Below are 144,179 nucleotides of genomic sequence, written 5' to 3' on the forward strand. Positions count from 1 at the left end.
CGTCCGTAAGATGCATGGTCTCTCTTAAAAAGGTAAAAATCATATCTCGGATTCATGTTTCAATCTGGGAACCTTGGTGCCAGCCTGTCTGAATCAAGCAAGCTTACAAGCCCCTTATGGCAGCGACACCAAATGGCTCCCCCCAGGTGTAGTCTTCACACCTAGCTGTGATATCTCTGCAGAAAGGGAAGTTCTTTTGTCAACCTAAGAAAATCAGCTGTAATTGCGTTATCTGCTGGGCATCTATTGACTGACTTGAACAAAAGGACTATTTTGGTCTCTGGGTACACAGGAGGAGACGCTCTGAATAATCAGATTGTAGGTTCTGGCCCTATGGAAATAAATACTGTTTAATAGACCCATTGATCAATAAGGATAGGGATATTGATAATATTGGGAGGACGGTTCAGCATTCTCACGGATCATCCGTGACACTTTTCTCTACTGCAAGGCTGCTGTGTGTGTGCGTGGCTTCGGCCTTAACATGCAGCCAGTTCTTTTGATGTGGTATTTTTGCACTGTAGTAGTGAGCTGGGCGGCTTTTTATTGCCCCACCTCTTAGTTAAGAGGAAGCTATGTTTATGTTGGGCTGATTTATGATGGGGGGTGGGATATGGGCACCTCCGTGCAGTCTCTAAGACGGGAATGTTGTTCCACTACCATTGTTATAGTGTGTGCATTATAGGCCGCACTTTTATTTTTCCAGGAGTATTGCGGTGGGATCAGTGAATTTGATCACGTGAAATGTCCGGGGATTGCGAGATACCAATAAAAGGTTTGCAGTGTACAATGCTCTTTCCCAGCAGCAGCCGGCTATTATAGGACTACAGGAGACGCATTTAACAAAGGATACTGTGAGCTGGCTTCAGAGAAGGTGGGTGGGATGATCTGCATATTCTTTGTTTTCCGCTAATTCCAGAGGAGTAAGTTTGCTTATCCATAGAAAAGGGAGGTTTGTGTGTGTTCATTGCAAACTACGCTGTATACTCTGTGGAATGTGTCATTATTGTGCTCTACAATCCTCCTCCATTTGCCAGTTTCATCTTGTTAAAAGCCCTTGATTTCATAAAGGGAGATTTCAATAATTACCCTAATGTGGAGCAGAATAAATTCCCCATCCGCCCTTCTGCTTGGGTGCGCAGCCCTACAGTGTTTGGGTGCTTGCTAGAGGAGCTAGGTTTGGTAGACGTCTAGTGTCTTAAGCACCCCAATGATCTGCAATATACATGCGCCTCTTCTAGAATTGACCTGATTTTGGGCAATACTCTAATGCTCCCTTACATATCCCAAGTGTCGATATTGCCGCGCTCTGTCTCTGACCATTCCTCAGCAGTGGTCCCAGGGGTACCCTGGGTTAGAAGCTCAACCAGTTCTGGCTGAAGCTCCTAAACACAGCAGATATCGCCCAGAGCCTTCGGTAGTATCTCCAGCTTAACATAGGATCTGCTGCCCCAGGTATGGTTTGGGACTCGATGAAGGCCTATTTTCGAGGCCTTTTTATTAGAGGGATAAGTTTTGTCAAAACCTGAAATAAAAGCCTAGGTGAGAAACTTCGGTAAAGGTTATTGTCACCTGAAATGGCATATGTGGCTTCTGCTTCTCCAGAGACTCTATTGTCTTGGAAGAAGGTGCAGGGTGCCTAAAAGGCGTATTCTCTGGAACAGGCGGAAAACAAATGAATGTTTTTAAAGCAGAAATATTTTGTAGATGGAGAAAAGGCCAGACACTTGTTAGTAGTTATGTCCCTAGACTTCGGAGTAATCCTAGAGGTCAGGTGGTTAAGGAATCCTCAGACATTCTTCGGGTCTTTTATCAGTTTTACTCAGAATTGTATCAATCTAAGGTGACATTTACTTGCTCTGATGTGCGATCCTATTTGACAGACATTGCCCTCCCTGTTTTGCCCTGAGTAGAGTGATCGGCTTGATTCCTCCATTAGCATAGAGGAGCCACAGGCAGCAGTGAGGTCTATGGTGAATGAAAAGGCTCTGGGACCAATGGTCTCCCTGTTGAGGTATATAAAACTTTCAGGGAGGACCTCCTTCCTTACTTGTTAGATGTTTTCAAAGATGCGTATTTGCAGGGATCTCTCCCTCGTTTTATGACGTCACAGTTGTGGTTTTAGCTTCCTCATTCCTACAGGCCGATCTCTCTTCTCACGACTGATATCAAAATCCTTGCTAGGGTCCTGGTGGATAGATTGGGTACAGTGGTCGGGTCTGTGATCCACCCTCATCAATCTGGCTTTATGCCATCTAAATCCACTGCAGTGAATCTGCGTAGGTTATATCTTAATCTCCCGGCGGCCCCGGGAGGTCAAAGGGGTAAGGCTATCTTGTTGCTAGTTGCAGCTAAGGCATTTGATAGCGTGAAGTGGGAGTACCTGTGGGCAGTCCTGGAGAAATTGGTGTTTGGCCCTTTTTTTGTTCAGTGGGTAAAGATTTATGTTGCCCCTAGGGCCAGGATTCGAGTGAATAATGCTTTATCACTCTCATTTGCGCTGAGAAGAGGCACTCGCCAGGGTTTTCTCCTATCGCCATTGCTTTTTGCCTTGGTTATTGAGCCCTTGGCTGCCATTCTCCGGTCTTCTGCTGGAATAACAGGATTTAAATATAGAGCCCATGAGGAAAGAGTTTCATTATATGCTGACGACCTTTAGCTATTTGTGGATAATCTTCCTCGCTCACTCCCTAGTATTATGAACATTATAGAGAAATTTGGGGGATTCTCGGGGCTTAGCATAAATTGGGAAAAATTAGCACTGATGATATGACACTTCCTACAAATGTAATTATCCCTTAAGTAGATAGATTCAAATGTTTGTATTTGGGTTACCCCTAATGTTTCAGAATATATCTCTTTGAATCTCCTACCCCTATTCAATAGATTGAAAGTTAAAATGGAAGCGTGGATCAAGCTTCCACTATCGGTGATGGGTCGTGCAAACATTATTAAAATGATTTGGATGCCGCAAATACTCTATATTCTACATAAGGCTCCTCTATGGCTTTCTTTATAACTTTTCAGGTGGATAGAAAACGTGGGCAAGAATGGTGTAATTCTTGTAATATTTAATTCTAGGGGTTCCCTTATGCTTATTTGGCATAAGGGAACCCCTGTAATTAAACTTGGTAAATTGCAACTGGCAGCAAACTGGGACTCTAGGCAGTGGATCCTACAGCACCACTTAGGTACGACTGATTTGGTGGGGACTCTGGAAGCTCATAGATTCAAACTAATTACACCATTCTTGCCCACGTTTTCACCTCTACATACAATTTGGTGGAAATGTAAAGATCTATTGGATGTTCAGGGCTGTACCAAGTATACTCCAATTTGGCATAATCTTTATTTAGGTGAATTGTTCATGCTGGAAGATTTTGATGCCTGGGAAAGGAAAGGTGTAAAATATATTTGCCAATTATATGAGAATGACACGCTTAAAACCTTTCAGACTTTACAGACTGAATTTGGACTAGAACACTCAGTGTTCTACCAGTATCTTCAACTGCGGCATTCTATTCATTCTCAAGGGCACACAACACACTTACCCATCTCTGGTACTGGGGTCTTTGATAGGATAGCTCTGTCCCTTACATCTAAAACCCTGATGTCCTTTACTTATGGGGATCTCTTGCCAAAGAGTGTTGGAGGCCCTTTACAGGGGCGGAAGCAGATGTTGGCCCCCTTTCCGACACCCAGTGGGAAAGTTCTCTGACCTACACGCCGTAACTCTCATTCAGGGCCGGTGCAAGGATGTTTGCCAGCACAAGCGAAGCTACATTTTGGTGCCCCATGTCAGATTCCACCCCCTCAATGTCACATTTCTCCCCCTCAAGGCCTCAATGTCACATTTTTCCCCCTCCATGTCAAATCTCCTGTCACATCAGCCCTCCGTCACATTTCTCCCCCTCCATCCATGTCACATTTATCCCCCTCCATCCATGTCACATTTATCCCCATTCAAACCATGTCACATCACCCCCTTCATGTCACATCATAATCACATCATTACCCCCTATTGTGTCACATTTCAGTGCCCCCCGGCTGGCCCTGGCCCCATCCCCATGTCACAGACTACAGACATTGTCCCCATTCCCATCATGTCACGGTCACCATCAATCCCCTCCATTTATGATTGTTGTTTGTGTAATAATTTTCTAAAAACACGTTATTCCGTGCACTCTGGCACTAGTGTGCTCATCAGTGATCACCTACCCACCTGTCCTGCTGCTACGGCAATCTGGCTGTGTGTTAGTCAGTCGCCAGTCGCCAGTCACCCCCCCCCCCCCCCCCCCCCGGCCTGACCCCGAGCCGTGCTCCGGGCCCATGCCGCTCTGTGAGTGAGGGAGCACGCAGGCTGGGGCGGGTGGCCGGCGGCACTGAGGTGCAACTCACAAGTAAGTGATTTAAAAAAAAAGAAGGTTAATTTTTCCACCCTCGCCCAGGGTGCGCCCTAAGGCAGCCGCTTGGTCTGCCTTATGGTAGCACCGACCCTGCTCTCATTATTGGTGGCACAGCGTAGGTCACAACTATTTTTAATACACAGGGTGTATAGGACACCTCTACTGTTATATAAAATGGCCGTTCGGACAGAAGCTAGTTGTCCTAGATGTACCCACCTTAGGACGGACACAGCTCATATGTTGTTGTCATGTCTGGCCCTCAAAGATCTGTGGTTTGCAGTTTACACCCTTCTGGAAGAAGTCTATGATGTTAGGCTACCGAACGTCCCCAGGGTTGGGCTCCTGGGCTGTGTACTAGACATTCCTGCTACAGATATAAGACAGTTGGCGCTAGCCAAGATCTTATATCTAACTAGGAAACTCATAGCTAAGCGTTGGCTACAATCATCTGCTCCAAGGATAACAGAATAAATGTGGCAAATAATATGATTTATATGGAATGGAAAGTATATGTGTAAAGATGCAATATTAAGAAATTTGGATCATGCATCCAGGGCTAGCTACTGCGGCTCTGTTGCGCACACAGGTGCTGCTACATAGCGGTTTCTTATTTGCCTGGGGATAGCTGGGCTGTCGGGGACTGCACAGGGTTTATGTTGAGGAGGTGGTTTTTCCACCCTTCTATACACTTTTATTTCCATATTTGTTATTGAAAAATCACAGTTTATCACGTCATAAATTGCAATTGTACATCAAGGTGGAAATAGTACAACCCAAAGTGCGTATATTACAATACAGTAGATTATACAGATGTTAAAAAAAAACATGAAGCAACAAATTAGTGCTACACCATGCTAAAAGGAGGCACGATATCAAATTGTATCTTGACTCTATTACAGGGGGATCTGTGGATGGCACTGTTACAGGGGGGATCTGTGGGTGGCACTTTTACAGGGGGATCTGTAGGTGGCACTGTTACAGGGGGGATCTGTGGGTGGCACTGTTACAGGGGGATCTATGGGTGGCACTGTAATATATGTGCCATCCACAGACCCCCCAGCCCATAACAGTGCCATCCACAGACCCCCACCCCTTAACAGTGCCATCCACAGATATTCCCCATAAAACTGTCATCCACAGATCCCCCCCCCCCCATCCCCGCGCTCCAGTCCTGCAGTATACAAAATGTCTCATTCAATTAAAAGTGATTAAACATGCCCCCTCACTCCTAATATTACCGTACATCCTAACAGCTTCTGTACAACCCAGGCAGGCAGGCCGGGCGGCTGGCGCGTCACTCACTGACGTCACTTGCCTGCGCCACCTGCTTCATTTATAAAGTAGGCGGCGCAGGCACGTGACATCAGGGAGTTACGGCCTGCCTGCCTTCTACAGAGGCTGTTAGGATGTATGTCTGTCTTTCTGTCAGTAAATGTATGTGTGTCATTGAGTGTCTGTGTGTGTATGTCAGTGAGTGTGGATGTCTGTCGGTCAGTAAGTGTCTGTGTGTTTGTCAGTGAGTATATGTGTGTGTTTGTCTGCTAGTGAGGGAGTGTGCGGTATGCCAGACCTTGCAGGGGAATTATGTGTGAGGTCACGGTGTGAGCAGTAGGTGGGCCGAGGTAAATACAGTTCTGGTTACTCACGGTTATGTCGTCCCTGGGCAGGCTCGCATAAGTGCAAAGGAGAATGGCACAAGGATTCTCTGGGGCACACTCTGGTGTAAGGGACACTGGCTAGATGGTCTGTATTAATGTGCCAGTGGCAATGTCCCTTGTAATCATAACGCCAGTACCTTTTGTATGGAGGTACAACCATTTACTATAGTGTTAATAGAGGACCTGAGTCTGAGGCAAACAGGGTGAAACTCCAAATGGCTCTTTACTGATGATGACTCTTGATTACAATACATCCATAGGCGTTAAACAGTCTCTTGATACAATCCGGCATTTAGCACAATCTCCCATGCATATGGGGAAAGGGAAATGCAAATCCTCAATGAAGTACAGGCTCTTGTAATACATAAGAAGACTACCAGGGCCGGACTGGCCTACCGGGATACCGGGAAAAATCCCGGTAGGCCGGTAGCCCTGACTGCCGCTGCGGCCGGCCGTTGTTCCCTGACTGCCGCTGCGGCCGGCCGTTGTTCCCTGACTGCCGCTGCGGCCGGCCATGGTGCCGGCGAGTTGAGTCAGTGAGCGAGCTGCGAGGGAGGCAGGCTCCGCCTCCTTCTCCTCTCCTTCTCCTCTGCTGCACAGCAAGCCCGCACGGGCGGGCGGGCGGGCGGCCGGCCTGATCACATTCAACAGGCAGCCGCTCGCAGCCCGCAGACAGAAACAAACAGAGGACACCACTCACCACTAAGGAGGAGCCAGAGAGGAGGCGGTCGGGCCGGGGCAGCACAGGACAGGACCGCAGTGCGCCGCACAGTGTGTGAGACGTGTCACGTGACGTCACACGTCATCAGCGCTCCCTGCTGAATGAACTGTGGTGGCACTGTGAGTGTCATGACTCATCTTATTAATCATAATTGGGAAATTGGCGCCTCATCTGGGGGAGGTGCTAGGAGGAGTCTGTCTGTGTCAAGTAAAGTTCAGCCTGGCGCCCTGGGCAGCAGTCAGACAGAGAGAGAGAGAGTGAGACTGACCTGCTGTTAGTGGCAGTGCAGTGTCCAGTTGTCCACTCTTCCAACTAGTGAAGTGCCACTGCCAAGTAAAGTGCCACTGGCACTGCCACAAATCCATTGCCACCAATCCTGCAGCAGCACCCCAAGAATTTCAGCAGCAGAGGCAGGCTCAGGCTGGCCGCTGGGAAGGCTAAGCCACTGCCACTCTGCCACTTGCCAGTGCCACTGTGCCAGTAAAATAGTGTGGAGGTCGACTGGAGCCTCTGGACTGGAGCCTGGAGGAGGAATCCGCGAAAAAAATAAAAAGTCATAAGGTAAATGGCCGTGGCGGGCCCGTGGGTGAATCAATGATATTGATAGTACCATAGGGGGCGTTTATCAAGTTATTAACCTACTCCCGACCGCCTAACGCGCCGATGCGTCCGGGAGGTGGTTGATTTGTTCCTCCTGGACGCATCGGCGCGTCATCTCGCGATACCCGAGATTTCCTGTGAACGCGCGCGCTCACAGGAACAGAAGGTAAGCGAGTGGATCTCCAGACTGCCAGCGGCGATCGCTCGCTGGCAGGCTGGAGATGTGATTTTTTTTAACCCCTAACAGGCATATTAGACGCTGTTTTGATAATAGCGTCCAATATACCTACTACCTGGTCCTCTGGTGGTCCCTTTTGTTAGGATCGACCACCAGAGGACACAGGTAGGTCAGTACAGTCGCACCAAACACCACACTACACTACACCCCCCCGTCACTTATTAACCCCTTATAAACCCCTGATCACCCCCCTGTCATTGATCACCCCCCTGTCATTGATCACCCCCCTGTCAGGCTCCGTTCAGACGTCCGTATGATTTTTACGGATCCACAGATACATGGATCGGATCCGCAAAACACATATGGACGTCTGAATGGAGCCTTACAGGGGGGTGATCAATGACAGGCAGGTGATCACCCATATAGATTCCCTGATCACCCCCTGTCATTGATCACCCCCCTGTAAGGCTCCATTCAGATGTCCGTATGATTTTTACGGATACATGGATCGGATCCGCAAAACACATGCGGATGTCTGAATGGAGCCTTACAGGGGGGTGATCAATGACAGGCGGGTGATCACCCATATAGATTCCCTGATCACCCCCTGTCATTGATCACCCCCCCTGTAAGGCTCCATTCAGACGTCCGTATGATTTTTACGGATACATGGATCGGATCCGCAAAACACATGCGGACATCTGAATGGAGCCTTACAGGGGGGTGATCATCCCATATACACTCCCTGATCACCCCCTGTCATTGATCACCCCCCTGTAAGGCTCCATTCAGACGTCCGCATGTGTTTTGCGGATCCGATCCATGTATCCATGGATCCGTAAAAATCATACGGACGTCTGAATGGAGCCTTACAGGGGGGTGATCAATGACAGGCGGGTGATCACCCATATAGATTCCCTGATCACCCCCTGTCATTGATCACCCCCCCCTGTAAGGCTCCATTCAGACGTCCGTATGATTTTTACGGATACTTGGATCGGATCCGCAAAACACATGCGGACATCTGAATGGAGCCTTACAGGGGGGTGATCATCCCATATACACTCCCTGATCACCCCCTGTCATTGATCACCCCCCTGTAAGGCTCCATTCAGACGTCCGCATGTGTTTTGCGGATCCGATCCATGTATCCATGGATCCGTAAAAATCATACGGACGTCTGAATGGAGCCTTACAGGGGGGTGATCAATGACAGGAGGGTGATCACCCATATACACTCCCTGATCACCCCCTGTCATTGATCACCCCCCTGTAAGGCTCCATTCAGACGTCCGCATGTGTTTTGCGGATCCGATCCATGGATCCGTAAAAATCATACGGACGTCTGAATGGAGCCTTACCAGGGGGGTGATCAATGACAGGGGGTGATCAGGGAGTGTATATGGGTGATCACCCCCTGTCATTGATCAACCCCCCTGTAAGGCTCCATTCAGACATTTTTTTGGCCCAAGTTAGCGGAAATATATATTTTTTTTGTTTGTTTTTTCTTACAAAGTCTCATATTCCACTAACTTGTGTCAAAAAATAAAATCTCACATGCACTCGCCATACCCCTCACGGAATCCAAATGCGTAAACATTTTTAGACATTTATATTCCAGACTTCTTCTCACACTTTCGGGCCCCTAAAAAGCCAGGGCAGTATAAATACCCCACATGTGACCCCATTTCGGAAAGAAGACACCCCAAGGTATTCCGTGAGGGGCATATTGAGTCCATGAAAGATTGAAATTTTTGTCCTAAGTTAGCGGAAAGTGAGACTTTGTGAGAAAAAAACAAAAAAAAAAATCAATTTCCGCTAACTTATGCAAAAAAAATAAAAATTCTATGAACTCGCCAGGCCCCTCATTGAATACCTTGGGGTGTCTTCTTTCCAAAGTGGGGTCACATGTGGGGTATTTATACTGCCCTGGCTTTTTAGGGGCCCGAAAGTGTGAGAAGAAGAGGGTCATTCACTACAGGGACACTTATGGAGGGGATCTGTGGATGACACATAGCATAAGATGCTATATTTGTGTCACCCACAGATCCCCCCCATAACTGTCATACACAGATCCTCATAACAGTGCCATCCAGAGAGCCCAATAAGAGCCACCCACAAATCCCCCATAAGTGTCACCCACAGATCCCCCATAAGTGTCACCCACAGATCCCCCATAAGTGTCACCCACAGATCCCCCATAAGTGTCACCCACAGATCCCCCATAAGTGTCACCCACAGATCCCCCATAAGTGTCACCCACAGATCCCCCATAACAGTGCGTCACCCACAGATCCCCCATAACAGTGCGTCACCCACAGATCCCCCATAACAGTGCGTCACCCACAGATCCCCCATAACAGTGCGTCACCCACAGATCCCCCATAACAGTGCGTCACCCACAGACCACAATTAGTTCAAAACCCACCAAAAGCACACCTTTTGGTTCAAAATATTTTTTTTCTTATTTTCCTCCTCAAAAACCTAGGTGCGTCTTATAGGGCGAAAAATACGGTAGTACATACAGCCCCCCCATGTGCCCCCATATAGTACAGTCCCCTGTGCCAAAAAAAAAAGTACAGTACAGACCCCCCTCTGTCCCCCCAGATAGTACAGACTCCCCCTTTGTGCCCCCATATAGTACAGGCCCCCCTCTATGCCACCAAATAGTAAGGACCCCCCCCCCCTCTATGCCGCTATATAGTACAGGCACCCCCACTCTGTCCCTCCATATAGTACAGGCCCCACGCCTCTGCCGCCATATAGTACAAGCTCCCCCCTCTATGTCACCATACCCCTCTATGTCACCATACAGTACAAGGTCCCCCATCTGTGCTGTCATATAGTACAGACTCCCCTTCTCTGTGTCGCCATGTATGGACAATTAGTGGGCTCTATTACTGTGTCGGGCAATACACATTGGGAGTTTGTAAAGAGGTGGGGATGGTGCTGGAATGAGAAGCCTAAAATATTTGTCTTGCAGATTCAGCGGAGGCCAGAAAAAGAGACCGATTCCAATCAAAGAAGACGTCACCTTTGATTCACCCTGAGAAGTCGCTCTGTGAGTCGTTAATTTTAAATATGAACTTTTAATCACTTATGGTTTGCAGAATCTGTGTAGTGCTAGTATTTTCCAGTATATGGTCATATTGGTCTTTGTTTAGTGGATTTTATTTAGTTACAGTGTGGTGTTAGTATCCAGTCACTATGCGGGGGTAATTGTAGTGGTCCTAGTGCACCGGTATACCTTGTACACTGGTATTATTGAAAATAATGGTCAGTGTACAGGATTTGGTCAGTAACAGTATGATGATAATATTTCTTCTTGTATACTGGTATTAGTGGTAACACTGGTCTCAGTATACAGGATTTGGTCAGTAACAGTATATTGGTGATATGTATGTGTAGAAATTTGTCTTAACATACGTTAACACTTTTAGTGCTGTTGGGGGGTTAATCAGACACTGAAGCATGTCTACTAGTGACTCGTGACTTTTTGTAGTCTTGGTAATACTCTATATGACGGACCCCTGTACTCAGGATGAGTATGTCCGCCGCTGTCTTCTTCCTTGCTGAGGAGATATTGGAACCCACTGATCTGTAGCTCCCAGTTTTCCCAGTCACTGGTTGGGACTCAGTGTAGGGAAAACAAAACTCTGGTTTATTGAGAAACTGCACAAACTTTTATACAGCAAGTGATGAGATCAGATTATAATCCCATCACATCTACAGATCGGTCTGCTCAACACCACAGGGCTTCCCCTGGTAACGAGCTGGCCAGAAAGTCATTGTTCTAAGCTCCCTCAGAGAACAATGGGAGATAACGAGGGACGGTGCTGATAGTCTTTTCATATCCATGTTATACAGCATAACGCACTCAAACACAACTCCATACCAATACACATTTAATTTATAAACTCATCACCATGTCGTCACACTCTACATCAGTCTTCCCCAACTTGTGGCTCTCTGGCTTTTGCAAAACTACAACTCTCTTTTACGGCATGATAGGAGTTGTAGTTTTGTAATTTATTGTCATATATGGAAAAGACATTTGTAAAGGGGTGAAGTTAATAAAGATAGCCACGACCGTCACCTAGGGGGACCCCAAGAAATAATTTTGCATGACCCTAGGATCAGCCGTGTTTGGCCACTCAAAGCCAAAAACTCCTGGGCCGGTCTGCAAGCCTATAATATTCTTGTGGGTCAGCCAGGCCATACCTGCAGTCAGTCAGTATGAGTAGAAACCTGGCATTTGATTTGCCAGTCTTCTGTAAAATAATTATGCACAGGTTGTGCCCTGAGGTCAAAGGGCACAGCTGTACCATACATTACAGAAGCCTGGTAAATCAAATACCAGGCTTCTACTATATAAGCTCCTATCACTACAGCCTGCCAGGGAAGCCTGACATTTGATTTGCCCAACTTCCGTCATGTTGCAGACTTGTCGCTGTGCCCTTTGAGTCAAAGGACGCCCACAACATCAAGTTTGTAACAGTATGGAAGCCCGGTAAATGAAATGTCAGGCTTCTCTGTCCCCTAGCATGATGCTGAGTTCATACACACTTTTGTTTAAGCAACTATCTCTTTTTTAGTGAATCTCATATTGCTATGGATAAGACAGGCGAAGGAAAAAGGAAACAGAAAGGAGGTGCAGAAAAAGAACGTGAAAAAAAAAAAAGACTTTTAGAACAAGATGCAAGCCAATGTCAAAAAGTTAGTAGCTTGTTCAAGATAGTGGCAAAAAAGCAGGATCTACCTGCATCTCCACATGAAGACAGCGATGCTAGCTGCAGCACAGCAATGCATAGTACTGTGCAAAGCAGTGTAAGTGAAGATATTAATGCTGATGAAGGAGAACATAGTCACCACTGTATTGGAGCTGCTATTGCGCTAGAAACTGATGAAGAACTTGAAGAAGTCATTGCTAGGAAATCATTAGGAGGGGAAGAAATTCCAGAAGTAGTTCCCAGTAGGCTACTTTCACACTAGCGTTCGGGCGGATCCGTTCTGAACGGATCCGCTCATAATAATGCAGACGGAGGCTCCGTTCAGAACGGATCCGTCTGCATTATTTTTAGCATATAACAGCTAAGTGTGAAAATAGCCTAGTACGGATCCGTCCAGACTTTCAATGTAAAGTCAATGGGGGACGGATCCGCTTGAAGATTGAGCCACATTGTGGCATCTTCAAACGGATCCGTCACCATTGACTTACATTGAAAGTCTGGACGGATCCGCACGGATCCGCACACCTCCGCACGGCCAGGCGGACACCCGAACGCTGCAAGCAGCGTTCAGCTGTCCGCCTGTCCGTGCGGAGGCGAGCGGAGCGGAGGCTGAACGCCGCCAGACTGATGCAGTCTGAGCGGATCCGCTCCATTCAGACTGCATCAGGGCTGGACGGCTGCGTTCGGGTCCGCTCGTGAGCTCCTTCAAACGGAGCTCACGAGCGGACCAGCGAACGCTAGTGTGAAAGCAGCCTAAGGAGAGTGCGCCTGAAACAGTTGATGACAAAATGTGGTTTATCAGACCAAAATCAGAAAATGTGGACACCTTCTTATCGTTTCATCCATGTCAACCAGATGTACTTCCTTTCACCTCAAAAAAGTTGTATCAGAGGAGAGATGGACAGAAGCGTTACTGGTTGACATATTCCCGTGGATATGGCGCTTTCTTCTGCACGGTGTGTCTTGCTTTCAGTAGAAAGACAGACAGCAGTGCTTTTGTTGATGGTTGCATTGATGAAAAGCACATGTATCAGAGAATTGAAGAGCACGAAAGAAGCAACCTCCACAATAATAGCGCTGAATCTTTATTAATGAGATCAAAGAATATGGACATATCCAGTCGTTTCTTTGAGAAACAAACAACAGCCAGAAAAGAGGAAGTAAAGCGAAAACGTGCCATCCTTGAAAGAGTCATTGAAACCATCAAGCTGATTGGGAAAAGAGGCCTAAGCTATCGTGCAACAACTGAAGCTGCATACACTTTAGATGATGAAAAGCTGGACCATGGAAATTTCTTAGAGATTTTGCTACTCCTAAGCAAGTTTGATCCCTTGCTAAAAAATCATCTTGATGTAGTCATCAAAAAAAGTAAAAAGCAGCATGAAAGTGCAACGAGTAGCAAAGGCCGTGGCGGATTTGTTACACTCATTTCAAAAACTACAGTGAACAATATCATCAGTGTAATTTCAGCACTTTTGAAAAAAGGTATTGCCCAAGAGATCAGAGATGCCGGCATGTTCTCAATACAGCTGGATACAACACAGGACATAAATGTCTCAGACCAGTGTTCAATAATAATTCGGTATGTCACAGATGTGGTCCATGAACGTCTGGTCGCTGTGGTGACTTGCACATCCACTACAGGGCAGGCTTTGTGTGAAATGGTCAGCAATGTATTGGAATCCTTGGATATTGATATTACCAACTGTGTTGGGAACTCAACAGATGGAGCTTCTAATATGCAGGGTCAGTACAATGGGTTCAGCAAATGGCTGAGTAAGAAAGCACCTGGCCAGACCCATGTGTGGTGCTATGCACATGTACTAAATCTGGTGATGATGGATGTCACAAAGATATCTGTTCAGGCAATATCATTGTTTGGTTTGTTAAATTCATGTGCTGTCTTTCTCCGTGAATCCTATCTCAGGATGAATGTATGGCGGGAAAAGTGTCATGAAGAACGATTTCGATCGCTTTCTGTGATAGGAGAAACAAGATGGTGGTCCAGAGATGCAGTACTTAAAAAAGTGTTTGGTTCCTTTAATGATCCAAGTCAAGCCTTGTATGTAGATTTGATCCAGACCATGACAGAGATATCACATTCTGATCGGTTTAATGCTGACATAAGATACAAGGCTGGAACTTATTTGGACTCCCTTAAGAAATTCAACATAGTTGTAACAGCACAGCTGTACTTATTCATTTTCCAAAATACCACTCCACTGTCCCTGTACCTTCAAACACAGGGTATGGATGTACTGCAGGCATACCGGATGGTGACAGAAACCGTCAATATGTTAAAAAAACATGATCGTGATTTTAAAATGATTAAAGATGCTGCAAAGAAGTTTGCAGTCTGGGTTAACAACAGGTTGGATACAACTGACTGCAAAGTTGAGATTGAGGAAGACTTTCCACCACTGCGAAGGATACAACGGAAGAAAAGAATGGCTGGTGAGCTTGCAGTAGATGAACCAATCTTGTTGGCGGATGATCAGTTCAGGGTGGAGGTGTACAATGTGACCATAGACAAGATTATTAATAGTTTGCAGAGCAGATTTACTACACATGGTCAGCTGTTTGCAGATTTGGCATGTTTGGATCCCAAGCATTTTGAAGACATTTTAGCACACCTTCCCAACAATGCACTTGAACGACTGAGCAGCCTTGTAATTAGATTTGACCCTATGGCAACTAAAGAGAAACTGCAAAGTGAACTTCTTGATTTTGCATCTAAGTGGCACCGATTAAAAATGTCTCTTGATGAAGAGTACACAGATGCCAACAATGAAGGTCAAGATGAAGACGCCATCCATTCTCATCTTATCTCTGAAACTGAGGGACAACTAAACTCAAATGTTAGCGAGAAAAGTGGAAAGTGCAAGACTTGTAAGAGCTGTATAGCTTGCTGCTACAATGTTTTACTGCATTTCAACTTATACAGTCTAGCATATTGTTCACTTTTCAATGCATACAAATTAACCCTGACACTTTCCTCTTCCCAAGTAGCATGTGAAAGGTCTTTTTCGAAACTTAAGTTTATCTTAAACAGGCTTCGAAATTCCCTCTCCCAACCACATTTAGAGGCCTTTATGCTGATGTCCGTGGAAAAAGATGCCTTGGTTGGACTAAACAATGACACCATCATTGATGTTTTGGCTTCAAAAAGTAGCTTGCTTCAAGGGATGTTGCTTACATAACACAACAAGCATGTCAATGGACTAGTTAATAGGGATGTACCAATGCCAGTTTTTAATGACAGTTTCCAGATACTTGGAAATACTGATCTCTAAATGCTGGAATTTGAGTGATTCCAGCGCATACAGGGCTTATACTAAATGCCTATTTACTGAGAGATTTTGTAAAAACCCTCTACATGCTGGAATCACTTAGATTTCCGCATGTACTGCCGGCTGCCAGCCTGGGCATGATAGGAGTGATTGCTTAAAGCACTAACACTTTATATCATGCCCAGGCAGCCAGTACATGCGGAAGTGATTCCAGCATGTAGAGGGTTTTTACAAAATCGATTCCAGCATGTATAGGCTGTCTGAGGCTGATAGTGATAGGAGCGTGATTGGTTTTTTGAGTAATGTTTCTATGTTTCTTTCTGAAAAGTGTTGGGTTGCTTACCATGGTACTGGTGCATCTTAGAAAAGTTTTGTTCTTTTCTGAAATGGGGATGTTATTATGAGTTCTATAGAAAGTTTTTTGCACATTTTGTACTTTTAAAGAATTAACAGCAACATAATTGCACTTTTTTTGGGTCAAAAATGTTATTTGAACTGTTAAACTATATGATTATTGTTTAGTTTAACATTTTGCACTTTTTACCTCAAAAGGTTTCTTTGCACTTTTTTTTGCACTATTCATCATCTACTGGTTTTGTGTGTGTTGAGTAACTAAAATAAAGTAAGAGTTTGAAACGGTGTCTTACATTCTTTAAAGTTCTTTGATTATTCTTAGTTCTGAGTCTGACCCATGGATAATGGTCTACTGTAGTGTTTCCCTACCAGGATGCCTCCAGCTGTTGCAAAACTACATCTCCCAGCATGCCCTGACAGCCAAACGCTGTGTGGGCATGCTGAGAGTTGTAGTTTTGCAACAGCTGGAGGCATCCTGGTTGGGAAAAGCTGGTCTACGGTGATAATATGAACAATAGGGGTTCTACAAAAGAGCTATCATGGGGCAAAGTTCATATTCGTGTTGAGACATGTTTTAAAATGAACGCTTTCCCTTTTATAAACAAGTAAATAATGACGCAATGCTGTGGGGCTGGTATGCAACTTTTTCCAGGGCTGGTTTTTACCCCCAGTCCGGCCCTGAAGACTACTGCTCAGACTAGGCTGGTAATGAAAGTCTTACACTGGTAACAACTCCGGCCTGATTCTAATCCTTGAATAAAAAGGTGCTTTTCTGAATCCTGAAACTTCTATTCCAATGCATTTCTGACAGTTGGCCTGACTGTCCTCACGATTTAAACTGGAGATGTAGATGCATCAAGCTATCTCCTACACCTAGTACAAAGGTACTTAATAAGTCCTCAGGTTATGACTATCTTGCTAATCCTTTGTCTTGCATAAACGTGATAATTCCTCAAATACTCGGCTGTATATAGTTTAGACATTGGTCACCCTGGAAGAGCGATCTATAGGAGTGGATTGCTCACCTCTAGGAAGAATGCTTGCAGGCCTTAACCCTCGGCTATGGAGCCGACAGGGACAGAGTAGAGAGGCTAGGAAGGGGCCTCCCTCCAGATATTCAGCTACATCGCTGTTGCTTTCTTGAAGGCTCATGAGAGAACTGCATTCAACTGAACTCTCACTTGGATTTACCCAAGCTCATCTGCACTGGTTTGGATTTACCTCAACCAGGAACTGAACAACTCCTGCACACACTTTTGCACAGCCTAACTTAGGTCTGAGCTAAGCTATTTATACACACTGACACTGCTCCATCCTGTTTAGAATTGAGTGTAGTGCACCCTGACTAGGCCTGTCTAAAGGATATTTGCATGTAAAAATCCCATTGTGATATGAGAATATGACAGGAGATAAAATACAAAATACAGGCATATCGCATGACATTAATACATGATAAAAACATGTTTGCGGGGCCAATGGTTACTTGAGTGGGACACTGCAAGTGTCTGTCAGTGAGTTTCTGTGTGTGTGTTTCAGTGGGTAGGTGTATGTCTGTCAGTGAGTGAGTGTGTGTCTGTCAGTGACTATGTCTGTGTCATTCAGTGAGTGTCTGAGTGCGTGTGTGTCTGTCAGTGTGTGAGCGACATGAGGGGGCGGCAAAAATCCTTGCACCGGCCCTGTGGATCTCGGAGGAATTCAACACCCCTGACGACCACGTTTAATTGAATTTCCTCGTGTCAGCCCACACCTATTCGCCACCACCTAGAACAAATAATGGTCCCTGTCTTATGTAAATACAGCGGCATAAAAGGCCTTTTCTATCAGGTAGATGCCTAATGTTTGGGGCCTCTGAGGAATTTAACACCACATGTTATATTATTAGTTTTTTTTTTTTTTTCAAGAGGGGGGATTTCGTTAGCCATGTTTTTAATGCAATTTAGTATTTTCAGTTCTTTTAAACATATGTATTTGACATGTATTTGTACTGGCCTGCTGTAAAATTGATATCCAATGACAGTCTAATATACCTTCAGCCACATAATCACTTAATCTTTTCTGTCTGGTGAATGTCTAATTGTTGGGGCCTCGTAGGAATTCAACACCTGTGACGATCACATGTTATCGAAATTCACCTATTATCATTTGGGGTTTATTCAAGAGGGGGGGTTTTGTTAGCCATGTTTTTAATCCAATTTTATATTTTTAGTTCTTTAAAACATATGTATTTGACATGTATTTGTACTGACCTGCAGTAAAATTGATATCCAATGACAGTCTAATATACCTCCAGCCACATAATCACTTGATGTTTTCTGTCAAGTGAATAAATAATTTTTGGGGCCTGTAGTCCACTGGTCTGAAGTAAAATTGTTATCCAATGACCGTCTATATACCTCCAGCCACATAATCACTTGATGTTTTCTGTCTGGTGAATGAATCATTTTTGGGGCCTGTACTACACTGGCCTGCAGAAAAATTGATATTCAATGACCGTCTAATATACCTCCAGCCACCTAATCACTTGATCTTTTCTGTACGGTGAATGCATAATTTTTTGGGCCTGTAATCTAACTAACAGAAAAATTGTTACACAGTGACCGCCGCCTAATGTACCTCCAGCCACATAATCACTTGTTCTTTTGTGTAAGGTGAATGAATAATTTTTGGTGGGGCCTGTAGTTCACTGGCCTGTAGAAAAATTGATATCCAATGACCGTCTAATATACCTCCAGCCATATAATCACTTGATCTTTTCTGTACGGTGAATGCATAATTTTTGGGGCCTGCAATCTAACTGGCCAACAGTAAAATTGTTACACGGTGACCGCCTAATATACCTCCAGCCACATAATAAATTGTTCTTTTCTGTACGGTGAATGAATAATTTTTGGGGCCTGTAGTCCACTGGCCTGAAGTAAAATTGTTATCCAATGACAGTCTAATATACGGTACCTCCAGCCACACAATCACTTGATGTTTTTTGTCCGGTGAATGCCTAATGTTTGGGGCCTATACTCCCGTGGCCTAAAATAAAATTCTTCTAGGCTCCAGCAGGGCACATTTTTGAGAGTTTCCCTTAAGACACATAACAATTTCCTGCCTAATCCTAACAGCAAGAGGCTCAATATATACCATATTTTTCGGCCCATAAGATGCACTCCCCCCCCCCCCCCCAAATGGGGGAAAAATGCCCCTGCTTCTTAGGGGGTGAATGCTGACATTTTTTACATCGCTGGCTGCGATGTATGCAAGAGCGGGAAGGGACTGGGAGGAGGAGCTGGGGGCCGGCAATTGCGGCGGGGAGGTGCAGTCACTGTAGTCTGGCCCCGCCGCTCCAGTGCTGCACTATACAAATATAAAATGTCTCATTCAATTAAAAGTGATTACACATGCCCCCCCCCCCCAACTCCTAATATTACTGTACATCCTAACAGCCTCTGTAGAAGGCAGGCAGGCCGTAACTCCCTGATGTCACGTGCCTGCACCGCCTACTTTATAAATGAAGCAGGTGGCGCAGGCAAGTGACGTCAGTGAGTGACGCGCCGGCCGCCCGGCCTGCCTGCCTGGGTTGTACAGAAGCTGTTAGGATGTTCACATCTGACCACAGACACATGGTCTAGCAAACATGGGCAGGGAAGGTACATAACTTTTACTGCCCACTGGGTGAACCTTCTGACGGCTGTCAAGCATGCAACCCGTGGCACCCGTGTGGATTTGGTGTTACCGCCATGGATTGCATGCAGGCCTGCCTCTTCTTCTCCTCCTCCTACTCCATCCTCTGTCTCCTCCTCAGCTGACTCCTCCTTTTGCACTGCTACTGCCTCTTCCACTGCACCCCCCAAGCTCCCCAGAACCTATTCAACATGTCAGGTGAGACGTTGCCATGCTGTGATGCGGCTGTTGTTTCTGGAAGCCAAGAGCCACATCGGTGCTGCACTTCTTTCAGCTCTGCAGTTACAGGCCAATCCGTGGCTAACTTAGATCCCCGATACAAACACAAAATGGCGGACATGTTACCAGCATTACAGAGGCCTGTCAGAATGCAGCATTTCCAGGCCTTGCTTTGAGAGGCTGCATTCTGCTTTTGCGGGTGCTGACAGAGGAATTTGAACCAACAGAGAAACAGTTGCGGGTACCAATCCTACTGCGCATGTAAGAAGAGGGCGGTTTTAAGACGTGTTGGTCACTTTGGATATGAGATCATTCTTTCAGCCGACCCATCGACAGCCACACTCCAAATCCAGCCTCAGGGAACGCCTAGACCAGGGATGTCAAACTGGTGGCCCTCCAGCTGTTGCAAAACTACAACTCCCATCATGCCTGGGCATACTACAGCTATCAGGGAATGATGGGAGTTGTAGTTTTGCAACATCTGGAGGGCCATGAGTTTGACATCCATGGCCTAGACCAGGCATCCTCAAACTGCGGCCCTCCAGCTGTTGTAAAACTACAACTCCCACAATGCTCTGCTGTAGGCTGATACCTGTAGGCTGTTCGGGCATGCTGGGAGTTGTAGTTTTGCAACAGCTGGAGGGCCGCAGTTTGAGGATGCCTGGCCTAGACCAACAGGTGTCCGACTACATCGGGTTAACAGCTGATGTGGACGATCTGAGAAGCGAGGAACCCCTGGACTACTGGGTGTGCAGGCTTGACCTGTGGCACAATTTGCAATGGAACTCTTGGCTTGCCCCTTGTCGGGTGTCCTGTCCGAAAGGACGTTCACTCACTGACATAAATACACAGGCAGACACTCACTCAGTCAACCACTTAAACACTCACCTCCCTGGGGCCAGTGTGGTGCAGCTACTCAGTCCTCCAGCGCGCCGTTTAGTATGCTGGGGCCAGAATGACGTCATATTCTGGCATCACAGAGGGCGCACGAGGGAGGAGTGGGGAGCTGCTAGAACAGCCTCCCTTGCTGCCCGCCTCCTCTCCTCTGGTAATTTACTGGCAGAGCAGACACCTGCCATCAGGGTAAGCAGATGCTTGCTCTGCCATATTTAAGAAGGACCTCCACCTCCTGGCCCCCCCTGTAACGGCACTGGGGGCGACTCAAGAGCCGCTCGCCCAGGGCTACAGCCCCAGTCAGGGGGAGCCCACCAGGGTGCCCCCAGCAGGCCGGCGCCCTAGGCGAACGCCTAGTTCTCCTATATGGTTGCACCGGCCCTAGATCCATGCCTCATTCATTTTTAGAAAAGTGAGGTAGTCCACACTGTCGTGAGCTAGGCGAGTGCACTTATGGGTCACGATCCCCCCTGCTGCGCTGAACGTCCTTTCAGACAGGACACCCGACAAGGGGCAAGCCAAGAGTTCCATTGCAAATTGTGCCACAGGTCAAGCCTGCACACCCAGTAGTCCAGGGGTTCCTCGCTTCTCAGATCGTCCACATCAGCTGTTAACCCGATGTAGTCGGATACCTGTTGGTCTAGGCCATGGATGTCAAACTCATGGCCCTCCAGATGTTGCAAAACTACAACTCCCATCATTCCCTGATAGCTGTAGTATGCCCAGGCATGATGGGAGTTGTAGTTTTGCAACAGCTGGAGGGCCACCAGTTTGACATCCCTGGTCTAGGCGTTCCCTGAGGCTGGATTTGGAGTGTGGCTGTCGATGGGTCGGCTGAAAGAATGATCTCATATCCAAAGTGACCAACACGTCTTAAAACCGCCCTCTTCTTACATGCGCAGTAGGATTGGTACCCGCAACTGTTTCTCTGTTGGTTCAAATTCCTCTGTCAGCACCCGCAAAAGCAGAATGCAGCCTCTCAAAGCAAGGCCTGGAAATGCTGCATTCTGACAGGCCTCTGTAATGCTGGTAACATGTCCGCCATTTTGTGTTTGTATCGGGGATCTAAGTTAGCCACGGATTGGCCTGTAACTGCAGAGTTGAAAGAAGTGCAGCACCGATGTGGCTCTTGGCTTCCAGAAACAACAGCCGCATCACAGCATGGCAACGTCTCACCTGACATGTTGAATAGGTTCTGGGGAGCTGGGGTGCAGTGGAAGAGGCAGTAGCAGTGCAAAAGGAGGAGTCAGCTGAGGAGGAGACAGAGGATGGAGGAGGAGAAGAAGAGGCAGGCCTGCATGCAATCCATGGCGGTAACACCAAATCCACACGGGTGCCACGGGTTGCATGCTTGACAGCCGTCAGAAGGTTCACCCAGTGGGCAGTAAAAGTTATGTACCTTCCCTGCCCATGTTTGCTAGACCATGTGTCTGTGGTCAGATGTATATTAGCACCAACACTTTGTGCCAGAGATACATTCAGTTGCTGCTGAACATGGCCATATAGCTCTGGGATGCCCTTCTGGGAGAAATATTTCATTCCGGGGACCTTCCATTGCGGTGTGCCAATGGCCACAAATTTTCTAAAGGCCTGAGAGTCCACCAGTTTATATGGCAGTATTTGGCGGGCTAGCAGTTCCGACAAGGCAGCAGTCAGCCGTTGGGCAAGAGGGTTATGCGGTGTCATCAACTTTTTACATTCAAACATTTGGAAGCCTGCCTTTTGCCAGATAAACGTGACGACGGCACGGTGTAAGTTGGAGTGGAGGACAAATGGGAGGAGAGAGAAGGAGAAGAGGCAGGCTGTGGAGCACCAGGAGTGTGGCTTTGTGGGTTCTGACGGTGTGGCTCCCACTGGGCTAGGTGATGGGAGGCCAGGTGCCTTCTTAAGGCGGTTGGCTCTAGGCGAGTGTTGGGCTTACCGCGACCCTCTGCGTTGACAGCACAGGTTGCAGATGGCAACACTATTGTGCAGCTGACATGTTAAAAAAAAAGCCCACACTGCGGAGCCATGGGGCGGCGTCCTGAGAGCGCCAGATGTGACCGTGCATGGTGGATGGCTCGCTCCAGATACATTTGCAGTCTGCTTTTTTGCCTCCTGCGCACTGCTAGTGCTGCCTACTTCTCCTCCTGCTATCCCCTATCTGCTGCTCTGTCTCTCCCTCTGAACTCCACTCCTCTTCCTCTCTTGAGGGCACCCACGTGATATCCTACGACACGTCATCATCATCATCACCTTCACCACCACTGACATTAGAGATCTCTGAGTAGGCAGCAACAGTGGGGACCTCTGTCCTTGGACTGATCTGGGTACTGTCGTCAGACCGCTGGGTGGCGGCCATTGATACCTCCTCTTCCTGATCCGATGCAAAGAATGGCTGCGCATCGGTAAGGTCTGGGATAGGGTGGTGGTGGTGTCTTTGGGGTGCACACAGCAGAGAGTCAGGAGGGTGCTGATACAGAGGATGAGGCAGGTGCAGAAGCGGAAGGCTGCGTGAGCCACTCAACCAACTCTGGTGCATCCTTTGACGTAATTGCACGCACCTTCTCCAACTTCCCACTTAAGCTCTGGCCTAGTGCACCTGCCCAACCCCTACCACCCCTGCGGAATGACCTGCCTCTCATTTTCAAAATGACCCTGTGACAAAGTCCCTATAGAAGAGCAGTATTTGTGGAAGCAGGTATATTGCAGGCCTCAATCCATATTTGGTGGAAGCCGGTATATCAATCCCCTCTGTCAGTATTTTGTGGAAACAGGTATATAAAACCACTTAATGAGTATTTTCTGCAAGCTGGTATATCAAACCCCTTAATGAATATTCGGTGGAAACCAGTGTATCACACCCCTCAATCAATATTTTGTGGAAAGCGGTGAATCGCACCCCTTAATCAGTTTTTGGGGGGGCAACAGGTATATCACACCAGTTGCAATAAGTTATTCGAATAGCGTTTGTCCCTCTATATAGCTGCGATATCTCAGCAGAACCACACACAACTGCTGCACAATACAAATGCACTATAATATACTTTCTATGTTAGAAGGTATATTATAGGTATATCACACCCCTCATTCAGCTTTTTTTTTTTTTTTTTTTTTGAGCAACAGGTGTATCACACCAGTTGAAATTAGTTATTCTAATAGCATTTGCCCATCTATCTAGCTGCAGTATAATATACTTTCTAAGTTAGAAAGTATATTATATTACACCCCTCTGTATATCACACCTATCGATTGCACACCTATACCAGTCCTTAAAAGGACTTTTGTGGCCCTATTAGCTAGCGTTTGGTGTCCCTAAGCCTGGTTTCACACCTAAGCGTTTCTCAAACGCGCGTTTTACGCGCGTTTTTGTCGCGCGTTTTTATGCGCGTTTTTTGTAATAGTAAACGCGCGTTTGACGCGCGTTTGGGTGATTGACAGCAGTGTTGTCCAATGAGTCTATGGCCCAAACGCGCGTCAAACGCCCCAAAAAAAGCTCCTGAACTTGTTTATGCGTCGGGCGTTTTACAGCGCGTTCAAACGCGCTGTAAAACGCTCAAGTGTGAACCAGGGCCATAGGAAAGCATTGGTTTTCACGTGTTGAGCGTTTTACAGCGCGTTTGAACGCGCTGTAAAACGCTCAGGTGTGAACCCAGGGTCACAGCCTGTCCCTGCTTCACACAGCAGCCTCTCCCTACACTAGCAAAACACAGAATGTAAAATGGCTACCAGATCAGGTTTATTTATATAGGTTAGGGGGTGTGTCCATGTGCTGAAACATCTCAATTGGCTGCCCTGTACCACCTGATGGATGTGTCATGGGTCAAAGTTCTGCACAATGTAAAAAAATATTGCGCCGGCGGACATCGCCATATGTTCACCTGTTCGGGGAACTGCGAACGTGCAAAGTTCGCAGAGAAATGGCCGCAGTGTGACCCGCAAGTCCATCTCTACTGATAACGTTTTATTCTATATATAACATACTAATAGGGTACTCCCGAAGGTTAATTTAATATTTATATTAACTGGTCCAAAACTATCCTTATGCCTTTAGATAGAATTGAACCTTTTACTGGAGATCTTTCTAGCAATCTGATGATCTCTGACTCACTGGAATATCTGGGTATTACTATTTCACCTAAGATTGAACATTTTCTGCAGCTTAATTTAATTCCATTGATATCTAATTTGAGATAAAAAACTGCAATATGGCTGCGACTTCCACCATCTAGAGCCGTGAGAATTTCCCTGGTGAAGATGGTGATCCTGCCCCAACTATTGTATGTCCTCAGAAACTCCCCGGTATGGATTGAAGATAAGTTTTTTTAAAGGGTTTCTACCATCAGAAATACTGTTATATAGCTGACTGATATGTAGTGCTGACATTAACGCATCGCTATAACAGTATGTTTTTTACATTTCTCCCTGCAGCCGTTCTGATAAAATAAGCAGTTTTTATCCCTGGGCGGAATAAAGGGTGAGTAGATCGAGCGTCTAGGTGCTGATTCTACGCCCACATAGCACCTAGCGGCTCATTAGCATATTATAAAAGTCCTTATTTTATCAGAACGGCTGCAGGGAGAAAGGTAAAAAACATGCTGTTCTGTAGTGCTGACATTAGCGCATCGCGAATGTCGGTCAGCTACATAACCGTATTTCTGATGGTAGAAACCCTTTAAACTTATTGAAATAATTATTAACGATCTACTTTGGGGGAGTAAACGAGTTAGGCTTAAATTGGGGTATTATTACAAGCCCATAGAACAGGGAGGGTTAAACCTTCCGTGTTTCAAGGGATATTTTTTAGCATCACAGATATGGATATATCGTGAATAGGAGAAAAGTCCACTTTGTAAGACTCTGGTGAAGATTTCCCCACATAATTATTTTACTTTACTGGAATCTGGCCAACTAAATGGTCCCTGACAGGACTACAGAGTCTCTGCGAAGCTATTTAGCAAGTCTTGGGGTACCATTAGAGAATGGTTAGAAATAAAGGGATCTCTGTTGTACGCCCCTATGGTATAATAATCATTTACAGGCCTTAGTGAAACTGGCTGCGGATCAGTATCGACAAAAGAATATTATTATTTATCTTACCCAGGTTGTTGAAAATGGACATATTCACTCATTTTTAGACTTGGCACCAAGGGAAAATATATTGACTCTGTCCTGGTTTAGGTATTTTCAATTACGTTCTGCTCTTTCTAGTATAAAAGAAATTTTTTTGCTTCACATAGATACTTCCACATTTTTTGAATGATTGGATAGCAATCTTGTTGTTATAAAGCTTTACTTAAAGCACAATTTAATTATATACACTCTCCAGGAAAAAAGGTGTGGGCAAGGCATTGCCCAATGATTCAATCTGATCACTGGGATAATATTATGGGGAATTTAGGTTTAGTCTCTCATCGTTTTAATCACATATTGGTTCAATTTAATATTTTCCACAGGATTTATATCACATCTATATGGTTATATAAACAGGGTTTGAGAAACACTTCCAACTGTCCACGGTGCAATTCACCTGAGGCCGACCATCTCCATATGTTTTGGACATGTAAAAAATTAAAAGAATACTGGGGTGCAATCTATAAATATATTATTTGTAAATTGAGAGTGGCGATTCCATTCACGGTACAGTCGTGGATTTTGGTTGACCTTTCTAAAGTTGGGCGCCATAAATATTTAGCAAAAATTTCATTTTTGGCCAGGCTTTTGATTGCACGGGCTTGGTTTTCATCTAATACTCCAACTATAAATATATGGCTAAATCTCGTTGTTAAGATTAAAAGATATGAAAACATTCTATATAAACAGAGAAACTCTGAGGATAAATGGTTTAAGATATGGGGAGAATTCAATTGTAAAATTTTCCTGCCTTCTACTTCCCACTTCTCCCCCCCTTTTTTTTCCTCCTCTTTTATGGGGGAACTGGGGGACGCATCGCTAAAGGGTGGTGGGGGTTGGCAGGGAATTGGGTGTAAGGGGTAAAAAATAAATAAATAATGGAAATGATAACTATTGATGCTTGAATTTGTATGGAAATATTATGGTTTGTTTTTTTGATTAATAAAATAAATAAAATGTGTATATATCTCAAGAATAAACGGATGAAAAGGGTACACTTGTCCGGGAGAGCATTATCAACCTAACATCAAATCAGAGTGACAAGACTAGCAAGATCCCCGAAGTCAAGACAAATGCCCATGACTATTATACTTAATATGGTTAGTAAATCTATTCTTGAAAATACAATGGCGTTCTCCAGTTTTGCAGAATTCCCATAGGCCACTAACTCCGAAAACACTTTTACAATCTACATGTCCTTAAAAAGTAAATTCGGACTCTACCATTTGAATGTCTCAACAGAAATCAAGACTCATCAGACCAGGCAACATTTTTCCAGTCTTCAACAGTCCAATTTTGGTGAGCTTGTGCAAATTGTAGCCTCTTTTTCCTATTTGTAGTGGAGATGAGTGGTACCCGGTGGGGTCTTCTGCTGTTGTAGCCCACCTTTCTTTCCCATTCTGACATTCAGTTTGGAGTTCGGGAGATTGTCTTGACCAGGACCACAACCCTACATGCATTGAAGCAACTGCCATGTGATTGGTTGACTAGATAATCGCATTAATGAAAAATAGAACAGGTGTTCCTAATAATTCTTTAGGTGAGAGTATACGTGCTAGCTGCACATACCCGGTGGAGCTAGCATGTGTATAGACGGCATGGCAGCTCTTTAATCCAAGCGCTGCAAAACGCTTGGATTAAAGCTTCTGTCCCTGCACTGCTGCTGTCACGGACAGCATACAGTGCAGTAATGCCGGCAAGGGACCAATCAGAGTGGTCCCTTGCCAGAGATCGACCCGATCAGATCACGGAAGTGTAAAAGTGCCCGTTTCAGGCTCTGATCTGCATTCTGCAGATCAGAGCCTGAAATCAGGTAGTGTGTGCTCTGTGCCCCCATCTGTGACCCTTGCATCGATCTGTCCATCGATTCCCCCCCAACTCCCCTGCCTCCAACCTATTCACCCGCCATGCTCTCTTGCGCACTTCTGTGCCGGCAGTGTCCCATCCGTGCCCCCTCCATCAGCAGCTAGTGCCAGCTGTATGCTGACACTGTTGTAACCCCTTAGATGCCGCAGAGCATCCATGGGATTAATAGAAGGAGGGGGCTCCCCCTCTCAACCATCGGAGCTGCCGCGCTGGCAAAGTATAGAACAGTCAAAAGCCCCACTGGATCTTAAATATCCAACTGAGACTTAAAAAAAAAAAAAATGTGAAAATAAAATTAAATTGCCTTTTCCTATAAAAAATAAAATCATACATAGATTAGGTATCAACACATCCGTAACGACCGGCTCTATAAATATATTGCATGATCCACCCAGTCCGATAAACACCATAAAAAAAAACTGTGCCATTTTTTGTCACCTTACATCACAAAAATTGCAACACCAGGCAATCAAAAAGGCATATGTCCCTCAAAATAGTACCAAAATAGCACCTCATCCCGCAAAAAATGATACCCTACCTAAGACAATCGGTCAAAAAAACTATGGAGACACTAAAACATCATTTGTTTGGTTTCAAAAATGCTATTATTGTGTAAAACTTAAATAAGAAAAAGTATACATATTACGTAATGCCACGTCCATAACGACCGGCTCTATAAAAATGTCACCTGACCTAACCCCTCAGGTGAACGCTGTAAAAATAAAAATGATTTCAAAACGACCAATTTTTGGGTTAACGCCCCATAAAGTGAAATAATGAATGATCAAAAAATCCTATGTACCCAAAAATGGTACCAAGTATCGGCAGAAAAATAAAAAAAATATGGCGTTCAGAAAATGGAGAAATAAAAACTTTTTTTTTTCAAAAATGCTTTATGTAAAACTGAAACAAAGAAAGTAGACATATTTGATATCATTGCGCCTGTAACAACCTGCTCTATAAATATAGCACATGATCTATCCTGTCAGATGAATGTTGTATAACAAATAAAAACGGTGCCAAAACAGCCATTTTTAGGTTACTTTGCCTCACAAAAAACGTAATATAGAGCAATTAAAAATCATATGTACCCCAAAATAGTAATATAGTACATAAGGCCGAAAAAAGACATTTGTCCATCCAGTTCGGCCGGTCATCCTGCAAGTTGATCCAGAGGAAGGCAAAAAAAAAAACAACTGTGAGGTAGAAGCCAATTTTTCCCATTTTAGGGGAATAAAAAATTCCTTCCCGACTCCAATCAGAATAACTCCCTGAATCAACGACCCCTCTCTAGTAGCTATAACCTGTAATATTATTATGCTCCAGAAAACTGGCACCTTATCCCCTAGTTTCCAAAATGGGGTCACTTTTTGGTAGTTTCTACTCTAGGGGTGCATCAGGGGGGCTTCAAATGGGACATGGTGTCTAAAAACCAGTCCAGCAAAATCTGCCTTCCAAAAACCATATGGCGTTCCTTTCCTTCTGCGCCCTGACGTGTGCGCTTAAATCAGTTTATGACCACATGTGGGGTGTTTATGTAAACTGCAGAATCAGGGTAATAAATATATTTATTTTTTTGGGCTGTTAACCCTCGATGTGTAAAAGAAAAAAAATGGATAAAAATGGAAAATCTGCCAAAAAAGTGAAATTTAGAAATTTCATCTCCATTTTCCTTTAATTCTCGTGGAACACCTAAAGGGTTAACAAAGTTAGTAAAATCAGTTTTGAGTAATTTGAGGGGTGTAGTTTCTACAATGGGGTCATTTATGGGGGGTTTCCACTATAAAAGCCTCACAAAGTGACTTCAGACCTGAACTGGTCCTTAAAAAGTGGGTTTTGGAAATTCTTAAAAGTTTTAAGAATTGCTTCTAAAATTTTAAGCCTTCCAATGTCCCCAAAAAATAAAATGACATTTACAAAATGATGCCAACATGAAGTACACATATAGGGAGTTAAGTAATAAATATTTCATGAGGTATCACTTTCTCTTTTAAAAGTAGAGAAATTTAAATTTTTTGAATTTACATTTTTTCAAGATTTTTGGTAAACTTGGGATTTTTTTTAATAAATAAAATGTGAAATATATTGACTCAAATTTATAACTATCATGAAGTACAATGTGCCACGAGAAAACAATCTCAGAATGGCTTGGATAAGTAAAAGCGTTCCAACGTTATTACCACATAAAGGGACGCATGTCAGATTAGTAAATTTTGACCTGGACACTGAGGCATCAATGACCCTTGGTCATGAAAGGGTTAATGTTCTAGAAGAAAATGACAACAGCCATCAAAAAGACAAACATGAAACTGAGATCGGGAATAGTCAACAGTGTCAGGTTGAAGACCAAAGTATGGAAATTCCTGAAACAGCTATGAAGCCTTTTCAGGATCCGACAAACAAAAGTCTTGGCTCCACTAAAACGTCTCCAAAATCTTGGTCAGAAGAAGAGTCTCATGGTGGCCATAGAAGACGACATAATCCTATTAACTACAAGGAGCCTAGTTTGGTTAAAAAAAAAAAAAAAAGAGGCGTTGAGTTAGACACTGCACTCCAATGCGCGCCTAGTATGAAAAGAAAGGGAAAACAAGTGAAGTATGAAGAATGCCCAACTAAGATACATGAACTGTAGACCGCATCAGAATTCCTCATTGCATCTTATGCTCAAGTGCACTTCCCATTATATAGGTCAAGATAAATGTTTAATCTTGCACATGTTCCATGTCATCTAGTTTTAAAGGGGTTCTCCAATGCCAGTCATATACTCCTGTATCTCCTGCACTGTACCTCCTCTCCTTCTCATGTACTTTGTATGAAGAAATGCAGTGGTGATGTTGAGGTGTACAACACGCAACTGCTGCAGCGGTATATGGATCATGATGGGCTGCAGTGGTCACGTGCAGTACACCTCCACTTCTTATAATCCAATAGTCAAAAGACTAATAATTCCTGTTTGAGGTCTATTTTAAAACGTAACCTTTAATATTTCTTATTTATTATTGACATACATAACACATAATTCAAAAAAAGAAAAGAACTCTGTTGAGAGTACTTTAAAAATATATATGAGGGGGATAGTGTATACGGGGTAATTTTGTGACACTGTGTCACTATATTACAGTTGTATCTTTTTATGAATGACGTTTCTTGAATATAGTATATATATATCAGAAGTTTGCCACTGGCATATCCTCACTTCTGATATCTACTGATGTTATTTTCCACCAGGTTACAAACTATCATTCCTTTGATACAGTGATTGTGCTGTTCCAGCGTATCGTTTGTGGTAATTAGGAGCCCACTCTGTTGTTAGGTATCCTATTCACTGCCAGCACAGTCAACTATATCTACACCACCCTCGTATAGCTAATCTGAAGCGCTCTGTGTCTGCAGATCACAGCGCTACAGAAACACTATCCCCAACATATTCTTAAAAGGTTTCACAACGCAGCTCCCCCGACATGTTTCACCGCACACGGCGGCTTCTTCAGGGGAATGGAGCTACAGGACAACACGAGCGTTTGCTATGCATGATACTTTATAGTCCTAGGGTGGGTCATCAGATATTATCAACCACTCAGGACCTACGTATTCGTGTTGCCAGGCGTCATTAGGGCCAATCACCGCTTTGTCTCTCCTTTATGATGTCATCCGACAAGGTCAAGGCCCGGGACAGACCTATGCGCATGCGCAGATACTTTGTAAATCGGCTTGTCTGGTTTCCTAGTATATCACTGAGCATGCGCCAGAACTTAATGAATTGAAGCCGCTCTTTGCGCATGCGCCGGGACTTTGATTTTATCGTTTGAGGTTATCGTTGCAGGTATGTCAGAGAATTGCAAAGCAGGGAGTCCACTCAGGACTACAGCATGCTGGGACATCAGAGGTACAATAGTGCCCTCTACCAGATCAGGCACAATTGAAATCCCAATCCCACAGGACGTTTTATATTCCTTTAGATCAATATATAAGGGAGAAATATATAAGGGTAGGATTGACAGCTCTAGATGTCCCATATTTTTCTGCTGGACTGCCTATGGCCTTAGTGATATTATAGTCATTATACTTCTCAATGGCCATCATCGCCAAAAATTTACCTGCAACGGTACATCTCTCTATTCTTGTAACGTTGATACGTATATTTCAGCCCCTGAAAATGGTCTATCCTAGACCTCTTACGGCGGATATATATGCCCACATTATTCTCAACTGCTATATCTCTCTTTGATATGTCTGTTTTCCATAGTTATTCATATATATTATTATTTATAACTGCAGGAGAGCTAAATTTGTATATAGTTTAAGATATATTCAAATATTAATTCTTTTAGCAATATTTACAACTTGGGAAGGGGAAGGAGGAAAGGGGGGGGGGGAGGGAAGGGGGGGAAAGAGGGGGGGGAGGAGGGGAGGGAAGAGGGGGATGGGGGAGGATGATATTTCAACATTTTTGTTTATATAACTGCTGTGAAGGAAAAGCCCTCATTGAGGCCATTAGGGCTCATTGTATTTAGTCTGTCTATCCACCGTGCTTCACACTGCAGGAGCTTTCTATCTAAATTACCACCTCTGGGGCCTAGGTGCAATTTTTCTAACCCCCAAAAACGCAATACTGATATTTTATTCTCATGTATATATTTTACATGTCTTGCGATTGGGGTGTCTTTACCTGTTTCGATAGCACTCAGATGACCGGAAATGCGACGTCTAAGCTCCTGCGTGGTCTTGCCTACGTATAACAGGGGGCAAGGGCATGAAGCTATATATATAACCCCCGTAGTTTTGCATGTAATCAGCTCTCTGATATTATATTCCTTCCCGTCTCCGGGGTTGGTGAATTTTTTGATACGGGGGATATATTTGCAAAATGAACAGTCTCCACATGGAGTTGAGCCACTATATTTTGCCCTCAATGAAGTCATTTCCGTTTCTCTTTCTTTTAGATGACTATGGACTAATTGGTCCTTCAGGTTGGGACCTCTCCTGTAAGTTACGCTTGGATGCAAGGTGAGTACAGATTTTAAGTCTCTGTCTGTCTGGATAATATGCCAATATTTGTCTAGGATCTGACAAATCTCTTTATTATACCCATCAAACGTACCGATACATCTAATGGTCTCATTCCTTTTTATAGGGGTCGATTTAAGTAAATCCCCTCTATCAGTGATCTTAGCTCTATTGAAGGCTTTTTTTAGGGGGGCTGTAGGATACCCCCTCTTTTTGAATCTCTCCCTTAGTTGTTTGCTTTCCTTCATGAAGGAGGCTTCATCCGAACAATTGCGCCGTGCCCTTAGATATTGGCCAGTGGGTATTCCCCTCTTCAGGGGTACTGGGTGCCAACTGGACCAATGTAAATAGCTGTTAGTAGAGGTCGGTTTTCTGTGTATCTCTGTGTTCAGATGTCCATCCTCCATTATTTTAATTTTTAGATCTAGGAACACTATTTCCTTCTCCTGAAACTCATAGGTAAATTTCATTCCTATGCAATTGTCATTTAATGCTTGGGTGAACTCTTGAAAAAGTGATTTCTCACCATCCCAAAGGATGAGTATGTCGTCAATATACCTGCCCCAAAACAAAATGTGGCAGGTATATGACGACATCCCATCCGTGAAAACAAAATTATCCTCCCACCACCCTAAAAAAAGATTTGCGTAAGTGGGTGCACATGACGTACCCATTGCGGTACCATTTATTTGTTGATATATTTTTCCCTGAAACAGAAAATAATTGTGCTCTAAAATAAATTCTAACATAGAGAGTACTAGGTGATTGTGCTGTGCAAAATTACTACTTTTAGTGCTCAGAAATTTATTCGTGGCTTTTATACCTAGTGGGTGTTGTATGTTACTATATAACGATTCAACATCCAAGCTTGCTAGGACAGTATTTGGTGTTAGTATCATGTCACTGATTTTCAGGAGAAGGTCTTTAGTGTCCCTAATGTAAGACGGGAGGCTAGTAACAAAAGGTCTTAAAATTTGATCTACATATTCACTGATTCCTTGGGTTAGATTATCGTTACCAGACACGATAGGTCTACCTGGGACTGGTGTTTTGTCCTTATGCACCTTTGGGAGTGCGTAAAATGTGGGAATGGTGGGGTCTTTCCTAAAAAGATATTGAAATTCATCCTTTGTTATAAGGTCCCTATCTTTGGCATCAGAGAGAAGAGTTTTCAGTTCTGCCGTGTACCCTTTGGTGGGGTCATTAGAGAGGATTTTGTAAGTTTTTTTATCCTTTAATAATCTCTGTACCATCTCAATATAGTCATCACGATTTTGGATGACTATATTTCCCCCTTTATCACTAGGTTTAATTATGATTTCTTCATTTTTCTTCAATTCTTCCAGGGCTAAAACTTCTTGAGGATTCAGATTCAATACGATATGGTCCTTTCTCATCTTGAGGGATTTTATATCTCGTGTAACGAGATTGACAAAAGTGTCAATTTCTTTAAATTGTGAGAAGGACGGTGTAGTTTTAGATTTAGGTTTTAAAGAGGAGAAGGGAGGGTCTAAAGGGACCATCTGACCATCATTTTCTCTCAAGAGGTCCTCAAGATCTTGAACACATCTCTTTTCATTTTCGAAGGTTTTCCTTACATCCCACTCGGCCTGTTTGTGGACTTTATGTAGGGCCAGTTTGCGCGCAAAAAGATTTATATCTTTAACCCACAGAAATTTGTCACTCTGTGGCACTGGTGAAAAGGTGAGGCCTCTACTCAATAGGGTCCTCTGTGGTGTTGTCATAGCAAATCTAGACAGATTGATAATTTGTTTGACATTATCCTCTTTACTACTATCTCCTAATTCAATTTGCTGTACCCCCCATAAACCTAGTGATAAAGGGGGAAATATAGTCATCCAAAATCGTGATGACTATATTGAGATGGTACAGAGATTATTAAAGGATAAAAAAACTTACAAAATCCTCTCTAATGACCCCACCAAAGGGTACACGGCAGAACTGAAAACTCTTCTCTCTGATGCCAAAGATAGGGACCTTATAACAAAGGATGAATTTCAATATCTTTTTAGGAAAGACCCCACCATTCCCACATTTTACGCACTCCCAAAGGTGCATAAGGACAAAACACCAGTCCCAGGTAGACCTATCGTGTCTGGTAACGATAATCTAACCCAAGGAATCAGTGAATATGTAGATCAAATTTTAAGACCTTTTGTTACTAGCCTCCCGTCTTACATTAGGGACACTAAAGACCTTCTCCTGAAAATCAATGACATGATACTAACACCAAATACTGTCCTAGCAAGCTTGGATGTTGAATCGTTATATAGCAACATACAACACCCACTAGGTATAAAAGCCACGAATAAATTTCTGAGCACTAAAAGTAGTAATTTTGCACAGCACAATCACTTAGTACTCTCTATGTTAGAATTTATTTTAGAGCACAATTATTTTTTGTTTCAGGGAAAAATATATCAACAAATAAATGGTACCGCAATGGGTACGTCATGTGCACCCACTTACGCAAATCTTTTTTTAGGGTGGTGGGAGGATAATTTAGTTTTCACGGATGGGATGTCGTCATATACCTGCCACATTTTATTTTGGGGCAGGTATATTGACGACATACTCATCCTCTGGGATGGCGAGAAATCACTTTTTCAAGAGTTCACCCAAGCATTAAATGACAATTGCATAGGAATGAAATTTACCTATGAGTTTCAGGAGAAGGAAATAGTGTTCTTAGATCTAAAAATTAAAATAATGGAGGATGGACATCTGAACACAGAGATACACAGAAAACCGACCTCTACTAACAGCTATTTACATTGGTCCAGTTGGCACCCAGCACCCCTGAAGAGGGGAATACCCACTGGCCAATATCTAAGGGCACGGCGCAATTGTTCAGATGAAGCCTCCTTCATGAAGGAAAGCAAACAACTAAGGGAGAGATTCAAAAAGAGGGGGTATCCTACAGCCCCCCTAAAAAAAGCCTTTAATAGGGCTAAGATCACTGATAGAGGGGATTTACTTAAATCGACCCCTATAAAAAGGAATGAGACCATTAGATGTATCGGTACGTTTGATGGCTATAATAAAGAGATTTGTCGGATCCTAGACAAATATTGGCATATTATCCAGACAGATAGAGACTTAAAATCAGTACTCACCTTGCATCCAAGCGTAACTTACAGGAGAGGTCCCAACCTGAAGGACCAATTAGTCCATAGTCATCTAAAAGAAAGAGAAACGGAAATGACTTCATTGAGGGCAAAATATAGTGGCTCAACTCCATGTGGAGACTGTTCATTTTGCAAATATATCCCCCGTATCAAAAAATTCACCAACCCCGGAGACGGGAAGGAATATAATATCAGAGAGCTGATTACATGCAAAACTACGGGGGTCATATATATAGCTTCATGCCCTTGCCCCCTGTTATACGTAGGCAAGACCACGCAGGAGCTTAGACGTCGCATTTCCGGTCATCTGAGTGCTATCGAAACAGGTAAAGACACCCCAATCGCAAGACATGTAAAATATATACATGAGAATAAAATATCAGTATTGCGTTTTTGGGGGTTAGAAAAATTGCACCTAGGCCCCAGAGGTGGTAATTTAGATAGAAAGCTCCTGCAGTGTGAAGCACGGTGGATAGACAGACTAAATACAATGAGCCCTAATGGCCTCAATGAGGGCTTTTCCTTCACAGCATTTATATAAACAAAAATGTTGAAATATCATCCTCCCCCCATCCCCCTCTTCCCTCCCCTCCTCCCCCCCTCTTTCCCCCCCTTCCCTCCCCCCCCCCCTTTCCTCCTTCCCCTTCCCAAGTTGTAAATATTGCTAAAAGAATTAATATTTGAATATATCTTAAACTATATACAAATTTAGCTCTCCTGCAGTTATAAATAATAATATATATGAATAACTATGGAAAACAGACATATCAAAGAGAGATATAGCAGTTGAGAATAATGTGGGCATATATATCCGCCGTAAGAGGTCTAGGATAGACCATTTTCAGGGGCTGAAATATACGTATCAACGTTACAAGAATAGAGAGATGTACCGTTGCAGGTAAATTTTTGGCGATGATGGCCATTGAGAAGTATAATGACTATAATATCACTAAGGCCATAGGCAGTCCAGCAGAAAAATATGGGACATCTAGAGCTGTCAATCCTACCCTTATATATTTCTCCCTTATATATTGATCTAAAGGAATATAAAACGTCCTGTGGGATTGGGATTTCAATTGTGCCTGATCTGGTAGCGGGCACTATTGTATCTCTGATGTCCCAGTATGCTGTAGTCCTGAGTGGACTCCCTGCTTCAAATTCTCTAACATACCTGCAACGTTAACTCAAACGATAAAATCAAAGTCCCGGCGCATGCGCAAAGAGCGGCTTCAATTCATTAAGTTCTGGCGCATGATCAGTGATAGACTAGAAACCAGACAAGCCGATTACAAAGTATCTGCGCATGCGCATAGGTCTGTCCCGGGCCTTGACCTTGTCGGATGACATCATAAAGGAGAGACAAAGCGGTGATTGGCCCTAATGACGCCGGCAACACGAATACGTAGGTCCTGAGTGGTTGATAATATCTGATGACCCACCCTAGGACTATAAAGTATCATGCATAGCAAACGCTCGTGTTGCCTGTAGCTCCATTCCCCTGAAGAAGCCGCCGTGTGCGGTGAAACATGTCGGGGGAGCTGCATTGTGAAATCTTTTAAGAATATGTTGGGGATAGTGTTTCTGTAGTGCGGTGATCTGCAGACACAGAGCGCTTCAGATTAGCTATACGAGGGTGGTGTAGATATAGTTGACTGTGCTGGCAGTGAATAGGATACCTAACAACAGAGTGGGCTCCTAATTACCACAAACGATACGCTGGAACAGCACAATCACTGTATCAAAGGAATGATAGTTTGTAACCTGGTGGAAAATAACATCAGTAGATATCAGAAGTGAGGATATGCCAGTGGCAAACTACTGATATATATATACTATATTCAAGAAACGTCATTCATAAAAAGATACAACTGTAATATAGTGACACAGTGTCACAAAATTACCCCGTATACACTATCCCCCTCATATATATTTTTAAAGTACTCTCAACAGAGTTCTTTTCTTTTTTTGAATTATGTGTTATGTATGTCAATAATAAATAAGAAATATTAAAGGTTACGTTTTAAAATAGACCTCAAACAGGAATTATTAGTCTTTTGACTATTGGATTATAAATATTGATATCCTGGGTTCAGTGGATCTTTTGGATCTAACACCTCCACTTCACTGCTGAAGTCTTGTATACTAAGAATGGAAGTTGTAAGAAGGAACAGGCATTTTCTGACAACCCCTTTCATTATATATTCAGTTTCTGATATGATTTACCGTATTTTTCGCCTTATAAGATGCCCCCCCCCCCCCCCCAAAAAAAAAAAAACAGCAGTGCGTATTATGGGGTGAATGCTGTGAACGTCGGGTGTATCGGCTGAAAGAAGGGGCTGGGGGCTGGGGGCCGGCGTCTGGATCTGTAATGGCAGCGGGGCCCGATGCAGTCACTGTATTCTAGTACACCGGGCCCCGCTCACTGCAGTATAATCATGTTTAACCTGTAGGTATTGTTAAACTATTTAAAGGGAACCTGTCACCAGTTTTATGGTGTCCTAACTAAGGGCAACATAAATAAGTGACTGATTCTCTAAGCAAAAATTTGTATTGAAAAGCTCCAGCTGATAATGATGAGTCCTGAATATTCATGAGCTCCTGACTCTCCCCGCCCACCTGCTGCTGAATGACAGTTTGTTTCCATAGGAATCAGCAGCAGGTGGGCAGGGGAGTGGCTATAGCTGTTAATTAAATATACGCTGGACTCAATGACATCACGCTGGACTCAAATCAGCTCATTAGCATGCGGCATGTGGCATCTTTGTGTGTATATTATGAGGTAACCATCTGTCACACCAGTAAACATCTAAGGCACTTTTTTAGAAGTTAATGATTGTATATAATTAGTTAGATTATAATCAAATATCCACATGACAGGTTCCCTTTAAATCCTCTGAAATCCAGCGCATGTACTACTTACTACTAACTTCGTAGCAGGCCGGGCGGGCAGCAGCGTAACTCACTACATCACGCACCTGCTCCGCCTACTTTATGAATGAAGCAGGTGGCGCAAGTGCGTGATGTAGTATCTACTTTATTATCAGTATATAAAGATTCAAACAACTGATTTTCATTTTGTTGGTAAACTATACCGTCTAGTTGTAATACGCGATTCTGCACCAGCTTTTCCTTCGATTTGTAATATCATAAATGGTAGTTTGTATAGTATGTACTGTACAACACTTCCTTGGCCTGCCTGGACTCCACATTTAGCAATCTGATGATCTCCGACTCACTGGAATATCTGGGTATTACTATTTCTCGCCCAGTTTCCTTGGGGGACACAGAAGACCTTGGGTATAGCTCATCTCCCTAGGAGGCGTGACACTAAGTGAAAACTGTTAAGCCCCTCCTCCACAGCTATACCCTCAGCCTGGAGAGAGAGACTGCCAGTTTTTGCTTAGTGTCCAAGGAGGCAAGACACTCCCTGCTACTGCAGGGCTGTTTTCTCCTGTTTAGTTTTAGTTTTGATTTTTTACTTTTTTCTTTTCTTTTTCTTCAGATCATCAGGGACAACAGAGACGCACTAGACCTCTCTGTTTCTCCCGGGGTTGAGCTGCGCCAGTGCCGGCATCCGCACTGCTGCCTCCCCCACAGAAGACAAGGTGGACCAGGGCAGCCTAGCTCCCCTGCATCCCGCCAGCGTAAGGGTCGCCCGCACGCCAAGTCCCTCTTCCAGCGTCCTGCCACTACGGTGCCAGTAGCTGAAGGGGCGACCCTGCTGGAACAGACCGAGGGTGAAGACGGCTATGGTGAGAGATTGGCTTCTCCAGCCCTACGTCCCCCCCCCCTCACCCCACCCCGGTCTCCTGCGTGCCTGACCCCCATACTGGGCCTCTGGACCCTTCTGTCCCTGCTAGACTAGGCTGGCCCCTGGGCTGCCGCAGGGCGACATTCTGCTCCCTCTCTCCTGGTCTCCATAGGACATTAGCACCTTCTCTCTGCAAGAAGGATGCCTAGGGAGCTGCAGAGGTCCGCACCTAGCTGCCCCTGACGGAGGGTTTATGCAGGCTTCCCACCCTCACTGGCACCCGGTCTCAGGTCTCCCTCTCTTACCGGCCACTGCTTCAGGGCCAGGGGGCCCGCGCCTTGCTGCCCCTGACCCTCCTCTACCCTCATGGGCACCGGTCCAGGGGCAAGGTGGTTGTGGCTGCCGGCCATATGGTGCAGTGAAATGGCTGCCGGGCGCAGGGTCCTCGCTTCCGGGCAGCGGGGTGGACACCCGCGGCCTGCAAATGAGCGCCATGCTTCAAGCCCCCGGCCGACCGTCGGAACATTCCGGTCGGCCGGGCGCAGCGAAATCAGGGTCCCCGGCTCTTCCGGCCCGCGGGGTGGGCATCCGCGGCCGGTATGTGCAGGCGCCGCTCCGTAGGCCCGGCCGGTATTTGAATACTGTGCGGCCCCGGTCAGCCGGGCGCCGCTACAAATTTAGGCCCCGGCTTCACGGCCTGCTAGGCCGCAGAATTCCGGCCTCTGTTGGAGGGGGCTGGAACTTCTCCAGGCGCGAATTCTTCGCGCCTGGAGGTTCCCCCGCCCCCAGGGGATCGCAGCGCCGCCCCCCAGGCCGGATCCCTGTTAACCCTTTGGGTACAGGCCGGCTTCAGATGGGCCTGTGTGGCTGCCCCCCCCCTTTTTTTCCCTGCTTCTCAGGGATTCTGTGCCCCTATAGGTGGCTCACCTTTCTGCCTCAGTGAGGCTGTTATAAAAAATAAATAAATAAATAAATAAATAAATAAATAAAAAAATAAATAAAAAAAAATATATATATATATATATATATATATATATATATTATTTATTTATCTATTATATATACCTTGTGGGCTGCGCAGGACGCTGCAGCCTGATCTCAGTAGTGCTGCCTGTATACATGCCCCCCTTCCATAGGCGGCATGTCGCGCTCCCCGGCTGCGGCGCTGCCAGGGTCATTTTCCCCTTCTAGGCGTTTTTCTTGCCCTCCTCCGCGATACGGCGCTGGTCAAGTGCATGCGGCCCTTTCTGTAGGCAGGATTCGTCACCCTCTCCAGTTATGACGCCTGCCATGTGCAGGACCCCCCTCCTCGGCGGGATACTGCACTCTCCCTGGCTGCGGGTTGGCCTTGTGCATGAACCCCTCTTCATTGGCAGACTACGGCAGTTTCTCCGGATACGGTGCTGGCCATGTGCACGGCCCCCTTCCACAAGTGGGACGCTGCACTCTCACTGGTTTCGTTGCCGATGATGTGCATGACCCCCATCATTCTTAAGCGGAATACTGCACTCACCGGATACGGTGCTGGCCATGTGCACGACCCCCTTCCATAGGTGGAACGCTGCACTCTCACTGGATTCGCTGCTGACCATGTGCGTGACCCCCTTCCATAGGCGGAACGCTACACTTGTGCGTCGCTGACGCCCATAGGCATGGCTCCCTTCCGTGGACGGCATTCGGCACTCTCACTGGATTCACTGCCAGCCATGTGCATGACCGCTTTTCCATAGGCGGTACGATGCGCTCTCATTGGATTCGTTGCCGGCCTTGGGCATGCCTCCTTCCCTGTGGCGGCATACATACACTCCCTCGGTCGGTGGTTGTTCTCTAACCGGTACGTTGTTGGCCATGTGCATGAACCCCATACGTGGCGGGGTGCTTGCACTCTCACTGGATCCGCTGCCGGCCGTATGCATGACCACTCTTCCGTGGGCGGTGTACGCACTCTCACTGGTTTCGCTGCCGGCCATGGGCATGCCTCCTTCAGGTGACATACACACATCCTCACCGACTGCTCGCACTCTCCCTGGATGCGATGCTGGCCATGTGCATGACCCCCCCCCACTTTTTTCTGGGCGGCATACTACACTCTCACCGGATACGTTGCTGGCCTTGAGCATGGCCCTCTAACATGGGTGGAACGTTTACGCTCCCATTGTATACGGTGCTGGCCTTGTGCGTGACCACCCCTCATTCCTGGGCGGAAATTTGCACGCTCACGAGGTTCAAGGCTGTTCTTGTATGTGCTGTGTTGGACTTGCACATGTTTCCCTTTATTAGCGGAGTTGTTACACTCTCACGAAATTTCGGTGTTGGGTGGATTGTTGCACACTCACTTAATGCTAGGATAGCCCTGTGCATGTCCCCCTTTCACTAGGTGGACTTCCTGCTGGATACTGTGTGGCTATGTGCATGGCGCCCTTCTGGGCGAAGTATGGTACGCCCTACTTCTCTGACGTAGGTACGACCTTGGGCATCACCCCCCTTTTTGGGGCGGGCCTTTGCACTCTTACAGACTACAGTTTGCCAGGTACATTTCCCCCCTTTCGGGGCGGTCAGTTTGCGTTCCATCGCATAAAATACTAGTCTTGTGCATAACTCTTTTTCAGTTTGCACTTTGCACTTCCGTAGATTCTGTGGCGCTCTGTGGCTGGCCCTCTTCGCTGAGTGATATTTTTGCAGTGAGCGGACGCTCTCGTGCGTTGTTCGGGCCGCGTATGCCTTCTCGTTCCGTAGGTGGGTTGGCCTCACTGCTTACGGGGCTACTCGTACGTATGCCTCCTTTCCTCCTGCGACATATTTATTATCTTGGGAGTCGGTGGTTGCAGCAAGACTTGCATTATTCTCTACAGAGATCATTCTGTCCACCTGTGTGAGCCTCAGGTGTTGTCCAATGAACAACAAATGAATACCTTTTATATATATAAGTAAACGGGCTCTACCTGCTCGCTACTGCACCGAGCTGGGTGGTGCTCATTCATTTCGTTGGCCCTTCCGCCCGGGGAGTGTTCGTGGTTCCTAGATACGTACCCATTCGTCCTCCCGTGGCATTGTTTCCCTGCGCTAGTGGTTACATGGTCGAGAGTGCTGTCTGCAGCGCCCGTCGCATTCTATGTTGGCTCTGGCGGGACTACAGTCCCCTCACCTACTACTATTTCCTCCTCTTCGAGTGCGGTGTGGTATGATTCTTTCCGGTTGGCGCCCTCGGCGTTCAGTCTGCTCTGCTACCAGGTTCGGCCACTCTTCTTGGGAAGGTCATCCAACTTCTCTTGGGTGCTCGCTTACCCAGGTCCGGAGGACCTCCACCTTGGGTTCTTCAGGGTATTCGCCTTCTGCGAGGCGGTGAACCGGGCGTCTCAGTGTAGCGGGGTTCTGCCTTTGAGCTGTCCTATGGCTTCTCTGTTACCCACTCCTCCTTTCGTTTGGAGGGTGTTATGCCGGCCTTTTTCTCGACTGCCTTTTCTCGCCGTCTCTGTTTGGCTCCCACTCGGTACGGATCACTCCGAATGTGGCTTCTGTTCCGGCCACGCTTCAGAGGCTGTTCCTTCACTGCCCTCCCCTCTGGGGAGAGCATGGTTGTTCATGTTGATGGTTCTGGTGTTCCTTTTGGCCTCGTACTGTCCCCCTTGTTCAAACTGGCTGTACTTGCTGTGTGCCTATTTACCGGGTCTACCGCGTTCTGTCCTCCCGCTGGGTGCAGATTGCGTTTTTTCCATTCTAGGCAACGTTTCTGCTATGGACTTACCTTCTCGGTAACTTGGGAGGACTACCATTTAGTCAAGATTGTCTTTAGATCCCCCACACCGGGACTGTAGTCCGTCTTCCTGTGATGGCTACATCGGCTTGGGCTTTAGCCTGTCTTGTACTGGCATCTGGCGGTTGCTGGACGGACCCTTTGGTCCCTGTCTGTCTGTCCTTCTGCTCCCCCACTCCGGTGGATACGGAACACCTTTGTTCGGGGCCGACGGGACCAGTTCTACGACCGTTCTGCCCGGGTTACTGGTCTGCGCCTGTTCATTGGGTTTTCGCCCGCTTGCCCAGGCGACTATTGTGGGCTCGCTAGTGTCACTCCTGGCCGTGTTTTCGTCCAGGATCTGTGGTAGGAATTAGGGCTTTCCTTGGGGTTCTGTGGGAAGCTGGGCGTTCCCCCACTCTGCCTTTCTCTCTCCATGGTTCTGTCTTTCTCCAGTCCGGCCTGGACCTGGGACTGGGACTCTGTTGCTTGAAGTATCAGTGTCTGCGCTGTCCTTCCTCTTTCAGCGTTCCCCGCCCCTCTGAGCCTGTCAGGACCTTCTTCCGTGGAGCGGCTCTTGGTTTCCTTTTGTACTGCCCTCCGGTACCGCCCTGGGAACTACATACTGGGCTCTTGGCGCTCCAATCTTTCCCTTGGAACCGTTACAGCAGTTCTCTCTACTCCTTCTGTCCTGTACGGTTGTGTTTCTGTAGTCATCGTGTCTATGACGGGTGCCTGAGTGGCGGCCCTTCTTGTTCCGAGCCTTCTGTCTTTCCCCAGGACAGGGCTGTTCTCCATTCTGTCTCTTCCTTCCTTCTGAAGGTGGTGTTCGTCTTTCCTTTCATCAAGGCAGTCGTCCTCCCCTTCTCACCCCCGGGAACGGACACTTCACCGTTTTGGACGTTGTTTGGGCCTTGCAGTTTTTCCTTGGGGATCTCCGACTCTTGTCGACGTTTGGTCTCTTGGGTTTCCAGGAGGTCCGCGCAAAGGGTGGATGGCCTCCAGGGTGGCTTTCCTCCGCTTTCTCGGAGTGGCTTTTGCTGTGGTTGCCGCACCAAGGGCAGGGTTCTGCTTTTGGTGTCGCCGTTCATTTCACCAGAGCTGTCGGTTCCTCCTGGGCCGGAGACATTAGGCTTCGGCCATGCATTTGTGCAAGGCGGTCACTGGTCTTCCTTGCACACCTTACCGAGTTCTGCAGGGTGCATACTCGGGCTTCGGCGTATGCTGCCTTGGGCCGCCTGGTCGGCAGGCGGCGGTTTTTTGATGCCTTCGGGTGCTTCGCCTTGGTGCTGTGGTCCCTCCCCTCTTGGACTGCTATTGAACGTCCCAAGGTCTTCTGTGTCCCCCAAGGAAACTGGGCGAGAAAACGAGATTTTTGTATAACTTACCAGTAAAATCTCTTTCTCGCTCTTTCCTTGGGGGACACAGCACCCACCCATTCTTTGTTTTTCTTGGCACGGTTTCCGAGTTGTTTTACCCTTTGGGTAGTTGGCTTGTTGGTTCCACTTTTGGACTTTGCCTTTTTTTCACTACTTGGACACGCAACTGGCAGTCTCTCTCTCCAGGCTGAGGGTATAGCTGTGGAGGAGGGGCTTAACAGTTTTCACTTAGTGTCACGCCTCCTAGGGAGATGAGCTATACCCAAGGTCTTCTGTGTCCCCCAAGGAAAGAGCGAGAAAGAGATTTTACTGGTAAGTTATACAAAAATCTCGTTTTCACTTTAAGGGATTCTGTCACCTCCCCTAACCCAAAATCCGATTTTAAAGCAGCCATGCAGCACAGCTTACCTTGATTAGGCTGTGCTCTTCTATCTTGTAATCCGTCCAGCAGTTTCTGCAAAAAACGACTTTTATTGATATGCAAATGAGTCCTGAATGTGCCCAGAGGGGCGTTTTGTTCTTCTTAGAGAGCCCAGTACCGCCCCTCTTACAGTGCCCAGCCCGCCTTCCTTGCACTGTCTAACCGCCCCCAGCCTGCCACAGCCTCTCCTGCCTCTCCTCCCCCTCCCTCACGGCCGAACGAACTCTCGCACAGGCGCAGTACCCACTGAGGGCTGCGCCTGTGCGATCTGCAGGAGACTGAGGGCAGGAGCTTCATCCTCGTCACTGGGCATGCGCCGAGCCCAGTGACGTCCGATGCTCGCTCTTCCCTCAGTCAGCAGGGAAGAGCGAGCATCGGACGTCACTGGGCTCGGCGCATGCCCAGTGACGAGGATGAAGCTCCTGCCCTCAGTCTCCTGCAGATCGCACAGGCGCAGCCCTCAGTGGGTACTGCGCCTGTGCGAGAGTTCGTTCGGCCATGAGGGAGGGGGAGGAGAGGCTGTGGCAGGCTGGGGGCGGTTAGACAGTCGCAAGGAAGGCGGGCTGGGCACTGTAAGAGGGGCGGTACTGGGCTCTCTAAGAAGAACAAAACGCCCCTCTGGGCACATTCAGGACTCATTTGCATATCAATAAAAGTCGACAGGAAACCTGCAGAAGAAAAAGGCAGAGCCTCTCTCCAACCTCAGTGGTGTAAGAAGGAACAGGCACTTTCCTATACCATGTACTGGTATAATTCTGACAGCCCCTCTCATTATATATTCAGTTTCTGATAAGATCTATCTGCTTTAATATCAGTATATAAAGATTTTCATTTAGTTGGTAAACTATACCGCCTAATTGTAATACGTAATTCTCCACCAGCTTTTCCTTTGTTTTGTATGTAATCTCATAAGTGGTAGTTTGTATACCGTAATATGTACCGCATTTTTCGCCCTATAAGACGCACTCCCCCCGGCGTCTTATGGGGCGAATACTAATGAGCACTTCCATTATGGAAGCGCTCATTAGTACCGGTTGTGAAGGCTGCGCACAGCGTGACGGAGAAGGAAGATTGCGGGCGGTGAGGTGCGGCGGCATCCAGAAGCAGGAGGTAAGTGCTTTATTTATTTTGTGATCTGAGCCTGGGGGCTGCATTATATATGGCTGAGGGCTGATTAGCATATGGCTCTCATCTGAGGGCTGATTGGGGGTCTTCTTTATATTGGGCTCTTATCTGAGGTCTTATTAACATTGGGGATCTGATTGCGGCTGTGAGCTGAGGTCTGACCTGAGGAGTAATGAGAAATATTTTTTGGGCCGAAAAATACGGGTATATATGTTTTTTAACACTTATAGATTGTAGACATAAAAGGGTCTCTCCAAGATCCAATGATCAGGGGGCCGGGCACGGTTTAAGAAATCCCCTTAATAGAAGAGCAGAAGGGCAAGTGTTTTATATGTAACCTGTTGTGTATTCAGTTATGTGTTTTTGGTGCACTGATGCTTATGTTCACTAGAATTTATGTTTGGGTCTTGTACCTCTTTAATAAAGATTATATGGTGCCAAAAAAAAAAAGAAATTATGAATCCGGGTTGTTTTGGATTTGACGATGGTCAGGCTTCAGTATGGCTCATGATGAGTGCTACAATTCTGCCTTTCCTGCGGAGCGACACTACTCCAACTGCTGGTGTGATGATCTGAGACGCCGTCGCATACAACAGTAGGTCATACAAGGGACATTAACAGCTCAGCGATATTTGTAAAACATCGTGAGGACACGTTTTGCCTCTCATGGCAGGATTTCCAGCTGGCATTTTTCAGAAGGATAATGCCCGCTACACATAGCTAAAGATTTCCCAGGAATGTCTTCACCAAATTACACTTCCTTGGCTTGCCTGGTCACCACATTTATTGCCAATCAAGAATTTATGGGCTCAGCTGGGACCCCAGCTTCAGCAACCTACGAGTGTGCAGGATCTACAGGCCCTGCTGCGGGATACCATACATAACCTGTATGCCTCCATGCCCAACTGTATCTCATCTTGCACCCAGGCTAGACGCAACCCAGCATGGTTCTATAGTACAGTTTTCTCCAACAAACCTCCTTTCGCTCCAATATTGTAAAAATCTGTTGGTGTGTTCTAATATCAATGTTGAGTGGCTTCCTTCTTTGTGCAAACATTTTCTCATTTTTATACTGATATGCATATTTTAGGCACGGTTTATGCACACTTAATATTTACGTAAATATTTTTTGGTTGGTGCATATTTTAGTGTATTTGATTAAAGTGGCTGCTCAATAGACATGAGCGGTCATCCACAGATTATAATGGACCAAACATGAGACCCTCAAAGAAAGCTCAGGAGTCAACAGCAGAAAGAGTCGCACATTGCTGCCAAAAAGCGCAACTGGGCTGGGAAAGCAGTCTCACCATTGCGCGCAGCGGTATTTATCTGGCCAATTCTCTGCATATTTGACAGGTTGCGGCCAGATCTCCGCTAGTCCCCGTTATAATTAATGTGCCTGAACGGCATACATGTAGCTTCCGGCAACGCTGGATACAGAGAGACTCGACAGGCTATTCCCTGCTGGATCTCCCCAATGCTAGTGTGAAACTAGCCTTATAATTGTAAAGTGGAAAATAAAATTAAGAGTATGATTACATGGGATGGTTAGAGTAACAATGTTATACAACTTGTTGTGCTGCAATGGTATTCAGATACAAATTAGACCATCAAGTAGAAGTCTGTAGCAGCTGTGTTAGGACGCGCTGAAGCAACTGTGGTTTTTGAGATGCTGTACCTAAGGAAACAGAGCGCTACTAGGAGATCCTCAGACTATGCAGAGGGTAATCTATCACTTGGTAGCCCAGTCCCTACTAAGAGACGACGTCATGAAGAGAAGAACTACACCAATACATCTGCTGTCTCCAAGTAAGGACCAGATAGTCTCTTAAAGGCTGTGCCTTGAGCTCCATGTGCCATTATCATAATCTTGCCCATTAATCGATATATACAGTCACTAGGGTTGCAACGAGTACTCGATTAAATTGAGTAATTCGACACAAATAAACCTATGCAATTTTTTTGCATCGAGGATTCGTTTGTGTCATGTGACCATGGAGCGGGAGTGAAGTGCTTGCTATTACTCCCGCTCCGTGGTCTCCCGCTGGCCCGCAAGACAGGAAAGGATTAGATACAGCAGTAAACTCCATCTGCTGTAAGGACCTTCTGACATCATAGTGTCATGTGATATTGGAAGCCTCAATCTAGGGCCATGCGCCTCATAGTACATGCCATCATATATTTCCCATGTTTCTATACCTGGAGTCGGCTTCAAACCCACGTGACCTTTCTGTGCATGGAGTTCAGACAACCGATACAGGCGCTCCTCAGGCACTATCATGTGACTTGTGAGTGCACGCGCAGTTCTGGCAGTCGGCGCACGCACGCTCATCGACTGGAGACTGTTACCGGGCAGCAGAGGCCGAGTCACAGCAACTTCCAGCGCAGACCATCAGGTAAGGCCAGGATATCGGTGGACCGGAAATAGACGGAACCAGGAGTGCATATTACCAGGATGTACTGTGTCCCCTGTGTACTCTGCCCTGACCTCGTATACACCCCCCCGTATGAAGGGTAATCCACAAGTCCACTGCCTATAGCGGATTATACACAGCACAAGGGGGAACGGAGCTGATGGCACTGGCGGGGAACTGATGCACATGGGCTAATCGCACAGGGTGGAACAAAGGGTGTTGGGGACTGATGGCAGGGGGTTTGATGAGTTTTTATAAAGAAAAACAGTCTATTAATTCATTTTTTCTTATTAGAGTATTCGATTAATCGTAAAAATAATCGGTAGAATACTTCTCAAATACTCATTTACTGCAGCCCTAACAAGCACCATGTGTAGGTTCACCATAGAAGAAGCACCACAGAGTAGTTGTTCTATTATTAAAATTTATGATATTATACAAGCAATTGACGATGTCCAGACCTACACTGGGAGCAGAACAGCCTGACTACACCAGATGGAGGCCTCATGAGTGATGACGGGAATGTGCAGACTCCAGTTCTACCATCAGCACATGATAAGAAATGTAGGCATCTGTAACTCCTCATCTCTTCCTCTGCTGTCCTCTCATGTCCTTCTTCATCCTGCCATCCACCACTTTAAACTGGCCTTTGACTCCAGCTGGGCGGCGCATTTTCTTTCCACCACCTTTCTTGGCCACTACATAGGTCAATTGACGTTTCTCCTTTCCGATACCTGCCTTTTTATATACACTGAAAAGATACGGGATAGCAAGGAGTCAAACGGAGACACAGAAAAATGGCACCTTAGCAAACAAACATACACAAGGCATAAAAGCACGGGTTGTGCCATTAACGGTCTCTCATTCCTCCTTGGATGGTTTGTCTTTTTTCAAATTTATCTCAATTTGCAGTTTTCGCTCATCTCCAATGCTTGAATAGTACATCCTGGTTTGTCATGTGACTGCTGTCCCATCATGCCTTAGGGCAGTGATAGGCAAACTGCGGCCCTTCAGCTGTTGCAAAACTACAACTTCCACCATGCCCTGCTGTTAGCTGAAAGCTGTAGGCAGTCTTTGCATGCTGGGAGTTGTAGTTCTGCAACAGCTGGAGAGCCGCAGTATGCCTATCACTGCCTTAGGGCATGTGTTCATTGCACTGCACATACACAGATCACAGAAAATGGATACAGCCCATTAGATCATGGTTACTAGTGATCTGTTTACACAAATATGCGAAGAATGAATTATTTGATTGATTATGTCTTTTCTGCATGCTTCCTCTGCCCAAGGAGTCCCTGTGACACCAAGGTTTCCCTACAACCATGTGCAACACAGAATCTTCTGCATTCCAGGACATGGAATTCAATATGAGTGCTGTGTTTAAAGGGATTCTGCACTTTGTTTAAAGTGATGATCTTTCCTCTGGATAGATCATCAGCTTTTGATCGGCAGGGGCGCTCCAGCAGCGCCGCGGCCTTCTCACTGCTTACCGCCGGCCCAGTGACGTCACGACTATCACTGGCCTGGGTGGGGCTAAGCTCTGTTCACCTGAATGGAGCTTAGCCCTGCCCAGGCCAGTGATACTAGTCATGATGTCACTATCCTGAGGATAGATCATCACTTTAAACAAAGTGCAGAACCCCTTCTTTAAGAGTTGTACACAGTTCCCTGTAACAGTTCTGGATTGGACTGTCACAGCTGATGGCATAATGCAGGAGCTTCACACAAAAGAGCAGGTACTGTAGCATTGGTCATGGTTTACATGTAAGCAGAAGCTCTAACTTGGACAATTCAACTTTAAAGAATACTTCAGGCCAGGGAGTGATTCCCTTATATAATGATAATGCCAGATTCTCTCTTTATATAGGACCAAAGAGAAAATAAGAGGCGTTTTGAAAAACATGGCTGCTTTTTCCTAGAGACAGCACCACTCTTGTCCATGTCTGTTAAAGGGAACCTGTCACTGGGATTTTGTGTATAGAGCTGAGGACATGGGTTGCTAGGTGGCCGCTAGCACATCCTCAATACCCAGTCCCCATAGCTCCGTGTGCTTTTATTGTGTAAAAAAAAACGATTTGATACATATGCAAATTACCCAGAGAGGAGTCCTGTCCCTGACTCATCTCACATGCAGGACTCATCTCAGGGTAATTTGCATATGTATAAAATCGTTTTTTTTTACACAATAAAAGCACACAGAGCTATGGGGACTGGGTATTGTGGATGTGCTAGCGGCCATCTAGCAACCCATGTCCTCAGCTCTATACACAAAATCCCGGCGACAGGTTCCCTTTAATGAAGTTTTATCCTCCTCCCAAATGGATCAGGCTGCATTACTAGGGCCAGCCCATGGACCTGACCTGATGAGAGAAAGCAGCCATTTCTTACAATCTCACACAGCAAAATCTCAAAATGTAGGAGTGTATGGGAAACGGCGAGTTACCTGCGCAGCTGAGCCGCTTTCTCTCGCTCTGAAATGTCAATCGTGTTAACCACAGCTTCTGCCTTTTTCTTGGCTTGTTCCATCTTTTTCAACATCTGTGACAGAAGAAAACAGTGAATTCAGTGGGAAGTCCAGAAGTTAAAGGGGTTCTACAAGACTTTTTCTCCAGAAGCAGCACCACTCTTGTCAAAGGGCTGTGCCTGGTATTACAGCTCAGAGATATTTACAAGGGATTTAACTACAGTACCATGGACAAGAGGACCTTTTTGTAATTGTAGACAGCCCCTTTAAAACTAAAAACAGGGGGATACAATGCACTAAGGACCTATGCCAAGCCTCACCCGTCTTCGTTTTCTAGCCTTCGCTTCTGCAACCTTCTTGATTGGCCGAGCATTAAGTTCTCTCTGTCTTCTACGATACTCATCCATCGTTTCTCGGCTCACAGGAATCTGAACATCTCGATGTTTCTTTTCTTCAGAGACAAACCAATCTGGGAGGTCGTCTTCAGTATCATTGAATGCTCGCCTATATGGAGACAGAGAAAGAAATTGCAAAGCTTGGCCATATATTAGGATTCAAACAGTTCTGTCAGAAAAAGGACCCACCTGTTAAAAGAGTTGTCAATCAGATCTCTGGTAGCTTTTTTTGACGTGGCAATGACTGTTCCAAGAGCGAGGCCTTCTGGATCCAAGACTCGGGAACGTTTCACTGCATGGAGAGAAAAAGATGCCTGGAAAAATGCCCATAACCATAAGTAAACCTACAATCTGTAATATAGAAACCCCAGGAGTGATTCCATAATATACTTTAAGTCTGTTGGGAACATATGCTATTCCACTGTTATTCTTCCTGGAAAGGTCTGACTAAACAACTTGGCAGGGGCAATGCCAGGCCAAAACGTGGATTTTTTGGCGAGGCTGAAGAACATCATGACTGTTGCACATTCAAATGTGCAACAGAATATTGTTGCAGGGCCAATGGCTCCCCACAGTATTAAGGTCTAAAGTGCAGATTTTACATTTCCAGCATGCTACATTTTAGACGTCTTCAAAAATTTGCCCAAGCAGAAGAGGATAGATGTTCTAAAATAATGAAAGAATGTTTAAATACTCCTCCATTCAGTGCTGCCACCTCTGGCCTGTTTCTACTTGTCTGTGGTGACATAGCTGTAAACCCCATGTCATGGCTGCAGCTGATTATTGGTCTCAGTGGTATACAACTAGACGCATGTAACATATGTACACACACAGACACATACAATTGTGCTCAACCTTACAGTGGCCTTACTCATGCCATACCAACCTGGTCGTTCTACAGGAACCACTTCAAAATCGTCTTTCTCTTCAACTGTTCTTTTTCCAAACTTCTTCTTCATAGATTGAATATCCCTAGGATTGTGGAGGAACCCATACTCCGTTATTCCCATACAACATATGGCTGTTACATACAGTCATCCAGTGTAACCTCACCTCTCATCATCACTACTGTCACTGTCTGAGTCACTTCCATCTTCTGCTCTTCCATCCTGCTTAGTCACCTCAGCCGGTGGTTCAGGATCTGCCACTTTATTGCTTATGCCTGAGGAGGTGTCTTCTGTATTTTTGTGTTTTTTCTTAGGTTCTTTCTTCCCCTTTGTTTTTGTTCCTAGAAAATGACAGCATGGTATCAAAACTTTCATCTCTGGATTATCATTAGAGCAGGAAGACTTCCATACGGTGCAGGAGAATGCAATCTAGTGTTCTCTGTAAGCAGCTATTGCCTGTGTGTATCTCCAGTTGTGAGAAACGTGCACAGACCTATGTTTCTGCACTTCTATAAGCGGGCTGGTCCACTTACCACTATCAGTCTCCTGTAAAATCTTTGTCTGCTTGATTTCAATCTCCTCATCTGCATCGGAATGTAGAACAGATGAAAAAATGCCCTAAAAACATAATCCACAAGTAGTTAGGAACAGGCCACGATTTTAGTGAAGCATCTCATTACGTGCACAGTCACACACTGCCCCCATGTGCATGAAGTAAGGCTACACTGCTCCTTTACCTCCACGTTCAGGGACTGAAATTATAGAATTGCCTCATCTTTCCTTGTTGCCCATAAAAACCCATCACCCTGAGCTTTCTTAACACTGCTCTAGAAACATGAAAACAGCAAAGTGATTGTTCTTGACTCTTGACAAATTAAGCCGAAAGAGCAAAACCTGAAAGGGTTAAAAGATCAGAGAAATAAAGGCTAGGTCCTTTTCCCCAAAAACTGTGCCACTCTTGTCAATAGGCTGGCATGAAAGCTCAGCTCCATTAAGTGAGTGGGCTGCAATACCAGAACGTCTACAGGCAAGAGACCTCTCTCTGTCTGGTCCCATACAATTCCTAACCATTTTTGTAACAGCAAAGTTGACTTGACCTTGACTTAAAGGGTTGTCGATTCTTACTACTGATGACCTATCCTCAATATTGACTACTCATACGAGCGCTGCCTTCCCTGCTCGGTTTACCTGATTGCCGCAGTAGTTGCAATCAGTGTAATTACAACCAAGACGTCCCCATTCACTTCTATGGGATAGACCTGTCCTACTCGCTTGAACAGACAGATCCGTCCCATAGAAGTGAATGGGGACGCCATACTTGTAATTACACTCCTCACCACTGCAATTGCTGAGGTAAACAGAGCAGAGAAGGCAGCGCTTGTAGGAGCGCTGTCTTTTCAAACAGCTGATTGGTGGGGGTGCCTCCTGAGGATAGGTCATCTATAGTAAAAAGCGGACAACCCCTTTAAGAGGTCCTTAACAATATAAAAAACTGAAAATTGAACTTTTTATAGAACAGCTATTTCTACAATTAACGTAGAACACAGTAGTTCCACAGTAGTCAGTGCCCTGCCAGTAGGGCGAAACCAAAACAGAAAAGTTTTAGCTCCTCCTGCCAGCAGAGAGCTAACCAGTATGAACACCAGCAACACGAGCAGTAAAGACAGGCCAAATAGAAAGAAACCGGAGATGATTTGGAACCTAGAAACTGGTGGGCTGCTCAGCAAACCGTGAAAGACCCAATAGAGAACAAACAATGCAAGCAAACTTCTGTGTCCCCCATTGAACTGAGTGAGAAAGAGATTTTATAGGCAAGTACAAAAAACAACAAAACAAAAAAATCTCCTTTTCTCACTCGCGTCATTGATGGACAAAGGGAGGAGCCAAGCTAACGGATGCCTAGAGCACAGGAAAGCATCCGTGGATGAAGGTATGCACCCGGTAAGACCACGTAGCCTCGTTACACAACTGGAGAAAACCCTTGTATCATGCCGTCAGCGAGACAGAGATGGATGAGCCCCTGGAGGAGAGTGCCATGCCTGAAAGAAGGTAGAACCCTGCACATGGGGCTTGGATAGAAAGAAACAATCTAAAGGAATTGAGGAGAATTCTATCTTGAAACCGGTTATTAAAATCTTGAGAACCCAGGTGTCGTCTATGCGGGACCGCCATACATCCTGAAAAAGAAGCAGTCTGCACCATTTGGGTGGGAGTGTCCCTTCATGCTGATGAGTGCCTGTTGGAGCTGGATAGGGATGGTTGGGATAACAGTGACAGCATTATGTCAGTGTTATCTAATACATTCCAGACCTCTAAGGGTTACATAGCATCATAAATCAATATAATGCTGTACGACCCATCAGTGCTGGAAGTTCAGGACAGGAGCTGCGCTGTGAGTCAGCAGCGTGACACTTTCTCGTCTGAAAGCGGCCTAAGAAGAACCGCACAATCCAAATTGACCAACCTTTCCAAACCACAGGTTTTTATCTCTTTCTTCACGGTCTGATTTTTCTTCCAGGGATAGTAACAGGGGGTTTGTCTTGTCCTCATCCTCTGGTGCCTCTGCAACTGAAACTGGCTTCCTGGAGACAAGGAAATTGGAGGTAAAAAACCAGTACAAAAACAAAGTTTAAAAAGTATGATATTAAGATAGTTACTGTACCTTGTTTGTGGTAACTTTTTTTCTCGCTTTCTCACATCAGACAGGTCTTCCTCATCCAGGTCACTGGCTAGTGATATTTCATCATCCTCCACATCCTCAAGGTCTGAGAGACATATATCTCCATCATTAGGGTCACTATATGACACCAGTGCGTCTGCTGCAGCCATGTCTCCACGTGAAAGGGTCTGTAATAGCTAAGAGAACAAAAACACAGTAAGCCATAGTCATAGTCATAAAGGAAGTTTTGGGGAGGAGCATCGCCAAGGATTTTAGGGGCAATTGTCTTCATGGACACTAAGCTAATATATATATATATATATATATATCCATTCCAAGAAGAATCACATTGACAGTCTGAGTGATGAGATCAAGATCATATGCCTGGAATGTCCACCTTAAAATATACAGAATTTGTCAACTCCGACGAGCATTAGTTTTATCCTAATGCATTCTGAATGGACAGCAATCCGTTCAGGATGCATCAGGATGTCTTCAGTTCAGTCTTCTTGCCATTTCAGGACTGCAGCATGCTGCAGTTTTCTCTGCGGCCAAAAAGACTGAACACTTGCCGGAATGCCGGATCCGGCATTAATTTACATTTACGTGTAATAGTGCCAGATCAGTCATTAAGTCTTACGGCAAAATGGATGCAATTTTTTTTTATACCGGATCTGTTTTTCCGGATGACACCGGAGAGACAGATCCGGGATTTCAATGCATTTGTCAGACGGATCCGCATCCGATCAGTTTGACAAATGCCATCAGTTTGCATATGTTTTGCCAGATCCGGCAGGCAGTTACGGCGACTGAACTGCCTGCCGTAATCCTGTGCCGCTAGTGTAAAAGTACACTAAGCCGTGTATAGTGTAAGTGATGCAGAGTTCAGTTATGTAATTTTTATCTTCATACTCACATTCTGAAGCTGTGCTCCCATGAACCAGCAGTGAAATGAACAGAGAGGACTCCTGTGCTCACGCACATAATGGAGAGGACTCTAAGAGGAGGCCTCTCAATGCATTTTACTGCTGGTTTGTGGGAGCACAGAGTTGGAATGCAACCGAGCATGAAGATAAAAATAATCGGACGCAGCATCACCTACAACATACACTGCTTACTCTAGTTTGTGGGGTGTTTTGGAGCCGACAGACTCCCTTTAAGACTCATGTCTTTCCGAATTCCAAACACAGCCACATATTAGAGAATTCTGTCTCCAAAATGGTGTGCCCTGTATGCTAATGAAAGGCAGTATATCACTAGGATCAGGCCTCTTGTTTGACCTGTCCAGCTTTGTCGGGATCCCTGAAGTCGCTAATGAAAAGGAGATTTTTGTGAAACTCACCTGTAAAATCTTTTTCTCGTCTTTTCCATTGGGGGACACAGACCATGGGTATAGCTTAGAGGTATTAGTAGGAGGGACACTATGCAAATGAAAGAGCTCCTCCTCCTCGGGCTATACCCCCAGACTCCACCAGGAGGAACTCAGGCGTTGCACAAGCAGTAGGAGAAGGAGCAAGAAAAAATCATGGAAACCATCGGACCAAGCCATAAGGTCCAACCAGAAACAGAAAAACTGAACTAAAGACCCCTCCTGCAACAGGAATAATGGGTGGGAGCTGTGTCCCCCAATGGAAAAGACGAGAAAAAGATTTTACAGGTGAGTTTCACAAAAATCTCCTTTTCTCGTGCTTTTTTCCATTGGGGGACACAGACCATGGGACGTCCAAAAGCAGTCCATGGGGTGGGAAAAAATATCAGCACCGCCAGGAGGAACGCCCCAACGGTCAAACAGGAACCACAGCCTGCAAAACCCTGCGGCCAAAGCCGCATCAGCCGAAGCCAGTGAATGCAACTGACAAAAATTTGCAAAGGTATGCAAGGACGACCAGGTGGCCGCCGTACACAGCTGAGACGCAGAGGCACGACTGCGTCTTGCCCAGGAAGCCCCCTCCGCCCCAATGGAGTGAGCGGCAATTCTAGCCGGGGGAACTCCACCACAAGCGTGACAAGCCGCGGAAATAGCCAAGCAGATCCAGAGCGCCAAGAACGGCGGACGGAAGCAGTAGCCGCGAGACACACCTTCAGGACCCGTACAACATCCAGGGAATGCAGAGTGCGTTCCTTGGGGTTAGCCGGAGAAGGACAAAAGGAAGGCAGGACAAGATCCTCATCAAGGCGGAAGGGAGAGACCACCCTGGGCAAAAAGAAGGGGACTGGACGGAGCACAACTTAATCCTGGAGGAAAACCATTAAGGCTCCTGACAGGAAAGAGCGGCCAGCTTCGACACCAGTCTGACCTAAAAGCTCGTGATGGGACGTGAACTCACAGCCACTGCATAATAGCCCAGAACTTTAATCACTACGCTATGTAGCTGTATCAGAAGCTATGGTCACAAGGAAGTCCAGATGAGAACAGTCAGAGAGACCCTCCTCAAAGGCTCGAAGGGAGCCGACTGCAGAGCGCGCAGAACCAAATTGAGATCCCAAGGAGACAAAGGGGGAACATACGGGGAACCGAATGCGCCACCCCCGAAGAAAGGTCACCACCGGACCCTTAAGAGCAAGGGACCTCTGACGGCCCGCGCCGAAACCTGACCTTACAGGGAACTAAGCGACAGTCCCTGCACAAGCCCAGACTGAAAAAAAGACAGTACCATCAAGATGGAAAACCGAAGGGGGGGGAACCCCGAACCCTCAAAAAAGGATAGGAAGGCCATCCAGGTACGATAGTAAATCCGGGAGGAAGAAGACTTCCCCGGACTGATCATGGTCCTAACCACTGAATCCGAGAACCCCATCTTTATCAGGATGGCGGTTTCAACAGTCACGCCGGTAAACGAAGAGACCGCAAATTCCGGCGGAAGAACGGGCCCTGAGACAGTAAGTCCTGTCCGTCGGGAAGAGGCCATGGGGCGTCCGCCAGCAACCGAGCCACGTCCGAAAAACCACGCGCGGCGAGGCCACTCTGGGGTGATGAGAACGGTCGGAGTCCCTTCCGCCTCGAACTGGCGTAGACCCTTTGGCAGGAGAGGAAAACAGAGGAGGCTGAAGTCCTGCCACGGAGACACCTGCGCATCCATCCGTACGCCTCCGGATCACGGGCGCGAGCCAGGACCACTGGGATCTTGTTGTTGAACCCGGACGCCATTAAGTCCACATCCGGACGGTCCCATCTGTGGCAGATTTCTTCGAACCCTTCTGGATGCAGAGACCACTCGCTTGGATCCACCGTGTTGTGGCTTAGAAAGTCCGCTGTCCAGTTGTCCATTCCTGGAATGCAAACTGCTGACAACACCGGAACGTGAGTCTCCGCCCATGTCAGAATTCACTTCACCTCCTGCATCACCATCCGGCTGCGGGTCCCGTCCTGATGGTCGATATAGGCCACGGCCGCGGCATTGCCCGTTTGAACCCGCACTGGGAGGCCCGCAAGGAGAGAGGTCCAATAGGAGAGAGAGAGCGGAAAAAATCGCCCTCAATTCCAGAAAGTTGATTGGAAGGCGAGACTCTGCCGCCGGCCAAATTCCTTGAACCGTGCGAGACTGGAAAACGCCCCCCCAACCCAGGATGCTGGCATCGGTGGCGGCGATCGTCCAGGAGAATGCGAGAAAGGAACTCCCCGACCTCAGGTTCTTTGGGAACAGCCACCAAGGGAGAACTGCCCGAACCCGCTGAAAGGTAAAGGATCTCCTGTTGCGCCAGGCGAGTGTGAAACTGGGCATATGGAAAGGCCTCGAAAGAGGCTACCATAAGACCCAGGACCTGCAAGTATTCCCGAATGGAGAGGCACGGGGAGCGCAGCAGATGCGACACTGCCCCCTGGACCTGGGAGGACTTGAAGGCTGGTAGAATACTTTGGCAGCCGAGGTGTCCAAAATCACCCTCCGGAAGGAGAGCCTCTGGGACGGGAAGAGGCAGGAGTTTGGGAAAGTTACCAGGCAGCCGAACCGTTCCAGGGTCTGAACAGTGATCCGGACGCTGTCCGTGGTCTGCGGTAGAGAGGGGGGCCTCTATCCGGATATCGTCCCGACAGGGCAGCAAAGGAATGCCCCTGGTTCGAAGAAGCGCCATGAGCGGTCCAGGACCGTGGCAAGGACCCGCGGGGTGGTCGCCAACCCGAAGGAAGGGCGACAAACTGACAGTGTCGACCCATAATGGCGAAGCGCAGGAATCGATGGTGGGATTCCGCAATCGGGACATGTGATAGGCCTAGGAGCAGCAGGGCGGGCTGACTGGGCCCTCTAGTGCCGGGAAGGCTGGTGCAAAGGAAGGCCTCTTTGCGGGCGACCTGAGACCCCCGGCGGAGGAAGCAGGCGACGGCCTACCAGATGAGAAACGGCAAAAGGCATGCAGAGACGAACTCGTCCAACTGATCCCCACAAGGCCTGGAAACCCCAAAGGGGAGATTAGCAAGGGAACGCTTGGTGGAGGCGTCAGCGTCCCACACCTTCAATCAGATCTCTTCGCGCTGAGTGACAGAGATGGCCAACCTGCGGGCAAAGAGGGAAACAATGTCCCTAGAAGCTTCGCAAAGAATGTTAGAAGCCTGAGACATCTGGAGAACCAACTCCAGTGTGTTAGTAGCCGCATCTCGTACCGCCAGTTCCTGGTGGTGGTGTTGTAACCACACCGAGAGAGCACTGGCTACCCCTGCTGAGTGAAAGGTAGGTCACAGGGACGCGCTGCCAGCGAAAAAAGGACCTGGAAGAGAGTCTATGCGTCTGTCTACAGCATCCTGGAAAGAGGAACTGACTAAGACAGGAAGGGCCACATAATTGGCTAATCCGGCCACCGGAGGATCCACCTTAGGGGGAGGAGACACCTCTCCTCGCCGTCAGCAGGGAAAGGAAAGTATATTCATGCGCTGGGTGGTCGAGAACCTTATTAAGACCACCCCAGGCCCTGGACATGACCGCGGAAAAATCCCTCATGGACCGGGAACATGGTAGTCTCCGACTGCCTGGACGGAAAAAGGGGGAACTCCTGACCAGTGGAAGGAGGAGAATCCCCTTGGAGAATAAAGGTGTCTCGGACAGTCACCACTAAGTCAGCCACCCTGGTGGAGAGCTTAGGCGAGGGGTCCCGCTCCATGACCTAATCAGAGCCGGAAATTCTCCTTCAGACTTGCGCTCCCTAAGGGAGGGGAGAGTCGCCCGAACGCGCCTCTAGACGAGGGGGGGGGGGGGGGGGGGGGGAGAGCCAGAGCCATCCGAGGAGGGATGCTGCTGCTCACGCTCCCTGTTAGTATTCGGGCTTCTTCTGTGGAAAACCACTTAGAGAGGTGGTTGGCGTCACAGGATTTGAAAATGCCCTATAGTCCAAAAAGGACGTGGCTCGTCCGAGCCGGATAATTCTCCTTCGGAGTACTCTCCCTAGGGAGGGGGAAGAGCAGTCCGCAAGCGCCACCGGCGAGGTGAGGGGGGTGGAGAGACAGAGACATCCGAGGTGGGATGCTGCCGCTCACGCTGCCTCTTCGTAGTCAGTCACCCACTGTGGGGACCACTGAGAGAGATGGAGTCGTTAGCGCCACAGGATTAAAGGACATGGTTGCCTTGGTGACTAAGACCAATTTAGCGGCCGCGCTGGACATGGCAGATGCCCAAGCGGGGACCGCAGGCCCCCAGGGACGTGGAGGAGGGGTGGAGGAGGGGGGTAAGGCAGGGATGCAGGCAATACTTATCTGCTCCTGCAGAACTTCTCCCTCGACTCCAGGACCAGCAGGGATGCACCTCATCAGGCTTCTGACTCCTTGTCCAGGAGTGCAGTGTTCTGGTGGAGGGTGGCAGCAGGAGACCCAGTAGCTGGTGGGATACCGGAGCTGCAGGTCGAGCCCGGATCCACTTGTCTTCTTTGGGGGGCAATGGAGGCAGCCAGGCAGCGTCCAAGGACGGCAGCGGGCATTCCACGGGGGACCAGGAAGGCGCCATGCCGACCTGTGTCCCCATCTAGAATAATATAAACAATTTTTGAAGGCTGAAAGGGGCTTTGAACTCAGAAAGCCTGGACATGGGGCAACAGCAGCAGTACCACTGAGCTACCAGCTTGCCTGGCACAAAACGGAGTAGAGTGATGAGGAGCTGCACGGCCATGAGCAAACAGAGTCTCCGGTGTAAGGAGAGTCAGAGCGGCATGCCGAGGCTCCGCCTCCCCTAACGCGTCATTATGGCGCGAAAAAAGCGCGCGAAAATAAGCGCGCGCACGAAAAATAAGCGCGCGCGCGAAAATATGCGCGAAAATAAGCGCACCACGTGGAGGAGCGGCCTGCCGGCGGGCGCTGAGGGAGCGCAGCAGCCAAGGCCCGACGAGAGAAGCGCTGAAGCCCACAGTTTAAGGGGGAAGAGATGCCAGTACTCCAGTGCCAAAATGAAGAAAGTGCCCCATCAGGATCCTTCTTCAAGCTCACCCAGGCAGCCACAGACAAATAGACACAGAGGGAGGGGGAGGGATTGTGCAACACTTATCTGCTCAGCATGCTCCCTCGATGTCCAGACCAGCAGGGATGCGCCTCTTCAGACTTCTGACTCCAATCCAGGAGAACAGTGCTCTGGAGGAGGGTAGGCAGCAGGCGTCCCAGCAGCTGGTGGGATGCCGGAGCTAACAGGTCGAGCCCGGATCCACTTATCTTCTTGGGGGGAAATGGAGGCAGCCAGGCAACGTCCCAAAGACGGCGGCGGGCACTCCACGGGGGACCAGGAAGGCGCCATGCCGACCTGTGTCCCCATCTAGAATAAAAATAACAAAAAGGAGTAGAATCAGAGAGTGTCAACCTCCTTCACCAGACACTAAGCAAAGACTGAGTTCCTCCTGGTGGAGTCTGGGGGTATAGCCCGAGGAGGAGGAGCTCTTTCATTTGCATAGTGTCCCTCCTACTAATACCTCTAAGCTATACCCATGGTCTGTGTCCCCCAATGGAAAAAAGCACGAGAAATCCTGTGCATGCTAGCTCTGGAGCAGAATCTTTGTAACTTCTATGGGGCATTAAAGGGAGTGAATCTGCAGCTGTGCCACAGCAGGTTGCTAACACGCACGTGAAACACTTTGTATGTATTGGAGGAAGCAACACGCTGTCCATTAAGTGAACGGTGGTATGACTGTCTATCAGCCTGAGATTCAAAAACGTATACTTACTTTATTAGCTACTGTATGTCTCACAGAAAACTCTGGCTAATAGATGGGGTCCCTAAATGGTGGACAACTCTGCAGCAAGAAATGTGATGGAAATGCCATGGTTTCCAGAAATAATGTGACCTACGTTCTAAGATCATGGATCAATCATGTATTAAATGGCAATCCACTGACTTCCAAGGGAAATGTGGACAAACATGCATCCCCAGGTGAACATCCTCTTGAACATGTGGCCACTTAGCTCTTTTTTGTGCAGTTGCTTACTTCATTCTTGCCTATCGTCTTGAGGGAAAACATGCCGGTATCTCCATCATCAGCAATAGAAATCCCCGGGAGATCCATCTTTAGTTCCATTCTTAACCTCTGCTGGCGCTGGACTTTAAGTAACTGTTTTTTCTTCCTAAAACGTCAAGGATAGTATTTTAAGGTTTTGGTCATAACGCATTTCAGCCTCCTATCAGAAGTATACAGAAGGCTCTGATGTAGGCCACTGTACAGAGATACAGAGTCATATGCTGCACATAGGCTCCCATTTTAATTATACCCACAACCCATCTATCCCAGCCAGATGGATAAAAGGACTCTTTTGGCATCTGTCCAGTGAGCCCTATGAACACACCCTTCATATACACTGAAGGCTACCCAATGCATATCTTGAATTTAAGAGAGAAGCACAATGTCAACATACCCCCAAGACAGACAGAAAGTCTCCTTATTGATACCCTGAAATAAAGAAACACTACTGACCTTTTTAATGCTGCCAGCTCTTCAGCCTTTAGTTCTGCTAACTTCTGTTCAAGTTTCTCATTCTCATCCTCCTCCTCCTCCTCCTCCGCTTTCTGTTCATCAGCAGAGCCCTCGGCTTCCTCATCAGAACTGAGACTGGAAATAATTCATACACATGCATCAGACTGAATACTTGAAACATCTTCTAGTATAGAAGCCAGAAGAGACTGTCAGTTGTGGTCCTTGAGGGTGACCCTCAACGACAGGACTGCAACACACAGTCTGATTAATTTCACTGGGAGATCTGTCAACAGAGACGCAAAAACTGTTGACACGATGAATAGCTAGTAGAAACTCACGGGCCCACAACCTTCTGATGTTTGAAGATGCTTCAATTTAGTGGGCCACATTTACTAATTTGAGTGCACCTAGATGTTGGTGTAAAATGTGGCACAATTTGGTAACTTTAGGTTTAGAAAGGGGCATGGTCTAAGTTACAACATTTTGTGCTAAAAGTGGGCCACAATTCTGCAGTAAAATTCTGTTGCAAAGTAAGCCAACCAACAGTCTGCATAGAGTTAGATAAAAGAGTCTATCCCAGCACCAGACCTATCATCCAGCCTGGGCCCCTGTGATAATTCTGGTGCAGGTCTAGACAGCTTATTTTACGCCAGCTATAGGATTAGTAAACCTGTCCCGATGTCCACCTTTCAGCACCACATCATTTTCAGGTCCAACATACTGTGCTGATGAAGGCAGTAGTCTGTGACAATAAACAATGGGAGAAGAAGAATGTCTTACTTTATTCCTTCCACTGATCCTTTGGATTCCCCTTTCAGTTTTTTTGCAACATATCTACGTAGTTTGGATCTCCAGCTCAAGAGCGATCTGAAAGATCAAGAGCATTGCTTGAGAAGCCATGAAAAACACAATAATCACCAGTAACACAAGGCCACCAGGTAAACAGTACCTCAGCTCTTTACGTCCCAAGACTTTGATATCTTTGCAGCATTCTTTGATGTCATTGGTGGTAGCAGAGTGTTTCTCTAAGTTCTGGTCATCTATGGCAATCTAATAAAATCAAGAAAAAAAATTCACTATAACAAACCCCTATTGAAGGAAGAAGAGAAGTGGCTGTCTCTATTATAGTCTATGAAGGTGACGGAGACAGCTGAATGCCATGGACTCACATTAACCTTAGTGGAGATATATAATAGAGATAGATAGATAGATAGATAGATATCTCTATCAGTCAGCTCTCTCCTGCAGCCCCTACTAGAGGGAGCGTATAGCTTCCTGCATACTGTGTAATGATTGAGTTCAGTGCAGTGTACAGTAATCTCCTCCTAGTGGGGGATGTCATGGTTTAGGTCTTACTGGAACTCACAAACTTTAAATGGGTTGCTCCACCATAACATCTCATCACCTATCCACAGGAAAAGTGATAAATGTTTGATCACGAGGGTCATCTCCATGAGGGCATTTCAGTATCTTAAAAGTACCGACAGTCATCAAAGAAGTGACAGACCTCTGGACAGGGCATAGTGCAGGTGACTTGTTCCCCTTAACAGTTCTTGACCCCTGTTTTACCAATAGGTGGTATCCCTAAAGTTAGGCAAAACAGCACCTCCTGCAGTACTGATAGGTGGCAGACCTGGAGGAAGGCAGCAGATGACTTCCAATGCTGAATAGGTATCATCACAACAAGTGTTCATGGGACACCAATGATGTGATCATCACTATCCACTAAGGTCCATTGTTGGATATCATAGGATATTATGTCTTACAATTTATTATTCACACCTCACTGATCTTGGAAAGGAAGTCCACAGGATTTTGAGCTTTCAAAAATTCAACCAAGGATACTCGTTGGTAGACAGGTCCTTCCTCGTATCCTTCTGCCTATGGAAAGTAGAGTGATAGTGATCAAAATACAGCCTTAGTTCCAATTCATCTGTAGCTCACACTGATGAGGTGACCATAGACGTAATGATTATCACAAACAATTCACCTCTTTACGCGAGTATTATGTTTTTCCCTCGGGAGACTCTATACCAGGGGTGCACAACCTGCGTCCCGGAACACCATTCCGTGCGGCCCCCAACCATCTGGTAACAAACATGTATGTCTATGTCTTGTGGCTGCACAAATGTATCTTTCATGCATCCTCCCGTTCGATGGGAGGCCTGTAACTAGACATTAATGGCATATACTGTGTTTTCAATATGCCATAAATACAGTATTTCAGTTTTTAATACCTCTAAATTTTATTTTTGGGGCCCTCGTCATTGGTTCAGTCTGGCAAGGTGGCCCCCACCAGAAAAGGTTGTGCACCCCTGCTCTATACTAAACAGGATAACCAGACACATGGGAAGCCTCAGATATCAGTCCAAGAACTCACCACATCAAGACCCAGTTTTATATTACGCCACTTGAGAACACAGGGAAAGCCTACAAAAGGTGTAATACAGACTTATAGGGAACCTGTCATCACCTTTATACTGTCCACACTAACGGCAGCATAAAGTAGAGAAAGGTGAGTTGATTTCAGCGGTCTGTAATTTATAAGTTAAAAGTAAGTGGTTGCTGAGAACCAACATCCCAATCATTGCAGACTGGGCCTGGGAAAGAGTCACGGCCACCTGAGAAGAGTCATGGTTATTCATGAAGTCCTGCTCTCCTGCCCACCTGCTGATGACTGACAGGTTTCTACCTAGTTTTCTCCCTTTCTCTCTAGGAGAGAACTGCCAATCATCAGCAGATGGACGAGGAAAGCAGGAGATTATGAATAACCAGGACTCCTCTCAGGTAGATGTGACTCTTCTCAAGGCCTGAGCTGCAGTGATTATGATGCTGGTCCTCAGCAACCACTGACTTTTAGCTCATGAGTGACACACCGCTGACATCAGCATTTCTGTCACTATTTTATGCTGCCCTCAGTGAGGTCAGCATAAAGTGGATGACAGGTTCCTTTATCACATATAAGCACAAGGCAGACAGTCAAGAACTTACCTTGGGCTTCTTATATGATACAAGCTGAGACACTGTTTGCACAGGGCTTTCCACATTCTTGAATGCATATTTAGGATCAAAGAATCTGTTGTCAATTTTATCAGGAGCCAGGTATCCTGAATAATAAGACAGCCAATTATTAGGACATATATCATTAGTGGAGTCTCAAACCAGACCTCCAGCCATAGTAAATATTAACGGAGAACTGATCTCTCAGTTTTAGTCACAGCCTCAGTCAGGGTTCTGGAATTTTTCACAAAAGTAATAAAGCAGCCTTCAGATCTATCTAATAATAGCAGAACCCTGATGGAAATGGAACACATAATAAGTCAACAGAATCTTTAAAAGGGGATGTTCGGGGTTTTTATTTCTTTCTCTCCCCTCCCCCCTTCCTCAGCAAGTTGTACCTATAGAGAAATCCATACTCCCCTGATCCCTGCCGCTCAGGTTCCTGCTCCCTTCACTGGACTTCCAGTCCCAGTTTGTCAACTTCCACACGGACGGGATCATGTACTCTGCTGCAGCCAATGACTGGCATCAGTGGTGACGTGTCTCCAAGTGCAATCATTGGCTGCAGCAGCACATGGGACCCAGTCTGTGCGAAAGCTGGCAGACGGGGGACCAGAAGTCCAGTCAAGAGAGGCAGAACAGAGTGGTAGGGAGCATGGGGCAGGTGCATAGATACAGCCGGCTAAGGGGCCAATTAAGATTTGTTGTGAATATGGATGCAACACAGCACTGCATTTAATATGAACAGAGCCCACATTGTGTAATGTGTCTGGGCATCTGTTGCAGTCATTGTGGGCACTGCAGGGCTCTCACAGGAAGCATTTATGGTTAGAACTCCTAAGGGGAGGGAGAGGTAGTACTGAGGCTGGCATCAAGGCATCTTTAGCTGTCATGTGGGGCACTATGACTATGCCCTTACAACCATCAATCAGTGCCCTACGATTTACCAGGTGATGAGTTAGTGAAATTCATTCATAAGAACAATCTCAAACGCGCACCTAATGTAGAGGCCATTTTCCACCACTCACCTTGACACACAACAAAGATCTCAGCACTCTCACTACGAGACGCTTGGGGTTTTGTTGAGCTCACTTTCTTGAAAAAATTCTTCAGGATCCAGAGTAAGGACTGGTAATCGGCAGAGCGGAAAACCTTTGTAATGAACCAGCCGCCTCTTGAAAGACAATCACAGGCAAGCCGCAGTGCCATCAGAGACAAGTGAACTACATGACAAAAGGAGACAAGTCACAAACAACCAACAGGTATGGCTCCTCTTTACAGTATAAGTAGCTTGCCAGGTGATCTGTACTGCCCTGAGAGCAGCACATGATGGAGAGAAACTGACCTCAGAGATATAGGTTTATATAACTTGGGGCAGGATTTCTGAGTTTAAAACAGTGTATCCTGACAGGACTCCTAAAAAAGACAGTGCCCTGATTAACCGGCCCACAAAGAATAATTAACAGTTTCTCAAGTATTAGTGTGGTACACTGTCAGCGCGTGTGGGTGGGATTCTTCGGCCTCTTTTACACGGGCATCGCGGGTGAGGACCAGATGCGTTCAGGGTGCATTGCGCGTAAGTAGCCACGCAATTGCAGTCAGTTTTGTCTGCAATTGCGTTCCGATGTTCAGTTTTTTCTGCGCAAATGCAATGCATTGTGCACGCGTGTGAGAAATAAGTGAATGTGGGCGAGTATTCACACGGGCGAGTATTCCGCGCGGGTGCAATGTGCGAGTTGAATGCATTGCACCCGCACTGAATCATGACCCATTCTTTTCTATGGGGCTGTGCACACGAGCGGCGATTTTCACGCATTACTTGTGCGTTGCGTGAAAATCGCAGCATGCTCCTCTTTGTGCGTTTTTCACGTAACGCAGGCCCCTTAGAAATGAATAGGGTTGCGTGAAAATCGCAAGCATCCGCAAGCAAGTGCGGATGCAGTGCGATTTTCACGCCCGGTTGCTAGGTGACGATCGGGATGGGGACCCGATCATTATTATTTTCCCTTATAACATGGTTATAAGGGAAAATAATAGCATTCTGAATACAGAATGCATAGTACAATAGCGCTGGAGGGGTTAAAAAATAATAATTTAACTCTTCTTAATCCACTTGATCGCGCAGCCCGGCTTCTCTTCTGTCTTCTTATTTGCTGTGTGCAGGAAAAGGACCTATGGTGACGTCACTCCGGTCATCACATGATCCATCACCATGGTAAAAGATCATGTGACGAACCATGTGATGACCGGAGTGACGTCACCATAGGTCCTTTTCCTGCACACAGCAAAAAAGAAGACAGAAGAGAAGCCGGGCTGCGCGATCAAGTGGATTAAGGAGAGTTACATTATTATTTTTTAACCCCTCCAGCGCTATTGTACTATGCATTCTATATTCAGAATGCTATTATTTTCCCTTATAACCATGTTATAAGGGAAAATAATACAATCTACAGAACACCGATCCCAAACATGCCGATTTTTCTCACGCGAGTGCAAAACGCATTACAATGTTTTGCACACGCACGGAAAAATCGCACACGTTCCCGCAACGCACCTTTTCCCACCCCGCCCGTGTGAAGGAGGCCTTTTAGATGTTCTGTAAATTTTATTATTTTCCATTATAACATGGTTATAATGGAAAATAATATTCTTTAATACAGAATGTAAAGTGAAATGTCAATTAAGGGTTAAAAATAATAATAAAAACATTACTCACCCCATCCACTTGATCGCGCAGCCGGGATCCTCTTCTTTGTTCTTCTTGACGTACCTGCAAAAGGACCTTGCTGACGTAATTGCGCTCATCATGTGGTGAGCGCGGTGACGTCAGCGAAGGTCCTTTTGCAGGTCCTTCAAGGAGAACAAAGAAGAGGATCCCGGCTGCGCTATCAAGTGGATGGGGTGAGTAATGTTTTTATTATTATTTTTAACCCGTAATTGACATTTCACTTTGCATTCTGTATTAAAGAATGCTATTATTTTCCATTATAACCATGTTATAATGGAACATAATAAAGTAAATGGGGACCCGGGTCGCTCATCCCTAGTCTCCTTAGCAACCATGCGTGAAAATCACATGCGCACCTGCTTGCGGATGCTATGCGATTTTCATCCCATTCATTTCTATGGGGCCTGCGTTGGGTGAAAAATGCAGAATATAGAACATCCAATTTTCACACAACGCACAAGTGATGTTTGAAAAACATCACTCATGTACACAGCCCCATTGAAATGAATGGGTCAGGATTCAGTGCAGGTGCAATGCATTCACATCACGCATTGCACCCGCGCAGAATACTCGCCTGTGTGAAAGGGGCCTTAGGCTTCTTGCAGACGAGCGTTCCTCCCGCAGCAAGTCCGCAACGCAGCTCCCGGCGTTTTTCATTGATGGTTGCTAAAAGATGTTGTTTGTAAACCTTCAGTTTTTTATCATGCTCGTGAAAAACGCGTCTAAAAAACGGAACAACTGAACGCAATCGCAGACAAAACTGACTGAACTTGCTTGCAAAATGGTGCGAGTTTCACTGAACGCATACGGATCTTATGCGTCACGCTCGTGTGAAAGGGGCCTTAAAGTTCTGGAATATATTGGATAATACTGGCATAATGCTGCCAGTGTTATCCAATACATTCCAGAACTGTAAGGGTTACATAGCATCATAAATTAATATAATGCTATGTGAATCCTGTCAGTGCTGGGAGGTCAGGCCAGGAGCTGCACTGCGGACTCGCTGCGGGAGGAACGCTTGTCTGCAAGGGGCCTTAGTGTCTCTCTCAGGAGTCCTGTAAGGATTTACTCAGCTTTTTGCTCAGAACTCCTGCTCCAAAGTACAAACTTAAATATCACAGCCCTTGGCTTCTTTTCATCTATCATATTATGCTCTCAAGCAGGGCAGCAAGAATCAGTGGTGGTTTAAAAGTCAAGTACAACTTTGGCAACATTTTCTTTTTTGTTTTTGCATTGTACTTATTTTTCACTGAAAATCCTCTTTTCAATTGGTCTTTAATAAAAATATGGAGCCCTTCTTTCTGTACCGCACGCTCTAGTAGCAGCCTCTGGATTTTCTCTCTTTTCCGTCAGTTGGGGAGCTGACAGGCTCCTTATCTCTGTGACATTATAAACAATCATCTAAGCTCAATCCTTATTTTACTGATAAGAATGTGGCTTAAATAAGTGTTTATGACCTCTCAGCAGGTTAGAGATGAGCTTTATTACATTACCAGCGCAAAGTCAAAGTAAAACTACCAGTCACACAGTTAGAAAAACAGTTAACCCTCTGTGACAGAACGGCTCAATATTTTCTATAAAGGCCTATTGAGTTATGATTTTCAGCCAAACATTTGTAAAATGCAATCATAAACAAAAATTACCTTTGAAGGTGTACATAGCCTTTAAGGTCAGAGACTTCATCAAAGTGAACTTTTCATGTATACTGAAGACATTTTAGTTCATCACTTTAAGTTGGAAACTCTAGTATAGGAGAGCTATGTGAATGCATCTGGTACCTATACCAACAGTTTTTCCTGACTGCACAATGCTGACTATAGAAAACTTAGATCCATTGCTTTCCTTCTCTGTAATGGTGTATCTCCTGTACCTACAGTACTTCTCTGTTTTGCCTGTGCCTGTTTCCAGATTGAGACTGGCTACGCTACCTGTCATGCTGGAGGTAAATTTACCTTCTTTCAATAACCCCCCCACTGAATAAAAAAATATACATTATATGTACCATAAAATGGTGCCAGTAAAAATATAATACATTTATATTAGCTGAAAATTAAAAAGTCATGGCATTTGCAGTGATGCAAAAAGACCCCAAAAATGCATCAATCAAGGGGTTAAAGAGTATGTAAATATTTGTGTAAAAAATAAGTGCTTCTGCCCCTTGGTAATTGACATCTTCTGAGAGATCTGGTGACTGCCTGCCTTCACTTTCATCCTCTTTATAAGTCTTCCTTGTTTGGCGCCACACAACTTTGAGGGAAGGAGATCTGGCAGAGAACACGTGTAAGCTGAGCACCTAAGCGTCTTTCTACCATGCATAGATAACGTGCACACAAAATCTGACCTTGTGAAAAGGCATCGTGGATCCAGTTCGCTCCAACATTTGGCGCTCCGTCATTCAAAACCACATCTGCCTTCCATGTCTGAAGCTGCTTCTTCAATGCCTTTAAAAAGTTGATAAGAAAATAAGTAGGAAAAAAAGCACGCAACATTTAACTAAAAGGAAGAGACCATATTACTGTCACATGAAGGGGAACACAGTGTGGGTAAAATTTCCAACTTCTTATGTTAACCATTTTAGTCCCAAGTAATAGGACATATTTGACAAAATTGGTGTTGTGCCAAGTTTATAAAATTCACAGGATAGGGGATAACCAGCTGATCGCTGAGCACCCACTGATCCCAAGAACGGTGGTCCCATTCTGATGGAGCAGAGGGGGTTAAGCATGCGCACTGCCGCACCATTTTTTCTCTACAGGAGTGCTGGAGATAGCTGAGCACTGTACTCTATCTCCCACCTTCCCGTAGAGACTGAATGGAGCAACAGGGCATGTGCTCGACCTGCCACTCCGCCAGAACGGAGTTCGGGATCGGTGGGGGTTCCAGTGGTCAAACACCCATCCGGTGGATAGTAGATAAATTATAAACTTGGCACAACCCTTTAACTCCTTAGGGACGGGGCTCATTTTCACCTTTTTTTTGCAAATCTGACCAGTGTCATTTTATGTGGTGATAACTTCAAAAACACTTTGACTTATCCAGGCCATTCTGAGATTCATTTTTTCATGTACTTCATGACACTGGTAAAATGCAGTCAAAAAATAAATAAAAAAATTCTAAATAAAACAACCAAAATTTGACAAAAAAAAGTTTCAATTTCTCTACTTCTATAATACATAGTAATACTTACAAAAATAGTTTTTACTTTACATTCCCCATATGTCTACTTCATGTTTGGATAATTTTGGGAATGACATTTTATTTTTTGGGGATGTTACAAGGCTTAGAAGCAAATCTTGAAATTTTTATGAAATTTTCAAAAAAAAAAAACACTTTTTAAAGGACCAATTCAGGTCTGAAGTCACTTTGTGAGGCTTACATAATAGAAACCACCCAAAAATGACCCTATTCTAGAAACTACACCCCTCAAGGTATTCAAAACTGATTTTACAAACATTGTTAAGCCTTTAGGTGTTCCACAAGAATTAATGGAAAATAGAGATACAATTTCAAAATTTTCTCTTTTTTTGGCAGATTTTCCATTTTAATATTTTTTTTCCAGTTACAAAGCAAGGGTTAACAGCCAAACCAAACTCAATATTTATGGCCCTGATTCTGTAGTTTACAGAAACACCCCATATGTGGTCGTAAACCGATGTACGGGCACAAGGCAGGGCACAGAAGGAAAGGAATGCCATACGGTTTTTGGAAGGCAGATTTTTGACACCATGTCCCATTTGAAGCCCCCCCTCTGTGATGCATTTAATCTGCTGGCTGAATACCACAGTCACCATCAGAGGTCGCAATAAAGCCTGTACAAGTGTCTATGATGCTTGTTCAGGCGATTTTACTAGCTGAAAAAAGTCTAAGGCGTATCAATACGCCTTAGACTTTTCCTCCACACTCATCAGCGTAGTGATTGCTGTGAACGGCACAGGCAGCGCAGTGATGCTGCCTGTGCCTGAAATAACCAATAACAGCTCCTTAAAGCAAGGAGCTTTGTTATTGGTTGGGTATTAGCGCGCCAGAGCGATACAGGCAGGGGAAGCCGGCGGGAGCTGGAAGGAGGAGGGGCCAGCTCCTGGGGGTGACTGTAGTAAGAGCAGGGCGTGCTGCCCAAGGGAAACATGACAGGGCCGCTGGAGAGCTAAGAAGCCACGGACTTGCGTGACTGATCTGAGAGAAGAGCTGCCCCCGAGCCTGTGACCTCCCCGCGCCAATGTTGTGGCAGTGAAAAGTCCATCTCCAAGTAAGTGATTCCCCCCTCCCCCAATCACAGTTCCATCCAGTCTCCCAGTTCTCTGCTACCTCTCCTCCTGTCACCCCACTAATGACCCTTCTCCCCCCTCCTCCTGTCACCCCACTAGTAACCCTGCTCCCCCCTCCTCCTGTCACCCCACTAGTAACCCTGCTCCCCCCCTCCCGTCACCCCACTAGTGATCCTGCTCCCCGCTCCTCCCCTCACCCCACTAGTGACCCTGCTCCCCGCTCCTCCCGTCACCCCACTAGTGACCCTTCTCCCCCCTCCTCCTGTCACCCCACTAGTAACCCTGCTCCCCCCTCCTCCTGTCACCCCACTAGTAACCCTGCTCCCCCCCTCCCGTCACCCCACTAGTGACCCTGCTCCCCGCTCCTCCCGTCACCCCACTAGTGACCCTGCTCCCCGCTCCTCCCGTCACCCCACTAGTGACCCTGCTCCCCGCTCCTCCCGTCACCCCACTAGTGACCCTTCTCCCCCCTCCTCCTGTCACCCCACTAGTAACCCTGCTCCCCCCTCCTCCTGTCACCCCACTAGTAACCCTGCTCCCCCCCTCCCGTCACCCCACTAGTGACCCTGCTCCCCGCTCCTCCCGTCACCCCACTAGTGACCCTGCTCCCCACTCCTCCCGTCACCCCACTAGTGACCCTGCTCCCCACTCCTCCCGTCACCCCACTAGTGACCCTGCTCCCCACTCCTCCCGTCACCCCACTAGTGACCCTGCTCCCCACTCCTCCTGTCACCCCACTAGTGACCCTGCTCCCCCCTCCTCCTGTCACCCCACTAGTGACCCTGCTCCCCCCTCCTCCTGTCACCCCACTAGTAACCCTGCTCCCCCTCCTCCTGTCACCCCACTAGTAACCCTGCTCCCCCCTCCTCCTGTCACCCCACTAGTGATTCTGCTCCCCCCTCCTGTCACCCCACTAGTGACCCTGCTCCCCCTCCTGTAACCCCCCATAGTGACCCTGCTCCTGTCACCCCACTAGTAACCCTGCTCCCCCCTGCTCCTGTCACCCCACTAGTAACCCTACTTCCCCCTGCTCCTGTCACCCCACTAGTAACCCTGCTTCCCCCTGCTCCTGTCACCCCACTAGTAACCCTGCTTCCCCCTGCTACTGTCACCCCACTAGTAACCCTGCTCCTGTCACCCCACTAGTCCACTAGTAACCCTGCTCCTGTCACCCCACTAATGACTCTGCCCCCCCCTCCTGTCACCCCACTAGTAACCCTGCTCCTGTCACCCCACTAGTAACCCTGCTCCTGTCACCCCACTAGTAACCCTGCTCCTGTCACCCCACTAGTAACCCTGCTTCCCCCTGCTCCTGTCACCCCACTAGTAACCCTGCTTCCCCCTGCTACTGTCACCCCACTAGTAACCCTGCTCCTGTCACCCCACTAGTCCACTAGTAACCCTGCTCCTGTCACCCCACTAGTGACTGTGCCCCCCCCCCCCCTGTCATCCCACTAGTGACCCTGCCGCCCACCCCCTCCTCCTATTGACCAGGGCACTTAATGGTAGGTCAAAGCCTTTTCCAATCTCTCTCTTTGTTACTAGGTAGCACACATTCAGCTTTATCATTCCAGTGTTTCTGTGAAGAATACTCAGGCAAGGATTCTTCTCATGATACATATTAATGCCATACTAGTTAGACATGCAACCAATGACTTATGCCTATATCAAAGATCTACACGTTTCCCACTAACTCGTCACCTACTACTGCAATACAGCCCCACTCTCTTTGTTCTGGTCCTTCATACATATGGTGAGTGACCCCTTTTAAGAACTGGCAAATGGATTTAGCAAATGTGTTTGGCTAATTCAGGAATCCCCATAGACATGCACGGCGAGTAGGACTCCTAATCTCAAGATAGGTGCAGGTGCTACTGGGCCTATTGGACATTACAGCATATCCTGTGCATATGTCATAATTGTACACAATGGGAATAACCCTTTAATTACATTATTAAATGCTAACGTAATAAGAAGGAAGGTTAAGTATATTACTGAATCAGTGGTATTACCTGTCTGCAGGACTCGCTGGTTATATCGTCCTGTAAGGTTACAACATTAGGGATTGCTTTAATTGGCACAATATCAATCCCTAAAGAAAAAGGCAAGAGGGTAAGAAAACACATTCAAGGACATTTATAAAAAATAGACGACAATATACTATAATAAAGTGTAACAATCTAATAATCAGTGGAAACATTCACATCCTTCATAATTGCTAAACATTTATTGCAATACACCTACACTAACATGCTGTTTATCCATAACCTGCTTTTATTCCAGGAACAGCGCCACTCTTCTACACAGGCCTCATTTGGTATTGCAGCAGCTGTGATACCAGACAAAGCCAACAGACAACAGTGGCACTGTTCCTGTAAGAAAAGTCTGATCCATTTTCCCAGAATCAATCCAGACTGCCAAGTTAACAAATGTCACTTACCTATTATAAGACTGGAGACGGGCATGAACTTTGAGGCAACCTGCAGCCTGAAACAGAAATAAAAAAGTGAAATCACCAAGAATCAGTAGAAATCTCTTCACAAAAGCCATCTAAAAATTCTGGCTGCATTAGTCGTGTGATGTGACATCTGAATGGTCATGGCTTCACTACCAGGAGAATTAGTGGCAATGGCTGTGATGGCAAAAATGTAAAGGGGTTGTCTCACTTCGGCAAAAATAGCATGTGTGAACAGCAGCAATAGCGGGCAGGCCTGGTATAATGAGTAATAGGACGGAAAAAAGATAAAGCGGATCTATACCATAGAAATGGGTCTAAGTACATAAGCTTTAGGAATGTAAGGAAGGGGCAAGACCAACCCTGGCCAAATCAAATACTACATGACCGCCAGCTGCAACCTCCCCTGGCAATATCAGCCAGAGGTTTCAGGAGTTCGACCCATAGTGGAAACCAGGACCTAAGCTCACCGCCAACTTAGACTATGGACCAAAGGGTTTTGTCATCAATCCATAATTTACTGCCACACATCTACGCCACCATCACTTACCACCCTCCTGGGGCCGCACACAGGTCGACGAGTGCTCGAGCCTTCTGCAGGAACTGGAACTTTCTATTAAGCTGGATGAGCTTAAACGCTGAACGGGAGCGGTACCCTGGAGACATAAGCAAAATGTACATGTGAAATGGTCAGCAGAGGTCACACCACAGGACCCCCACCAGAGGTGCGGAGACCACTTACCTGTTTCCTTTGCCAGATGATAAAATTTATCCTTTCGACTCTTTCCTACTTTCCCTTTTTTGCCCATTTTGGAAAATTGGTGTTGGTGGGAAAGTCTGGGGGGAAAAAAGAAGATTTATCACTAAGAAGATATTGTCCTTAACTCAACCAAAAGACTCCACCGCACAGTGGCTTCCATATTCGTTATGGCACTGGAGGAGTCGTTTAGGATACGGATTGTGTCAGGATCTGTTCAGGGAAAAACTGATTGTTTTACAGTCAAGTTCAATCCGTTTTTTCCGTGATTGCATTTAGTGTTTTAGTTTTTGTTGTATCTTTCACACATGTGAAGAAAAACTGAACAATAACAATCTACGTCTCTTAGAAAACATCAGTGAAAAACGCACTGTATCCGGATGCTTTCCGTTTTTCTATGTAAGAAGAGCTGTGTAAAAACGTACAATATAGAAGATGTTGCGATTTTACCGGAATGCAGAGACGATCAGTGATAAATGGCGCTCATGAACACAGACCCGCTGAAATGAACGGGTCAGGGTTCAGTCACGACACACGTTGCATCCAGACAGAAAACTCGCTCGTGTGGAAGAGGCCTTATAATGTGCTGCAGGGTATTAGCCTGGTGGCACGCACACATGAAGTATGTGTAGAGCACTGTGCTAAAGTTTTAGCCAGATGTGAAAAACATGCTGCAAAGTGAAATAGTTCATTTTAATCAATTAACAAAATGCAAAGTAAATGAACAAAAGAGAAAACTAAAATCAATATTTGGCGTGACCGACCTTCACCTTCAAAACAGCCTTAAAGGGGTTGTCCCAAGAAAAATGTTCTACAGTTTTCATAACCAGCTCCTGGATGTGAATACTTTTGTAATTGTATGTACCGGTAATAAAAAATTTAGCATAGCCACTGAGTTATTCAATAAAATGTATCTGTATAGCGCCACCTGCTCTTTGTCCTGCTTACAGAGATGGCCGCACATGCTCAGTTTCATCCTTCAACCGCTTCCTGAGCTGTTATAGGGAGAGAGCTGCAGTAGATAAAGACGTCCCCGAAGAACGGACATACGCCCGGGGAGATCTCTGGGTCCATGTGAGGGACAGGACTGGTTCTAGCTTTTTAGAAAGAGACCCATTTGCTATGACGTCTCATTTTCATTTTTGGGATAACCCATTTAATTCCTGTAAGGCCGGGTTTACATCTGTGTTGAGCTATCCATTCTTCTGATCAGTCAGAAGAGGGGAAAAAAATAAACGGATCCGTTATTTTGTTCTCTGTTTGCATCAGTTCCGTCACACAAACGGGGGGAAAAAGTTATTTTTTTTACAGAAGTAGTCATGCATGACTTTTGCTCTTGTGAAAAATAACTGATGTCTGACAGAACTGACACAAACTGATGCTCAAAATAACAGATCAGTTTTTTCCTTACTTTTCACAGATGTAGACCCGGCCTAGGTATACTTGCACACTGTTTCTGAAAGAACACAGCAGGACGGTTGTTCCAAATATTGTGGAGAAGTAAAGGCAGATACCTATCCTTCATGCAATACCATCAGGGAGGCATCTGATTGGCTCCAAATGTACTCTGCAGCAGGACAACGACCCCAAACATGCATCCAATGTCATTAACAACTATCTCCAGTGTAAAGAAGAACATGGAGTCCTGGAGGTGGTGATATGGCCGACACAGAGCCCTGATCTCATCATCCAGTCTGTCTGGGATTACATGAAGGGACAGAAGGATCTGAACAAGCCTGCATCCATAGAAGATCTGTGGTTAGTTCTCCTCGATGTTTGGAACTACCACTCCCAGCATGCACACTTGCTCAGCTTTTCATGTAACTACCATAGCAGTGAAAGAAGGATTCTGGGAGCTGTAGTTTCTGAACAAAGGGTAGTCACACCATACACTGATTGCATTTAGGTCTCTCTTTTGTTCATTCACTTTGCATCCTGTTAAAGGAGTTGTCTGGGTTCAGAGCTAAACCCGGACATATCCCCATTTTCACCCAGGCAGCTCCACAGTTCATGCTCCAATGCTCTCCTTTGCCTTGCGCTAAATTGCGCAGAGCAAAGGCATTTTTTGGAGTCCCGGTGATGTACCGGGGCTCACCATAGGGATGCTTCCGCCCAGCAGTGAGCCGGTGACGTCACCGGCACTGAAGGGCGGGCTTTAGAGCTGCCCTACCCTGTAAAACGGCTAGGGCAGGGCTAATAGCTGCCCATCAGAGCCAGTGACGCCACCGAATGCACTGCTGGGCGGAAGCCTCCGCACGGCAGTGTGTTATTGTTAAATAAAAGAGCCCTTGCCCTGCGCGATCCAGCACAGGGCAAGGGAGCGCATCGGAGCATGACATGCTCCGATGCTAACATCAGGAGGGCTGCCTGGGTGAAACTAAGGGTATGTCCGGGTTCAGACAACCCCTTTAATAAACTATGTAATGCCTTATAATATAGAAGTGTTAATAAAGTATTACACAGGCCAACTGAGCAAGCGATTATCGTGAGGGAAGCGGTCTCTCCCTGCAGTCGCCAGATAGCTAGCAGAGGAGACCACTGCTATTACATGCAGCGATCTCCTCTGCAGCATGAGAAGGAGTGATCACTATGCTATCGCTCGTCCCCATGCTGTCTAGTGGTTTGCTTGCGGCAGATCGTAATTAGACTGCACAATCTGCAATTTTTAAGCCTGCCTAAAAACCACAATTGCCTGATGAAAGAGCGTTTGCCCAGTCATCGGCGGCAGTATTACACTGCAAAATGGTCACTAACGTGCGCTCTTCCGAACAACCGGTATAATACAGCCTTTACTTTACTATATGGAAAGATGTTCTGGGGCGCTGGGGCTGTCACTATTACTGTCACTGTGGCTGGCGGTTATAGCGAGGGCCCTGGCGCTGTCACTATTACTGTCATTGTGGCTGGCGGTTATAGCGAGGGCGCTGTCAGTATTACTGTCACTGTGGCTGTCGGTTATAGCGAGGGTGCTGGGGCTGTCAGTATTACTGTCACTGTGGCTGGCGGTTATAGCGAGGGCGCTGGGGCTGTCAGTATTACTGTCACTGTGGATGGCGGTTATAGCGAGGGTGCTGGGGCTGTCAGTATTACTGTCACTGTGGCTGGCGGTTATAGCGAGGGCCCTGGCGCTGTCACTATTACTGTCATTGTGGCTGGCGGTTATAGCGAGGGCGCTGTCACTATTACTGTCACTGTGGCTGGCTGTTATAGCGAGGGCCCTGGGGCTGTCAGTATTACTGTCACTGTGGCTTGCGGTTATAGCGAGGGCGCTGGGGCTGTCAGTATTACTGTCACTGTGGCTGGCGGTTATAGCGAGGGTGCTGGGGCTGTCACTATTACTGTCACTGTGGCTGGCGGTTATAGCGAGGGTGCTGGGGCTGTCACTATTACTGTCACTGTGGCTGGCGGTTATAGCGAGGGTGCTGGGGCTGTCAGTATTACTGTCACTGTGACTGGCTGTTATAGCGAGGGCGCTGGGGCTGTCAGTATTACTGTCACTGTGGCTGGCGGTTATAGCGAGGGCGCTGGGGCTGTCAGTATTACCATCACTGTGGCTGGCGGTTATAGCGAAGGTGCTGGGGCTGTCAGTATTACTGTTACTGTGGCTGGAGGTTTTAGAGAGGGCGCTGGGGCTGTCAGTATTACTGTCACTGTGGCTGGAGGTTTTAGAGAGGGCGCTGGGGCTGTCAGTACTGATAAGCGAAGCTAGTTTTGGATGTTACATCCAAAGTCGCTTTGTTCATAACTTGGGAGTACAGTACAGTATTAAAATGTATGGGCTCCAATAGTCGCACGTGACTTTGTTAAATAAGTTCGGTAATTGACGGACACAGAACTCTGCTTCTGCTATGAGGTGCCAGTCGGAACCAAAGCAGAGTTCGGTTTCAAGTGGTTTTCCACTTAAAAAAAAATCAATTACCAGGATTATATAACAAAGTCACGTGTTCATCGGCGCCGGCAGATAATACGGTGCAGAGACAGATCGTACAGTGTTATTCTGGAGTTATAAACAAGGCGACTTTGGATGTAACATCCTGGGGGCGGGGGGCAGTGTTATAGGGGCACTTGGACATCAATATTCCAGAATTACTGAGGGCACCGAGGAGGCCAGTGTCACACATATATTACGTCTGCAGTGTAACGCTCAGTATTTACAGGTGGCACATATGTAATCATGTGAACAGCGCCCACCACTATCACTGTACATCATAGATGATGGGTTTATACAGCAATCTCTGCCCAGCTCATGCCCGGTACCCGCAGAGACAAGGCATCACATACAGCTGTCGGGCAGCACTCACCACAGCTCTCCGACTCGTCTCTTCTCTCACGTGGAGTCTTGCACGCCTGCAGCCGACTTCCGGCGCCTAGGATGACGTCACGCCGCTAGCAGCGCTGGAACATGCACCAGAGTAGGGAACACATCGCCCCCTTGTGGCCAGATCCTGAATGACTTCATTATTGCAATGTTTTGGCTCCTGCGTCTTCTTTATGGGTAGTCCTGACACAAGGATCTCCTATATAGACAACCCCTTTTCATCTGCCTTGTTAGGGGATGTTCATACAGGGCTTCTTGTGTGCTCTTACAAAATGGATGCAGAATCCTCCAGGATTCCTCATGGTTTTTTGGTGCAATTTTCATTCCGACGCAGTTTTGATCCTGCCCAACCCATTTCAATGGCAGTTTGGATGTGATCTAATAACATGTCATTTACATGCAGCGGTTTTTAAAAACCACATGAGGCAAAAAAAAAACACAACAACGGTCGTGTGCATGAGGCCTAAGGCATAATGCTGTGCGATCCTGTCAGAGGAGTGGTGGCCAGAGCAGGACCTCACGCTGCGAGTTTATCGCATTTAACCTGGACATCATAGAGCGGGTCTTTAATTTCAGACACCCCCTCTATGAGTGAGGCCACTTTCACATGATCAGCTTTTGTAAGCCAGAACTAGGAGTGGAACTTGGAACCGACCACCATTGTCTGCCTGCACACTTTGCAGATTACACATGGTTTTTCCGTATGTATTCTCATGCGAAAAAAACACGCATAAAACAGCGTGGAGGACACGTGTTAACGAATTTCACCTATTATCATTTGGGGTTTATTCAAGAGGGGGGATTTCGTAGCCATGTTTTTAATCCAATTTAATATTTTTAGTTCTGTTAAACATACAGTCAGGTCCATAAATATTGGGACATCAACACAATTCTAACATTTTTGGCTCTATACACCACCACAATGGATTTGAAATGAAACGAACAAGATGTGCTTTAACTGCAGACTGTCAGCTTTAATTTGAGGGTATTTACATCCAAATCAGGTGAACGGTGTAGGAATTACAACAGTTTGCATATGTGCCTCCCACTTGTTAAGGAACCAAAAGTAATGGGACAATTGGCTTCTCAGCTGTCCCATGGCCAGGTGTGTGTTATTCCCTCATTATCCCAATTACAATGAGCAGATAAAAGGTCCAGAGTTCATTTCAAGTGTGCTATTTGCATTTGGGAATCTGTTGCTGTCAATGCTCAAGATGAGATCCAAAGAGCCGTCACTATCAGTGAAGCAAGCCATCATTAGGCTGAAAAAAACACAACAAACCCATCAGAGAGATAACAAAAACATTAGGCGCGGCCAAAACAACTGTTTGGAACATTCTTAAAAAGAAGGAACGCACCTGTGAGCTCAGCAACACCAAAAGACCCGGAAGTCCACGGAAAACAACTGTGGTGAATGACCAAAGAATTCTTTCCCTGGTGAAGAAAACACCCTTCACAACAGTTGGCCAGATCAAGAACACTCTCCAGGAGGTAGGTGTATGTGTGTCAAAGTCAACAATCAAGAGAAGACTTCACCAGAGTGAATACAGAGGGTTCACCACAAGATGTAAACCATTGGTGAGCCTCAAAAACAGGAAGGCGAGATTAGAGTTTGCAAACGACATGTAAAAAAGCCTCCACAGTTCTGGAACCACATCCTATGGACAGATGAGACCAAGATCAACTTGTACCAGAGTGATGGGAAGAGAAGAGTATGGAGAAGGAAAGGAACTGCTCATGATCCTAAGCATACCACCTCATCAGTGAAGCGTGGTGGTGGTAGTGTCATGGCATGGGCATGTATGGCTGCCAATGGAACTGGTTCTCTTGTATTTATTGATGATGTGACTGCTGACAAAAGCAGCAGGATGAATTTTGAAGTGTTTCGGGCAATATTATCTGCTCATATTCAGCCAAATGCTTCAGAACTCATCGGACGGCGCTTCACGGTGCAGCTGGACAATGACCCAAAGCATACTGCAAAAGCAACTAAAGAGTTTTTTTAAGGGAAAGAAGTGGAATGTTATGCAATGGCCAAGTCAATCACCTGACCTGAATCCGATTGAGCATGCATTTCACTTGCTGAAGACAAAACTGAAGGGAAAATGTCTCAAGAACAAGCAGGAACTGAAGACAGTTGCAGTAGAGGCCTGGCAGAGCATCACCAGGGATGAAACCCAGCATCTGGTGATATTTATACGTTCCAGACTTCAGGCTGTAATTGACTGCAAAGGATTTGCAACCAAGTATTAAAAAGTGAAAGTTTGATTTATGATTATTATTATTATGTCCCATTACTTTTGGTCCCTTAACAAGTGGGAGGCACATATGCAAACTGTTGTAATTCCTACACCGTTCACCTGATTTGGATGTAAATAACCTCAAATTAAAGCTGACAGTCTGCAGGTAAAGCACATCTTGTTCGTTTCATTTAAAATCTATTGTGGTGGTGTATAGAGCCAAAAATGTTAGAATTGTGCCGATATCCCAATATTTATGGACCTGACTATGTATATGTACTGGCCTGCAGTAAAATTGATATCCACTGACTGTCTAATAGACCTGCAGCCACTAATCACTTGATGTTTTCTGTACGGTGAATGCCTAAGTGAATGAGATTAAACTTTTCTGCTTTGTTCCGTGCAGTAATTGTCCTGTTGTGTGTCTTTTGAAATCTGCAGCGTGCAGGTAGCCGTAGGGTTTTACTACACCGCTATCTTGGTTGTGTGATACTTGTTACACCCAAAGATTGCAGTGTAGCAGTGCCAGCATAGAAATGAAGGGGTTGCAGTGTCACAACCTCGACCCCAGAACAGTCCAACACGGCTGGATTTTTTATGTCATGGTCACGGCAAATGTGTGAATGTGCACTGTGACCCCATTCATTTCTACCATGGCACTGTGATTCTTGGGCATGACAGCCGTCTTCAAGGTCAACATGTAGCTGAATCCTAAGAGTAGAACAAACAAAGATTGTCTCTGACCTGCCAATGTATTACAAGGCCTATTCTACGGATGGCCAACCTGCGGCTCTCCAGCTGTTGCAAAACTACAACTCCCAGCATGCCCAGACTGTCTACAACTATCAGCCTACAGCAGAACATGGTGGGAATTGTAGTATTACAACAGCTGGAGAGCCACAGGTTGGCCATCTGCCGCCCTATTCACTTGAAATGTATTACCAGCTGGAGCGTCCTAAGACACTTATGTTTTGGCCAACAGCTACCTCACCCGAATTCCTCATACACTGAACAAAAATATAAACACAACACTTTCGGTTTTGCTCCCATTTTGCATGAGCTGAACTCAAAGATCTGACACATTTTCTACATACACAAAAGACCTATTGCTCTCAAATATTGTTCACAAATCTGTCTAAATCTGTGTTGGGCCTCTTGCACACAAACGTTTTTTTCCCCGTTTACGTTCCGTTTTTTTGCGCTCCATATACAGACCGTGTACGGAACCATTCATCTCAATGGATCCGCAAAAAAAGTAAGGTACTCTGTATGCCTTCTGTTTCCGTATTTCCGTTCATAGATAGAACAGTACTATCCTTGTCCGTTATGCGTACAATAATAAGGCATGTTCTATCAGGGGCCAGCTGTTCCATTCCGCAAAAAACGGAATGCACATGGACGTCATCCGTATTTTTTGCAGACCGCAAAATACTGAAATAGCCATACGGTCGTGTGCAAGAGGCCTTAGTGAGGGGGGGGGGGGCAGAAAACCATTCAGTATCTGGTGTGGCCGCTATTTGCCTCACGCAGTGCAACACATCTCCGTCGCATAGAGTTGATCAGGTTGTTGATTGTGGCCTGTGGAATGTTGGTCCACTCCTCTTCAATAGCTGTGCGAAGTTGCTGAATATTGGCAGGAACTGAAACACGCTGTCGTATACGCCGATCCAGAGCATCCCAAACATGCTCAATGGGTGACATGTCCAGTGAGTATGCTGGCCATGCAAGAACTGGGATGTTTTCAGCTTCCAGGAATTGTAGTACAGATCCTTGCAATATAGGGCCGTGCATTATCATGCTGCAACATGAAGTGATGGCCGTGGATGAATTGCACAACAATGGGCCTCAGGATCTTGTAAAATGCACCTGTGTTCATTGTCCATAACATACGCCTGCCCATACCATAACCCCACCAAGGGCAACTCGATCCACAACGTTGACATCAACAAACCGCTCACCCACACACGCCGTCTGCCATCTGTCCTAAACAGTGAAAGCTGGGACTCATCCGTGAACAGAACGCACATTTCAGAGTGGACTTTTATTGTGGTCAGTCTAAGACACACCTGTGCGATATTCATGCTGTCTAATCAGCATATTGATATGCCACACCTGTGAGGTGGGATGGATTATCTCAGAGAAGTGCTCACTAACACAGATTTATGAACAATATTTGAGTAATGGGTCTTTTGTGTAAATAGAAAATGTTTCAGATCATTGAGTTCAGCTCATGCAAAATGGGAGCAAAACTGAAAGTTTTGCATTTATATTTTTGTTCAGTGTACATATGCATGCTCAGGTGGGCATGCCTGTGTCCCGACTGGAGAAAGGGATATTAGGCCGCTGTAGCTTATTTCCCCAGAACAAAAGAATGTTGAAGTCGAACTGCCCAATCCTTATCTCCCCCAACATCTGTCACCAGAGGAGAGCAGAGAGGCCCTCATACACATCAGAGGAGAAACCCCAGGTCTCACCGGAGCTTTCTCAATCCGTATCCATTAGCGGATGAGAAAATCCCTTCGGCTTATTTCAAATACCAACAGACTGGCACATACCCATTAATGCCTGTGCCATCAATTCAGTTTTCCCTTGCCAACCACTCTGTACTTGGCTTCAGCAATGATCTCGGTGCTGATGTCAGAAAACAGAGATCAGAAGGTCCATGGTGCCATATATGATTGAAAACTACTGTTGTGTTTTGCTATATCTGGGTTTTTGAACCCCTTTAACACAGGCATTTCACCTGAAAGAACAAAGTAAGTGCTGTGGCTTCTCCATTGTGTTGATGTGAGGGGCTCTCACAGGTCAGACCAAGCCAAAAAGTCAAGTGAACATCTTTAAAGACGTCTGTTCATAAAAAAAAAGTTGGCTATACATGTTGGACATTTAAAAAAAAGGTATTTGCAAAAGATAGCCGACTATCAACTAATGCTTGCAGAATGTGATCAGGCTGGTAGGATCTACTTATTCAGTCTTGTAAGCTGATGGTCAGATCATTCCTCCAATGATATGAAGCTACCAGGACTCAAAGTCCGTGAGCCCACCCCCCACCCATACAGAGAAGGCCTCCGCCCACACAAAATGTGACAGCTTTGTATACAGCTTTTTCCGTGTGAGCTCAGGGGTAGCAGTGTTCACAGTTTCTAGACACACTAGTTCTAGGGTGAGGACATCTCCAAAATGGGTCACTGTACACAATGAGTGCCCACTGTTTCGTAGCACAACCTTCTGCACTAACATTAAAGTGGTGTTCCAATGTTGGCAAATAAATGTTATTCTTTGCATAGAAAAGTTCAGGGCGTGGTGGTTCTCATAAGAGATCTAGGTGATGTATATGGAGACTTACATACAGGCAATGCTCCATGGGAAAAGTATGCAAATTAGCTATTTTCCAGAAGAAAGAACATTAGCTCATGTCAGCCATATACTCCTCCAAAAGGCACAGCAGTTTCAGGATTCTCAAAGGGCATCAGTCAGCACATTTGTACTTCTGAAAATGGCTGACCGGTTACATGTGTGCTTGGCAGCTGAAGGCATCTGTGTTGGTCCCATGTTCATATGTTCCTGCATTACTGAGAAAAATGATGTTTTAATATATGTAAATTACGTTACACCTAGAGGCTCTTCTCTGTCTGCAACGGCTGTGTCCTCTTACAGATCAATGACAGGGCCAGGCAGTGTGAATGTGATCACACCTAGCCCTGTCAAAGTACAGAGGGTGCGGTAGTTGCAGAGAGAGCGGAGCCTCTAGGTGTAATGGCAATGCCCCCATTGCTCCTAGCGGCTCATTGGCATGTATTAACATCATTTGCATACTAAATAAGTCTCTGTGCACCACAAGGAACTCCTCAATGAGAAGGAGCACCCAGAGCAGCATCAAAAGCATCTCATTCGGCCCACCAGTACCCGGCTCTGTACAGGTAAGACCCCCCCCCCCCCCCCCCCCTAAAACAGATGGGCCTCTCTTCTATTTGAAGGAGTCTCTCTGGTTTGACTGATGAGATATTAAATCTCCTCCAGAAAGAAGAAACATTTAAAATTATGCAAAGAAAGCAATTTCTGATCACATGAGTATGGTGCAGTTATTAGCCGCAGCACAATACAAGCATTGTGAACAAAGATCCTCCCACTGATTGACAGCTTCCTCACCCTGCACAATAATAGGGAGAAAGCTATCAATCAGTGGCAGGTGGACATCGGACTGTACACGACACCACTGAAATCAGCATGTCTGCCTCGGGCAGGTTCTCAGAAGAGAGACAGAACGTGAATGTGCAGGAAGGTTTGTAAACTGCAGAGGAGAACGAATAGGTACACAAAGAGTTAAGGGGACAGGGGGAGCTTTATTAAAAAGAACACATTCTATAAAAGTGACAGAAGACCGTATGTACAAAGAAAGGTGAATTCTCAGCGTAATCCACTCTGTGAGCTTCCTGCTCCGGGGTGCTCCGGGCTGTGGCGATTCTGGAAGGAAACAAAAGTCCAGTTAGTCAAGAACTTCAAGGAAATAGCGGTAAAGTTCTTCTCCTAGAAGACATCACAGTATAGTGCTAAGATGTGCCATTACTTCCTGATCCCAAGTGCCAGGGCCCTCAGAATAAAGGCATTAAGTGGAGCTGCCGCACCTTCTAACTACAGGATAGCCCCATTTACTGGAGCACATCAGGGGCGCTATTATGGGGGACAACTGCCAAAAGTGGGATTATAGAGAATCCTCAAAGACTATTAAATGTGGTTTTAATTTACTTTGAAGGTTTCAACCACCCCAAAAATAAAAAGAAACAGCCTATTCATATGTTTTTCCTTCTTTGTGCCCCTCAGCACCACGGCTAATCTTTGCTATTGTGGGTGGGCTACCGGGCAGCGTCACATGACCCATTTGTGTTTTCTGTCCACAAATCTCAAAGCCCCTTGCATGCACACAATATGTCTTGCAACCTCTGCTCCACGATACCACCAGTCAGTCTCCTCCCCACCCTGGCAGCTGTAAATACTGTCCTCAATAAGTTCCTAGTCAGACTCCTCCTCCTCTGGCAACTGCCAGTCTTCTCAGCTTCTCTGTATGTTGCAGCAAGCAGGGTAGAAGCATTTGTGCAGAATCCAGAAGAAGAGAGAGTGACTGAGCATGCGTGTCCTTACAGCAGGGAGCCTGTGTCCTTACAGCACACACCACATGCAGTAGGGTCAGAATACCCCAGCTACATCAGCCTCACCACCGCAACAGCATTGCCTAACCAAGTATAATAGCAAAGCCACATCTAATTCATCTCTGGCAAAGCATTGTACTACATTGTCAGTAAAAGTGACCGGGGAGCATTAAACGAACAGAAAACATCCAGCTGCAGCACACCAGACCTGATAAAGGGGTCATGCGCACCCCGAAACGCGTGGTCTCTCAATAAACCCGTACTTGTCAAAACCGGTTGTGATTTGCGCCTCATATCCACCAGCTCACCAAAGGTCGTGACGGTCGTTGTCAGTCAATCATGAGAACAGGACTCTGGTGTCCCCCATACAAATGGAGCAGCAGGTCGACCATGCAGCTGCCTCCTCATTCACGCTCTATGAGACTCAGCTACCTCTGGAAGTCCCACAGAACGCAGCAACATATCCTCAACCTGCCACTCCGTTTATATAGGGACCGATCGTGGTGGTCTCAGTACTCGGACCTCCACCGATCAGGTACTTATCCCCATCCTTTGCATAAGATACGTTTGTATTGTGGGAAAACTGTTGCAACACAGAAGACAAGTGCAACTAAGAGAGGGGACAGACTAACAAGAAACCAGAGGAGAAAGCAAACCAAAAGGACTACGGCCATGAGAAAGTCCCAACCCCTCTAGGACAGTAATAATGTGTTTTTTTTGTGTATTTATTTATTTATTTTTTTTAAATCAGATAAGTTTTATTGATTCCATAAGAGACTACAAAACAAATGTACAGAATACATTATACAATAAAATGGATTTGCAACAATAATTGAGATTCCACATGAGTCTTATTGTATATTAGTTGTTACTGTCACGTATACTTATTACTTAAACGCTTAACTACCCCCTACAGCATCAGCCGCTTCTTCTACCTGAGTTAGCACCCATGCACATTTGTGCCTGCCAAGATTCCAATAGTTTCTCAAATTTGCTGGGACATCTCCTATGACGGATACCACGCCTCGTGCCCGCTTGACGTCACCTACATCGAGCTCACGACACGCGGTATGGTCACGTGTTACTAATAGCGTGACGTTACGCCCTCCAGAGGGGCAGGTAAGGTCAGCTTGGTACAGTTTACACAGACACCTCCTGTCCCTGCGGGCACAGAGCGGCAACAGGCTGAAAGGGCCTTTTCACTGCCGCAGTGAAAACAGCGCCTCCTCAGCCCCGGAAAGCTGCCACCAGCTTCTCGTTTGATATAATCCCGGTCCGCTAACCGGATTATATAGGGTGAGAAACCAACCCGAGTACTTGTACTCGTGCAAGTGTCGCTGATACCACGGCCTATACCTGATGGCCGTGCACCGGTGGGTCCCGTGTCCCAGATGATCAGCGATGGGGGCTGTGGCGGTGGGTCCCATGTTGTCTTCCGGGCGGCGGCGGCACTGCTCCCAGCTGATCAGCGTGGGGACGGCAGTGTCTCTCAGCTGATCGGCAGGACTTCTGTGCGGCGCCTCCCAAGTCCCATGCGGTTGCCTAGCAATGGGAGGAAGGTAAAGCCACTACCTCCCAGTACTCTGGTGCATCCACATGGGAAGGATTACAGCAGGCCAGGTGGGTATGGTGCATAAAATGGAGGAGAAATTCAGTTAATTTCTCTCCATTTCATGTTAAAACAGACAAACCCTGAATAATAAAATAAGGTTGGGGGGGGGGGGGGGGGAATGGGCATATAATAGTGATCCCCAACCAGTGTGCCTCCAACTGTTGCAAAACTACACCTCCCAGCATGCCTGCAAAGCCAAAGGCTGTCCGGGCATGCTGGGAGTTGTAGCTTTGCAACAGCTGGAGGCACATTGGTTGGGAAACACTGTTATATGCCCATTTATTAACCCTTGCACAAAGGAAAAGTAAAGCAGTTGTCCATAGCAACCAAATTCCAGCTTTCATTTCTTCTCATTGCTATCAGCCACTGCGCCGCTGTTACTTTGTACAAGGTTTGATAAATCTCCCCTATGACCAAATTAAATTGGAATGTGCTGTACATTTCCAGTCGCCACTATGTCACTGATGTAATCCTACCACAAATACATGACACCGTTAAAAAGCATGTCACCAGCATGTTGCAGGTGAAGAAGAATGCCATATGGAGCTGCCGTGCGAGTCCAGTGTCGCAGTGGATAGATGATGAATTTTCTCTAAAACAAGTTATGCTCCATGCGAAGGCATTTCAAGGCTCTCACACTGGTCAAGCAATAGCAAACATCCTTCAGGAAATGCTTGAGACTTGGGCAATTCCTAAAAGTTCTGTTCATGTTGTGGTCCGTGACAGGGCCAAAAATAAGATAAAGGGCATGGATGAAGCTGGACTTTGCAGTATTTCCTGTGTGGCACATACACTGCAGCTGGCTGTCTCAGAGGGTCTGTTAGCACCGCGCAGCATTGCTGATGCTCTGGGAATTGGGCGCAAAATCAGCGTGGATTTGATTTAAATCACGAGTCAGTAAGGCTTGATTTAAATCATAGTTTTCTACATAAAGACTAATTCTTGCTGGTATAACTTATAATATGCAAGGAGATGAAGATTTTTAGATTTAACAAACTTTTCATATTAGTTTGATTAGTTGATTCTGCAATTATAGGTTTGTAGAAGTTAGGATTAAGGTCTTTTTCTCAACTCTGTTCATGTTATAACATTTTTGCTGTGAAGAAGAGGCACGTGATCTCTGCTGAGTCAAATTCAGTTTTGAGAACTGCAAAAGTAAACCAAGCATCCGTGATTATATCTTGTAGGCAGGGAAACTGCCCAATAATCTTACAAAAACCTCTGTTAGAGCATGACACTGTGAATGGATTAATGGAATTTATTTACCCCAAAAAAATTAAGCATATACAGCCTTATTCTACATACCGTATTTTTCGCTGTATAAGACGCACCGGCGTATAAGACGCACCTAGGTTTTTGGGGAGGAAAATAAGAAAAAAAATATTTTTAACCAAAAGGTGTGCTGTGGGTTTGGAACTAGGTGGTCTGTGGATGGCACTATTACTGGGGATCTGTGGATGACGGACACTTATGGGGGGGGATCTGTGGATGACGGACACTATTATGGGGGGATCTGTGGATGACGGACACTGTTATGGGGGGATCTGTAGATGATGGACACTTATGGGGGAACTGTGGATGACAGACACTGTTATGGGGGATCTGTGGCTTTCACTGTTACAGGGGGATCTGTGGCTGGCACTGTTACAGGGGGGGGGATCTGTGGATGGCACTGTTATACATGTGTCATCCACAGACCCTCCCAGCCCATAACTGTGCCATCCACAGATCCCCCGCCGCTCCTGTATACTAATATAATAATTCTTATTCAATTAATAGTTATTAAATATGCCTCTTTATTCCTAAAAGTACCTTAAATCCTAAGCGCTTCAGTACAATGCCGGCAGGCCGGGCAGCCGGCGCGGCGCGTCACTCACTGACGTCACTTGCCTGCGCCGCCTGCTTCATTCATAAAGTAGGCGGCGCAGGCACGTGACATCAGGGAGTTACGCTGCCGCCCGCCCGGCCTGCATTGTACGGATGCGCTTAGGATTTAAGGTACTATTAGGCATAAAGGGGCATATTTAATAACCATTCATTGAATATGACATATTTTATTAGTACACCGGAGCGGCGGGGCGGGCCTTTAGTACAGTGACTGCACCGCCCCGCCGCTATTGCCGGCCCCCAGCTCCTCCTCCCAGTCCCTCCCCGAGTCCTCGCTCGCTTTACATCGCTGCCAGCGATGTAAAACTGACTGCATTCGCCGTATAAGACGCAGGGGCATTTTTCCCCCATTTTGGGGGAAGAAAAAGTGCGTCTTATACGGCGAAAAATACGGTAATTAAAAAACGAATATTTATTTCATGACAGAATAACCTTTGGACGGTAATATATTTTCCTCAAAAAGTATTTTATATTAAAAAAAATCCGATTTTTTAAATTAAAAATAAAAATCATTGATTTTTATCCACCCTGCGCAAAATAGTCGGCCACTTCAAACATTCAAACCTGGCATACTCTCGCTTACAAGATATTCAAAAGCAGCTCGGTCAAACAATTAAAAGACTTCAACAAGACGTGAAGACTCGTTGGAACAGCACGTTTTACATGCTACAGTCATTGAATGAGCAGAGACGGGCACTAGGAGTATATATGTCTGAGCATCAGCTTCCTGCCACTTTGACTGCAAACCACTGGCATCTAATGGAGAAAGTGTTACACATCTTGGCTCCCTTTGAAATGCTGACACGTCAAGCGAGTTCTGCGGATGCTTTTGCATCAGATGTGGTTCCTGCTGCGACTGCTATCAAAAGAGGATGATGCCCATGGTATTGAAACAATGAAGAGCACTTTGCTTGCTGCTTTAATTGATCCAAGGTAATGCAGTAACTTTTTGTTATTTAAATCATTATTTAAAAAAATAAAGCTTTAAAATGCTCATAAATGTTGGGGGGGGGGGGGGGGGATTATGTATTTCATGTATTTGTATTTATTTTTTATTCTAGGTATAAAGATTGATTCTTTTCCAATGCCGACAGTGCCAGGCAGGTCAAATAAATGTTTGTTGTTGAACTTCTAAAGCCTTCGGAACACAGCCACGCTTGAAGAAGAGCCAGCTGTCAAAAAAAAAAAAAACACACCATGCCAAGCAGAGTACCAGCCTGGACTGTGTTTTTCAGGAAATAGCAGATGAGCATCCCTCTCCATCTGAGAGCATCACTCCAAAAGCTGCTACAATACCTAGAGGAGAACACTGTGCCACGCTCAGATAGTGCACCTAAATACTGGGCATTAAATAAAATACGTTTTCCAGCTTTGGCTGTAATGGCACAAAGGTATCTTTCTGCCCCATGCAGTAGTGTGGAAAGTGAAAGACTGTTCAGCGCGGTGTCTCAAGTTCTGACCGAAGGCAGAAAGACTTCTAGCTGACCATGCAGAAATGCTTCTGTTCCTTAAAAAAAAAAAAAAAAAAAAAAAAAAAAAAAAAAAAACCACTTCTATTACAAAAATAGTTTCTACACTGCCTCTTGTACTTAAAGGGAACCTGTAACTGGGATTTTGTGTATAGAGCTGAGGACATGGGTTGCTAGATGGCCGCTAGCACATCCGCAATATCCAGTCCCCATAGCTCGGTGTGCTTTTATTGTGTAAAAAAAAACAAAAACTGTTTGATACATATGCAAATGAACCTGAGATGAGTCCTGTCCCTGACTCATCTCACATACAGGACTCATCTCAGGTTCATTTGCATATGTATCAAACAGTTTTTTTTGTTTGTTTTTTTACACAATAAAAGCACACAGAGCTATGGGGACTGGGTATTGCGGATGTGCTAACGGCCATCTAGCAGCTCATGTCCTCAGCTCTATACACAAAATCCCGGTGACAGGTTCCCTTTAAACAATGTTATAGTTCTGTTTTTTGGACCTTTGGTTGGTCAGCGGTCACAAAATTAATGTGCATTTACTTCATTGTTATAATTGGTATTGGTAATTGGCATCGGTGAGTACTTAAATAAAAGTATCGGTACTCGTACTCTGTGTTAAAAAACACATCCCTAGTTATAATGGTGGATTAGTCCTTTGCTGCAGTCACGTGGGGGCAGTGAGGTCAGTTGGTTCCCGGTCTCTCCAAACACATTGGCACGATGTGCCCCCTTCAGAAAAAGAAACGCCCACTTGATGGCACAAGCCTTTTAAACTGTAGCCGGTCCCTCCCCTCCCGCCTTTGGCAGTGGTCCACCCTCCTCTATGCTAGGCTGGCAGCAACTGACCCACAAAATCCTTTAGGGTTGATAGCTCCAGGCCAGCAGGTCACAGGGAGATAATTCTGGGACCAATGGATCCGCCTGGGTTCTGGCTACAAGTAGAGTCCAAACAGGGTACCGTTAATTTGGTTTCTGTGGGGAGATATGTATATCTCCCTTCCCTGACATCTCAGCATCAAGCCAGTACGTGGATGCTTGTCTTTGCCCAAAGATCACAAAAAGATAACCGAATTATGCCTGGGATAGACGGACGATTCATAATTCCTTATGAAATGTAGGTGCCAACATGTCTGGGAAAGGGCTGGGACCTCCTGCTGGGGGTTTTCCTGCAGGATTAGCTTGCCTCCAACCTGGCTGGTTGAGGTGCGACTTTATCCACCTGGGGCCTCCTTGAAGTCTGGACTCCTGGGGCTTCCTCCCTTGCTAGCTGACAGCAAATGGCTGGAGGGTGGGAACATATTTTGCATGCACACTGACTGTGTACATGCCAAAAGGTGAAACAAATGACAATCAGGGCTGAAAATAAATGATAATCCATATTCCTCACACCTCCCCCCTTTAGAGGGCGCTAGGGGGCAGCACCGTCCTGTGTTCTCCCGTGCGCCCATCCGCACCCTCTCCTTGCTGGGGTAGCCCGTCGGTGTTCCCGTGGTCACGGCCCTTCTTGTTGCGAATGGTCAAGTGATACAGCTGGAGAGCTAGGCTCCAGCGTAGCAGCCTCCCATTCGTCCCGGATACGGTGTTTAACCAGCTGAGGGGGTTGTGGTCGGTCTCCAGAGTGAAGCGGCGCCCGTATAAACGGCTGCAACCGTTGCGGTGCCCAAACAATGGCCAGGCACTCCTTCTCCATTGTGGAGTACGCCACCTCCCTCGGCAGGAGCTTCAGCACCCGGAAGGCTGTCTCACAGTTGTTTGTCCAATTGACTGCGGAGGGCAGATTCTTCTTGGTGAGGTCCGTCAAGGGCTTCACCAGGCTACTATAGTGGGGGATGAACCTCCTATAGTACCCGGAGGTGCCCAGGAAGGACATCACCTATTTCTTGGTCCTGGGGGTGAGCCAGGATGCGATACTTTCCCGGGCTCTGGCATCAGCGTTTCCCCGCCTACCTGGATCCCCAGGTAGTGGACCTCGCTCATGCCCAGCTGGCACTTCTCCGGCTTTATGGTCAAGCCTGCCTGGTGGATCCGCCCCAGCACCTGCGTCAGGTGCTGTAGGTGATCCTCCCACGTAGGACTGAAGATGGCAATGTTATCCAGATAAGCGGCCGCGTTCTCTTAAGCAGCGTGTTGACCATCCGCTGAAAAGTGGCAGGGGCATTCTTCATGCCGAACGGCATCACCGTGGATTCGTACAATCCAAAGGGGGTGATAAAGGCAGAGCGTTCCCGCGCCTCACGGGTCAGGGGAATCTGCCAGTACCCCCGGCTCAGATCCACGATGGTCAGGTACTGGGCCCCAGCCAACTGATTGAGCAGGTCATTGATGAGTGGCATTAGGTACGCATCGGTGACAGAGACAGTGTTGAGTCCCCTGTAGTCCACGCAGAACCGGGTGGTCTGATCCTTCTTTGGGACAAGGACCACAGGCGAGGCCCAAGCGCTGTTGGATGCCTGGATGACCCCCAGCTTCAGCATCTCGTCAATCTCCTGGCGCATGTGCTGCTGCACCTCCAAGGAAACACAGATTGGGGGGGGTGATCCCTGGTGTCCATGTGATGGACGTCCAACTTGGTCCTTCAGGGCTTGTTGCTGAACAACTCCCAGAAAGGGTGAAGTGTGGCCAACAGCTGGGACCATTGGTCCTTCAAGAACTATTGGCCCACCTCTACAGCCTCGATGGACCCACCCGTCACCTGGGAGAGCATGTCCAGGACGGTTTTCTCCTCCCCCTCTTCTGGGAGGTTGCAGACAGGGAGGGCACATGCCTGGCCTCCATCTGACTCGGCAGCCACTAGGGCCCCAGCACTCCCATGCACGTGACAGCAGCTATGGCCGCTTCCCCTTGGCTTCCGACCAAGTCGCCAGTCCAGACGGAATAACCTGGCACTCTGACATCCCAGTGGCAGAGGAACCCTGCACTCAGGCTTTACCTGGCAGCCCTATTTCTCCTGGGACAGCCCTGACCTCATTTGCATCCTCCTCCCCCACAACTGTCTGCCCCCTGCTTGTCCCTCCAGTCACCACACCTGAGGACAACAGGTTCCAGCAGGCTTGCTGGCCACACCCTGGGGCCTCAGCACAGCTGGCAGGAATGAGCCCCCTCCCCACTGAGGGAAGAGGTACACATTACATCCCCCACCCCCACATCCCCATCAACAGGCATGTTATGAACATTCACAGTAATCATCAGGGGTGGACATTAAATCACATTCTGGGGAATCGGACCTCGGGGTGTCAGCGGCCACGTACTTCGACACAAGACGCCCCAGGTCGGTCCCCAGCAAAACACTGGCGGGGATATTTGGCGATACCCCAACTCCCTTACTCCTCAACTGGCGCCCCAGTCCAAATAGACCCTGGTGACGGGCAGCGCCGGTTCTACTCCTCCAATCGCGGAGACAGTAAAAGATCTCCCGGGCCGTAAATCATGGAGCGTCACCAGTTCAGGCCGTACCAGTGTCATCTCAGTGTCGGTGTCTCCAAGTCCCATGGCCTGGCCCACGGTGACCGGTTGAACATTGTCAAGGGACCTCCCACCACACAACACAGTGGACGGTTTCCGAGACTATGACTGGGACGGGTCCCTCGGGCGCTGGGGACATGTGGCCTTGAAGTGGCCACACACCCTCCCCCTGAAGAAGCTTTACGCGAAACGTTCGTTCGGATTATCCGGTTCACCACTCAGGTATTCATGTCATAGCTCCATTGTGGATGCTTCAGTATTGCGATCCCTGTACTTGGTATTTCTGCACTTTGCACTTTACATTTCTCTGTACTGTTTTTTGGATCTCCATCTTGTTTTATTAGCTGTGACTTTGTCTTGAAGCTTTGGATATTCTGTCTATGTTACGTATACACCATGTTATATTTATACGATTCTATTAGTCTGGATCTCTACATTGATATTGATTTGTACATGTTTATATACTAGTGGTGCCGTTTTTCCTCCTGTGTGTCCCATACCCACCACAGTACTATCTTTTACTTTTTCCCTTTTTTGGTGTCCTAGGTATTTATCTAGTAGCAATTGATATATTAGAGATATCATCCCCCTTCTTTCCCCTCCTGAAACAATCAGATGCAATGTTGCGTCTCTTTGTGCCATTACGCTACTATTCTTAATCATCGTATTATATGCAGATATTGATAAAAGCGCCTGTGAGGGGTGCCATATATTTCTTGAATACTGGTGAAGGATCTGAACACTCCACCCTCCAGGAGGTGACCCATTCTGATCACCCCTGTGTCCTTCCACTCATCAAATCCTGACAATGATTTAAATTCAGATAATACTGGATTTTGCCATATATTCCGTAATTCCTCTCAACTGTTTAATCTTTTGCCACACTGAATACATTGCGAGTCTTATAGGAATTTCTGATGGCACCGTTTTCGCTTCCAGTCCCTCCAGTAGCATCATTAGGTCTCTACCTTTCAGGTGGTTTTCTATATAGCAGAGGTTTCTAATTCTAGCCATCCTTTGAAGTGTTAGCCTTGAGCTGCAAGGTAGAACACCCAGGGATTAGTAACTGCTAGGCCTCCCTCCGTTTTATAGTATTGTAGTGTCTCGAGCTTTATTCTAGCCTGTCCCCTACGCCATATTATGTCTCTAAATATCGAGTCAATCCTTTTGAACCTGTCCATTGGCAGCCAAACCGAGGCACTGTGTAGAATGTACAAAAGCTGCGGCATCAAAACCATCTTGAGTAGGTTCATTCTACCCACTACTGATAGATATCATTTGCACCAAGCCTTTCCTTTATTACGAAAGTTCGTTAACAGGGGGGTAAGATTTAATTCCTCAAAATCTTTAATTCTAGGGGATATTTTAATACCCAGATATTTGAACTCTTCTACACCTGGCATATTTTTATCTAGTACCACCTGCGATCTTGGCTGACCATCTATAAAGCATTAGTGCAGACTTCTGCCAATCAATTGTTAAGCCTGATAGTTGGACAAACCTGTCAATGAGAGACATTGCAGCCAGCAGAGACGTGGATGTACCTCCTAAGAACTGCAGTGTGTCATCTGCATACATCGCCACTTTATTTCGTACTGCCGTATCCCCGTATCGCAGGAGACTTACGCACTGCAGCAGCCAATGGTTCTATCGCCAGTGCAAACAGCACCGGCGACAAAGGGCATCCCTGTCTTGTACCATGCTGCAATTGAATCCCATAGACATACCCCTGTTTGCCCCAATTCTTGCTTTGGGACTAGAATAGAGTACTTTGACCCAAGATATGAATCTTTGCCCGAACCCCATATATTGAAGCGTACATCACAGATACTGCCATTCCACACTGTCAAAGGCCTTGGCTGCGTCTAAAGAGAAAACTGCCCTATCCCCCATATTGTCAGACGGAACCTGTAGATTCATATGGGTACATATGCATGTTTGCCAGCCCCATATCAATTCTAGAAAGAGACATACGTGGAAGAGCAGCAAGAGGGTTCATTTCCCTCCATATACAGTACAGACCAAAAGTTTGGACACACCTTCTCATTCAAAGAGTTTTCTTTATTTTCATGACTATGAAAATTGTAGATTCACACTGAAGGCATCAAAACTATGAATTAACACATGTGGAATTATATACATAACAAAAAAGTGTGAAACAACTGAAAATATGTCATATTCTAGGTTCTTCAAAGTAGCCACCTCTTGCTTTGATTACTGCTGTGCACACTCTTGGCATTCTCTTGATGAGCTTCAAGAGGTAGTCACCTGAAATGTTTTTCACTTCACAGGTGTGCTCTGTCAGGTTTAATAAGTGGGATTTCTTGCCTTATAAATGGGGTTGGGACCATCCGTTGCATTGTGGAGAAGTCAGGTGGATACACAGCTGATAGTCCTACTGAATAGACTGTTAGAATTTGTATTATGGCAAGAAAAAAAAAAGCAGCTAAGTAAAGAAAAACGAGTGGCCATCATTACTTTAAGAAATTAAGGTCACTCAGTCCAAAAAATTGGGAAAAAAGTGTCCCCAAGTGCAGTCACAAAAACCATCAAGCGCTACAAAGAAACTGGCTCACATGCGGACCGCCCCAGGAAAGGAAGACCAAGAGTCACCTCTGCTGCGGAGGATAAGTTCATCCGAGTCACCAGCCTCAGAAATCGCAGGTTAACAGCAGCTCAGATTAGAGACCAGGTCAATGCCACACAGAGTTCTAGCAGCAGACACATCTCTAGAACAACTTAAGAGGAGACTGTGTGAATCAGGCCTTCATGGTAGAATATCTGCTAGGAAACCACTGCTAAGGACAGGCAACAAACAGAAGAGACTTGTTTGGGCTAAAGAACACAAGAAATGGACATTAGACCAGTGGAAATCTGTGCTTTGGTCTGATGAGTCCAAATTTGAGATCTTTGGTTCCAACCACCATGTCTTTGTGCGATGCAGAAAAGGTGAACGGATGGACTCCACATGCCTGATTCCCACCGTGAAGCATGGAGGAGGAGGTGTGATGGTGCTTCGCTGGGATTTATTCAAAATTGAAGGCATACTGAACCAGCATGGCTACTACAGCATCTTGCAGCGGCATGCTATTCTATCCGGTTTGCGTTTAGTTGGACCATCATTTATTTTTCAACAGGACAATGACCCCAAACACACCTCCAGGCTGTGTAAGGGCTATTTGACCATGAAGGAGAGTGATGGGGTGCTGCACTAGATGACCTGGCCTCCACAGTCACCGGACCTGAACCCAATCGAGATGGTTTGGGGTGAGCTGGACCGCAGAGTGAAGGCAAAAGGGCCAACAAGTGCTAAGCATCTCTGGGAACTCCTTCAAGACTGTTGGAAGACCATTTCAGGTGACTACCTCTTGAAGCTCATCAAGAGAATGCCAAGAGTGTACAAAGCAGTAATCAAAGCAAAAGGTGGCTACGTTGAAGAACCTAGAATATGACATTTTCAGTTGTTTCACACTTTTTTGTTATGTATATAATTCCACATGTGTTAATTCATAGTTTTGATGCCTTCAGTGTGAATCTACAATTTTCGTAGTCATGAAGATAAAGAAAACTCTTTGAATGAGAAGGTGTGTCCAAACTTTTGGTCTGTACTTTATCTGTTAGGCCCACCTCCCTCAGTAATCTACCAGAGCGAGTTTCCATTCCAGTTGACACTCCGCACTTGTCTAGTTCTTCGTTAATTACATTATTAAAATCCCCAACTCTAAAGCCTGGAATGTCAGGATATTCCGCCATAAACTCCAGCATCATTCTCAGCGGCACTGAGGTGTACGACGGGGGAATATACCATCTCCATTCCATTAATCGCACAGTGGACACATATGAACCTCCCCTCTACATCCACAAATTCCCGTATACATTCAAAGCGTATATTCTTATTAATACGTACACTCACTCCCCTGGAATATGCGGAGAAGACCGAGTGCACAGAGTAGCCAACCCAAGATTTTTGGAGCAATTGCACTTTTGATTTGGTCATATGTGTTTCCTGTAGGCAGCAGATGGCGGGCTGGCATCTCGATAAATATCTAACTATGCCATGTCTTTTGTTAGCCTCCGCCATTCCCACTAATCACTTTAGTCATAGACGCCATTACATTCTTTTCGCTTACATAAATGGTTACCAGATGTCCACGTTTTCCCATCCCAAAACAGCCTTTTCTTCCATATAAGCATACCAGAATGCACCCCCCCCCCCCCCTCAGTGAAAACAAAATGTATTCAGATTTTCCAAAATTACTTTTATAACATAGGCTAACCATAAAAACCTAGCCCACAATCTCTACAGCGAACTTCAGTCCCGTACATAGGTGCGTTAAAAACTTGCATCGGTACGTATATAACGGCACTACTCACGCTCCTGCAATGGGACGTCCCATCAACGTGACTGGGAAGTCCCTCTTAAGTTCACAGTAGGAACTTTAATCTCAACGACGGTATTATACTGAGTTTACTCACTCAGTGGATATTTCAGGTGTCCAAGTTGTGATTTCTGAGCTGCCGTTCATTCTTGTCTAGCCACTGTAGTGCAGCATCCAGGTCTTCGATAAACAGCGCAGATCCTAAGGCGACTACCCTCAGCTTGGCTGGAAACATCATGGAGTATTGTATTTGTAATCCACTGAGTCGTCTTTTTATTTCCACGAAGCGAGCTCTTTTCTTCTGTACTTCAGATGAGTAATCCGGGAATATGGAGACCTGTATGCCGTTTATCGTGAGCTCCAAGAGGTCCCTGGATCGCTGTAGTATGGTGTCTCTATCTTTATAGTAGCTAGGATTGGGCGAGGTGGGCGTCCAGAAGGCAACGGTCTTGTAGGGGCGCGATGTGCTCTCGCCACCGCATATAAGGACGATAGGCCTTTGTCTTTGAACTTTTCAGCAATCCACTTTTCTATAAATACGGTAGCATTCACGCCCTCCGCTTTTTCTGGCACCCCAACAAGCCTGATATTATTCCGGCGTGACCGGTTTTCAAGGTCATCTGTTTTAGCATATAATGCAGCGATATCTTTGGCTGTTACTTTGGCTGCTTTTTGGAGTGGTTTGACTCCATCTTCCATTTCTGACACCCTTCGCTCTACCTGAGTAGTGCGTTCTGCCACTTTGTGCAGATCATGACGTATGATAGAAAGGTCCTCTTTAAAGGCTACCAAATTGTATATTCAGACTTTTAAGGGTGTTATTGCAGCTTGCTATGGCAGCCATTACATCTTTCAAATTGGGTTCTGCTGTCTCCTCCTCATGACCTTGTGCTTACAGGATAGCTGGGACCCCTGCACTGTCTGCCGATCTTCTGATGAGCTCTCCTTCCCTTCGGACGCAGATTGAGCCCTCTCCGAATCTCCCCACTTCTCCTTCAAGCCTTTTGAGGTTTATGTGCATACTTCTCCAGGCGTGCTGCTATCTCCTGGCATGCTCTCCTACTCGTCGCGCCATATTGGATCCGTGCCTCCTGCTCCGGTTTCATCTGAGTTTTGCCCTTTCTCAGCATTCTGCTGGCCTCTGATTAAGAAGTGCACCTCTGTGGAGCTAGATGTTCCCTTGGGGGTAAGATGGACAGCCGTGGTTTGCTGTGGACAGGCTAGATGTCAGGATCCTAGCAAGAGCTCCGGGACGCACGTCTTACACCATGCTCTGTCAGGCCCCACCCCAGGACAGTAATGTTTAACTAGTGACCTGACAGATGTATGCGATGTGGCCTGGACCCCCAGATTACAAATGTCTCCCCCAAGTTATGATCTGACTGCTCTGCCCAACCACGTCCCTCCTACCTTTTTCTTCTTCTTGTCTTTCTTCTTCCTCCTCCTTTCTGGATCATCTTCTCTTTGTTTCTTCTTCTTTTTCCTGTGATCGGAGTCTGAAGGGGTTTCTGCAGCAGATATGGGAACAGTGAGATGAGGAGACACACACACACACACACACACACACACACACACACTCATTGTACTACATTATACGGACCTGGAGGAGCCGGCTCCTGTGTTCTGCTTTGCTTGTGCTTCTTATTCTTTTTCTTTGGAGGCTGTATGTGCATCAGACGACAGTGTTCTGGAAGCTGGAGAAGCGAGATGTGAGAACTTCAGACACCTGGAAGGTGGTGTACTACGTATACATGGGGCAGGGCAGAGCATGATAGAAGCCTCAGACCTACGTGTAGGACACTGCTACACACCAGAGGTTCCCAAAGTGGGTTCAGTGGCAAGGTCTCTGGAGCACTGCCAGCTCGATTCATTTCTATGGGAGTGTCAGAGATAGTTAAGTACAGTGCTCGGCTATCTCGAGAACTTTCATAGAAATCCCTGACCGGCCGCTGTGTTCATTTCAGGGGGCTGCAGGGTGTTCAGGGTCCCTGTTCTTGTGAACGGTGGGGGTCCCAGCGGTAGAACCCCTATCGATCTAATAGTTATCCACTAACCTGTGGAAAGGGGGTAATTTTATGTAACCTGAACATTTTAGGGATGGCTGGAGGGGTCAGGCATTAGACTGGACAGCGTTTTGGGGAGTGTGGCCTATACAAAGCAGCAAGACATATGTCCATAATAAATTTGGACTCTTTTTGGATCAGGGTGGACAGGTTGTCCATACGGATGACATGTATGTGGCCAATCACGCCCAACAGAGGTGATCTCATTGGACAACATGACTGACATGGTCTTGTGCCATGTATTCTATATGGAGACTCCTCCAGTGGGGTCACCAGTTGGTTTGGGAATCATTGCTGTAGACTATGGGCATCTCAATGGCATGTGACAGGAAAAGTCTTACAGCTGGCATCTTGGTCAGCACACACACTTCCTCTATGAAGGGCATAGCTCACCGGGCCTGCGTGTAGTCTGAATCCAGTTAGTAGTGCACCAGTCAGAGGAGTGAAAGAATTCCCACAGATGGGTGGCTTTTCTATTAACGATCGTAGACTGCTATTATCCTGAGAGCCAGGGGTATCGATCATACCTACACAGGGGGTGAGAAATTCAAAGTCCCAAAATTACTTACAGCATTAGACATCACAAAGCACAGGTCATTTTCTGAGCCCACTATTATCCCTACCAGCAATGCGCAATTGTCCTCCTAGGACCCAGAAGAAGGGGGGCAGAATCGTCCCCAGCTACCCCCTGTACACAGAGCGTTTTGTGCAGTCAAGGGTTACAGAAGTGGTCTGACAGCTGTGGTGCATAGAACAGGCCAACTTCCTGCTAAAAGAACAGGAGCACATAGGGTTAAATTCTGTCTGCCTACAGCGAAAGGACCTGTCACCTCTCCGGACAAGTCTGTTTAGTATCTACTTGCATTCATCAGAATAACAATTCTGGAGCATCTATTAGGGCTGTCAAATATAATCGATGCAGCGATGCATCGCGATTCGACCCCCGGCGATTCTGCATCGATGCGGTTGCTTTAAATAATCGATGCATGTTGATGACGTCAGCGTCGCGTCCGCCGTGCAGCCGAGTCGAAAAAAGTTTTTGGGCGCCTTCTTTCCCGCCTCCCGCCGACGTGTCAGAGGGGGTGGCCACAACATTGAGTGAGCCAGGTCTGAGTGAGGAGGAGCCGGAGGCGTGGTTTCCGGCTTTCCGCGCATCTCCGGCTCCCACTGCTCCCAGTCAGACACTCAGAAGCCGGCGGCAGAGTGGACGTGCGGTGGCTGGCGGCGAGGTGAGTTTTGTCACCTATGAGTATGTAATATCTAGTACCTCCAAAGCGCCTGCCAGTGCTGCCACCTACACACTACACAGCATATACATACACCTACCGCCTGCCACCTACACAGATCATATTGCCGCTTCTCATACCTTTGCCGAATTGCCGCCCGCGCCATGTTTCTTCTTTATCTTTTTCGGTTGTGTCTCTCTTATTCTTCCCCTCCGTCTACAGTGGACGGAACTTTAGGTTCCGGGTCTATGAAAGGCGGTCAAACAGCGGCCCCTAGTGGCCAGTCTGGGAATGTCTACAGTCATTTATCTCACACTATTCAGGAGATCTGAAACTGCTGGAGTGTCAGATTTACTGACAGTTACTGATCCTGCACCATCAGAGCCCCTTCACAGTTCACTTCACACGTGTATCAGACTAAGGCTACTTTCACACTAGCGTTCGGGCGGATCCGTTCTGAACGGATCCGCGCATAATAATGCAGACGGAGGCTCCGTTCAGAACGGATCCGTCTGCATTAAAATGGCAAAAAAAAAGTGTGAAAATAGCCTCGGACGGATCCGTCCAGACTTTCAATGTAAAGTCAATGGGGGACGGATCCGCTTGAAGATTGAGCCACATTGTGGCATCTTCAAACGGATCCGTCCCCATTGACTTACATTGTAAGTCTGGACGGATCCGCACGGATCCGATTCCGCACGCCTCCGCACGGCTGTTACAGGACTTGGGTAATAATCTTGATGCATCGTGATGCATCGCCGAATCGAATCGAATCGTGGACTTGATAATCGTAATCGCATCGAATTGTGAGACGAGTGAAGATGCGCAGCCCTAGCATCTATGTTGTCCCACTCTTCTACTATTCCTACTAGAAGGTTATGAATGAATTTTCAGCAGTTTGCAATAAAGGTCCAACTGGGTGTTACCAGTTGGAGGATGTCCCCCCATAGTCTGACACTATCCAACCAGTGCTGCCAGAGTCAGAGGATGCAGGGACACATTCCCAACTGGCAACAACCCAGCTGGACCTATAATATAACCTCCTAGCAATTCATTCCTAAACTTATATTAGGAATAATAGAAGAATGGCACAACATTCGTAGATGCTTCAGAAGTATTATTTCGAGCTATGCAAGTAGTTCCTAAAAAAAGCCCTGGGTCAGAAGAGGCGACAGGTCCAAATCATTGAAGGCAATGCGTCTGTAAGCGCCCTCTAGTGGTGGCTGCAGGCGGGTAATATTTTAGCATTTAAAATGAACTCATCACCTTGCACACACAGTCCTATCTGTGGACAGCATGGCATAGAGTAGGAAGAGATTGATATTTTTGTAGGAAAAGATTCAGTATCAGGGCTCATTCAGACGTCGGTAAGCGTTTTGCGGTCCCTCCGCAAAACGCGGATGCTGGCCATGTATATTCCGCACTTTGCGGACCGCACCTATGATAGAAATGCCTACTCTTGTCTGTGATTTGGGGATAAGAATAGGACACGTTCTATCTTTTTTGCAGAGGCACGGAACAGATGGATGGATGCAGACAACACACGGTGTGCTGTCTGTATCTTTTGCGGCCCCGTTGAAATTGATGGGTCCGCACCAGTTCCACAAAATTGCAGAATGGATGGATTCATACGGTCGTCTGAATAAGCCCTAAATTGTATTGATCCCAGCTCGTTCCGGGCTTAGGAGTCCAGTGGGTGGTCTTGTCAGGTTGAGCGCTGTCTCTGTGGACATGCTCTCTTGTCCTCACAGCACAGGCAGTGTAATCTGTTCTCTCCCACCCCTCGGTACAACCTCCTCCCTGCTGCTCTCTCTATCAATGAGAGAAGGGAGGGGGGGAGAGTACAGGACACCTAATATCTGGCCCAGTGCAGACCATTATACAGAAGGCATGCCTGGTACGCCCAACATGTCTCTAGAATACGGAAGGAGATCACTTTTGGGTGAATTCCATTATAAATAGGATCAGCCTCAGAAGTCCCTATGCAAGAGCAGGTCGCATCAAAGAAAAGCAGAAAACCCTTTGGTAGGAATGGCAGAAAAATGTAAGAAGACACCTTCCTCTGATGGTAGCGAGTCAGGGGCCCCCCGTGTAATCCATGGAGGGACCACTACTGGCCGAGATTCTCCTCCCTGGCTAATAGAGGGGGTCTGAGCGGGGTTCCCCCCTCTACCACATTTATTTGGCCGTCTTCACCTCTTACCTGGGAGGTCCGGAAGGAAGTTGCTGAGTTTCTCTTTGACTTTCTTGCCACAGAATTTCCCAAATGAATGTTCCAGATTATAATGTAGAATAAGATTAACGCTGCCGGTGAGGTCGGAGAGCCCTGGAAAGAGACAAGGGCCACAACGTGTAAGAAGCCAGTTCAGATCGGACCCACTGGGGGCAGCAGTATGCCAGGGAAGGCCCGACACCCACCATGGGGGCACCGCTAGACCCCAGAACACCAATGGATCAGGGATAAACCAACTAGCAACTTCCAACCACCTTGGACACACCAACACCTGGGATGCCCCAATATGACAGTTGCCAAGGAAGCCCCCTGCCACCCTGGAGACAACCATACCAAACACGGAGGTCACCAACAGGTCAGTGACCCCTGCCCATTCTGTGCCATTTCCCAGTTCAGCAGTGTGACGGATGACATCAGTGCCACTAGGACCCAGGAGCTGACAGCTGGTCACCGGGCACACAGCAGGGGCAGTACCCACCTGGCATCTCTCTAAGCAGATAGAAGGGACCAGACGACCGCCGGGCTCCATCTTCCCCAGCAGGAACTGTGGACAGTGACGGCGGCGGCGGCAGGGGAGGGCCGGGGACGGATGAGTTGGGCGCTCCAGACACCGGATGAGGTTTACCTGCCCCGAACCCAACTGTACCCCCAGAGACAACCGCCGGAACTCCCGGTGCCGAGGGAAGTGATGGTGGCGGATCTGTAGGAACGAACAGACCGGGGAAGCCCTCCATCATCTTGCACGAATGTTTGGCCAATCAAATGAGGCCTCTTTCCGACCCCTGACCAATAGGAACATTATACCAAAACCCGCCTCCGGGGCGAGCAGGTCCTGCCGAAGCCTTCGCAACATCCGGTGGGCCGGCCCGGCCTGCGCTCCAGCCAATCATAGGCGGAGCCTGTATTTCTCAGCGCATAGGTCCGTTCTAGGCAGGACGCCAAAGCCTCTCCACAGGCGCAGCCTCTTATTGGCTGGACGTAACCTGTAGTCAGAGGGTTGTTCTGCGTCTGATTGGCTGCCGTTATATATCGCGCTGTGATTGGTCGGCGGCTACCTGCTGCTCCAGGCTCCTTTGGCAGAGTGATCGCAATCCTTCAGTCAGTATGGCGGTGATCGCTCCGCTGCTCGCTCTGGTGTATGGGGCGCCAGCGCTATGGCGTTGGGTGTCGCAGCCTTATTACCTGCTGTCTGCATTGCTGTCTGCTTCCTTCCTCCTGATCCGGAAGGTGCCCCCTATGTGCTCTGCGCTGCCGTCTCAGCGGGAGGATGGCAATCCCTGTGACTTTGACTGGGTGAGGATACTGCAGGTGTTCAAGGGCACATGCTTGTGGCCACCTGGGCATGGCTCTGGGGTTGGCTGGCCCTCATAGCTGTGTGCCCATCTCCTTCACCAGCTGTTGGCGTCATTTTGCTGTAACCAGGATCACATGGCTTAATGTACAGTCCTAATAATTGGGTGTGCCCTTGCCCCCATTCCTGGCATGCCCATTTTGCACCCTTATGGACCATAAAACCTCCTAATGCGGAGGGCAGAACCCTCTGACGACTTGATGGTCATGTATGAGCTGGAGCTGCGACCTAGCTATTCATGTATGATGTGGTCCGTTATTACATGGGCTTTGTGGGTCTTTAACCCATTAGCGTGTTGGCACTTAGTCTTGCCGGATCCCTACCTATGATCCTAGCACGTTCTTCTGCCCACATGGTGATTGCTGTTGTAATAGGACAAGCTTGATGGGATAGGAAGGGGTTAAATGTTGGTACTGACCAGTTTGTATGCTTTCCTTTGCATTTATGGTCTTGTCCAACTGGTTACACAGACTCCATACTGGAAGCCCCCACCTAGAATAAGTAAAAAGACCTGGGGGGGTGTTATCACGCCCTGCACTCCAGGATTCTGGCTTTAGAAAGTCACAGAATAGGTGCCCAAAATAGTATGCCCACCGCCACTCCATGTAGAGTCTGTTCATTGGTGGCACAGAGGCCAACAGTCCCTCCCCCTCATGGCACCAGCTGTGTACATTTGTATTAAGGGGCTTCAAGTGGTACTGTAGATGTGGGTGCCTTCCGTACATTAAAAATGTTACCCCCTAAAAATACAGTCTGAATATCTACATATGTGGTTTAGCTGTGTGAAGTTCTTTCTCTCATGCACAGACTTGCTGAGCTTGTTCCTATGCAGAAATATAGGTAAAAGCAAGCAGAATTGCAGTGTAAAGCATGGGGGAGAGTGAGCAGTAGAAGACGGATTATAGTGTTAAAATGAACAGTTTGGCAATGCTACAGCCCTTATGTCAGGGATTGGACCATTTTATGCTTAAGATCATTTTTCATTTTCTTCCAGAGGGAAGTGGAGATCTTAATGTTCCTCAGCGCCATAGTCATGATGAAGAACAGGCGGAGTAGTAAGTCTTAGAACTTTCAATATTAAAGAGCATGTGTCAGCATGATCAACCCTAGTAAACCATACTACCTGGGTAGGGTTGATTATGCTGAGTACAAGGATCTGTCTTTTATTTTTATGCTAATTAGGTTCTTGGAGTACCGAGGGGTGGGCCTAGTTCCTCTGAGTACTGCCCTGCAGTGCTCGGAGCATCTCATTAGCATAAAATAATGCATTTCCCAAAAAAGTATACATCAGATTGCTGCAAGAGGGGGGTCATTGGACTGTGCATGATCAACCCTACCAGGAAGTATGCCTAGTTTGCTAGGGTTGATCATGCTGACTGATTAATTTGTGGCAGATAAATCACAAGTGTCTTGTGCCACATGGAGCCCTAGCCTAAATGGAGGGAGTACAATAATTCTTGTGGCTCCAGCATAAAAATGGGCAGTACCCGGGCTATGATGTGTGGGGCAATGGCTCCAATATTAACCCCTCTGTGTGCTGGTCATACCTGACCAGTGGAATAGGTAAAGGGCAGTATGCGTTTCCCTGGCGGCAGCTGATTGGGCAGCATTGTATTGATGCTTTGTAACCGGCTTAACCCATTTATTGCTTTCAGTTACCATAGAGCAACATATCGGGAATATCTTCATGTTCAGTAAAGTTGCCAACACAATTCTGTTCTTCCGCTTGGATATTCGAATGGGCCTATTGTATGTCACCCTGTGCCTAGGTGAGTATCGTAGTCCTTCTAACAGGCTACGCTCAGGAATCTTAAAGGGGTTTTCCGAGTGGGGGTCCGACACACAGGACCTCTGCTGATCAGCTGTTTTAGAAGTCACCGGCGCTCCTGTGAGCGCTGCTGCCTTCTCCGTGCTTACCCAGTACAGCGCCGTACATTGTAATAGTGGCTGTGCTTGGTATCGCACTGAGCCCCATTCACTTCAGTGGGGCTGAGCGCGATAACAAGCACAACCGCTATACAACGTACGGCACTGTGCGTGGTAAGCACGGAGAAGGCAGGAGCGCCGGGGACAGCAGAGGTCCTGTGTGTCAGACCCCCACTGATCAGATACTGATGACCTATCCTGAAGATAGGTCTTCATTATCAAAATCTTGGAAAGCCCTTTAAAGAGACTATGTGAGGTGCTATCATTAAGATTTCTCCCCTTCTTCTCCCCAGTCTTCCTCATGACGTGTAAGCCTCCTCTCTATATGGGCCCCGAACACATCAAGTATTTCAGCGACAAAACGATTGAGGTAAATTATTCAGGGTTGTCCGTAGAGACTGGCATAGTGCCCCATAAATATCGCTCTGACGGGCTAAAGGTCCGACCTGTGTATAAGCAATGGCCGCAGAATTGATGTTGGAGTTTTACGGTATCTACCTTTCATGTATTTATCACCATCCAGCACTACAGTCGTATATCCCTCTAATCCTGGATTGAAGGAGAGCTCTTCTAGGGGGCTAGGAAAAAGAAGCATGCTTACTACCAGAAACCATCGCTCTTACCCTTGGGTTATGTCTGGAGCAATACCTGACACATGAGAAACAAAACCGAGAGCTGTTCACTCCTTTATTAGTGATTGCCTGTCCTCGGGATAGGTCATCAATATCTGATCATCAGGGGTCTGACATCCTGCACTCACATGGGCACCAGAACTACACAGCGCCATCTATTGTGCAGTGGACAGAGCTGGTAACTGCAACGCTGCTCTGCTCCTATTCACTTCAGTGGGAGCGGCACTAAAGTGACCAGCTCTTCCCACCACACAATTCTTGTCCTGGAACTACTGCTGAATGGGTGGATCTGTGGTGGTGGGAGTTCCCTGCCCATTAGATATTAATGGCCTGCCCTGAGGCTATCATTTGTAATGGAAAGGGGTTCCCCAGGAATCATTATTCATACCTACCTGCTGCTTCCCGCATGTCCATGTTCCGGTCCCCACGCTGTGTTTACATCCGTCACAGCACGGACATGGTCACATGTTCCACTGCAGCCAATGACTAGCTTCAGTGGCAACGTGCTGCTTGTGGCATACTGTATGTTGATTTCCCTATATGTACAATCGCACTGAAAGGTGTTGTCCGGCCATTACATAGAATATTAATTTGATGGCTCATATATAAGGAAGTATATTTACCACTTACATGTGGTTAAGAAAAGATTATAGTGAAGTTAGGACATTTACTTGTGTGCCGCCTCCTGGTGTTCAAAGTGTATAGTAATGTGCACATCCATCTACAGTGCTGTGGTCAGGCATGCTCAGTCAGTAGAAATGGTATTCTGCAGTGACCACAGGGCAGAAACCTATTCCTATGAGCTTGGCCTGCAGCATTTAGCACAGTAGCTGGACGTGCATATTGCTATACGCTTTGAACACCAGGTGGAGCCCTACTATGTGAGAAAATGTCCTAAATCTTCACTAGATGGTTTTTAGAACATTGTGTAAATGTGAAGTATGCTTCATTATTTATGGTCAGTCCCTTTTGGGTCAAATGCTGGAACTGCAGAACATCCATGACCATTGTATGTACATATACAATGTCATATCGCCCCTTTAGAAGCAGTGCGTTTTGTTGGTACGTAGCCCCAACCTTTAGTGCAACCCCAGTGAAAAATAGAACTATACCAGTGCTCAAACGTGTATGGGCAGTCAGTGGGTGCAGCCGTTCCATGTTAGGGTGGATTTACACGGGCCGAGCTAAAGCCGCTTGTCAGGATGGAAGCATTCCTTCCCGACAGTCGGCTGCTCGTTCAGTGGAGGTGAAGGGATCTCCTTTACAGTATGAGGAGGGGCCGCTATTGCAATCACTTGTCCTCATAGAGCTGCATTGTTTCTGGGCAGCAGATCTGTTTAGACCGCGCGATCCGCTGCCCAAGAACGACAATTTAGGTGTCTGCATGAAGACAGGATCCCCCGATGACTGCTCGTTCATCGGGTGTTCGGCAGCACCTTTACACGGGCCGATTGTCAGGAACGATAATCTGCCTGATCATTGCACCTTGTAAATCCACTTTAAGACTTAAAGGGGTTCTGCAGTTTGTTTAAACTGATCTATCCTCTGGATAGATCATGAGCTTCTGATCGGCGGGAGTCCGAGACCCCTGACGATAAGCTGTTTGAGAAGGCTGCGGCGCTCCAGCAGCGCCGCGGCCTTCTCACTGTTCACCACTGGCCGAGTGACATCACGACTAGTATCAACTAGCATGGGCGGGGCTAAGCTCCATTCAAGGGAACAGAGCTTAGCCGCTCCCAGGCCAGTGATACAAGTCGTGACATCACTGGGCCAGCAGTAAACAGTGAGAAGGCCGCGGCGCTACTGGAGCGCCTCTACCTTCTGAAACAGCTGATCGGCAGGGCTCCCGGGTGTCGGACCCCCGCCGATCAGAAGCTGATGTTCTATCCAGAGGATAGATCATCAGTTTAAACAAAGTGCAGAATCCCTTTAAGCCTCATTCACACGTCAGTAATTGTGGGCCAAAATTAGGACTGGAGCCTCCACAGAGAAGGTAGAAGGGAAAGATCCGCTCTAAGTGCCTTTACATGCTAGAAACTATGTATTTTTACCCCTCCTGTGACCTCCATGCACAGTGACATTTGGCATTGTCCCCAGATTTGCCTCATGCTTTGTCTGAACACTTTTTCTGTAGGAGGAGATACAGTCCGATCGACGCGTTTCATGGATTGTGGAATATTTCGCGAACTGGTCATCTGAATGTCAGTCATTTGCTCCCATTTATGCAGAGCTGTCTCTAAAGTATGTTATTCTTTCCCACTTTATCACACTAACACCCAGATGTGCCGTCCATGGCTTCTCCTGACTTGATGTTCGTCTTATTTCCATGTACAGATATAACTGTGCCGGCCTGAAATTCGGTAAAGTGGATATAGGCAGATATCCGGATGTCGGTACTAGGTAAGAATTGCCGTAACCAGAACTACTGTGCAGGCGAGGCTTCGGCATCTTACTGTGGTAGCCACCGTTCTGCCTAGTGTCGGCTCTCATCACCACCCTTCAAGTGGAGCTATGGTTTGAAGCCCCCAAGGGGTTGCCCTTGGTGTTCCTGAAGTGCTGTAACCCACCATTAATGATCTACATTTCGCAGGTACAATGTCAGCACCTCTCCTCTGTCCAAGCAGCTCCCCACACTCATCCTGTTTCAAGGGGGTAAGGAGGTATTGCGACGACCACAGGTAGATAAGAAAGGACGTGCGGTGTCTTGGAGCTTCACTCAGGTAATCTCCTCCTGTGTGGTAGTGTAATCTTACCTATCTAGTCTCAGCAGTAAAATACATTTAGTTATAACTCCTACCTGTGCTTTGTCGTGGGAAAGATTTGCTGTGCCTTGGAGCTTAACTCGGATAACATCATTCTCGGTCATGGCACAAGTGTGACTGGAGCCATGTGTCTGATCTCAGCAGTACATTACTTTCAGTTATTACAACTGCTCACGTGTTCTGGTTGGGTTACAGGGGAATGTGATTGTACTGCAGAGCAACCTCCCAAAGCCTTAGTAAGATGCCCAGTGCCGCCATGGGCAGACACAGCTGTATAATCTGGTCTGTCCACTGGACCACCACAATCGCACAACAGGGGTCCTACATCCCCAATTTGAATAGAGCAGCGGTCAAGCATGCACCACACTACTCATTCAAGCTGTATGGGACTTCTGGAGATGGATTGCGGAGTACAGTCCCATAGATGGAGGGGTGGTAGCATGGGGGGTCAGGACCTCTGTTCTAAGTGGGATCCAGCAGTCAGATCAATCTAGCCATTCTCCGCTAGTGGATATGGGATGGCTTATTAACAATACACCTGTTCTCATGTAATTGGTATCTATCAAAATTTGGCTGCAGGTTGGTCCAAATTCATGGACCCTGCCCAGCCATTCCCCAGTGTAAGTGATGGAGTGCCCTTTTAGTCTGAAAAAGAACCTGAAGGATTTTTTTGTGGTGTCTATGGTCCTTATATAGAGGGAACCCTGGCACAGTACAGGGTTGTGCAGTCAGTGTGACAGGTACGTGAATTAAAGGGGTATTCCATGTATGTGAAGTTGTGCCCTGTCCATAGGATAGGGGATAACTATTAGATTGGTGGGGGTCCTACTGCTGAGACCTCAATCTATCATGAGAACAGGGACTTCGTACCCCATTGAGCCCCCCTAAAGTGAACAGAGTGGCCGGTCAGGCATACCTCCGTTTGTATATGAGTTCTGGAGCTAGCCAAGCCCTGAACTCCCATATAAATGAATGGGAAGGCTGTGTGTATGCCCGGCCAATCGCTCATTTCAGGGGGGCTGCAGGTGGTAAGGCACCCCTGGGAGTTCCAGACGATCTAATAGCTATCCCCTATCCCAGGGATCAGCAACCTTCGGCACTCCAGCTGTTGTGAAACTACAACTCCCAACATGCTCCTTTCACTTCTGTGGGAGCTCAGCCAAGCAACTGTGCATGATGGGAGATGTAGTTTTGGATGCCGGATGATCTATGGCTAGAGCATGACTCCACCTAAGCTTAATATCCCTTTAGGACAGTGGGGAGTCAATGCGGATAGTGGCTGTTGCTGTGGAAGACTCAGTGTAATTTATATATTCTATTCTATGTACAGCCTCACAATGGCCACTGCAGGAACCTAGTGCAGCTTTCCCAGATGAGAGCAGTGAAGGTGGTGTCCTGTGTCTATAAACCCGTAGTACGGTCTGTAAAATTACAGTAAATATATATATATATATTTTTTTTTGTATATCAGGAAAATGTTATCAGAGAGTTCAACTTGAATGAGCTGTACCAGAAAGCAAAGAAGACCTATAAGAACCAAGATGAGACAGAAGCTGAGGAGAACACTCCAATAGAGAGCAAAAAGGACCAGTAATCAGAGGGGCTCCTGCTTGCACCTTCATCATGTAAATAGAATAGAACTACCACTCCATGATTCTGAGGTCTCCCTTCATCCGCAGTCAAGGTGTTTTTTTAAAATTAATGTATCATATAAGAAGCTAATAGAGGACTGTGGTGTCCCATATGGCCCATTCCCTCCTCCGCTGTTACACTAATTCTGCTAGGTCTTTCCAACATCAAGGTTCAACACTCTGTCCTAGCTGGTATATGTTGGATTGAAAGACTCTTCTGGTCATCTGCACACTTCATGGACATTACTGATTTATTAATGGGATAACCTACAATAAATGTTTCCTCTTTAACCCATGGGAAGTCTCAAGTTCTATTGAATGGGTCTTCTTTCTCTAGAAGTATCGCATTCAATTAAATTAGTGATTGGCAAACTACTGTTGTAAAACTACAAATCCCATCATGCCCTGCTGTAGGCAGACTGGGCGTACTGGGAATTGTAGTTTTACAACAGCTGGAGAGCTGCAGTTTGCTAATCCCTGACTTAAATGATAAGTGGCACTGCTTTTCCGTTTGCCCTATGACAGCACTTCTGGAGATACCAACTCCATTTACCCTGGCCAGGAAAAATAAACATCATTGGTATCACTGTGTCCGAAAACACCAGTACTATCAAAATATTTTAAGTTATGGGGGGTCACAATATGGTGATGTAAAAAAAAAAATCCAAAGTTTTTTTTAATTTATTTTCTCGCCCATTTTCCTTGGGGGACACAGACCTTGGGTATAGCTCAGCTCCCTAGGAGGCGTGACACTAAGTAAAACTGTTAAGCCCCTCCTCCATCAGCTATACCCTCAGCCTGGAGATAGAGGCTACCAGTTTTAGCTTAGTGTCCAAGGAGGCAAGACACTCCCTGCTACTGCAGGGCTGTTTTCTCCTTGTTATTTTTACTTTTTCTTCTAATTTTGTTATTTTATTTTTTCCTAGGGATACCAGAGACGCATTAGACCTCTCTGCTCTCCCGGGGTTGAGCTGCGCCAGTGCCAACTTATCTGCACTGCTGCCTCCCCCATAGAAGCAATAGGAGGATCTGGGCAGCAATGGCTCCCCTACATCCCGCCAGCTAGGGGGTCGCCCGCGCGCCAAGCCCCTCTTCCAGCTTCCTGCCACTGCGGTGCCAGTGGCTGAAGGGGCGACCCTGCTGGAAAGGACTGAGGGTGAAGACGTCGGACGGTGAGATGGCTATTCCAGCCCATACCCCGTCCCTATCTGCAGCATCTACCCCTCTGGGTAAGGGGGGCACCCGTGGTCGCTCATTCTGAGCGCTCATCTGCAGGACAATGCAGCACAGCAGCATCCTCAGCACCCCCACGCCGTTCCCCCCCACGCTGCTATCTTTCTCCCCCCCTCCCCCTCATTCGGGGCTGACTCCATTTTTCTCTTCTCTCTCTCTCCCCCTTCCCGCCGAGAACGGGGGGCGGGGCTTAGCGGTCCCGGCAGGGGGCGGGGCTTACGCGCGCCATTTTGGGGGCGGAGCTTGTTCCCCGCGCTTCCTCACTTCTGACAGGAAGCTGGGACACGGTGGGGGACTCTAACCTCCTGTGTACATCGCTCGGCTTCTGTGGGCGCTCTCTGCTGCTCACTGCTGTTCACTGCTTCTCTGCTGCTGCTGATCTGGGCCATCTCCTGACGTTCTTCTGAGGCACTGGTAGGACAGTTAACCCTCTCCTAACCCTCCTGGTCATAGCTGCTATAACCCTTTGTGGTCTCTATATTAGAGTACAACCACACTTCAGCATGTCAGATCCCACAGGTGCCCCCAAACCCTGGTACCATGCCTGTACCGCCTGTAAGGAACTTTTTCCGCGTGGGCAATCTGAGCCGCATTGTCTTGCATGTCAGGCCCCGGTGCAGGGCCCGCTTCCCGCTGCGCCCCCCGGTGCCTCTGAACCCCCTGACTGGGCTAGGTCTCTGTCTCAGGCGGTGGAAAGCCTTACACACGTAGTGGGCCGTCTCGTGGATAGACCGCCTCTCCCGCAGGCTGCCACAATCCCTGTCGCACCCGCTGGGACTACCGTTTCTGCCGCCCCCACTGTTTCCCTGCCTCCCAGCGAATCTTCCAGGGCCCGGCATACTCAGAAACGTTCAAGGGTTGAGCGCACATCTTCTCCAGATGCTTCGCTCTCTCCGCCATGCGTGCGAGCTCAGTCAAGTCTATCCTCTCAAAGGGATACGCTTTCTGAGGGAGAACTGGCGGATTCGGACGTGGACATGGACTCAGAGCTTCCGTCCAAATTGGCGTCCGCGGTGGGGCATCTTGTCACTAGCATCCGTGATACCTTTCAGCTACAGGATGACCCCCCCAGCTCTGAACAGGCCGGCGTGTCCTTTCTCCGCCCCAAACAGGCCTCCAAGGTTTTTCCCATACACGCTGATTTTTCTTCTGTGGTATCCAAGGCTTGGACTCGGCCTAACGTCCGCTTTATTACACCCAAAAAGCTGGACATTTGTTATCCCTTTCCAGCGGATTCTGTGACCACGTGGACATCCCCGCCTAAGGTTGATCCTCCCGTGGCTCGCCTGTCCAAAAGCACTACTATTCCTGTACAGGACGGATCTTCCCTCCAGTCTGTTGAGGACCGTCGTACGGAATCCCTCTCCAAGGCCATATTTACTGCCTCTGGTTCGGCCCTTAGACCGGTCTTTGCCTCCGCCTGGGTTGGCAAAGCGGTCTCTGAATGGGGTTTGCAACTGGAACGGGAGTTAGGGTCGGACGTCCCTGTTCAGGACCTCCGTTCCTTAGCCCAACTAATTGTTCAGGCCGGAAAATTCGTCTGTGAGGCCTCCCTTGATGCGGGTGCCCTCATTGCCCGTTCCTCTGCCCTGGCAGTTTCTGTCAGGAGGGAACTCTGGCTGAAGGTTTGGGCGGCGGACGCCGCTTCCAAACGCTCTTTGGCCGGCCTACCATTCACGGGTTCCCGCCTGTTCGGAACCCGTCTGGACGAACTTATATCAGAGGCCACGGGTGGGAAGAGTACTCACCTCCCCCAGTCCAGGCCAATGGGCGCCCCCCGTGGTCGCGCTGGTTCGTCCCGTTTTCGGTCCTTTCGCAAGCCCACCGGGTCTAGACCCGCGGCCAGTTCTTCTTCCTCTGGCCCAGCCCAGGATAGACGCAAGAAGCCGTTTTTTCGGACGCAACCTGCCTGGCGCAAGTCCCAGCCTGCACGGGCTCCCACAGGCCAGCAGCCCTCTGCCTGAAGGTGCGCCCCCACCCACCCGGGTGGGGGGCCGCCTTCTCCTATTCAGGAACGTATGGCGGGCCCACATCTCAGACGCATGGGCGCTCGAGATTGTATCTTGCGGATACAAAATCGAATTTGCGTCCATTCCGCCAGACCGTTTCTTCCGATCCCGTCCTCCGCGAGATCCCGTACGAGTGGCCGCCTTCTTCGCGGCCATTCACTCTCTAATGGACAAGGGTGTCGTCGCCCCCGTGCCTCCGACGGAAAGGTTCAGGGGGTTCTACTCGAACCTCTTTGTGGTTCCCAAGAAGGAAGGCTCAGTGCGTCCGATCTTGGACCTAAAATGCCTGAACCGTTTTCTCTGACTGCAGAGATTCCGGATGGAGTCTCTCAGGTCCGCAGTGGCCTCCCTGGAAAGAGGGGATTTCATGGCCTCAATCGACATTCAGGATGCATACCTCCACGTTCCGGTTGCTCCATGTCATCACCGCTTCCTGCGCTTCGCGGTGGGGGACGATCACTTCCAATTCGTCGCCCTTCCCTTTGGTCTGGCGACGGCTCCTCGAGTGTTCACCAAGGTCCTGGCCCCTGTCTTGGCCCTTCTACGTTCAAGAAGTGTTTTTCTTCTCCCATACTTGGACGACATCCTGGTCAAGGCACCCTCCTTCTCTCAGACATCCCGCAGTGTGGAACTCACTCTGGAGACCCTGACGCGGTTCGGTTGGATTATCAACCACCCCAAATCTTCCCTTACCCCCTCCAGACGGCTGATCTTCCTGGGGATGCTCCTGGATACAGAGTTGGCGGAGGTCCGCCTTCCGTCGGACAAGCGTCTGGCCCTTCGCGGGTCGGTTCGCAGTCTCCTCCGTCATCACCGCCCTTCCCTCAGATCCAGCATGCGGTTGTTGGGAAAGATGGTTGCCTGTTTCGAAGCGGTGCCGTTCGCACAATTCCGATCCCGCACCTTTCAGAGGGCAATTCTGTCGGCCTGGGACAAATCACCGAGGAGTCTGGACAGGACCTTTCTTCTGCCTCCCCTGGCTCGGGCTTCCCTCGGCTGGTGGTTGCATATCCCTCTAAGGGGAAAGTCCTTCCTTCCACTGAACTGGCTGGTGATTACCACAGATGCCAGCTTACGGGGGTGGGGGGGGGGTTTTCCCTCCCCGGTCCGTCCAGGGCGTTTGGTCTCTATCGGAGTCCAGACTTCCAATCAATATTCTGGAACTGAGGGCGATTCTTCTGTCCCTCAGACACTGGACCCATCTGCTGAGGGGCCACCCTGTTCGGATCCAATCGGACAATGCCACGGCTGTGGCATACATAAACCATCAGGGAGGCACTCGCAGCGATGCAAGAGGTGACCCTCATTCTCCTCTGGGCGGAGACGCACGTGCCGGCCTTATCTGCGATTTACATCCCGGGGGTGGACAACTGGGCGGCGGATTTCCTCAGCCGGTCCACCATCGACCCGGGAGAATGGTCCCTGCACCCAGAGGTGTTCGAAGCCCTTTGTCTTCGCTGGGGTCGCCCCGACGTGGACCTCATGGCCTCCAAATTCAACCACAAGGTCCCCTTATACCTGGCCAGGGCACGGGACCCGAAGGCATACGGCGCCGACGCGCTCGTCCTTCCGTGGCGCGAATTCTCCCTTCTGTACGTCTTTCCTCCTTTTCCCCTCCTGCCACGGGTTCTTCGGAGGATCGCGGCAGAGGGCGTCCCCGCGATTCTAATCGCCCCGGATTGGCCCCGCCGGTCTTGGTACGCCGACCTAATGTTGCTGTTGGCAGACGCACCGTGGCCACTGCCCTCCAGGGAAGACCTTCTCTCTCAGGGACCGATCTTCCACGAGCATTTAGGCTCGCTACGTTTGACGGCGTCTTTTCTTTTCTATAAATACTATGAAAAGATGAGCGGAATATATTTATATATAACTATTTGGGTCACTAAGAATTGAGAGATTGTAAAAAAATTATTTTTTTATTGTAAATGTTTTGTAGTTTTCCCAATAAAAAAAAAATTAAAAAAAAAAAAATAAAAAAGAGACCGCCGTCTTAACGCGACGGGGTTTCTCCGCGGACGTAGTCCGCACCATGATCCGGGCTCGTAAGCCCGTATCCTCTAGGATCTACTATCGGGTTTGGAGGTCCTATCTGGGGTTCTGTGAGTCCCGGAGCATCCCACCTCTCCGGTTTTCTCTTCCCACAATCCTGTCCTTCCTCCAGTCGGGTCTGGACCTGGGGCTGTGCCTCAGTTCTCTGAAGGGTCAGATTTCGGCGCTGTCTATTCTTCTCCAGCGTCCCCTGGCCCCTCTAGGGCCAATTAAGACCTTCTTACAAGGGGTGGCTCACTCTGTTCCGCCGTACCGCCCTCCAGTTCCTTCCTGGGACCTGAATGTGGTGCTCTCGGCGCTCCAATCAGCCCCCTTCGAGCCTTTACGGGAGGTCTCCCTTCGCCTTCTGTCCTGCAAGGTCATCTTTCTTGTGGCCGTCACGTCTCTCCGACGGGTGTCGGAGTTAGCGGCTCTTTCTTGCTCCGAACCTTTCCTGATCTTCCACCAGGATAAGGTTGTGCTTCGGCCTGTCCCGACTTTCCTGCCAAAGGTGGTCTCCGCCTTTCACATCAATGAGGACATCGTCCTTCCGTCGCTCTGTCCCTCTCCTTCCCACCCCAGAGAACGGGAACTGCACCGTCTGGATGTGGTCAGGGCGTTGAGGATTTACTTGGAGGTCACCGGGTCCTTTCGGCGCACGGACTCCCTGTTTGTGGTTCCGGAGGGTTCGCGCAGAGGGTTGGCGGTCTCCAAGGTGGCTATTGCCCGTTTCATTAAACTGGCGGTGTCTGAGGCTTATCGAGCCAAGGGCAGACCTCCGCCTTTCGGCGTCACTGCTCATTCCACCAGAGCAGTCGGAGCTTCCTGGGCGCAGAGGCATCGGGCCTCGGCTGAACAGTTGTGCAAAGCAGCCACTTGGTCCTCTCTGCACACTTTCACAAAGTTCTATAGGGTGCATACGCATGCATCAGCGGATGCTGCTTTGGGCCGCCTGGTTTTGCAGGCAGCGATTTCCTGATGCTCTGGTGGTGTTCCGCCTTGGGTTTGTGGTCCCTCCCTTCTTGGACTGCTCTTGAACGTCCCAAGGTCTGTGTCCCCCAAGGAAAATGGGCGAGAAAAGGAGATTTTTGTATAACTTACCAGTTAAATCTCTTTCTCGCTCTTCCTTGGGGGACACAGCACCCACCCTTCTGTGTTTGGTTACAGGGTTATGGTCTGGCGCCCCGTTGGGTTGCTGGCTGGTTGTTTCCGTTATTGGTTGTTATCCTTTCACTACTTGGACACGCAACTGGTAGCCTCTATCTCCAGGCTGAGGGTATAGCTGATGGAGGAGGGGCTTAACAGTTTTACTTAGTGTCACGCCTCCTAGGGAGCTGAGCTATACCCAAGGTCTGTGTCCCCCAAGGAAGAGCGAGAAAGAGATTTAACTGGTAAGTTATACAAAAATCTCCTTTTTTCAGTATTTTAGGCATAAAATACCTATGTGGTATCGTTGTAATCGTATTGACCCAGAGAATGAAGGACATACAGTGGCGGAAATAATTATTTGACCCCTCACTGATTTTGTAAGTTTGTCCAATGACAAAGAAATGAAAAGTCTCAGAACAGTATCATTTCAATGGTAGGTTTATTGTAACAGTGGCAGATAGCACATCAAAAGGAAAATCGAAAAAATAACTTTAAATAAAAGATAGCAACTGATTTGCATTTCATTGAGTGAAATAAGTATTTGAACCCCTACCAACCATTAAGAGTTCTGGCTCCCACAGAGTGGTTAGACACTTCTACTCAATTAGTCACCCTCATTAAGGACACCTGTCTTAACTAGTCACCTGTATAAAAGACACCTGTCCACAGAATCAATCAATCAAGCAGACTCCAAACTCTCCAACATGGGAAAGACCAAAGAGCTGTCCAAGGATGTCAGAGACAAAATTGTAGACCTGCACAAGGCTGGAATGGGCTACAAAACCATTAGCAAGAAGCTGGGAGAGAAGGTGACAACTGTTGGTGCGATTGTTCGAAAATGGAAGGAGCACAAAATGACCATCAATCGACCTCGCTCTGGGGCTCCACGCAAGATCTCACCTCGTGGGGTGTCAATGGTTCTGAGAAAGGTGAAAAAGCATCCTAGAACTACACGGGAGGAGTTAGTTAATGACCTCAAATTAGCAGGGACCACAGTCACCAAGAAAACCATTGGAAACACATTACACCGCAATGGATTAAAATCCTGCAGGGCTCGCAAGGTCCCCCTGCTCAGGAAGGCACATGTGCAGGCCCGTCTGAAGTTTGCCAATGAACACCTGAATGATTCAGAGAGTGACTGGGAGAAGGTGCTGTGGTCTGATGAGACCAAAATAGAGCTCTTTGGCATTAACTCAACTCGCTGTGTTTGGAGGAAGAAAAATGCTGCCTATGACCCCCAAAACACCGTCCCCACCGTCAAGCATGGGGGTGGAAACATTTTGCTTTGGGGGTGTTTTTCTGCTAAGGGCACAGGACAACTTATTCGCATAAACGGGAAAATGGACGGAGCCATGTATCGTGAAATCCTGAGCGACAACCTCCTTCCCTCTGCCAGGAAACTGAAAATGGGTCGTGGATGGGTGTTCCAGCACGACAATGACCCAAAACATACAGCAAAGGCAACAAAGGAGTGGCTCAAGAAGAAGCACATTAAGGTCATGGAGTGGCCTAGTCAGTCTCCGGACCTTAATCCAATCGAAAACCTATGGAGGGAGCTCAAGCTCAGAGTTGCACAGAGACAGCCTCGAAACCTTAGGGATTTAGAGATGATCTGCAAAGAGGAGTGGACCAACATTCCTCCTAAAATGTGCGCAAACTTGGTCATCAATTACAAGAAACGTTTGACCTCTGTGCTTGCAAACAAGGGTTTTTCCACCAAGTATTAAGTCTTTTTTTGTTAGAGGGTTCAAATACTTATTTCACTCAATGAAATGCAAATCAGTTGCTATCTTTTATTTAAAGTTATTTTTTCGATTTTCCTTTTGATGTGCTATCTGCCACTGTTACAATAAACCTACCATTGAAATGATACTGTTCTGAGACTTTTCATTTCTTTGTCATTGGACAAACTTACAAAATCAGTGAGGGGTCAAATAATTATTTCCTCCACTGTAGGTCAGTTTTGCTGCAAAGAGAATGCGGTAGGGACAAAAAACATAAAACAGTGGAGGAATTGTGTTTTGCTTTTCCAATTTTACCCCACTTGGAATTTTGCTTCCCACTACATTTTATGCCATATTAAATGGTGGCATTAGAAAGTACAACTTGTCCCACAAAAAACAAACCCTCATGGATGCGTGAATAGAAAAATAAGTTATTGCTACAGGAAGATGGAACAAAAAAGGAAAAACTGCTGGTATCCAAGGGGTTAAATTTTTTTATTTATCTGATAATTTTTATTTAAAAGATTTCTTTTGAAAACATGTACAAAACAAGTGCACTTCAGATCACGCGATACAAGTTATTCGGATTCAAATAAAACATTGTATAGATATCATACTTAGAGTAAACCATGAGTACAACAGCAAATAATCCACCTTTAATGTGACCTATAAACTGTACCACTCAATTGAAAAACAAACTGAAATATTTTGGGAGGAGGGAAGAAAACTAAAAATAACTAAAATAATCTGGTTGCATAAGTGTGCACACCCTCTTATAACTGGGGATGTAGCTGTGTTCAGAATTAAGCAATCACATTCAGAATCATGTTAAATAGGAGTCAGCATACACCTGCCATCATTTACAGTGCCTCTGATTAACCCCAAATAAAGTTCAGCTGCTCTAGTTGGTCTTTCCTGAAATGTTCTTAGGCCTCTTTCACACTTGTGTTGTCCGGATCTGGAAAAACGCAAAAATGCGTTCAGTGTTACTATGGCAGCCAGGATGCTATTAAAGTCCTGGTTGCCATAGTAGTAGTGGGGAGCGGTATACTTACAGTCCGTGCGGCTCCCGGGGCGCTCCAGAATGACGTCAGAGTGCCCCATGCACATGGATGACGTGCCATGCGATCACGTCATCCATGCGCGCGGGGCGCCCTGACGTCACTCTGGAGCTCCCCGGGAGCCGCACGGACGGTAAGTATACTGCTCCCCACTACACTTTACCATGGCTGCCAGGACTTTAGCGTCCCGGCAGCCATGGTAACCATTCAGAAAAAGCTAAACGTCGGATCCGGCAATGCGCCGAAACAACGTTTAGCTTAAGTCCGGATCAATGCCTTTCAATGGGCATTAATTCCGGATCCGGCCTTGCGGCAAGTGTTCAGGATTTTTGGCCGGAGCAAAAAACGCAGCATGCTGCGGTATTTTCTCCGGCCAAAAAAACTTTCCGGTCCTGAATGGATTTCTCTCCATTCAGAATGCATTAGGATAAAACTGATCAGGATTCTTCCGGCATAGAGCCCCGACGACAGAACTCTATGCTGGAAGAAAAGAACGCAAGTGTGAAAGAGCCCTTAGTCGCATCCCACAGCAAAAGCCATGGTCCAAGGAGAACTTCCAAAGCATCAGAAGGATCTCATTGTTAAAAGGTATCAGTCAGGAGAAGGGTACAAAAGAATTTCCAAGGCATTAGATATACCATCGAACACAGTGAAGACAGTCACCATTAAGTGGAGAAAATAAGGCACAACAGGGACATTACCAAGAACTGATAGTAAACAGAGTATGGTGGCTCTCTGTCGCCTATAACTGAGTGGGTGCTGCTAAGCCTGAGTGACTCACCCAGTCACAAATTGAAATAAATGTAATATATAGAAAGGCTGAGCACTCTCCCAATGGACCACACAGAAACTGTTCAAAGATTATTTGAATTTATTACACCAATATATAGATCTAAAATTCAACAAAATTACAATAAAACTATAATAAAAATACACTATAAATGTGATAAAAGGTTATACAGATTAAGAACATAATGAGTTAAATGGCTTACAAAAGCATAATGTATCTAACTTTGATGAAATATGTCCTGGATATGCAGAAAAATCGATGATGATTTGCAGATAATTCGATGTATAAATATTCGACAGTCCGAAAATATATGATGATATTTTCGGATATATATTCGCATAAATGTCCAGACTGGAATAGAATATGTGCTTGCGATAATTAGTCAATATCCCCTGTGTGGCAATTTAAAGGAAACACTTACACTTGCAGACAGCCGTCTGACTATCGCACACGGTGGCGTCCCACGTGGCTAATGGAGTTGAATTTCGGCGGTGTCTGTTACTTGCAGTACAGCAGGAGCAGTGTGAGCGATATAGCCCTCCGTATAGAGATTCTTTGTAAAAGAAGTTAAAATTGTAGCTCTACTTCATGGGACTAAATGTTCGCTTTATGCCATAAAGTTCCTCAGGGTAAAAGGAATCGATTCAAATTGTTAACATCGGGACGTCCATCAGCTGATGTGCGGGTCTTTTGAAACCAGATGCGTTTCGGGGTCTTTTCCTAGCCCCTTCCTCAGTGGTAGCCCGCAAAGGGAAATGAACCCCTTTTTATACCCAAAATCCTCCATAATTCAACAGATTGGAAAATCTGGAGTGGATTTGGCAATTTGTGTCTGCCAGTCGCATATTAAATCCGGTATGGAATAGGAGATGGATGTGTATATTAGATACATGCCAGTTTTCCAAATATAACTCTTATGAAGGATCTTAAATGGTATCTCATAGGATTATACATACACATACATATCGATTCATAAAACATCTATGGAATTTTCCGAAAAAACACAGATGCAATTTCTTCAACCTTTATGCGTTTTTCATGCGTTTTTTGCGTTTTTTCAAAATCTTAAATATATAGCCCATGAATATATATAAGGTACCAATTTTCAAAGAAAACGTTCTCCTAAAAATGTTTAACAATGTCTTATATATCTGTATGTGGATATTAGTCACTGTCTGTGACCCAGCAGTACGATTTTCTAAAAAACGCAACTGCGTTTTTTTTATAGTCGATGCGGTTTTCGTGCGTTTTTTGTAAATTTTCTGGATTTTTTTTCTCCATATTTATTCCACATATAGATATATATTACATAAGATAATTAAAACGTATGATAAACAATAAATCTTAAAAAACTTTCTATATATCAGAGTTTCATAAAATTAATAAAACCATTGAGTATAAGCTCATGCAGTATATTAGAAGTGATTTCTACATCACTAATATATCATAATTTTCCCTTTCATCCTCCATGACGGCATACCATGAGAGATGACCCGCCTCCAACCAGGTAGGGACAGGAAGTATAAGTTTGACTCTCCTCCGGCTCCTCCTCAGTGTCTTCCTGTCCCTCCAGGTAGGAGATGGGTTTTCTCTTATGGTCGCCGACCATGAAGAAAGAAGTAGAAGAAGGAAAGATGCCATGTGAGGAGGCAGCAGGGTCCGGTCCCCATTGGGGAAGCCGGGCCCTGGAAGACCTGTCTCTTACCTGCTGCTGGTGCGGGCAGACAGGTCCATGTGGGGCCGGACACTCAGGGAGTCCCTCCGGTCGGTGCGATACTCCACACTGCGATCCGGCATGGCCGGCGCTCACAGTGTCGTCACCGGAAGTGGACGCGCGTCATGCGTTCCACGAAGCGTTCCACAGCTCACTTCCGGATTGGGGCCTGAGAGCACTTCCGGGCGGTGGAGCGCATGCCGGCGGCGGCGGGAAAATTAAAAAAACGCACAGGATTATGGCGGAAGTCGTCCTCTGATCTGAGGTCTGGAGGTAAAAACTATTTAAAGAGGGGGAACAGTGACTTTTGATTCCCTAAAAAAGATGCTGGACCCAGGTGAAATTATGGAGAACACTCAGGGATCCGTACTAGTGAGTAATTTACCAGGACAAGGGTAAAAGGCAGTATATTCTGTTAGATTAACCCTTATGTATTTTCTTTCTTTCTGTATGTGTGCAGAGCGAGAAAGAGAGTGCTCAGAAAGCAAAATCTAGTCAGAGGGCAAAAAAGTGCAGTCTCTGTTCTATTAAACTTTCTGATTCTTCTGATAGGAAAGTGTGTAAAAAATGCACTGACAACATTTCTAAGGATTTAGTTCCGTCCCTAAAAGAAGAACTTAAAAACACAATTAGGGAAGAAATCAGGGCTGCTATGTCAGATACCTCATTAATTCCTTCCTGCTCCAAACAAGCGCAGGGACCAGCGACTAAAGCATCTGATTCAGAATTTGAGGAGGACTCAGAGTCAGGTGAACTCGGGTCTGAAGATTCTGGTTCAGATTCCGAATTTAAAAACTATCTTTTTTCATCGGAAGATACCAGAGAATTAATTAAGGCAGTTAGAGCCACTATGGATCTTTCTGATGAAAAAATCTGTAGATCAGTCCATGACGAGATGTTCAGTGGTTTTGAACAGAGATCTAACCGAGGTTTTCCGGTGCATAAAAACATGCACGATCTGATTAAAAGAGAATGGAGGTCCCCGGATAGGAAACTATTCATTCCTAGGACAATAAGGCGACGTCTCCCCTTTTCTAGCGAAGACGAAGCCTTGTTAACCACCTGCCCTAAGATAGATGTTTCTCTGTCTAAATTAGTGAAGGGTCCTAACGCCTTACCATTTGAAGACATGGGGTCATTAAGGGACCCCATGGATAAAAAGACAGATCAGACTCTTAAAAAAACATGGGAAGCTTGTGCTGCCCTGTTCAAACCAAACCTAGCGGCAACCTCAGTATCCAGATCATTAAAAAAATGGCTCACACAGTTAGAATCCCTATTGAAAGGCGGTAGTACATACGGTGATCTTAAAGATTCCTTTCCGCTCCTAATCAAAGCGGTGGATTTCCTATCTGATGCCACTGCGGAATCTGTCAGGATAGCTGCTAAGGCATCTGGGTTAGCGGTCGTGGCAAGAAGGTCCCTCTGGTTAAAATCCTGGTCAGGTGAGGTCAGTTCAAAATTAAAATTATGTACCTTACCTTTTCATGGTAATCTATTGTTTGGGGAGGATTTAGAGTCCATCCTAGAAAAGGCTTCCGATTCTAAGAAGACTTTTCCCAGAGATTCCGGGAAGAGGAAATTTCCCTTTCGGAGAGTTAAAAAAGGGACCCCCTTTCAAGCAAAGAAAACTAACAGGGACTCAGGCTGGTCAAGGGGAAGAAACCAGAAGAGTAGAGGGTACCTGTTTTCTTCAAAGAATACGGAACCGTCAAAGCAATGACGCCAGTGCTCAGGTAGGAGGGAGACTAAGTTGTTTTTTAGACTACTGGGAAAAAATTACAACAAACCCTTGGGTCTTAAGTACGATCTCGGAAGGCTACAAAATAGTTTTCCGTCTTCCTCCTCCCTCAAATATTTTCAGGGTAACTCCTATTCAAAAGACAACTGTTCTCCAAACAAATCTGGAGGAAGGGATTCGGAAGCTTCTGGCTCAAAGGGCCATAATTCCGGTTCCCTATTCTCAAAAAGGTCAGGGATATTATTCAACCGTTTTTCTAGTAAAAAAACCAGACGGGAAATTTCGGTTAATAATAAACCTAAAAAACTTAAACAGATTCATACAGTACAACAAATTCAAAATGGAGACAATAAGATCAACCGTGAATCTGCTGAAAAAGGGGGACTTTTTAGCCTCCCTAGACTTAAGAGACGCATACTACCACATTCCGGTATGCAAACAGTCCCAAAAGTTCCTGCGGATAGCGGTTTATTTGGGGAAAGTTCTGTTCCATTTTCAATTCCAGGTATTACCTTTTGGGATAACATCGGCCCCCAGGGTCTTCACAAAGGTGATGCTGGAACTAGTGGCCCACCTGAGAAGGAGGAATATCTTGATTATTCCGTATTTAGACGACCTACTGATAGTAGGCGAGTCAAAACAGTCACTAGAGAACAATCTCTTTGTGACCTGCCAGACGCTGTATCTGGCGGGATGGCTAATAAATTGGGAAAAATCAAAGCCAATCCCGTCCCAGGAAATAGTTTTCCTGGGTCTCTCCCTGGACACCACTCGTCAAAAAACGTCTCTTACAGAACAAAAAGTCTCTGGAGTGGTAGAAAAGGTCTCACGGTTTCAGAGTCATCCATCCTGTTCGATACGAGAAGCCATGAGACTACAAGGGACCCTGACTTCTTGCATCCCTGCAGTAAAGTGGGCTCAGTTCCACTCTCGAATTCTACAGCAGTGGACGCTGGCCTGCTGGGACAGAAGCCAGGGCTCTCTGGAACAGACAGTTCTGGTTCCTGTTTCGGTGAATCAGAGTCTTCAGTGGTGGAAGCAAGTAAGCCACCTACGCCAGGGAATTCCGTGGAATACGGAGGAGCAGGTTTTCATCACTACAGATGCAAGTCCTTGGGGGTGGGGAGCGCATTACTCTCATCACTATTTCCAGGGGGCCTGGGTAAACCACCAGAAAACTTGGTCCTCAAACCAAAAAGAATTGATGGCAGTCTGGGAGGCCATAAAAGTGGCGAGTCAAGACATAGAGGGAAAGGATGTCCAAATAAGATCAGACAACACCACAGTGGTAGCGTATTTAAACCATCAAGGCGGAACAAGAAGCCTATGTCTGAGTCAAATAACAGAAAAGATTTTTTCCTGGGCAGAAGGAAATATAAGATCCCTTTCAGCGGTCCATTTAAAAGGAAGCTTAAATGTGAAAGCAGACTTTCTAAGCAGGGTCAAGATATATCAAACAGAGTGGAGTCTGAAGGAAGAAGTTTTTCTCCAAATAACCCAAAAGTGGGGAGTTCCCCAAATAGACCTCTTTGCTTCAGCCACAAACGCAAAAGTAGACCGTTTCTTCTCCCTCAATCCAAGAGACAAAAGCGAAGGCATAGATGCCTTTTCAATAAAATGGAGGTTCCATCTAGCTTATGCCTTCCCCCCCCCCCTACAACTAATGTCTCGGGTGATAAAGAAGATAAGGCAAGACAAAGCCCATGTTATTTTGATAGCTCCCTTATGGCCCAAAAAATCATGGTTTCCTCTTTTGAAGGTCATGTCAATCCAAAGTCCATGGATCCTTCCTTGGGATCAGGATTTGTTGTCGCAGGGTCCCCTTCTCCATCCCGAGGTGGAAAAGCTACATTTGGCAGCTTGGAACCTGAAAGGTTGATCTTAAAAGCTAAAGGCTTGACAGATCCCGTCATCAATACTATGTCGGCCAGTAGAAAGGAGACAACCTCTAAGATCTATAATAAGGTTTGGAGAACCTTTAATACATGGTGTGTAAAAGAAAAAGTATCCCCTGAAAAATTTTCGGTCCTTTCAATTCTAGGTTTCTTACAGTCTGGGCTGGAGAAAGGTCTTCGTCCCAATACTTTGAGGGTTCACGTATCAGCCCTTAGTGCAGTTTTTGATGAAAAAATTGCAAATCATTCTTGGGTTGTCAGATTCCTTAAAGGGGCAGATAGACTGAGACCTTCATTGAAAGCTATGACTCCACCATGGGATCTTAATTTAGTTCTATCAGGTTTAACAGAAAGCCCCTTTGAACCTTTATCATCTGTCTCTATAAAATATATAACACTTAAAACCCTGTTCTTAGTAGCAATTACATCAGCCCGCAGGGTTAGTGAAATCCAGGCCCTGAAAATTAATGAACCTTTCTGTGTTATCTCTGCAGATAGAATTACGTTTAAGTTAGACAACTCCTTCCTTCCCAAAGTTGTGTCTAATTTTCACAGGCAAGAAGAGATATTGGTTCCCTCGTTTTGCGACGACCCGAAAACAGAAGGGGAGGAGAGGTTTCATAAATTGGACGTGCGGAGAGCAGTGCTTATATATTTAGAGGCCACGAAGGTTTTCAGAAAGACGGATTCCTTGTTTGTTCAGTTTCTTGGCTTAAACAAAGGGCAGAGAGCAACAAAAAATACCATTTCAAGATGGATTAAGACGGCGATCTCAGATTCGTATAAAGCGCTAGGGAAATCACCTCCTGAAGCCTTTACAGCTCATTCTACGAGATCGGTTTCGGCCTCTTGGGCAGAGAGGGCAAACGCTTCATTAGAGCAAATTTGTAGGGCAGCCACCTGGTCTAGCCCTAATACTTTTATTAAACATTATAGAATCAATGTTAAGGCAGGTCAGGATCTAGCCTTTGGGAGGAAAGTCCTTCAAGCTATAATCCCCCCCTAAAATTGTTAATATGTTATATCTCATGGTATGCCGTCATGGAGGATGAAAGGGAAAAAACCAAATTGCGTACCGGTAATTCCCTTTTCATGAATCCTCCATGACGGCATAGGGGTTTCCCACCCTAAAAAAAAAAAAAAAAAAAAAAAAAAGGATATATGTAAATATAGACGTTCATAAGATTATGATAGGCCTACACATAGGTGATGGTGTGTGTGATGGTGTGCAAAAAAAAAAAAAAAAAAAAGATTCGAAAGAACACTCTCTAGGCTGTCGATCCACAAAGACACTGAGGAGGAGCCGGAGGAGAGTCAAACTTATACTTCCTGTCCCTACCTGGTTGGAGGCGGGTCATCTCTCATGGTATGCCGTCATGGAGGATTCATGAAAAGGGAATTACCGGTACGTAATTTGGTTATCTGTATGACAGTCAAATAGAACCTATTGCGAATATATGGTAAATAGTTAAAACCATGAACTTAAACAAAGGATGAATAGTCTATTTCCATATTATACCTTTATATTCTAATGTTCTATCATCATTTCACTGATTAATTATCAGTAGATATTTATTCGATAGGTCATCTGAATGTTCATCCAATGGTTTTTGATGATCTAGTCGAAAGGTGTTTCTGAATAAGGAATCCAAAGGAGAGTGAGGGCTATACGGAGGGCTATATCGCTTACACTGCTCCTGCTGTACTGCAAGTAACAGACACCGCCGAAATTCAACTCCATTAGCCACGTGGGACGCCACCGTGTGCGATAGTCAGACTGTTGTCTGCAAGAGTAAGTGTTTCCTTTAAATTGCCACACAGGGGATATTGACTAATTATCGCAAGCACATATTCTATTCCAGTCTGGACATTTATGCGAAAATATCATCATATATTTTCTGACTGTCGAATATTTATACATCGAATTATCTGCAAATCATCATCGATTTTTCTGCATATCCAGGACATATTTCATCAAAGTTAGATACATTATGCTTTTGTAAGCCATTTAACTCATTATGTTCTTAATCTGTATAACCTTTTATCACATTTATAGTGTATTTTTATAGAGTATTTTTATCATAGTTTTATTGTAATTTTGTTGAATTTTAGATCTATATATTGGTGTAATAAATTCAAATAATCTTTGAACAGTTTCTGTGTGGTCCATTGGGAGAGTGCTCAGCCTTTCTATATATTACATTACCAAGAACTGGACGTCCCTCCAAAAATCGATGATAAGACTGTCTGGGAGGCTAGCAAGAGGCCTGCAGCAATATCTGTCAAGTACTGGCTGTGTGGTACACGTGACAACAATCTCCCGTAGTCTTCATATGTCTGGGCTATGGGGTAGAGTAGCAAGACTAAAGCCTTTTCTTACGAAGAAAAATATCCAAGCCAGGCTATATTTAGCAAAAACACATCTGAAGTCTCCCAAAAGCAAGTGGGAAAAGGTGTTATGGTCTGATGAAACCAAGGTTGAACCTTTTTTGGCCATAATTCCAAAAGATATGTTTGGCCCAACAACACGGCACATCACCAAAAGAACACCATACCCACAGTAAAGCATGGTGGTGGCAGCATCATGCTTTGGGGCTGCTTTTCTTCAGCTGGAACTGGGGCCTTAGTTAAGCTAGAGGGAATAATGAACAGTTCCAAATACCAGTCAATATTGGCACAAAACCTTCAGGCTTCTGCTAGAAAGCTGAACATTAAGAGGAACTTCATCTTTCAGCATGACAACGAACCAAAGCAGTGGGACAAAAAAGTATTTAGTCAGCCACCAATTGTGCAAGTTCTCCCACTTAAAAAGATGAGAGGCCTGTAATTTTCATCATAGGTACACTTCAACTATGAGAGACAGAATGGGGGAAAAGAATACAGGAAATCACATTGTAGGATTTATAATGAATTCATTGGTAAATTCCTCTGTAAAATAAGGACACCAGAAACAAAATTGTAGACCTGCACCAAGCTGGGAAGACTGAATCTGCAATAGGCAAGTAGCCTGGTGTGAAGAAATCAACTGTGGGAGCAATTATTAGAAAATGGAAGATGTACAAGACCACTGATAATCTCCCTTGATCTTTGGCTCCACACAAGATCTTGCCCAGTGGGGTCAAAATGATCACAAGAACGGTTAGCAAAAATCCCAGAACCACACGGGGACCTAGTGAATGACCTGCAGAGAGCTGGGACAAAAGTAACAAAGGCTACCATCAGTAACATACTACACCGCCAGGGACTCAAATCCTGCAGTGCCAGAAGTGTCCCCCTGCTTAAGTCAGTATATGTCCGGGCCCGTCTCAAGTTTGCTAGAGAGCATTTGGATGATTAAGAAGAGGATTGGGAGAATGTCATATGGTCAGATGAAACCAAAGTAGAACTTTTTGGTAAAAACTCGACTCATCATGGTTGGAGGAGAAAGAATGCTGAGTTGCATCCAAAGAACACCATACCTACTATGAAGCATGGGGGTAGAAACATCATGCTTTTGGGGCTGTGTTTTTGCAAAGGGACCAAGACGACTGATCCATGTAAAGGAAAGCATTTATAGGGCCATGTATCGTGAGATTTTGAGTGAAAACCTCCTTCCATCAGCAAGGGCATTGAAGATGAAACGTAGCTGGGTCTTTCAGCATGCCAATGATCCCAAACCCATCGCCCGGCGCAACGAATGAGTGGCTTCATAAGAAGCATTTCAAGGTCCTGGAATGGCCTAGCCAGTCCCCCTATCTAAACCCCATAGAAAACCTTTGGAGGGAGTTGAAAGTCCGTGTTGCCCAGCGACAGCCCCAAAACATCACTGCTCTAGAGGAGATCTGCATGGAGGAATGGGCCAAAATACCGGCAACAGTGTGTGAAAACCTTGTGAAGACTTGCAGAAAACGTTTGACCTCTGTCATTGCCAACAAAGGGTATATAACAAAGTATTAAGATGAACTTTTGTTATTGACCAAATAGTTATTTTCCACCATAATTTGCAAATTAGTTAAAAATCTGAGATTTTTCTGAATTTTTTTTTTTTCTTTTCTTATGTCTCTCATAGTTGAGGTATACCTATGATTAAAATTACAGGCCTCTCTCATCTTTTTAAGTTGGAGAACTTGAAACAATTGGTATCAATAGCTTTTATCCACCTAATATTTTGAGCATTGTTAACCCATAATGCGTATTTTGCCTGTATTAAGAGCCAGCCAAGGACTACATACTCCGGATCTGCCTATCCAGAGACCTCCATTTCCAATCTAATCACTACGTTCAGCCTAGCAATAAACTCTGCTATGGCTGGAGGAAGCGGCTGAATCCACTTCGCTGCCAGTGTTTTATGTGCCTGGTATAGCATTCTGTTAATACCTGTAATAATCGGCGGCTGTAAGCTGTCCTCTTCAAAGATACCAAGGAGACACATTATGGGATCAGGGGAAAAGTTTGCGCTGTATATCCTATTCATTAATTGTACAACCTCATGCCAGTATACTCTCAGACTATCACAGCTCCACAGCATATGTAGTAAGTCCGCCCCTGCCTCCCCCCTTCGGACAGCAGGAGTCCGTTCTATACCCAATTTTAAAGAGGAATGTCAGGGTTTTATATACTCTATGTAACATAAGATAGCCTAGCTGCTTCACTAGGAGATATATTTGGGGCTAATGCAAGCGTTTCTTCACACTGGGTGTCAGTAATCGTTCCCACATCTTTTTCCCATTTTGCTTTAATCTGAATCGGGAATTTCTTCAAGTATTCATCATGCAATGAAAGATATAAACTTTTGAGATGGCTCCTTTTACAGACCCTGTTGCCACCACAACATCGAGCGTCTGATTAGTCGTGTACTGTAGTGAGGAAACCCTGGATTGCCTCAGCTGCAAGTATTTATAGAAGTGCGTGGAGGGGAGGCCAAACTCAGAACAGAGCTGCTGGAACTGCTTTAGAAGTCCCTGGGAGTATAACTGGCCAATATTCCAGATCCCTTTCCTTCCACATTGCATAAACCCCTTTAATTGAGATAATTCAGATAAACAAGGATTATTCCAGATGGGAAAAATATTCAACAGTCCTAAGATACCCAAGATCTCTCTAGCTTTAGTCCACACCTTCCTCATTAGCTCCAAAATTTAACTCAGGGTCTACATGCCCCTCCAGGACTGCTAATGGCGAACAACCCGCTGCCCATGCAACTAGCCTACCCCCTCTCCCCATTCCCCCCGCCATATTCTATCCCTTAAAGTGTTGCAGCTGAGCTGAAAGAAAATATATGGGGCTAGGTAACACCAAACCACCCGCATCCTTGGCCCTCTGCAAAGTTTCATATTTAATTTTACTTCTCTTATCCTTACACAACAGGAACCGAAATATTTGCTGTATTTTGTTGAAAAAAATTGCAGGGATCCATACTGGAGAGTTATGGAGCATATATAAGAGTTGCGGCATCAGCACCATTTTAATCAGGTTACCCCTACCCACTAGGGATATGGGCAGTTTATGCCACAATGCAGTCTTAGCTCTAAATTTAGTTAGTAGAGGCAGTATATTATCGGGTATGTAATTATGGGGATTTATGGAGATGTCTACTCCCAGATATATAAATGAGGATACTACCCTGAGTTTAGTATGAGCAAGACAGAGACTCTCCGGGACCGGGGACAATGGGAGTATCGCCGACTTATTGCAATTAATAAGCAAACAAAACTGCCTGCCAAATTCAGAGATGAGTGAGATAATAGTGTCTATGGAGGAAACCAGGTCACCTACATATAGCAGCATATCATCTGCATACAGTGACACACGCTCCTCCAAATCCCCCCTTCTAAGACCCTGGAAAATCGGTGTAGCTCTAAGAAGGCAAGACAACGTTTCTATCTCTATAGCAAATAAGAGAGGCGACAGTGGACAGCCCTGCCTTGTCCCCCTTTCTAGTGCCAGAGCTGGATCAATCCCCCCATTTACTCTAATCCTAGCTCTAGGTTGGTTATAGAGCAGTTGCACCCATCTTATGAAACCTGGGCCAAATCCCATTTTAGAAAAAACTGCCCAAAGGTAATTCCACTCGACGCTATCAAAAGCCTTGGCAGCATCGAGTGAGATCACAGCCTCACAGCTCTCTTGATCCCTCCCATCCAACTGGAGATTCAGGAACAGGCGTTTAAGATTTAGGGATGTGGATTTTCCAGGCATGAAGCCAGATTGGCCTTCATAAATAATATTACTAATAACATTTAATAATCTATTAGCTATAACCTTTACGTCTGATGATAACAGTGAAATAGGACAATAAGAGTCTACCTGTGTAGGATCCTTGCCTGGATTTGGAAGCACTACCACAATCGCCTCTCTCATCGAAATATGTAAAATACCTTCCCAATATGAGTCCATAAAAACATTAAGTAGGTGCGGAAGAAGAAGCTCCTAGTGTTTCTTGTAAAATTCCATCGGCAAGCCATCCCCCCCAGGTGCCTTTTCATTAGGAAAAGATTTCAACGCCAGCTGAAGTTCCTACAGCCGGATATCGCAATCTAGCAACTCCCTATCCTCCACAGATAAAGTGGGCAAGGAAATATCCATCAGATACCTCTATCTGTCAGACCAACTGTGAGTCTAGACTGATAGACGACCTTAAAGTGAGCATGGAATACCCCCAAAATATCTTTATCCTCGGTAATGAGGTTCCCATGTATATCCCTAATAGAGGCTACACTATAGGGACCAGATTGTGCTTTATTAACCGTGGTTAATAAATGACCAGCACTCTCACCTTCCATAAAGTACCTCTGAGTCCTAAAAAAAAACATTTATTCCCGGCTGTTTCTATTAGATGTTCCTTCAACAGCCCTTGAGCCTCCTTCCAATTAGCTGCATTTTCCTGCATTGGATTTAATATATATTTAGATTCAGTAGCCAAAACGTTATTAGACAACTCTACCGAGAGAGCCCTACTTTTGGTCTTGTGGATGCTAATGCTCTTACTATAAACACCTCTTATATAAGCCTTCATTGTATCCCATATTATTGGTATAGTGGCAGATCCAATATTGGTGTTAAAAAAACTCCCCCAGTGCATTAGGAATGGTACCGCTAGTATCCACGAGCTGAAGCCAGAATGGATTCAAACGCCAAATAGGTCTTGCATTTTGCCCCAAGTTTTCCTAGCTTTAATTGCGCCAGGATGGGAGAGTGGTCAGACACACTCCGAGGAAGGTAAAAGGTCTCTTGGACAAATTCCAATAGGGACAGGGAACCAAGCACCAGGTCAATTCTAGATAGGGAATTATGTGAAGAAGAGTAGCAAGAATATTGTCTATCTTCCCGATGCTTGGCCCTCCATAGATCACACATATCCACCTTTGATAGCAATCTAGCTAATGCTGAGGGTGAGGGGCCTAGTACATTAGCATTTGGAGTGAACCTGTCCAAAGACTTGTCCATGTGCATATTAAAGTCTCCCACCATTAGTACAGGGACACCTGGAGGCTTGGCTGTAAACATTAGTATTTTTGTCATAACCTCGCTGGAGTACGGTGGGGGAATGTATACTGCCACCAGAATCAACCTAAAACGAAAAATAGAACAGTCTACACATATAAATCTTCCATTCTTGTCAATGCACGTGTCTCTAGCTTCAAAGGGAACAGATCTATGTATTAGAATACTAACACCACGCGCATGAGTAGAATAAGTAGAATGAAATTCATGCGTCATCCATGCTCTGTGTATCTGTCAGGGCCAGACTGGGGCTAAAAACCAGCCCTGGAAAAAGTTACACCCCTGCCCCACAGCATTGCGTCATTATTTACTTGTTTATAATAGGAGAAAGCATTCATTTTAAAACACGTGTGTAAACACGAATATGAACTTTGCCCCACGATAGCTCTTTTGTAGAAACCCCATTGTTCATATTATCACAGTGTTTTCCCAACCAGGATGCCTCCAACTGTTGCAAAACTACAACTCTCAGCGTGCTCAGACAGTGTTTTACCACGCCCTTTGACCCGCCCCTTTTTTGTTAGCCACCTATTTAATGATTGTTGCATGCAACATTTTACTTGACCAGCTATTTTAGATATTGTACGGCAGTCCTTTTAGAATCCCCCCTCCCCAATGAGCTTTTTGCCCAAATAATACAAATATTTATAAAATCTCACCCATATGCTGCAAAAAATAAAATAAAAATCTGCAATGTAAAATCGACAATAAAGATCAACTACAAACATAAACATATTTCACATGAAAACTTACAGTTACTTGGCTTGGCCCTTGGGGATCTCTGACGCCACTTCAACACTTTGGCCGGGGGCTCGGTGGAGCTGATGTTGTGTTTTATCCTAATGAGAAAGATTTCATAATAAGGATTTGGAGAAGGGGCAGAGGGATAGAAGAGCAGGGGGAGGCTGGTGCTGCTACTAGGGGGACATACCATGGGGGAGTAATAAAGCCCACCATAATGCCCCCCCAGTAGAAATAATTCTCCTTATAATGTGCAAAACATACCCCTTTGTAATGCCCCCAGTTGAGCTAATGTTCTCATAATGTGCCAATATAAAATACCCCTTCTCAGTGCCCCCATAGATGACCTCCATAGTGCTCCTTCCCCATAGTACCACCATAATGTGTCCCAGTATAAAATGCCCCTATAGAGAGCCCCCAATATAAAACACCCCTTCTTTTTAGCTTCAGTAGATGCCCCTATAGTGCCACCCAATAAGTGCCCCAATAGATGCCCCCAATCATGTGCCAGTAAGACGTGCTCCCATAGATGCCCCCAATCATGTGCCAGTAGCCAGAGCCCCCCCACCATCATGTGCCAGTAGCCAGAGCCCCCCCATGTCATGTGCCAGTAGCAGAGTGCCCCCCCTATCATGTGCCAGTAGCCCCTCTTATGTCCAAGTAACTCCCCTTATGTGCCAGTAGCCATCCCTTATCATGTGCAAGTAGCCGCCCCTTATGTGCCAGTGCCCCTTATGTGCCAGTAGCCCCCCTTATCATGTGCCAGTAGCCGCCCCTTATGTGCCAGTGCCCCTTATGTGCCAGTAGTCCCCCTTATCATGTGCCAGTAGCCGCCCCTTATCATGTGCCAGTAGCCGCCCCTTATGTGCCAGTAGCCCCCCTTATCATGTGCCAGTAGCCCCCCCTTATGCGCCAGTAGCCCCCCCTTATCATGTGCCAGTAGTCCCCCTTATGTGCCAGTAGCCCTCCCTTATGTGCCAGTAGTCCCCCTTATCATGTGCCAGCCCAGTAGTCCCCCCTTATCATGTGCCAGTATTGTACCTATATAAAAAAAAACAAAAAAAACACTTATACTTACCTCCAGCGATGCTATGCAGGCCTCTTCCTGCCTGTGTCCCTCGCTATACGGCTCAGGCGGCGCAATGACGTCCTGAGGACGGCGATACAGATGACAATGGAGATGAGCGCTTCCACAATGGAAGCGCTCATCTCCTGCTGCTGTGCCCTGTCGCCGGCCGCCCCCAATTGTCACCAGGGCCGTGGCCTTGCGGCACTTAGGCCTGCCGGCATAGCGGGAAATTTCTCGGTATCCCGGCAGACCAGTCCGGCCGTGTCAGATAGGCAAAGAATTGCCGGCTGATATGTTTGCAGAGCATGGAAGATCCTACGGGTACCCATCATCAAACCAAATCCAGAAAAGTAGGTGCCTGCTGCTGCTCACCACCTTGGGTCCACCGTGTTGCATAACAATAAGCATACATTCTGTCTCAACTTCACCCCATACCCGCCCCCTACATAAACTAAAATATAAGTTAGACATATCCCTCAACTGCGAGGGTACTGGGGTACAAAAAATACCCAAACCTGTAATGTAAAAGGAGATCTATAGTATGAACAATGTAACTATCTCCGTAGAACTACTCGGCTATAATCCCGGCCTGCCTAAATATTTTAACCCGCTACAGTGCAGGACAACCCCACACCATTCAAAAAAGGAATGGAGGGGGAGCCCCCAGACGAGAGGACACCGACCCCCCACCCCCCACCTCCCTTCCCCCCGCATATAACAAAATAACAAACTGAACTCAGCAACAGTATATATACTAAAGGGCTCCATAGTCCTCACTGAATTAGACATCTGTCAGTTACTTTTAAGTATACGCAATATTTTCAGGTGTTGCCACGTAGGTCTTCCTTATACATATCCAACCATTGACACACCGCCTCCGGAGTATCAAACATACAAAACATACTGTATGCGTCTTCTCTTTCAGCACCACTCTCAGTCTAGCAGGATAGATCATTGAGTAGGGAAGTTGTAAAACTCTCAATCTTTTCTTGACGTCTAGGAAGCGTGCTCTCCTCTTTTGGACTTCTGCAGGGAAGTCAGGGAACAGCGAGATATGATTTCCATTATTAGTAAGATCCGCACAGTCTCTTGCTCCTCTTAAGATGGCATCACAATCTCTAAAATGCAAGATTTTAACCAGAATAGGCCTCTGCGGCGCCCACCGTGGTGGTGGGCGGAATGGTACACGATGAGCCCACTCAATAGCAAAAAGCGGAGATGGCTTATCTCTCCCAATTTTGTCAGCAAGCCATTTCTCAAAGAACGACACAGCATCCGCTCCTTCTGTACGTTCAGGCACCCCAATTATTCAGACATTATTGCGTTGTAACCTGTTTGCAAGGTCATCTGATTTAGATATGAGCAGTGTGATATTATGTATTACAAGCTGCAAATCCCTTTTTGCTGGCAGCATTTGATCCTCCATAGCACTGACATGGCCCTCCATTTCGCCAACACGCTCCTTTATTTTTCTCATATCTTGTCGTATGAGCAGAATGTCTACTTTGAGGCCTCCCATGTGCGTGTTTAATGGGGTGAGCACCATGTTACTCTGTGCTAGGGGTGGGCGATATGGCCTAAAATCTATATTGCGATATAATTTTAAGCATGTGCGATATACGATATATAGCGCGATATATTGTTTTCTATATTTGTGGGGGGTTTAACTTTTTTTTTTTACTTTTTATTTAATAACTATTAGCCTCCTTAAGGGCTAGAACCCTTGTCATTTTCACCCTAATGGAGATCTATCAGGGTGAATAGGACTTTACAGTCTTCCTGCTGCCATGTGCTTTGTGCACACAGCAGCAGGGAGCTGACCATGGCAGCCAGCCTCTGATGTGCCCCCCAGCCTCTCATGTAGCCCCCCCCAGCCTCTCATGTAGCCCTCCCAGCCTCTGATGTAGCCCCCCCCAGTCTCTTATGTGCCCCCCCAGCCTCTCCCTCTTATCAGCCTCCTTTGCTAACTCAAACCCCCCCCCCCCCCCCTCCCTAGTATTAATCATTGGTGGCAGTGGCCACAGGGTCCCCCTCCCTCCCCCATCAGCGGTGGCGGTGGCAGTGGGCCCCCCCCAGTATTGATCATTGGTGCAGGGGCCCCCTTCCCCCCCACATCATTGGTGGCAGCAGCAGTTCCTATCAGAGTCCCAGCAGTGTAATGCTGGGGCTCCGATCGGTTACCATGGCAGCAGGACGCTACTGAAGTCCTAGCTGCCATGGTATGTCAGTTAGCAGCATTATACTCACGTGCGCGGTGGCCACCGGGCGCTCCTTCTTCTGTCTGTGCGGTGCATTGCTGATGCTTATAACATTAGCAATGCACCGCACAGACCAATGAGAAGGAGCGCCCGGCGGCCACGGCGCACGTGAGCTATAAGCATTGGCAATGCGCCGCACAGACAGAAGAAGGAGCGCCCGGCGGCCACCGCGCACGTGAGTATAATGCTGCTCACTGACATACCATGGTCACTCCGTGGTCATATCGCAGTCCGGCGATATAGGCTATATGCACGAAATCCATATCGTGGCACAAATTTATATTGCATATCGCCTATACCGCCCACCCCTACTCTGTGCCACCACGGCATATACATCGTTAATGGTGGGCTCTGCCTCCAGGGATATCCCACTGTCCTGTGCAGCACTAACCTCCCTCACCACCTCCGACATCAGGCCAGGAGCATTGGTTCCAGATGCGCCCAGGGAGTCCACCTCTTTAATAGCCTCCGTCTCCAGTGTGGTTGCTTGCGGAGCCGACGAGCGGGCGAACTTCTCCAGCCGTGCTGCTACATCTGAGAGCTTTGCAGCATGCGCGGCGCCATTTTGTTTTACCGGAGTAGCAGCGCCACACTCCTTTCCATTCTTCTCCTTGGCCCTCTGACGGGTCATATTGATGCAAAAAAAGATGATAGATCTCAGGGGCAACATGTCCACTTGCCGGTAGCGCAGGGTGACCACTACCGTAGCAGGTAATGAGGATGTATGCAGGACAATTAGCCGGGAGCTCTGAGCCACACGTCTGCTCACATACCTGGTCGGCCCACGCCCCCCCTTTTGGGGTGTGTATGACTTTTTGATCACTTTCCTCCTCCATGACGGCATACCATAGGAGATGACCCGCCTCCATCCACATCGGGACAGGAAGAATAAATTTGACCCTCCTCCTGCTCCTCCTCAGTGTCTTCCTGTCCCTCCAGGTGGGAGACGGGTTATTCCTCATGGCAGTTGCTATGGGTCCTCATCTGTGAAGGCAGGCAGAGACGGCTGTATTTATTTCTTCTATGCCTTAACCACATGAGGGAAGCAGGCAGCACCCGTTCCCTATTTGGGTTTCTGAGGTGCTGGGGAGTCTGTTGGTAGGGGACCCTGCTCCTTACCTCCCGCTCTGCGTGCCGGGCGTGGAGGTCCATGTGCTGACCGGACACTCAGTGAGTTCCTCCGGTCTTGTGAGCGCTCCTTATCGCAACCCGATACTTTCGCCACTTGCGATGATGTCACAGGATGTTGGATGCGTTCCAGGAAGAACTTCCAGCATGCGTGACACATGTAGAGGGGTGGAGCTTAATTTGGCGCGCGGATCAAGGCAGAAATCGCCCTCTGATCTGAGGTCTGCGGGTAAGAGATATTTAAAGGGGACGGAGGTGCAGAGGCCGGACAGTATGTCTGAACTGGGAACAATCCAGATGGAGACCTCTCTGGGGCCTACTGTTATAAGTTATTTCCACTTGGGGGGATGCTGTATATTTTTACTTATGCTAACCCCCTTGTTACCTCTGTCACTCTCTCTCCCTGTGTGCCTGCAGAGTGATGAGGATGGTGCTCAGAGAGCTAAAAATAGGGAGTGTGTGATATGTTTGGTAAAATTACCAGATACATGTAATAAGAAACTCTGCAAAAAATGTACTGCTAATATGGCAAAACACTTGGTTCCCTCTATCAAAGAAGAATTAAGGGATGTAATCAGAGAGGAGATGCGTTCTGCTCTATCTGAAAATCCTATAGCCATCCCTGGTCCCACTACCTCAAAGCGTAGGGAACCTAAAATGGTTTGCTCTAATTCCTCGTCCTCAGATTCAGAGCAAGACAGATTTAGAGTCTTTACTCTATTTATTTACTCTGGATCTGATAAGGAATTTAAACATTTTCTTTTTTCCTCTGAGGATACAAAAGAATTGATTAAAGCTGTCAGGGCGACCATGGACCTCTCAGATGAGAAAGTCCATAGGTCAGTCCAAGATGAGACTTCCCTTTAGTGAAGAGGATGAAGTCTTGTTAACCTCTTGCCCAAAAGTAGATTTGTCCCTTTCCAAATTGGTTAAAAGGTCTAATGCCCTCCCTTTGAGGACATGGGGTCCCTAAAAGACCCCATGGATAAAGTGGATTCAGGTCTGAAGAAAAACTGGGAGTCTGCCGCTGCTCTTTTCAAACCAAATCCCGCCGCCACATCCATTGACAGATCCCTTAAAAGATAGTTACAGCAGTTGGAATCCCTTATGAAAGAAGGTTCCCCTTATGACTCCTTAAAAGACTCTTTCCCTCTTTTAGTGAAGACAATGGATTTCTTGTCAGATTCCACTGCGGAGTCTGTTAGGATGGCGGCAAGAACCACAGGGTTAGTGGTTGAAGCTAGAAGGGCGCTAAGGTTGAAATCTTGGATAGGTGACATCAGTTCTAAGATGAAACTATGTAGTCTGCCCTTTCACGGTAACCTGATGTTTGGGCAGGATTTGGAAAGTATATCTGGTTTAAATGTAGCCCCCTTGGAGCCTCTGTCGGAAGCCTCTCTAAAAGTATATTTTGTTAAAAACCCTATTTTTAGTGGCAATTATGTCGGCACGTAAAGTAAGCGAGATTCAGGCTCTAAAAAAGGTTGATCCATTTTTTACGGTGTTTCCTGACCGAATCATTTTCAGATTGGATGATTCCTTCATTTCTAAAGTCGTATCCAATTTCCACAATCAGGAGGAAATTATAGTCCCACCATTCTGTTCAAATCCAAAATCAGAAGGGGAAGAAAAGTTTCACAAATT

General features: G+C 46.6%; 4 protein-coding genes across 4 annotated transcripts; 2 read left to right on the forward strand and 2 right to left on the reverse strand.

The window, feature by feature from the left end:
• Nucleotides 1–49,083: 49,083 nt before the first annotated feature.
• Nucleotides 49,084–80,539, reverse strand: FTSJ3 (FtsJ RNA 2'-O-methyltransferase 3). Its single transcript, XM_044298351.1, has 22 exons — nucleotides 80,463–80,539; nucleotides 76,147–76,241; nucleotides 75,955–76,060; nucleotides 75,390–75,436; nucleotides 74,962–75,041; nucleotides 71,026–71,125; nucleotides 66,985–67,179; nucleotides 65,948–66,063; nucleotides 64,739–64,837; nucleotides 63,906–64,006; nucleotides 63,737–63,823; nucleotides 62,957–63,091; nucleotides 62,474–62,609; nucleotides 55,088–55,281; nucleotides 54,890–55,007; nucleotides 52,959–53,043; nucleotides 52,592–52,766; nucleotides 52,425–52,510; nucleotides 51,728–51,830; nucleotides 51,464–51,647; nucleotides 51,123–51,217; nucleotides 49,084–49,430 (listed from the first exon to the last, which is right to left on the reverse strand). The coding sequence occupies exons 2-22, from the start codon at nucleotides 76,211–76,213 to the stop codon at nucleotides 49,262–49,264; spliced, it is 2,478 nt and encodes an 825-aa protein (XP_044154286.1). The 5' UTR covers nucleotides 76,214–76,241; nucleotides 80,463–80,539; the 3' UTR covers nucleotides 49,084–49,261.
• Nucleotides 80,540–87,042: 6,503 nt separating this feature from the next.
• On the reverse strand, nucleotides 87,043–107,091 carry MED19 (mediator complex subunit 19). The gene is made up of 6 exons (XM_044297340.1): nucleotides 106,690–107,091; nucleotides 106,182–106,304; nucleotides 103,146–103,279; nucleotides 102,290–102,383; nucleotides 102,100–102,197; nucleotides 87,043–87,183 (listed from the first exon to the last, which is right to left on the reverse strand). Exons 1-6 carry the CDS (start codon nucleotides 106,946–106,948, stop codon nucleotides 87,127–87,129), a joined length of 765 nt encoding a protein of 254 aa, XP_044153275.1. The 5' UTR covers nucleotides 106,949–107,091; the 3' UTR covers nucleotides 87,043–87,126.
• Nucleotides 107,092–107,233: 142 nt separating this feature from the next.
• TMX2 (thioredoxin related transmembrane protein 2) lies at nucleotides 107,234–114,809 on the forward strand. Its single transcript, XM_044297339.1, has 8 exons — nucleotides 107,234–107,504; nucleotides 108,557–108,617; nucleotides 109,218–109,331; nucleotides 109,782–109,858; nucleotides 112,255–112,361; nucleotides 112,455–112,520; nucleotides 112,711–112,840; nucleotides 114,354–114,809. Exons 1-8 carry the CDS (start codon nucleotides 107,316–107,318, stop codon nucleotides 114,474–114,476), a joined length of 867 nt encoding a protein of 288 aa, XP_044153274.1. The 5' UTR covers nucleotides 107,234–107,315; the 3' UTR covers nucleotides 114,477–114,809.
• Nucleotides 114,810–126,471: 11,662 nt separating this feature from the next.
• LOC122941309 (lamina-associated polypeptide 2-like) lies at nucleotides 126,472–127,944 on the forward strand. The gene is made up of 2 exons (XM_044298431.1): nucleotides 126,472–126,593; nucleotides 126,682–127,944. The coding sequence occupies exons 1-2, from the start codon at nucleotides 126,546–126,548 to the stop codon at nucleotides 127,942–127,944; spliced, it is 1,311 nt and encodes a 436-aa protein (XP_044154366.1). The 5' UTR covers nucleotides 126,472–126,545.
• Nucleotides 127,945–144,179: the final 16,235 nt, after the last annotated feature.

The sequence above is a fragment of the Bufo gargarizans genome, chromosome 6, assembly GCF_014858855.1.
Source record: "Bufo gargarizans isolate SCDJY-AF-19 chromosome 6, ASM1485885v1, whole genome shotgun sequence".
Taxonomy (NCBI): domain Eukaryota; kingdom Metazoa; phylum Chordata; class Amphibia; order Anura; family Bufonidae; genus Bufo; species Bufo gargarizans.

Excerpts from the sequence above, each read along its gene's own strand:
- FTSJ3 (XM_044298351.1), bottom strand. The coding sequence starts at position 76,213 with ATGGGCAAAAAAGGGAAAGTAGGAAAGAGTCGAAAGGATAAATTTTAT. Across the intron at positions 67,180-71,025 it reads CCACGATGCCTTTTCACAAG|TTCACTTGTCTCTGATGGCA; the intron begins GTCAGATTTTGT and ends TTTGTCATGTAG. Across the intron at positions 55,282-62,473 it reads AGACGATAGGCAAGAATGAA|CTATTACAGACCCTTTCACG; the intron begins GTAAGCAACTGC and ends TTGTTCTCTTAG.
- MED19 (XM_044297340.1), bottom strand. The coding sequence starts at position 106,948 with ATGATGGAGGGCTTCCCCGGTCTGTTCGTTCCTACAGATCCGCCACCA. Across the intron at positions 106,305-106,689 it reads TCTGCTTAGAGAGATGCCAG|GGCTCTCCGACCTCACCGGC; the intron begins GTGGGTACTGCC and ends GTCTCTTTCCAG. Across the intron at positions 102,198-102,289 it reads ACAGGAGCCGGCTCCTCCAG|AAACCCCTTCAGACTCCGAT; the intron begins GTCCGTATAATG and ends TATCTGCTGCAG.
- LOC122941309 (XM_044298431.1), top strand. The coding sequence starts at position 126,546 with ATGCTGGACCCAGGTGAAATTATGGAGAACACTCAGGGATCCGTACTA. Across the intron at positions 126,594-126,681 it reads ACACTCAGGGATCCGTACTA|AGCGAGAAAGAGAGTGCTCA; the intron begins GTGAGTAATTTA and ends GTATGTGTGCAG.
- TMX2 (XM_044297339.1), top strand. The coding sequence starts at position 107,316 with ATGGCGGTGATCGCTCCGCTGCTCGCTCTGGTGTATGGGGCGCCAGCG. Across the intron at positions 112,362-112,454 it reads TATGCAGAGCTGTCTCTAAA|ATATAACTGTGCCGGCCTGA; the intron begins GTATGTTATTCT and ends TTCCATGTACAG. Across the intron at positions 112,521-112,710 it reads TATCCGGATGTCGGTACTAG|GTACAATGTCAGCACCTCTC; the intron begins GTAAGAATTGCC and ends TACATTTCGCAG.